The sequence below is a fragment of the Mytilus californianus genome, unplaced genomic scaffold (assembly GCF_021869535.1).
Source record: "Mytilus californianus isolate M0D057914Y unplaced genomic scaffold, xbMytCali1.0.p SCAF_7, whole genome shotgun sequence".
NCBI classification, from domain to species: domain Eukaryota; kingdom Metazoa; phylum Mollusca; class Bivalvia; order Mytilida; family Mytilidae; genus Mytilus; species Mytilus californianus.
Window position 1 is genome coordinate 105,918,091 of NW_026262723.1, and position 116,512 is coordinate 106,034,602.

Consider the following 116,512-nt stretch of genomic DNA (forward strand, 5'->3'; position numbering starts at 1 on the left):
GTTCTATTTGCTAGTTTTATATTAAACTAACGACCTTTTTCTATTTCAAGTTTGTGAGCTCCAATTCTAAAACTTGTTAAAACACATCTTTGAAAATATGGTAATTTCAAAAAGTATGGCTCAAAATTAAAGTTTGGTTTGAATAATCGATGAGTTCGAAGTTTATTTCCAGAGGTCTTATTTTTCTTTTATCATTGAATAATTCTTTCTTCCATAAGTTACAATATTTTTAATATAATTTCTTTTTCACCATATTCTTAATGTTTGTTTCAGACGAGAGTACTTGATACTCTTTATTTAAAATTTTTTGTTGATCTTTTTGGTGTTCAAACTACAGTGCATACATACATTGTTACAAGACATAAGTGAATGACATTTATGAAATTGTTATAATTGTTATTATGCGAATAAGAAATAGTAAAAATTTACAAGTCTACGATGTGAATACACAGTATATGATACATCTTAAGAATAATTTGGAGTTCATTAAATATATAATCATATTCAAAATAAATTAAATAAATTCCATAAATCCCCCCATCTGTCGACAATGATTCGTGTTTGTTTTTAGAAAGATATAAATATTCTAAAATTTCCAGACGTCTTTTCAAAAATTTAAGGAAAGCTTGCAACGATATTAACAGTCTGTCTAATTGTGTGATCTTTACATAATTAATGTAATACTTTGCCTGTAGAATACAATAATTTAAAACTAAGTTATCAGAATTCAAAACACCACAAATGACACTGTCTTTATTCAAAAATATTCTTACTCCAAAAACAAAATACCACCAATTAGAAAATTCTCTCCAAAATTGTTTTATTTCTGTACATTCAAAAAATGTATGCTCTGTAGTTTCTATCTCTTTACAACTGGCACATTCATTAGTTTCAGAAAGTTTATATTTTTCAAGAAGATAATTGTGAGTAAAATTTTATATTGGATGCTTGTAGTTTGCTTTCTATAGTACATTTAAAAGCCAGTGAATAAATATTTTTCCATTTTTCATCACTAATTTCTGTATTAAAACTTTCTTCCCACCTTTGTCGTGAAATAGGAGAAACATTTCCCTGATCGATAAAAAGTGAATAAACATCTTTAGCAAATAATTTACTGATAGGCATTTTTTTTATTCTCATGCTCAAAAACGAATCCAAACGAGTTGCTGTTAGGTGACATGTGTTGCTGTAATTACAAATCTGTCCAGTCACGTGGTATAGCAAGTTTAATGGATAGAATGTCTACAAAAGTAACATTCAGGTTATATTTTTGGTTAATAGCGTCAGGAGACAAAAAATCGCCATTGTCATCTACAATAGCATTGATGAACCTTATGCCTTTCATGTACCAAGATCTATAAAAAATACTCGTTCTGTCAACTTTGAACCAAATAAATTCTTTTCTCACATGAAATGCATCTAACGGATTGAAAATCCCCTTGAAACGTTTCCAAGCAGATAACACTTCTTTATAAAAAAAGAGGTGCTTTTAAATTTAAAAACTCAAATTCACAACTGCTCATAAATAAATCCTGTAAATCAAAAAGAGGGAAGAATGCTTTGGAAACATGTTTCCATTTGGAGTCATGTTCTGACAGAAATCTTTTTACTCACATAATACGAAAGGATAACAGCTGTTATTCAAAGTTTGGGGCTTTTAGTCCCCCCCCCCTCGCTAGGAGACTTTTGAATAACTTCCGATTTAACTTTTGGAGTACCACCATTCCATAGAAAACTGTTAATATCACGTTGTATTTTAATTACATAAGATTTTGGTACATGAGTTGATGAAATGACATAAATAAGCTTCGATATTGCAAGTGATTTAAGAATTACAATTTTACCGATCAAGGAAAGGTTTCTGTTCTTCCACATTTTAATTATTGGATCCATTTTTTCTATGCATGTATCTAAATTAGAACTAACCGTTTCTTCAAAAGCATTAAATTTTAAACCTAAGGTTTTGAAACCATCTGTCCATTTAATGGGAAGGGAACCTTCTTTGTTAAATTTATTTCTTCCAATCCATGTTGCTTCGGTTTTAGAAAAATTAACTTTTAACCCTGAACACTTCTCAAAATCGTTACAGGAATTCAATAAAATTTGCGCAGAAAATACATCTTTCAGAAAACAAGTGGTATCATCAGCCAACTGTGAAATTTTTATTTCAGTGTCCCCAATTTTTATACCAGATATCTGATTGTTCTTATGAATACATATTTCCAGCAGTTCCACGGCCAAAATAAATAAAAATAGGAGACAAAGGACACCCTTGTCGAACACCTCTCTCAATTTTGAATGGAATAGAACTAAATCCATTATTAACGACAAGACTAGATATATTTGAGTATAAAGTTAAGACCCTTTTCCGGAACTTGTTACCAAAATTAAAACAAACCAATGCTTTTTGAATAAATTTCCATTCTAGCGTTTCAAACGCCTTTTCAAAATCAACTAGTAATATAAGAACCTGGATAATTCTTTAATGTAGTTAACAATATAATATCAGCAATGAGTCGTAGATTTTCACCAATGTATCTAACATCCACATATCTATAAGTTTTGGAAGAAATGATTTCATTCTTTCCGCAATAACTTTGGCTAATAACTTGTAATCAAAATTTAAAAGAGAACGAGGACGCCAGTTCGACAAGAGTGTTCTGTCTTTATCTTTCTTTGGGATAAGAGTCAGAAACCCCGTCTTTGGTTTATTGAGAGGGTTCCGATCTCGAAGGAATATTCATAGCTTTCTGAAACATATTTTTTTATGTCAATCCAGAAAAATTTGAAAAACTCAGCAGTTAGCCCGTCTGTACCAGGGCTTTTATTATTTTTAAATGTTTTCAAAACTTTAACGCACTTAGATTCTAAATTATATCTGCATCGCATATATCTTTTTCCACATCTGTAAGCTTAGGAATAAAATCCAAATTAAAAAAATTAGAATCACCCCAATATTTATCAGGGTCTTCTTTTGATTGATATAGTTTTTCATAGAAATTTCTCTCTTCGTTTAGAATTTTGTTCTTGTGACATAATTTCAGTGTCGTTTACAACTAATTTGTTGATACATTTATTTTTATAATTACGTTTTTCTAAAGACAAGAAATATTTCGAATTTCTTTCATTGCCTTCGCAGTGCTCGGCATGTGACCGTATAATAGACCCCCTTGTTTGATTGTTTACTATTTGCCCTAAATCCTCTTTATCAATATATATTCAATCAAAAGTGTATTTATATCTTTATTTAGATATGTACGAGAGAGAGTTTTCTGAATTTCGTCTTGTCGTTATTTTTAAATTGGACTCTCTTTCCCGTAATTTCATGTGTTTATACTTGGAATATTTGACGGTTGCGCCTCTTATTTCACTTTTTATGGTATCCCATTTCAATTTTTTATTTTCTAAATTGTTATATTTATTATCACATTCTGATAAAGTATTTTTAACTATTTCCACATAATCTTTATCTGTCAGTAAACCCGAGTTGAATTTCCAGAAACTGGGACCTCTCTCACTAAAGTTTTCGCTGGGCAGTGTCAATTTGATCAGTTTTTATAGATGGGACAATGGATGTTTTGTTTACACTGCTTGACAAGAAATTCGATATCAACCAAAAATCTAAGCGACATTGTATAAGAGGGTTTCTTTGACGCTAAGTGTATAATCTAGAATCAACATGTTTAGTCCTCCAAATATCACGTAACTCAAATTCTTCTATAAATCTTCTAATTTACTCGTATATTTGACAGGTGTATTATATTTTGAACCACCCATTTTGTCTGAAGATGGATTTAGTATCGTATTAAAATCTCCGCCCAAAACAAGATTTTGATCTAACTTTTCGTTTAACAAAATCTTGATTTTTTCAATATAATCAATTTGTTCATTTTCAAAATTTTTGGTGGGCGCATAATAATTTTCAAAAACAAAATCTGTGATATCAATTTCACCAGATAGAATAACATACCTTCCGTTTTCATCTGCTATTTTTTCCTTTAATTTATAGTCTGTTGAGCTGTTAAACAAAATAACAACACCTTTAGAATTAGTTTCCCCGTGCGAAAAATAAATATCTCCACCCCATTCCCTTTTCCATATAGAATCATAGGATTCAATACTGTGTGTTTCTTGTAAGAAAATTATGGATTTACGTTTAAAATCGTTCCCAAAGCCATTTACATTGAGAGAAGTTAAATTGATACAATAATTAGCCATTATCTAGTTTTGGCTTTACCGAGTCTTATTAATTCCATATGTAATACACTTAACGTAGTTGAATATTATATAACTTAGTAGAAAAAAAAAACACAGAAAAACATATCAAAAAATGAAAAAAATACAAAAAGAGAGGATTCTCTCTGCTCGGTCTGCCTGACCAAAACCATATGTATAGTGTTAATGTTTAATCTCAATTGTACATTCTCAATAAAACACATGGGTAACTTTCATTCATCAATAACAACAATACAATTTACAACCTTTACTATAGATGACCCAATTACGGTTTAAAAGAGGGACGAAAGATACCAGAGGGACAGTCAAACTCATAGATCGAAAACAAACTGACAACGCCATGGCCAAAAATAAAAAGACAAACAGACAAATAATAGTACAGTTGACACAACATAGAAAACTAAAGACTAAGCACACGTGTACAGGTACGCAGACATTCTTTTCGTAAATTTTGTTTACCTTTTCTTGTCGACGTACGAATATGGGACACGGTTATGTAATGGCAAATATGTATCGATTTTTAATAGAAGTGTGGATTACATTTGTTATCACTGCACTGGATTTATAAATAGATAGTTTTTTGCATATACGGTTGGATTTTTATAGATGTGCAGTGTGTGCAAAACGTACAAAATTGCACTGATTATTGTCAATGAATTGATATATACATTTTTGATCACCAACATTTGCTGGGAAAAAGTAGTTGCTCTTTCCAAAAAAGAAAATGAGGAGGATTCATTTTATACAAAACCAGATGTATGCATATTTATTCTCATGTGTTTATGTGCAATTTATGTAAATATAGTGTCAACAAATAAAACTGTGGGATTTTTTTTTCTCCCGGGATTATGAGACGGGTCTAGATCACTCATCTGCTGATACGGCACCTGCTGATTTTGCACCATTAACCTGCCAATTTTGCCCCTATGTAGAACAACTAAAGTTGCTTCCCTTTGTACATTAACCGACTTTAAATTGAAAATAAATGCAATCTTACTTTATTAATTAAATTAGGTAAAATAACAGCTAGAAATTATTTATGTAAGATCGCAGAAAAGTATAATTTAAATGGTTTGTAAAATTTTGAATACACTGTTGAAAGTTTTGTCTCTTCGATAGTTCACAATAAGATCGAATACATAAATTAATTTGGAAAACAATAATGTATTAATCTTGCAAAGTTAAACAAAAGTGAAATGAAATTATTTGAACTTATAGCAGGAAATTAACTTATATTCCTTAAAAAAATATGACTGTAAGGTTATTTTTTCTTTCTTAAAATGTTATTGTTTGGACACCACTACTAGAAGCTAATCATACAATTAATATTAATGATTTTATAATTATTGCAAAACGATAGATTTCAGCAATCATTACGAGGATAAAAAGGGAGAGGGTAGTCATTTTGAAATTTGACTACGTTTATGGTGATCATGATTATCATGATAAATGTAGAGTATTCTTATTTTTTCAATGTAATCATGGTGTAAATGTAATTTATAATTTGTATAAATACAAACAATTATTACTTATTTTAATTACATATATTTTGATAGAGGAACCTTTATATCACTAGTGTTAATTTGCTTTATCTTTTTTCTTGTGTACCAAGATTTACTTTATCAATTACTCATTGTTCTATTATTCAACATATACCCCCACAGCACTAGCAGAAGAAGTATATTTAATTTACACTTATATAAAGAGTAATAATACATTTATTGATTGTGGTTTGTTTTAAACTACGTCACAGAAGTCAGGAAGTTCGAATAAATATAATTAATAATTAATAATTTTCTTCTTTATTAGTGTTCATATCCAGATAAAACTTGGTGAATATGTTTTTTATGGTATTATGAACATAATAAGATGATAAGTAAAAAATCGCGAATTTTCCCTTGAAGAAAAAATCACACACCTGATTAAATGGGCATTTAAAAAGTCAGAATGCGAATATATATGTTTAACTCTTTTAGTTCATTTTTAAGTAACAACAAACAAAGAAACTATGTCAATTGGACCTGCTTTGATACGATAACTGCCCTTGAATTTTTACTAGATCCTTTTTTTTGTTCGCTATGGAGTTTCTGTATATCGTCAAGTTATCGGAATTCCAATGGGGACTAACTGTGCACCACTTATTGCAGACCAGTTTCTGTATTGTTATGAGTTACATTTTATGACTAAAATCAGCAAAGACCCATCAAAACAACATCTGATACAAAAAAATAATAACACTTTTATACACCACCTTAGTAGCAATATACCAAATTCACCGGCATATGGGATATACATTTCCCAACTTATTCGGTATTCAAGAGCTTGCAGCTGCTACTCAGATTTTGTAAAACGTCACCAGTGTCTGAGCAGAAAGTTGATGAACTAGGAGTATTTCAAAGAACGTCATATTCTTTTTCTAAAAAAATAATTGTAAGATACCCGGACCTTGTTGATAAATATTCCGTATCAACTTCACAAATAATGCAAGATGGTCTTGAAATATAGATTTTAGGTACTGACAATGCTTATTATCTTAAAAACGTGTTATAGTATTCTTTTATTTGTCTTTGTGAATATTACTTTTACTGTTTAGTCTATTCTTAGTAATATCCATTTCACATGGCTCGGTACTCCGTCATGGTGTTATTGTGCCATGATAAATTTTTGTATTCTTGTCTTTCTTTTTTGCTAATGTGCTTTGTCTATATGCCTTTTTGTGTTTCTTTGTTGACATTTTTGTTTGTTTATAGTGATTAAGATTATAACACAATGTTGACTGCTGTATCCCTATTTTTGACATTTGTACCTAATAAGTCTGTTTGTTTTGTTCACACATCGTTGTCTATGTTCCGGACCATATGAGTATTTGGATCATACGCGTATGATCATGACCAAATGCGTATACTCATAAGGTCCGACCATACTCGTATGGTCGGACCATATAAGTATTATACTCGTTTGGTTATTAACGGACCGGACCATATGAGTTTTTAGACCATATAGGTATTTTTCGAATAAAATTCTAGCCTTCGCAGTAACACAGAGGTCAATCTCCGAACCAAAAACGGCACAAGTTACTAATTGATTTTTTTTATCTTTCACATATATTGAATTTTGGTGTATTTGTTATTTTATCTTCGCTAGCGTCAATTTAAAGCGCCTTTCTCCTGGCTGTCGACTTTTTCGTCCGTAAGTGAAACCACAGAATACCGATGTACTGTTTTTTTCGGTTATCTAAAAACAATTTGAAATATTCAAGAAATTTAAATTTAATATACACAATTATTCTTACTTTTAAGTAAAATTCACTTTGTTTGATTAATCATGTAACAATGATTACCATATGATTGCATCCGTCAAAATTTCATTTTAAGGAACTTTTAATTATGCGGCACCTTTCTACCTTTCTACGTTAAACATCATCAGATAATTACCCGGACCATACGCTTATGGTCGGACCATATGAGTATATACACATGGTCATGATCATACGCGTATGGTCCAAATACTCATATGGTCCGGAACATCTATATAATGGAATTTTATGCGACTGTCATACAAGTGAGAGGTTTAGCTAGCCATAAAACCAGGTCTACATACGAAAATGCCCGTACTAAGTCAGGAATATGACAGTTGTTATCCATTTGTTTGATGTGTTTGAGCTTTTGATTTTTCCGATTGATTAGTGACTTTCCGTTTTGAATTTTTGTTATTTTACTCTTTAGATATTTGGATGATATAATGACGACTTCAGTATGTACACTACAGAGATTTATCCTGCTGAACTGACTTTAAATAAAGCTAATTCTAACAATACTAACAATGAACACTGCCATTTTCTGGATCTTGATATCTATATCTTTGACGGGAAGCTTAATACCACAATTTATGATAAAAGAGATGATTTTTCATTTCCTATAGGTAACTACCCATTTTTAGATGGTGGCGTTCAATTGTCATCATCTTATGGTGTTTATATATCTCAATTCGCTAGTGTATGTAACAACGTATTTGATTTTAAAGAAAGAAATCTCTGTTTTTCTGAAAAATTATTTCACCGGGGTTTTCGATATCACAAACTTATAAAAACATTGACTAAATTTTATCATCGGTACAAGGACATCATTCGTAAATATAAATCAACATGCAGACATCTTATACGTTCAGGTATTTCACATCCAATCTTTTATGGTAATATTCTGCACAAAGCACAAATATGTCGGCATTCACCTCAAAAGGTAACCATACCTTTAAACGGACTGATTCAGAAAGGATATAGGTCATTAAAGATGGCATATTTTATAGGGTCTTTGCATCGGAAATACACGCATTTATTCTAAAACCAGTTGTTGGCATGATACGGGTTATGTTCTTCTCATATATTTCATGATGGTATGATACTTAACCTCTAACGGGAGGGATTGTGCTTGATTTTTATATGATTAAGACATTATCTTTCAATCACTTTAATTGAGGTATGGAGCTGGCATGTCAGTAACTGCTAGTAATCCTTTGTTTTTTGTTGGATTTTTTTTAACGATAACAAATATTTGTTTTCAATCATTTCCTGATATATAAATACATAAGTAGCCAAGGTCGCATACTTAGAGACCCCTGTATTTTAACAGCCTCACTTGACAAGGGAAAAATCAAATGAGTTCAAACTTACAATAGTTTTACATACATATATTATTTAAAAATAACCAATACAATTGATTTTACCTGATAACCATCACTGTAATACATAATTATTATCGTATAATCCTTTGTTAATTTATGTATCATTGTCATTTTGCTTAGTTTCTTTCGTGACCTATTCTCACATCGGACTCGGACTTCTTTTAAACTGAGTTTTACTGTGCGTATTGTTGGGTGATTGTTTATTCTACATAAGTAAAAGATGTATAGGGAGAGCGTTGAGATATCAAAATACATGTTAAACCCCGCCGCATTTTTGCGTCTGTCCAAAGTCAGTAGCCTCTGGCCTTTGTTAGTCTTGTATGTTTTTTAATTTAGTTCATTTATATGTTTTGGAGTTAAATGTGACGTCAGTTTTCACTGAACTAGTACACACTTTTGTTTAGGGGCCAACTGAAGCCCGCCTCCGGGTGCGGGATTTTCTCGCTGTGCTGAAGACCCATTGGTGGCCTTCGACTGTTTTCTGTTCTTTGGTCGGGTTGTTGTCTATTTGACATATTCCCCATTTCCATTCTCAGTTTTAGTTAACGATTCTATTTTTTTGACAGATAAAATAGCAAAAATAGTAACATGATTTTAGCCTTTCACAACTTGTGCTTATTTCAATAACGCATGCTCTGAAAAGGAATTGCTTTAGTAACACAAATGTGATCATTTTTGCATTTAATTCTAGGATGAAGGACATTTTGAAGGGCAGTAGGAAAATCTTATTTATATATGTGGTGAACATTTTGTGAACATATGATTTCTGTTACTTAATTTTTGTTAATTGATTTTCCAATCCATTGGGGCCTTTTGCAAGAAGTAAATATGATAACTTTTTCGTATTTTTGTTATACCGGAAAAAGAAATTGTTGATTCAGTTGAACAAATTAGCTGTCTGCTTAGTAAGAGTATCCTTTATGATTGCTTGATAAACACTTTGATAGAATGTCTAAAGTATTTTATTTTCATGTAATAATATGATTTTATACAGTAGTAAATATTCCAGAGAAACCTCCTTGGTTATATGAACTGCTGTGTTTTCTTTTTACCTAAACCTGAAAAAAATGATTTTGTGTTAGTACAGTCTATACAAATAAGTATATTGAGCTGATCAGTTTTTTAAGGTACGATTTTTGGAAAACAGTAATAATTATTTTGTGAAATATTGTATCAGAATAATATTAAAAAAATTTCTACTACACAAAAACATTGTATAAAATTCTGTTTTCCCATCGAATCATTTATATCAAAATTTGATTTGCATGTTTTAATTTAGATGATTGGTTGTTGTTTTGTTTCGCGTTCAGTGGCAATATTTCAGATCTATTCAGAAAGATTATTCAATTAATAAATAGATTCTGTAAAAACGAACGAATCGGGATGAGAAGCGACGATTTCATAGTGTGCAGTAGGTTGTCATAGGAGAAAACCTTGAGAGATGTTACGATTATCAGATTCTATATTTGGCAACGACAGACAGATGAACGTCTTGGCCGTTCGATTATTGCAAAAAAAAATTATCAACTTTCTACATTCATTGGATGTAAATATAGGTATGAATCAAGATCATATAAAGTCATGATGTAAAAATATGTTACTACCGCCTATAATTTGTTCGCCATCCTACACCAAATGGATGATGATAAGATGTGATAAAGCACTTTCCTTTCAGTTTTCAAAAGGCAGTTACTCTGATAAAAAGAGGCGGAAGATACCAAAGAGATATTCAAAACTCATTAGTCAAATCAACGACATGGCAAACAAAAACCGAAATGAACGACGAAAAAATAAACGATAGTCTACAAAACACAACATAGAAACTAAAGATTGAGCAACAAAAAACGGAGTAGACAGATCCTGCTACACATGTGGCACATATCGTCTTGCTCATGTAATGTCAGGAACCCGTTGTTCAGTGTTGTCGTTTGTTGATGTGGTTCATAAGTGTTTCTCGTTTCTCGTTTTTTATATAGATTAGACCTTTGGTTTTCCTGTTTGAATTGTTTTACACTAGTAATTTTGGGGCCCTTCATAGCTTGCTGTTCGGTTTGAGCCAAGGCTCCGTGAAGACCGTACTTTCAGAAACCCTGTACTGCTACAAAAAAAAACAAACGCCAACATACATATAAACGGACTATTTGATAACAACTGCTATATTCCTGACTTGGTACTGAACATTTTAAGAAAAAGTGGTGGGTTGAACCTGGTTTTATTGCTAGCCAAACCTAACGCTTATATGGCAATGTTAAAAAGACCGCTAAAATGGCAACATTACGTTTTAAAACTAGTTTTGGATCAATGTAAAGTTTATCCAAGTGCTTATGACCATTCTGGGTGAAACACATATCCTTAAAAAAATGTGTTGATTTGTACAGGCATGTTGTCACTTTTTTACTCCGCCAAAATTTGTACTTTGACTTAATAGATGGTTTATCATTATCAAAGTGACACAATAATGACGTAACAGTACATTTACATCATGTATACGATACAATGAGCCAAAGTTTTACTTGTATTTTGTCGTTGCATTTACATAGGAAATCACTTATCATATAAAAAAGGGAATATATTGACTTTTTTGAACCTACAGTACTCCTTTTTCATCCAACTATATTAGAACTAACACATTGGTCATTTGAAAAAGGCAAACAACCATTGTTACAGAATTTTCCTATTTTTTCAGAATCAGCTGATTTTCCCTTTCCTGTTACGATCAGTGAACTCTCGGCAATAAAATAGAAGAAAGGGGGTTCAGTTTATGTTAATGTCCCTACAGAGCTCACTGGGTAATTACGTTTTTCAGTACTCTTTGGATAACTAATAATCAGATGAAATTTGTACTCTCATATGACAATTTTAGTTGTTGATAGAAACATCATATTACTTTCATCTCTTGACCCAGTTACAGTTGTTAATGGAAGCGTCCCATTCAGTTCCATGAGCACATGTATATCTATATGCTACTCCATTCCAACATGAATAGTAAACTTTGTCATCACAATTATCACCATAAAATTTACCACTCTCACAGTTCACAGGTGCTGAAAAAGAAAATAAAATGTGCTAAAATCTAAAACTAAACTAAAGCCTGAACCCATCGATTTTATTATACATGAAAATAAGAGTATGTGTTATGGTTGCCAGTGAGACAACTCTTTACCAGAAAGAAAGAAGTTAACAACTATAGGTAACCGTATGGACTTTAACAACGAGTAAAACCCATACCGCATATAGTAAGCTACATATAAAGACCCCGAAAAACAAATACGATATACAGCAACAAACGACAACCACTGAGTTTTTTTAAAGTCTATTATTCGCGCAGTATAGAAAACCAGTATGAAGTCATCAGCTCTTCTAATATTGTTTGTTTAAAGACTACTATCATAATATACGTTAAATATTTACATGAGGAATTTGACCTACTCAAAAAAAAGTTATGTAAAAAATTAAGTAAAATTTTACATAGAAGGAAATAACTAACTACGAGAACAAATCTGATTAAAATATAGATCCTCTGTCCACGATTTGCTTACAAAGATAAGTAAACATTTCGTTCTAGTTTTTTGATATGGGTACTATTACACCAACCAATGAAATTCCTGCATACATATTCTACAGGTTTGTATCATTACATAATTTACAAGGTCTTTCAAACAGAAAGTACAGCAGAGCCTTGTCAGATCCTTGTAAGCAAAGAGCTGCCAAAGGATCTGTATTTTAATCAGGTTGTGCGAGAACAGGAACAATGTATATAAAACGCCTGCACTATACGCTACGGAAAAGATATGTAATGCTAAATTACCACATCGTTGATCACCGACGTCGTCTTCCCAGTTACATTTATCGATACTGCTATCCCACAGAGTGCCGTCAGCACAAGTATGTTTGGATGGTTTTCCTCCAAAACATATGTAATAACTCTGATCATCACAGCTATCTCCATACATATTACCTTCAATACAATCTGTTGGAGCTACAATGTCAAGGCAGTGTCAAATGAGATTACTCAAAATTACAGAATTGCCTCTTACTTCAAGGATAATAACAACAACAGAGTTTATTTTTTTTCAGTATCAGTATGATTATGGTTAATTGTGCATATCTGTAGGTTATACACCAGCTTAAATTTATATTTTAACTGTACATGACTTGTCTACCTACCACTACGAATTGGACGATTTAAGTTTGTAAATAAAAAGCTTGACGTCAATACAGGCATAATCATACCTGACCACATCAACTGTTTATTAATGATATTAATGTAATTACGTTATTAATGTGATATTAAGCATGTACTAATTTATTTGATAATTGGAACATTTTTCTTTACAATATATCTAATTTAATAAAACGGTCTGCTTTGTGTTTCTAACCGATAACGAAGCTCACGTTTTGCGAAAAAAAATGTAAGCCTGTTTTTTTTATAATTTCGTTTTTTTTTAATAATACATTTAACGTGAGGGTAGCCAAATTGCACCTATTTTGACGGTTTTTTAATTTGCGTTTTTTTAAGATTCAGGCAAAATTTTCCTTTCTGTGTTTATTTTGTAGATGGATCCTTATTTTCTTTATAATAACACCAATTTAATTTTGAATCTATATTGAATCATAGATAAATGGTTTTGAACCGACCTCCAAAGGATCCAGGATTCTGTAATGAAGAGTACCCAAATTGCATCCATGCTTAAATTCACATCCTTGAAAATCGAATAACTGAGGTTTGGTTTATTTCTTCAAATGTTTAGAACAATTTGACATCAGTCCCTAATACTATCATTACTATTCATTTCTGAAGAAATGGATGCTTGTATCATATTTAATTTGCCTATTTTTGGCGATGTTTCAGTAGATTTACCCTTTCCAGTTAATGCTTCATCTGTTGAAATAAACTGTGAACGTTTTGTGTATATTTGAATATATTTACCAATGTTGGAAGACGTGTATAATGTTAAATCATGAAAATACAAATTGTTTAGTCTCAACGAAAACTTGGAAGATTTCCGCTGCCATTTTTGTTCAATAGGTGCAACTTGGGTACTCGTTGCGATTTGTTTTCTGTGACGTTATAAATAATAGAGTTCATGCGAGATAAATTGACGTCTATTTACTTGTTTCTGAGCGAGTACTAAACTATAGCTTGGTTTTACATTTTTTGCATGCATGGCCGATGAAAACTGACGAGCCTTGATTGTGAGGCATTTGTTATTTTAAAGCAACAATTAGTGGGTTAGCATCTTTAAATAGTAGATCCACATAAAACCAAGGAAAGGACTAATTTGACATTTTGATTTTGCTTCCAGATAAAGTGCCTTTTTTTATTTCTATGTTCTAGTTGGTTCTAGTGGTCATTCTGTTGGTAAATGCACTGTGTATTTTTTTATTGTGTGTTTCAATTTTACGGCATATGGTCTAGATAGACAAAAGGTAGGTTTGTGTGCATGTATGAAAGTGGTATAACCACACCATATTGTGTATCTGTACCAAGGCAGGTTATACGGACCGTGTGTTGTTTGTCTTTGTCTGTACGTCTGGTTTTTTTTTGGACGAGTCAATTGTTGGAGGTTAGTGTGGTCTGTTGTATTTTGCAGTATTTTTGTCTATTTCTTTTATCCTTTTGGTGAGTTATTATGTCGAACTCTAAAACTTTGTCAGTATATAATGAAATTTTTCACCTTTTATTTCATGCAACTGACAGCAGTAAGTATATCTTGCCAGTTCTCATAAGAAATTAGACCAAAATCAAGTGTTATTCTACTATATTGCATATATTGGTTGGTATGTCCAACCGAACACGTGAATTAATTCAAGTAAACTATCAGATATAAGTCAAGAACAATTGTTTTGTATACTAGTACCATAAGTTATTCTTTGATCATAGTTTTTAGGGTTCCAACAACACAAAAAAACTGTTTTGTCAGACATACAACGAAAGGTCTACATGCCTTGATTCCACCTTATCATATCTTTTGTAGACTCAAACACTGGCAAGAACCATATGCAATTAGGCACTTTTCATTTAAATATTTTAGTTACTTATTTGTTACATGAACACACTGACCTTAGCTTGAAATTACAGTTAACTAGTCATAAAAATTTCTAATTTACTTACCACACGAATCTTGGGTTGTTGGGTTTACAATATAGTCCCAGTTGCAAATGTTTTTGCTAGAGTCCCATACAGTACCGGCACCACATTTGTATTTGTAAGCAATCCCATGACCACATTGATAATATACTGTAGGATCGCATGCATCCACGTAATAATTTCCATCTTCACAGTTAACTGGAGCTACAAGTTAATATGCTCACATGAGAAAGTTTCCATTTTTTGCCGCACTGGGTAGCCACCGCTGCGGGTGGACTATCAGTCTTAAAGGACATCATCATCTCAGTACTCAGTACTTCGGTGATGACATGATTTATATCAAACCTCTCTGAAATTGTTCCTTTATACATTTCTAAATTTTTAAGCAACTAAGGTTCAACTCACTCAGGCATAGTCGAACTTAAATGAATTTGGCTATTATTTTATATTGGTTTAAAGCTCTTCATCCTTTTTATAAGCTTTGGATTTTCAAACATATTAGTCTCGAGTATCACTGAAGAGACATTGATTGTCGAAATGTGCATCTGGTGCAGAAAAATTGGTACAGTTAATGTTATTCGGACGCAAGAATTTTATAAAGAACTGTTTACATTTTTTTATCTTCCCGATATTGATTACCATAGACAATGGAATAACGTTATGAAACAATATATATAACTATTATTTTATTTTAATGAGAGTGGCAGTTCACACAATTAAATACTCAATCAATGCCTCAAATATTTGTTATTGTTATTATGATTATAGAAAGAAACGTATAATAACTATAAAGAAGATATTGAACAAATAAAACCAACAGTATCTGTTATGAGAATCAATACAAAACGAGGAATCAGAAACGGCAATCTTTTTATCCTAATTGTTTTAAATATTATTTACCTCCACAACCTCCTGGACTTTTAGTTGTTGGTGCTTGAGTTGGATGAGCAGTGGAAGGCGCCTGTGTTGGCTTGGCAGTTGTTGGTGCTTGAGTTGGCTGGGCAGTGGTAGGCGCCTGAGTTGGCTGGACAGTTGTTGGTGCTTGAGTTGGCTTGGCAGTGGTTGGTGCTTTGGTTGGCTGAACAGTGGTTGGTGCTCTAGTTGGCTGGGTAGTGGTTGATGCTTGAGTTGGCTTGTCAGTTGCTTGTACAGTAGTTGGTGTCAGTGTTGGTTTAGAGGAAGTTGGTTCTTTAGTCGGTTCAACAGTGGATGTGGCCTTAGTTGGTTGCACGGTACTATCTGGTAGCATTTCTTTAAGTTTAGACATTAATGGATTAATTCCAAGACCACATGAATTGGTAAAATCATCCAAATCAATAGCCCATATCATTGATCCACCAAGGCTATTTTGTCGAATATACTCTGCCTATATCAAAACAGAAAAGATAAACAAAAACACTATAAAAGCTCACATAATTACCCCTTCCTCTGCTTTTCAAATCAAAGTTTTACCATGAGGAACTTTAATATCTTTGAGATGAAAAATTTGAAAAACTGTCACACAATGCCACAGATTCACTTAAATCCAATCAATGCAGATGGGACTGGAATTACAATTGTAGGGTCAAATTCACAGTAAATTGTGTCCACGGACATAATGTTTTTATAAAATATCGTCCGGACGATATGTATTTATGAAATCGTGTCCACAGATGTGAAAAATTGTCCTTCAAAGAAAGGACAATATTTCATATGCAAAAGTGTACTTCTAAGAAAAGACAATATCTCACGTGAAAAAAATGCCCACTCTCAATACCTACAAAATGCATACATGGCATCAGTTCTATATCTAAACTGAAGTTTTTAAATTAGCATTTTTTTTCTCTATTAAAACATGGCATGTAAACTGGAGTATTGAATTCATACAAAATGTGATCATCACCATTTGTGATTAAACATAAATTAAACAATAAAACATGATCTAATACACACAAAAGCAGCAATACATCAAATAGAACTTAATATGAACTATTTGAATAATAATATATGTAATTCATTTCAATTTACAAAATCATGTAATATTCAAGAATAGTACTCATAAAGACTGTTCTTCCTACATTTGGCCTTTCTTGTTTTTAACAGGGGCAGGTGAATACTTTTTGTCGACATCTTTTATAGCTAAGGTAATTGAAAAAGATTTGAAATTCAACACCTTCCATTTTTGTTTATATCAAATCATAACTGGTTCTTAATTTGTGTGTTTTAGTAATAGAAAATTAAATATAGCTAAAACATTTCAGTGATTTTTTTTATTATCTCCCTTTAATGGACACTTTTTATAATGAAAAAGTATCCGCTTATTGAAAATCAACCTTAACAGGACAGAATTTAGTAGTATTTTATCATGAAATTGTGTCCGTTTGAATGGACATTTTTTCACATCATCGGCCGGACATATCTAAATATACCTCTTCTTAAAGTGTCTATTTTTCACAGGACACTTTTATGACTCACACAAGAAGCATACCCCCTGTTGTACCTACGGCATATGCATGTGCAATATGTTTCTTTGTAATGTTATATCTCTCAGATAAAAAAAATATATATTAAAATAGGTGCCGGTCGATGCTATTAAACCACAATTTTATTTATATCAATTTTGTGTTTTACCAGGAACTGCAGAGTTAATTTACCTGACCCTAGTTAAAGATAAGGCACAGTTCATTTCAATCATGTTATGAGCAACTTCGCTCAAGTAAGCACGACGTACCTTAATCAATATAAAATTGAAATGCAATACTTCTCAATCAAGCACGCGGCGTTTAGGAGTAAGAGCGAAGACTGGTCTGCTCGGAGCTACAATAATGTGTCCGGGTAAGGTGACATGCCTTCTTGTTGACTGTTACATTGTGAACTAGTATGTTTAAAGATCCAGCTCAGTGTTTTGATCTAGTACAAAGCAGGGTTAAAATTCATATCACTTTCACATCTTCTCATTAATGGTATGTATTTTGCTTGCCGCTGCACGTTAAACAGACATCCATCATTTTTATAGTGAGCATACCTGTTCAAGGATATTCAAGAAATTTGTTTCATGCGCCACGAAACCAGCATCTACATATATTTTATTCTTATTTTATCTATTTCCTCGCATTGAAGTCAAATCCGGTCAATTGGTCGAAAACAGGTTCCATAAAGTCTTAATGTGATCGCCTGTTTATACAAACTCATCAGGATACTATGCTAATAATTTTGTAATTGAGACGTGCGTTTTGTCACCATAGGACTCATCGATAGTTCTCGAATTTAATCATTTTGAGCGAGGTTCCACTTCGCTTGTTTCAATATTCATCATGTTAATGTGTACATATCAGTATTTACTGGTACATATCAGTACTATAGGTGGCCTTCGGCTGTTTTCTGCTCTTAGGTTGAGTTGTTGTCTCTTTGACACATTCCCCATTTCCATTCTCAATTTTATTAACAGTTAAGATTGATGAAGATTTGCCTACCCTAATGTATATCATTTATCAACCTTACGGAGGAATGATCTATCTTACATAATTAAAGCATATCATGGTGGTCATCTTTAACTAGTTTTTAATCTGGTCTTTATAATCCTTAAAGTTGTCATTTAGATTCAATTGCAATTGTATACAAGAAGATTATATTTACCTTTATCTGAATACTCTCAAGGTCGTCATAACCAACCCACTGGTCACCTTTATATGCATATGGTACTTTCTGTTCGTCGTTCCATACCCTGGTCCATCCATTTGCTAGATTCTCACAAACCTATGGATACAATGAATATTCTTTAGAATTCATCAATTGTTTTTGAATAAATATAGAATTCCAGTTGAATAGCTAAACTACACATAAGTGAAAAAGATAGTTCAATCAATTCAGAAATGTTGCTGCAATATAACAACATAATTTTATCAAATATAAATCATACGCTTATTAAAGGGGACGTTTTTAACGCTAAATTCATATCTTAACAAAAAAATACTATGCAAACTATAACATAATCTAGAAAAAAACATAATAAAGCGGTATTGTCAACAAAGCTCACATAATGATATTCCATGTTTAGGTCAGAGAAACCACAAAAAACAAGTCAAAATAGGAGGTGCAACAATGTTCTTATATAGTGAAGATTCATCAAATTGTGTTTGGGATTTATGAGAAGAAGCGGATATACATGTTTAATATGCAGATATAACTTAGTCCATGTCTATTTCATCACACATTTAACCCACAAAATCATTCAGTTTAAGATATGATATTAGAGGTTCAAATCAACAGCATGCGCGTAAGATTCTGTGAAGTTTCACAAAGTTCTCTCATGCGATTCGGCAGCAGTTACGGATGCAAGAGGCTCATGAGAGCCTGAAATCGCCCAACTGTAATTTTAGTTTCAGGCATTTGACTTATTTGCAGATTTTACTTTGCTGAACAATTTTGTCATTTACACTTTCTCTCTTTCTATAAAAATATTAAAGATAATACATAACCCAAAACTTTCCTAAAAATTAACTATTTCTGGACAGTAACCCAACAATAATTTGTCCTATTAGTCTGAAGATTACTTGACAGGTAGATCTAAACCTGTTTAGCACTTACACCTATGTCAGTTTTGCTCTTACTGCTTTAGTTTTTGAGATGAAAGCCAAAAACTTCATTTGACCCCTATGTTCTATTTTTAGAAACTGCCGCCATGTTTTTGAATGGATCAAATCCCCGAATACAATCTATTAAAGATAATAACCAAAAACAATAAAATTTCATAAAAATAAACTATTTCGGACAGTAACCCTACAATCGGTGGTCCAATTAGTCTGAAAATTTCATAGCAGATATATTTTGACTTATTCATTACTTTAACTCCATGTCACTTTTTCTCTAACTACTATGGTTTTTGAGATAAAAGCCAAAAACTGCTTTTGACCCCTATGTTCTATTTTTTTAGCCATGGCGGCCATGTTTGTTGATGGATCAAAACTTCGGATACAATTTATAAACAAGATACCTTAAAAGAAACATTCAGTTAAAGTTTAGAAGTATTAGGCTCAGTAGTTTCAGAGGAGAAGATTTTTAAATTTTTGCAAACATGATGAACAAATTTTGTAAAATTGTCTTTAAAGGGCAATTACTTCTTAAGGGGTCAATTGACAATTTTGGTCATATTCACTTTTTTGTAGATCTTACTTTGCTAAACATTATTGCTGTTTACAGTTTATCGTTATCTTCAATAAAATTCAAGATAATAACCCAAAAACTGCAAAATTTCCTTAAAATTACCAATTTAGTGGCAGCAACCCAACAATGGGTTGTTCCGTTCGTCCGAATATTTCAGGACTGATAGATATTGACCTATTGAAAATGTTTACCCATTGTCAGATTTGCTCTAAGTGGTTTAGTTTTTGAGATATTAGCCAAAAACTTCATTTGACCCCTATGTTCTATTTTTAGCCATGACGGCCATGTGTGTTGATGGATCAAAACTTCGGATACAATTTATAAACAAGATACCTTAAGAAACATTCAGTTAAAGTTTAGAAGTATTAGGCCTAGTAGTTTCAGAGGAGAAGATTTTTAAATGTTAGCAAGCATGATGAACAGATTGTGTAAAATTGTTTTAGAGGGCAATAACTCCTTAAGGGGTCAATTGACAATTTGGTCATTTTAACTTTTTTGTAGATATTATTTTGCTGAACATTATTGCTGTTTACAGTTTATCTCTATCTATAATAATATTCAAGATAATAACCAAAAACTGAAAAATTTCCTTAAAATTACCAATTTAGTGGCAGCAACCCAACAATGGGTTGTTCCGTTCGTCCGAATATTTCAGGGCTGATAGATATTGACCTATTGAAAATGTTTACCCATTGTCAGATTTGCTCTAAATGGTTTAGTTTTTGAGATATAAGCCAAAAACTTCATTTGACCCCTATTTTCTATTTTTATCCATGACGGCAATGTTTGTTGATGGGTCAAAACTTCGGATACAATTTATAAACAAGATACCTTAAGGAACATTCAGTTAAAGTTTAGAAGTATTAGGCCTAGTAGTTTCAGAGGAGAAGATTTTTAAATGTTAGCAAGCATGATGAACAGATTGTGTAAAATTGTTTTTAGAGGGCAAACACTCCTTAAGGGGTCAATTGACAATTTGGTCATTTTAACTTTTCTGTAGATATTATTTTGCTGAACATTATTGCTGTTTACAGTTTATCTCTATCTATAATAATATTCAAGATAATAACCAAAAACTGAAAAATTTCCTTAAAATTACCAATTTAGTGGCAGCAACCCAACAATGGGTTGTTCCGTTCGTCCGAATATTTCAGGGCTGATAGATATTGACCCATTGAAAATGTTTACCTATTGTCAGATTTGCTCTAAATGGTTTAGTTTTTGAGATATAAGCTAAAAACTTCATTTGTTTCCTATGTTCTATTTTTAGCCATGGCGGCCATGTTTGTTGATGGATCAAAACTTCGGATACAATTTATAAACAAGATACCTTAAAAGAAACATTCAGTTAAAGTTTAGAAGTATTAGGCTTAGAAGTTTCAGAGGAGAAGATTTTTAAATGTTAGCAAGCATGATGAACAAATTGTGTAAAATTGTCTTTAGAGGGCAAAAACTCCTTAAGGGGTCAATTGACAATTTTGGTCATAAAACTTTTTTGTAGATCTTATTTTGCTGAACATTATTGCTGTTTACAGTTTACCTCTATCTATAATAATATTCAAGATAATAACCAAAAACTGCAAAATTTCCTTCAAATTACAAATTTAGTGGCAGCAACCCAACAATGGGTTGTTCGGTTCGTCTGAGAATTGTAGGGCTGATAGATTTTGACATATTGAACATTTTATCCCCATGTAAGATTTCCTCTAAATGGTTTAGTTTTTGAGATATAAGCCAAAAACTGCATTTGACCCTTGTTCTATTTTTAGCCATGGCGGCCATGTTTGTTGATGGATCAAAACTTCAGATAAAATTTATAAACTAGATACCCTAAGGGACATTCAGTTAATGTTTGAAGGTATTTGGCCCAATAGTTTCAGAGGGCAGTTTAAGACGACAACGACGACGACGGATGACGACGACGACGACGACGGACGATGACGACGACGACGGACGACGACGACAACGGACGACGACGACGACGACGAGGACGACGACGACAGACGACGGACGCCAAGTGATGGCATAAGCTAACATAGGGCCCTTCCGGCCTCAGTGAGCTAAAATGGATGAGCAGAAATTATTTTAACTCTGGCGGTGCACGTAACCAAACACTGTTAGTCATTGACAAGCATAAAAAGAGATTAAGATTGCAAGAAAATCAAACAGTAGCATGACCTAGGTAGAGGAAAAACGAGAAAAGAGATCAGCACGAACATTACATGGTGAGCAGTATTACCAATTTTATAAAATTCTGATAAGGGGCTTAGGAGAAGAAGGGGGGGATACATTTGTTTTGCTGAAAGAAACCATGAAAAGGATTCTGATCAGAGAACGTGATAAGAGCTGCACAATAGTAGCATATGGAAAAAAGATAGAGAGCAAGTTTCGATAATTGTAATAAGTGGTGGAGAAGTTGTGGATACAAAGTGGTTCCATATTACAGTGAAGGCAAAGTTAATGTTTTCGTAATGGAAACTCCTCAAATAATCAACCTGATAAAAAATCAGTGTTGCATGATAGCCTTTTTTGGCTATATATAATTAACGGTACCATTCTTTTCTGCACCAGATGCACATTTCGACATTAAATGTCTCTTCAGTGATGCTCGAGGCAAAATATTTGATAATCCAAAGCTTTATAAAAAAAAACGAAGAGCTTATAAACCAAAAAGGACTAAAAAGTATAGCCAAAGTCGGGCATAGAAAGAATCAGAGCTTTGCATAAGGGAGATATATTCTTTAATCTAAAACAATTTCCAAAATGTTGTAACAGCAAAGTTTAAAAGCACAATATCCGTATTTTCATGTCAGTACCGAAGTACTTGCTACTGGGCTGGTGATACCCTCGGGGACTAACAGTCCACCAGCAGAGGTATCGATCCAGTGGTATAAATAACATTTACGATACCAATTTTTCTGCACCAGATGCACATTTCGACAACAAATGTCTCTTCAGTGATGCTCGAGGTCAAAGTATTTGTAAATTCAGTGTATTAAAAAATGAAGAGCTTATAAACCAAAAAGGACAAAAAACGCATAGCCAAAGATAATGGAAACATTTCAATTAATTGATATAAATGATAAGGTCTTTACGTGTAGTTTTGGATATAAAATAAATACCACCCAAATAACAGCAATGACAAGTTCCATGCTTTGGAAAGGAAAATCACAGAAATGCTTTGGACCATATAACAAAATAAGAGCTTCCAATTAAAATAGGGGAATAGTGTGTAGATTTGACGAAGTCAATGTCCATACGACCCCAAAAAATCATTCAGATATAGAAATAAAATAGGAAAAACATTTGTTAAACTTTCATAAAAATATTCCCGCAGTTCAGGAGCAGTTACGGATACAAAAATGGAACATCACGACGAACGGATGGACTCCCCATTACTATCTACCACTCGCCTTTGAAAGTGTGGTGTAGCATTATGAGCTAAAGAAGGATAAGCAGGTAGATACACATACATACAATGACCAAAACTACAACATAGTACAAGATATCAACATTAGTTTGATCCATCGTATAACGAAATTCTAGTTACTTTGTGCTTTAGTGCTCGAAACCAAATACTAGGCGTCATAAACCAAAAATAAGAAGATACAAAGATTTCAATAAAAAAAAAACAAAGGTCAAAAAAGGATTCAAAATCAAGGTCACATTCCATTTAAATGTTGTAAAATGACAGGTTCTTCGGAAGAGTTATTAGTGAAAAACGTTGATGAGAATAACATCCTCCAAACTAACCCGTGTTCATTGGAAGGGCAACCTTTGATAAAAACAAAATTTAAATAGTTTTGTCAAATGTGTTTTTTCTTCTTAATTTAATTATTATTATCTATTGGAAAAAAAAGATATGATAGTACAAAAACATAGGCTACCAGGCAAGTGATACCCTCGGGAATCTTACCAATAGTTAGAGCTACCTACTGGTAGTAATGCATAAGATACCAATATCATTTGTTGGTCATTCTGTTCTGTGCATCTATTAAAAATGTTGGTAAACTATTTTACATTTTATTTTTCATATTTCATAGTGCCCCTTTTAATCAGTATCCAAACAGTCTTTATCACTCACCTCATAAAAAGAAAGAAATCCCGCCTCCCCGGTATATCTTCCTGCTGCACCACCTCCAGCTGCTGAGCTTCCTAAAGCATATGAAGACGAACCCATCTTAAACGACCTACCATACAATCCCAAACCAAGAATTAATTTCTCCTTTGGAGTTCCACCATTAAGCCAAAGATTTACAGCATAATCCTAAAATGTATCAATTGTTCCCCGACATGCTCTTATACCTTTTTGCTTCAAGTGATGATTATAGAACATTAACATAGATCAAATATAACACAAACGTATTGTAAACAATCACTGAGTTCTCGAAGACAAACGGATTTTTAGAGTAATTGAGTCAGTGAACGTATACAGTATTGTATAAATGGTATTTATCTAAAATATTGACACATATTTTCTCCGTAGTTCTGACTTTAATTTTTTTTTTCTGATGCGTGGTTTCTTTATTCATTCAATTTTATTTTCGTATTAACAACCACTGGAAATACAATAGATAAAGATTACGGCTATGTTAAGCTGAAGCATCAAGATAAATTACAATAAGAAAGACAACATTTTCTAATCTCCAAGGACAAACCTCCATCTTATATGTGTGGCTATGAATCGGTTAATAAACTCACTTGATTTAACTTTTTCTGTTCAGTTGATTCGTCGGATCTGGCATATAATGGACTGTTATGCCCCAGGAATGTTTCCCAACTTCCATGCAAATCGTACGCCATAAGATTGATAAAGTCAAGTTCTCTAAATAATAGAATTTAAAAACAAAAATACTTTTCCCTTTTAAACATGTTTTGTGAATACGACACCTGTTCTTGTTCATCTGGATCTAATAAATAATATAGAATTTCAGCATATTGCACTTGCTACAGTGCTTTACCAATTGCAAAGTCCAAACAAACTGAACAATAATGCGTAACAAAAGTATTGTAATCATTGACAACACCGTCTTGTTAGAATACTAGTACATTGAAATTTGATTAACTGCTGAGCTTGCTGAAAGAATGAATTTCCTATCTAAAGACACTACGGGTAATTGAAAAAAAAAATGATGAACAGCATTCAAGTTCTTTTTCAATGATTAACTTACTTTGAAATAAGGCCAATTTCATAAGCAGATTCAATTGTTCCTTCACCAGCAGCAACTGCAGCCGTAAGAAGTAAACGAGGCCTACTAATCTTTTTTGCTTCATCTTCAAAGGCACTTCTCAAAATCTGAAAATTTCAATGTAATGTTTTCTCGTAAAAGATCTTATAGTACGCTACTAAAAGAAGTTTCAATTCAACAATTAAAAACCACAGCCTACAAAACACTTCAGAAAAAAAACCACAGCCTACAAAACACTTCAGAAAAAAAACCACAGCCTACAAAACACTTCATCAAAAACCACAGCCTACAAAACACTTCAGAAAAAAAACCACAGCCTACAAAACACTTCAGAAAAAAAACAACAGCCTACAAAACACTTCAGAAAAAAACACAGCCTACAAAACACTTCAGAAGAAAACAAAGGATTAAGCATTGCCAACTCAATTAAAAACATCGCGGTTGAACTAAAAACTAAAACATATTTTAGGATATTTCATTTCCGTATAAATTGTGACTTTTTTTTCCTTTCTCTACTTAAAATTATTGTGACCACTATTACTAATTAGGTAGTTAACAAGATATGATTATGAACCCTGTGTTGTACTAGACCAGAAGGTTGGGTTTGATTTAAAGTGCTGTATTACAAGGTAATAGCCTGTAAGAACTCATCACTTCTCACACGGGACTATTTATGGTCAATCAGTCTTAATGTTTACTCCGAAATAACACATGAGCACAGGTAAAGTTACGTATGGCCATTTTAAAGCCATCATTTTCACCCACCTAGGGATTAATCCAAGATATCTGCATTCGGGTCAAGCATGCAACCAGGATACTGCCAGTTCATACCAATTCTAGATAAATACAATTTTATTAAATGTAGGTAGCAATTTTACCTTGCAAAGCTGTGTAAATCTTTGTTTATCTTCAGGAGGACTTCCTCTGTTTGCTGGATACTCCCAGTCAAGGTCAAGACCATCAAAGTTAATTTCCCTCAGGTAATCAATGGCTTTAGCCGCAAATGTTTCCATGTCTTTAGTATTGTCTACTAGGGCTGTAAACGGTGCAGAGCCATGAGTCCATCCTCCAATGGCTAGTAATATCTTCAAGTCAGGATTCTTCATCTTCAGGTTGGCGGTCTCTTCATATTTACCTGATGATTATTTAATAGTTAATATTTTGGATTTTGATATCGACTTACTGAACAAATTAAAAGAGGTAGAGCCAATTTATTCTTGATGCATTAAATTTGCTCGCATTATCATTACATTTGCGCGCATTCATTTTACAGGTTAACTCGGGTAAATACCGGTAGATTATACTTTTTTTTTCTTTCTTTATTTAACTACAATTTATTTATTGAACTATTTACATGTACCCCTTTCGTTAGTTTTAGTTCCCTTTGAAACTAAATCCATCTTACTCTAATGATTTTCAAACGCAATTTGTTTCTGACAAATAAAACTCCACGTTTGTGCCTTGACACAACTTTACAAACTGATAATACTACAGCGAATACTATTCACTCTGAAATATTACAAATATGTTCAAAATCAATGATTATCGAAATATTTTGTTATGAATTTTCTTTATTTATACCTTTGTTTTCTGTATAATGAATGCACGCAACTGTAATCAAAAGCTGCGCGCAAACGTAAATTTTGTAATTCCCAAACGCGCGCAAATGTAATGCCCTAACTTTTTTCACACCCAATTTCTAAAAGTCTGTCAATCTGTATTCCAAATAATAGTATCACAGTATAATTCTAATAACAATCTTATGGCTTAATACTAAACATGTCATCAAATTGAGAGATTTTATCAAATTTTGAGTATTCATCCCAAAAATGTACCAGAAGGATATCTTTAATTCCAATACAAATAATTTCGTTTTGGTTAGCGATATCGTTCGATGAAAAGTTTTGTCAAAAGCAAGTATAATTTGCAATTTTGTATGCAAACGCCTTCAACAGCAACATGTAGCACTGAATAACTTTTTTTGAATGGAACTATATAACATTGTAAACAATATTTTAAGTATATAATAAAAACTCCTTATTATTAAATTTATAACATGTTATATATATAGCACGCCTTTTACGAATTAACGTATTTAATTCACGAAAAGCGTAGCTTTGATTGGATTAAATATGTTAATGAGTAAGGCGTGGCTATATATGATTTGTAACATCAATGGGCGATGACACACGCCAAAGGTTAAGTTTAACAGGGTTGCGTTCAATATCGTAGCGGCTACATAGGGCTACGTAGATTTATGACTATTGAACGTGTAGCTAGCCTAGCTGCTACATAGATATTGATAGCAGCTAGGCTAGCTACTCGTTCAATAGTCATAAATCTACGTAGCACTACGTAGCCGCTACGATATTGAACGCAACCCTGTACTTTTCATGAATACAATATCGTCAATCGAATAGTGGCGCTTTCTATGTCAAAACGTCTCTTATTTTCAGAAAATGAACTCATGGATCAGATTGTTAAGTAAAATTTGATTTTATGATACATGCACATGTAAGTGATTTGTTTAAAGAAAAGAGATTGATTTATGTGTTTCCTACGAAAAATCTTGAAGGGATAGATGCAAAATCTTGTTCGATGTATACCATGTTGCCTGCTTTTAAAACCAATAGGACGTGTAGTTTTGTAAGAGTTAAAAGTTGTGATAAGAAGGATACGTTTTTTAAACTTTTTGCGAAGGTAATCTTCCTTTCCCAACATTAGGAAAAAGATCGATTAATTGATGGATTGATGATTGCGTGATGTCAAGGGACAAATATTTTGAGCATGCTCAATTCACGGACATATACCTTTTAAAAATGAAATGGAAATGAAACGACTGAACATCAAATGACATCTTATTGGCCGAATATTTATTTTGACACGATAAAAACAAACTACCTTTAGTATGGCATGGTATTGGTTGCAAAAATTTGATATTTTTCATTTAAATGCAATATTTTTCATTTAATTGGTATATTTTTTCATTTATATGCAATATTTTTTCATTTATATGCAATATTTTTTCATTTATATGCAATATTTTTTCATTTGTATGGTATATTTTTTCATTTAAATGGTATATTTTTTCATTTATATGCAATATTTTTTATTTTAATGGTATAATTTTTCATTTATATGGTATATTTTTTCATTTAAATGCAATATTTTTTATTCAAATGGTATAATTTTTCATTCAAATGGTATAATTTTTCATTCATATGGTATAATTTTCATTCAAATGCAATAGTTTTTATTCAATTGGTATAAAATGTCATTTGAATGCAATATTTTTTATTCAATTGGTATAGTAGTTTTTTTATTTATATGCAATAATTGCATTATGGGAAATTCTTTGACGTCACAAGGTCAAATTTGCAACAACGTTTGTGATTGGTCGGAAATTGTTTGGATGTCTCCCCTTTCTTTCTAAACATGGGTGACCAAGAATTAAAAAACGCGTCAGAATATCGCCCCTCTAACTAAATCTAACGTTCGTGCGAGTCCTGCACTGGCTGTTAATGCCAATAATGGCCAGGACGAGCAAAAAATGCGAGTGACAAGTAATAATAATTAATTTGACACACAACTTGTTCATGGATAGCGCTGAAACAGATGCCTGCGTGCATGGCAAAAACACCTCCAATGAAAACCTTTTCTGAGACTCTCCTACAGTCTACACATTGAAATAAAAAAAAATACATAGCTAGCCCCCCTCCCCCTTCTAAGTCCAGATACATGTAATCATGACGTTCTTTAGTGCTATATCATTTTTTACTTTTCTTGATCCTCAGAGACGTTGCAGGAAGGCACATGAAAAAAGAATAAAAAGCATCCAGGACGTTACAATTATTTGGACTAAGCCCCCTCTTTTTTACTACATGTAGAAAAAAAATTACCTAATTACGACAGCAGAACTAGAAACCCACAAGTAGAGACATAAGCTGTTATACTCCGGAACTAATTCTTTAATAAAGACAATTCAGGATAAATTGGAACCAGTTACTAACCCATGTTACAACAATAGTCCTATGACATAGGACTTCACTATATGAGGCGTGAACTTCATATTTAATACTATCTATGATATGTGCTCTCATGTCATATGCTGCAAATCATTTTACATTTATGATTCGTTGCTGAGCTTTTTTTTACTGTTCTCGCCTCGTTTCTATAATTCTATATCTTTTAGTTTTTACCATTTCACTCTATTCTTTATCCTTTGATCTCTATTATATTTGTTCTAAACATGCGTGACATATTTGCCACTGGACATAAGGCAACCAAAAGTCAATCAACGTATTCTGTATATTTCATCATTTCTTTATTATGTTTTCTATAGGTTTGGTCCCGCCCCTTATCTATTTTTTTGCACATTAGGGACGACATCAAAAGTTAAATGTAGGATAAAAAAAAAAAATAATTCATATAGTTTTTTTCACTGACCCCCTACCCCCCCTCTTAATTTAATTTCTTAATTTGGGAAAAATTGATTGACCAATAAGGATATATATAAAATCGATGTTAATTAAACAAAACTTGCAGCAATTTTGACCCCCCCCCCCCCCCAACTATTTGAATTAAGTTTTTTATCCTTCATTGATTTTCTGATGTCGTCCCTTATCCTCTCTATGTAAACCAAATTCATGTCCTGATAAATGGTGACTCATGCATAGCATCATATGTGGTTATTAAAACAAGAAACATATTCATATTATAATAATTAATGTATGCTAGGACTTATAGATAGATGTCATTAGTCCCAGGTCATGTAATACAGTAGGTCTTATAAAAATACAATAGCATTTTAATTTTGATGATTATATAGATGTTTATATATTTAATAATGCCATTTTTTTGGAAAAAAGGCAGGGGCAAGGCGTTTTTAAAACATATCAATGGGACGCGTTTTTTTTTTTTGTTCTTCGGAAGTGAGCCAGAAGAAGTCCATTTCTGTTTTTTTTTTTATGCATTGGGAAGATCTTCTGGCTCTCTTCCACCTCTTCTTTTTTGATAGGTTGACGGCAGAGGCACATAACAAACATGGCGTCGTTTAGTCTAAATGAAATTAATAAATTTATGAATGCAGATATATTAGAATGTGAGCTGTTTTATAAACGTTTTATGGTATGACAGCCTTAGTAGGACATCCCTGTAGGACGATAAGCTGGATAAATATAAGAACTACACGGACAATAACAGTTAAGGGACGATTATTTGATATTCTAGGGAAGGGATTTTGATTGATTGGTGTTTTACGCTACTTTCAACACTATTGGGCTATTCCGTGGTGGTCAGTTTAAATTTATAGATGAAGGATGGGGAAGGGGAGAGGGGGCATTATTATTCATTTCAATCTGTCGCTAATCATGCCTATTTTTCAGCTCTTACCAGGCAATCATATTCATATATGAAATCCTTCTGTCCCCCGACCCAACAAATAAATAAATATCAAATGGGTTTCCTCTAATTTAACACAAGTTTAAATTGATTGATTGTTTGTTGCTAATTTTAACGCCCAGTGAAAATTATTTCATGCTTGTTCAGGAAAACACGAGTTTAGAAGTCACGTATATAATATAAAAATGAAGAGATGGAATATGATTGCTAATAAGGCAACTATCCACCGGAGTTCAAATATGAAGTGGATGTTAGCAATTATAGATAAGATAAGATAAGAAAAATTTATTTTAATTCGGGTTACATGAAATACTACAAACATGAGCTCTGTAGAGCTTTTTGCCGTCATGTAGACAAATGATTTTTGTAGACAATCGTAAGGCCTTCAACAATGACAAAAACCTGATACTGTAAAGTCGTCTATAAAAGGCCCTACATTAAAAGTGTGACTGACAATTCAAACGAAAAAACTAACAGCCTAATTATACATAACAAAACAATTTACAAAATATCAAATATGAGTCGAGACAGGAACCAACGACAACCATTAAACTACAGGCTCCATCCCTGGGACAGGCAAATAAAGAATATGGCAGGGTGGATATAAAAACGAAGATGTGGTATGATTGCAGATGAGACAACTCTCCACAAGAGATCAAATGACACAGAAATCAACAGCTATAAGTCACCGTACGGCCTTCGACAATTAGCAAAGCCTACACCGCATAGTCAGCTATAATAGGCCCCGAAATCAAAAATGTAAAACAATGCAATCGAGAAAACTAACGGCCGAATTAATGTACAAAAAAATGAACGAAACACAAATATGTATAACAAAGCAACAAACGGCAACCACTGAGTTACAGGCTCCTGACTTGGGACAAGCACATACATACAGAATGTGGCGGGGTTAATTAAACATGTTAGCGGGATCCCAATCCTCCCCCTAATCTGGGACAGCGGTGTAACAGTACAACAACATGTTTGTGAGCAACCCATCCCGAAGCTGGGACAGTGGTGTAACGGTACAATAAAATAACAACCTGCACAAATCAGCAAATTACTCAAAAGATCGGTAGGAGTTACACACAAAAACTAACATTAAGACAATAGACACAAAGCACCGACATAAGAGTATTTGCAATTACTGGAAGTTTGCTCAAACCTAATTACAACTGGTACTGAAATAAATCTTGTTCTCCCAGACCGAGTTATCAATCAGTACACAACGCGCGGCAAAGGATTTATTAAAAAAAGAAAACAGTCTGAGAAACGTCTGGTTTACGTTGAATATACATATAAGAAGATGTGGTATGAGTGCCGATGAGACAACTCTCCATCAAAGTCATAATTTGTAAATGTAAACCATTAAAGGTCAACGTACGGTCTTCAACACGGAGCCTTGGCTCAAACCGAACAGCAAGATATAAAGGGCCCCCAAAAATCAGTAGTGTAAAACCATTCAAACGGGAAAACCAACGGTGTCTAATCTATTTAAAAACCCGATATACTTGCATATAAATCCATATACAATGAAACGGTTTTTGAAAAGTGGACCGAACGTTTTGACCATCGAAATTTTGCAATAGAAATACTAGTTATGACCACAAGATTTTAACAGCCAGTGCAGGACTCGCACGAACGTTAGATTTAGTTAGAGGGGCGATATTCTGACGCGTTTTTTAATTCTTGGTCACCCATGTTTAGAAAGAAAGGGGAGACATCCAAACAATTTCCGACCAATCACAAACGTTGTTGCAAATTTGACCTTATGACGTCAAAGAATTTCCCATAATGCAATTATTGCATATAAATAAAAAACTACTATACCAATTGAATAAAAAATATTGCATTCAAATGACATTTTATACCAATTGAATAAAAACTATTGCATTAGAATGAAAATTATACCATTTGAATGAAAAATTATACCATTTGAATGAAAAATTATACCATTTAAATAAAAAATATTGCATTTAAATGAAAAAATATACCATATAAATGAAAAATTATACCATTAAAATAAAAAATATTGCATACAAATGAAAAAATATACCATTTAAATGAAAAAATATACCATACAAATGAAAAAATATTGCATTTAAATGAAAAAATATTGCATATAAATGAAAAAATATTGCATATAAATGAAAAAATATACCAATTAAATGAAAAATATACCAATTAAATGAAAAATATCAAATTTTTGCAACCAATACCATGCCATACTTTAGTATCCACCAATTTATCAATATCGCCCCTTCGTTTATAGACCACGTTATCCCTTTTAGTAGTTCTCATCAGGCATTCATTTGAAGTAAGTTTATGAAACAATTTTTTATTCAGGGCTAGGTTTACAAGTTTGACAAGTGTAAGGGTTTAACCCCAAACTCCCTTTCCCGAATTCAAGTTTTGTTGTGTATGCATTTTATTGAAATTTATTTGGAAATTTTATGGTCATTGACGTCATTGTTTACTAGGCCAAGAAGGCGGCGCCAGATTGTACAATAACAACTTCTGAGATGGAAGTTAAAGCACTGGTTTAAGCTCCTCCCATTCTTTGCTTTTCCTATGAGAAGCGATCAACGGCGGTGTATTGAAAAGTGAAATAACTAAAAAAAATCACCCAGTTAATGCACTCCTCTTAAAATAGCAGAAGTTAACTCACTCAAAGATCTTGAAGGACAAATTACCATTCATGTTACAATCTCTAGCATAGTTCTTGTGATTATATTGGTGTCTCAGGTTGATACGGATGTGATATTGAAAAAGCCATATGATATTCTCTATTTATTTCACCCGTGGTTAGTTGATCTAGAAAGAACATTTTGTTCTCATTGTTTAAGGCCATACGGTGACATATTGTTGATAGCATCAACGTCATATGGTTTGTGGTTGATAGTTGTCTCATTGACAATATTACCACTGACATCTCCGTACTTTCATATGGAAATGTGATAGAGTGAAAGAGGTGCATTCTCAAGTTTTTTATTAAGGTCATTTACCATGAAGTTACGGACCCGTTAATATGGAACAAAGTTCAAATGTTCATTGTTATGTGAACAAATGGCTGATATTTTTGCTCGATCATATTGTTTTTTTTTAATTGTTTAACATTTCATACCGATATAACATGTTACTTTTATTATTCTTCCCTTAGTTTGTTTATTTTGTATTTACATTGTATCATAGGTCAAATTTATTTGTTCAGTGTATGTTCAATGGTGTTAATATGTCATTTGATTGAGTTAAGCTATTTCAGTTGATATTTTATAGTGTGTCTTTCTATGTTGTGATGTTACACTATTGTTTCAGAAAAAGGGTGAAGGTTTGGTACCATTAAAACGTTTAACCCCGCTGCATTTGTTTGCACCTGTCCTAAGTCAGGAATCTGATGTTCAGTGGTTGTCGTTTGTTGATGTGGTTCATAAGTGTTTCTCGTTTCTTGTTTTTTATATTGATTAGACCGTTGGTTTTCCCGTTTGAATAGTTTTAAACTAGTAATTTTGGGGCCCTTTATAGCTTACTGTTCGGTGTGAGCCAAGGCTCCGTGTTGAAGACCGTACTGTGACCTATAATGGTTTACTTTTATAGATTGTGACTTGGATGGAAAGTTGTCTCATTGGCACTCATACCACATCTTCTTATATCTATTAAAATTATATGCCAACGTTTTGATCCCCCAATTTCACAGTTCACTAAACATAGAAATATAGTTCGAGATTCTTGTTCTTCATGCAACATTTCCCAATCAACAACTGCCTACATTTTGGGTTAGACTTACCAACCGACCAGTCTGTAGATTCATCATTCCATTCATAAGGTTGTATGGTATTTCCCACGACTTTTCCGAAAGAATAGATAATATGTGTGCATAGGGAAGGGTCTATATCGTCTGGGAAGAACTTGTATGGTGCTGTTCTATACTGGGCCCAGTTTGTATGGTAACATACTCTTTTATATCCTTGTGCAACAGAAGCTGTCAAAAACATAATTCAGATATGAATCTTATGAAACAATTCCCTTAAAAATAAGCTAGCAATTGTAATAACTAATAGAGATCGTCTATAAATGTATCATCCTATGTATGTGTGCAAATACCGTAATTAATCACGAACATTTTTTCAACGAATCTTTTTGAAGCAATGTGATTGATATACAGATCATGTGTGCAAGCTTTGCTTACAAGGATATGACAACACTCCGTTTTACTCTCTGCTCTTGTAATTATTACATCAGCCAATGAAATATCAGCCTTCAAATGTTTGAAGGTGTGTATTAATCCGACAAAACCAGAGATCACAAAAGGTCTTTAAAACAGGCACTCCAACATCCTATTTTATTTCCGTATAAAATACAACAGCTATGACTGCATGTGGTATCCGTGACAATGTTAAAACAATGCATACAATAAACAAACGAAAAGCTTGATATAACTCTTAATGTCATGGTTGCAGCACAAAAATATAATTATAAGATTTTAATGCTTCTTTTTATAATTTTATAGGATTGTAAAACGTTGATCCTGAGCACATTTTCAGTAGAAAGCGGAGAATACTAAATGTACTTCGGTCAACGCTTTTACACCACAATAAAATCATAAAAAAAAGTATTCAGTTCTTAATTGAAATAGTCGCTCCTCATTTCAAACGGCCGTGATAAAAAAAATACACCGAAAACAAAAATTCTTAGGACAAATAACTGTATGGTTCGAATATGATTTTTTTAACATTTCGTAGGTTTAAGCATAATTCCATAATGGAATATGTTAACACGTAGTCATCACATAAATATGGCATCATGGAAGTTCTCTGCAACATTTTTGATAGGATTTCGCAACCAGTTTTTTTTTTAAAGTATAAGAAATGTATTTGAAATCTTTGTATCATAGACTTATTAATGAAAGGGGAAAGCAAACTGTCGTTTTAAAATCATTATGTCTTTTTTTATTTGTGATATATATTTACAGTATAAAAGACAGCTTGGATGTTTCATGTAATTTCTTTGCTCTGTTGATTGATTGATTGTTCTTTGCTTCACGCCCAGTGACAAATATTTCATGCATGTTCAGGACGACTTTGCTGTGTAGATTTGATTGATTGATTGTGGTTGTTTGTTTTACGACCAGTGGCAAATAGTTTATGCATGTTCAGGACGATTTTGCTGTTTTTCTGTTTTATCGAGTTTCCTAGACGTTGTTATATATATATAGGTATATATTTATAAGATATGCTTGGCATGGGCGGATCCAGCCATTTTTAAAAGGGGGTTCCAACCATATGTCCCCATTCAAAAGCATTGATCGTCAAAAAAGGGGGGTTCTAACCCCCGGAACCCCCTCTGGATCTGCCACTGCTAGGTAGCGAACCATGATTTTAGCAACTACGAACATTCTTGGATGCGGTAATAAATTTCCACCGGTGTTTAGTTGTCTCATTTACAAATACTATAAAGTATTACCATTTTCTTAATTTTAGGGTTGTCTTTTATTATTTTTATCATCATAGAAATTATTATTATCTATTGATCAATTTATTTAAATTCTTTTCTGTACCATTTTGATATTCAACTTATCGAGCTTCAAAGTGGTCATAGAGAAGAGATACGTACTAAGAACATTACGTGTATATTTGCTTTAATATGAGTATGTAGAATATGCGTCAATGAAACAGCAAGCCATCCGCACAAAAAGCCGAAGTACATTTAGAGACATACGGTCTTCAACAACAATAGACAGAATGATGTGTATGTACAATGTGAGTCAAGATCTTAATCGTCCCACCAATAGACAGAATGATGTGTATGTACAATGTGAGTCAAGATCTTAATCGTCCCACCAATAGACAGAATGATGTGTATGTACAATGTGAGTCAAGATCTTAATCGTCCCACCAATAGACAGAATGATGTGTATGTACAATGTGAGTCAAGATCTTAATCGTCCCAACAATAGACAGAATGATGTGTATGTACAATGTGAGTCAAGATCTTAATCGTCCCAACAATAGACAGAATGATGTGTATGTACAATGTGAGTCAAGATCTTAATCGTCCCACCAATAGACAGAATGATGTGTATGTACAATGTGAGTCAAGATCTTAATCGTCCCACCAATAGACAGAATGATGTGTATGTACAATGTGAGTCAAGATCTTAATCGTCCCACCAATAGACAGAATGATGTGTATGTACAATGTGAGTCAAGATCTTAATCGTCCCACCAATAGACAGAATGATGTGTATGTACAATGTGAGTCAAGATCTTAATCGTCCCAACAATAGACAGAATGATGTGTATGTACAATGTGAGTCAAGATCTTAATCGTCCCAACAATAGACAGAATGATGTGTATGTACAATGTGAGTCAAGATCTTAATCGTCCCAACAATAGACAGAATGATGTGTATGTACAATGTGAGTCAAGATCTTAATCGTCCCACCAATAGACAGAATGATGTGTATGTACAATGTGAGTCAAGATCTTAATCGTCCCACCAATAGACAGAATGATGTGTATGTACAATGTGAGTCAAGATCTTAATCGTCCCAACAATAGACAGAATGATGTGTATGTACAATGTGAGTCAAGATCTTAATCGTCCCAACAATAGACAGAATGATGTGTATGTACAATGTGAGTCAAGATCTTAATCGTCCCAACAATAGACAGAATGATGTGTATGTACAATGTGAGTCAAGATCTTAATCGTCCCAACAATAGACAGAATGATGTGTATGTACAATGTGAGTCAAGATCTTAATCGTCCCACCAATAGACAGAATGATGTGTATGTACAATAAGTCAAGATCTCGATCGTCCCAAATCAAGAAAAGTTGTAAATAGATTTCAGCGACCTGCATTCAACATCGAATTCCTTAAAGGCCAAAATATTTAAAAAAAATAACCTTAAATTCTTATGACTTTTGTTTCAGTGACATATCTTGTGTAGTTTATTCCTTAATTTCTATTTTCATTATGACTTGGCTAATAGCGCTTATAGATCTTAACAATGGTAGGCCAAAATACAGTTTTTTTTATTGTTGGAAACAGCTGAGAATAATATTTTACAATAACTTGCAGAAACCAGGCTGACAATTTATCCTTAAATCCAAAACAGATGTTACGTCATATAACAAATTATAATATACAATAAATATACAATACATGTGCATCGTGTTCATTATAAGAACACACTATCATTTATTAATAATAATTCGAATAAAAGTTCACTCTTTTTTAAATAGATCATATAAAACTGAACATTTATGAGAAGGATGGTTTTATTAAAACAGGACAATGGACATTTTTATTGTAATTGAACAAATTAATAGTCAGTTTTACAACACATTTGCTGTATATATAGTGTGATTAGTTTAATGCGAAAGTATACTCAAAAAGATATAAAAAAAACCAATTACTTCAATATAACATAAACATTTCACTTACCAAATAACAACACTGCCAAAATAAAAAAATGAGGATTCCATTTTGTGACCATCTGAAGAAGAAATAAACGTCTTATTTATTTAAAAGCTTTTTTTTGTCCGATATTGAATGAAGTAAGTATAAGTAATTCATGTTTACACAAGTTAATTATATATTAATTGATTGTTAATTATACATATACAACAAAGAAACGAATAAACGAACATTGATATGACAGATATATTATATCTGTTATCATGTTTAACATGTATAGTGATTAGATCTACAACCGGTAATTCTGGTCTCAGAAGAAAGTATAGAGAGACCGAGAAATGTATGAGGTATTGATAATGTGTTCGAATTCGGGTTTGTTCTACATCCGTTTGTCATCATGATTTAGGATTTAGCTGTATATACATGTGTACATTTTGCCTTTAAGGAACTTGTTCAAATTCGTTTGTTAACTATAGTTTTTTTTTATATATTCAACAAAATTCAAATCTTTTGTAAATGATTGTGGATTTTCATCAAAATAAACAACCATTCAACTTCCAATCTACACAACATTTATAGCTTTTTTATAAAGAGCAATCTATGTGTCGTTTCTTTTTTTAAAGCTACGGAATCCAAATTCTACCTTCATTTTAACCCACACAAAAAACTCTAAACTCGGACTCTTTTCTCGAACTTCAACTCAAATTCTTTCTCAAATCAGATTTTGGAATGTTGTTTATAATCATTTTTAATTATGTCAAAATTTCAAAATATTAAACCTGTTTTCACTTTTTGAAATTTTCACTTTTTGTCTAAAATCTCAAAATTCAAAAAGACTTATAACCACTTTAAAATAAATTGGAGACGTGTTTACTTTGATCTGTTTTTACCATTTTGTCAGATGAGAAACTTTACAAATATTTTGTATCGTGAATATATTTTCAATCAGAATTGCATTTTTTTTTAATATTCAATTATAAATCGTTACACCAGCCCAGAATCTATATCACAGTTCCATAAAGATTACATTTAATTTTTGTTCTACATTTATTTCAAGTAGATCTTAGTTCAGTGGATAATAAACAGTGACTGTCGTGTACGTTAGTCAGTTCGTCAATTTGTATTTTGTATTCACAAATCCATTTAATATTAGATGGCAGTGAAAATTAAAAAGAATCTTTAACCATTAATGGGATTGTGCCCTATTTATATATTTTGTTTCAAATGACTCTTCTGTTTGTATATACCGAACACGAACTTTACCTTATCTACAAAAAGGCGTACCAATATTGTATGTGTAACCACTGCTAAACCATTGGTCGAATCTCAATAAGGACTTTTAAGAATATTTTTATGCAACAGTTTTCAATTCTTTTTGAAACCGATCCTTCACTTTTCCCATTTTTTCAGATACTTTTATTTCAATTACATGTGCAAAAAAAATGGAAAAAAGGCAATTTGTCATGTCGGAGCCTTTCATTGCTGCCATACGGTATTGGGGTTTCCCTTTGTTGAAGGCCCTACAGTGACATATATTAAGTTGCTTGTACATTTAGACTCTGGTATATAGTTGTCTCAAACTCTTCGAGATGTCCGTAGTTGGTCTGTTGCAATGCAAAATGTCTCCCTATCCAACACAACCTAATTTTTCAGTACCAATTATGCGTGAAATGTTTGCCACTGGACATTAATCAAGCAACAACCAATCAATCATAAAACATTACCTGTTTTAGATTTTAAAAGAGGCTGTAGATAAAACATCTTTTTTATGGCGAAATACATTGATGGTTATGTTGTTTAGATAACTTCCCTTTTCATTCATATCCTTTTTAAAGTTTTATCAACAAAATCATGCTACCGTCTTATGACTATTGAGATATATACATTCAATAAACATTTTTGATGATCTCTTGATTATTTTTTTTTTTTTTACTTCATGCTATTTTGAGCTAGAAATATTGTACAAACACTTGTCTATCATTGAATACCGTACGTTGAACTGTAGATATCTTCTGATTATTTTTGTCGTTGCTATCTTATTGGCGCTAACCAACAGGGTTTTTAAGCAAATTTTGTGGGTGAGCGGCCCAGTTTACACACCATTATATACCTATATTATATATTTTTTCATATTCATCTTTCTTGATTCCAGGATTCCATTCATGTGTATTGCGCATAAATATAGGACGGTGAACTCGACACTATACATGAATAGGTTACTAAAATAGTTTCAGCAGCATGTTCTATCTAAATATAAACCATGGAAACCAGTTCTAATGGACAAATCACATTCAATTATTTGCAGATATGCAAATCATGTAAGAATTATTGCCAAGTAAATATCGTTACTTAAGTAAATTATTTTTATTCTAGAATCTTTCAATTCTTGAGAGAAAAAATCTCTTATAAGTTAATCAGCTTTCCTTGACATCTGAGCTTGACATATTTCATACTTTTTACAACCAAATTAAAGCACACTATGATTTTACAAAGTATATTTAGTTTAATTCTTTGAACAGAAAAAAAAACTACTTCTTACCTTTACATATAAGAAAGATTTACTGATTCAAAGATTTAAGTTTTGCCCTTTTAAGGGCAGATATCCAGTAACAAGTGCTTGAAGGCAAACTGACCATTAGCATTTTCATTTGTTAAGATTTTGTCGTGAGATATTAGATAAAAACATTTGTTAAAGAATAATGAATTTCTAATTAAATCATGTTCGTTACAGTAGGAGAAGAATAATATTTCTTCAAGTCAAGATTATATCTTAATGAATTTCTAATTAAATCATGTACGTTAGAGTGGAGAAGAATAATATTTCTTTAAGTCAAGATTATATCTTTTAGAAATAAATTAGATACATGAGAATGTTGACCACAATTTAACACCTCACACATCTCCAATAAATACCGTTTCTTATGCTCTTAAAGTATTCTACGTAAACTCGTATTGATTTTTATTAGTGTATTCTTTTTTATAAACAAATATCTAGTCAAATAAGAGTTACATCTTTGAATGAGATGACTTTCCATGACGTCAATCCACAAAATTAGTGTTATTGCATTTGTCAACTCAAAATTACAATGAATGCCAAAGACACAGATTTTATTATAACACATGTATACGCTGTCCATTTGAGAGAGTGGTTGACGTGTCAGATTGATTTTTATTCTAAATGAAAGGGTTATCTGGAATATATACCTTATCATCGACCGCTACGAAGGAATGGATATACTGTTTTACCTTTTTCTGTTCGTATTTACACCCGTCCCATCAGATTTCGTCGCATTTTCCTAAGGAACTACAAATCAGATATTACTGATGTTTATGGTTCCGCCGCAAAGAGGTGGGGATCATATAGTTTTACCCTTATCCGTCATTCCGCAACGAGCAGTTATTCAGACTTTTTTTCGTAACGCCTTCTCATATTTAGCTAATTTTTAGTATGTGAGTCTACTATGATGAGTTACAGATCGAGTTTATGTTTGGTTCGCCTCCGCTGATTTTTGCCGAAATAACGGGCATTGGACTTTGAAAATTTTGTGAAAATGACGATAGTACGGATTTTGTTTCTAAACGCCTTCACATATTGAGCTGATTTTTAGTATGTGAGTCTACTATGATGAGTTACAGATCGAGTTTACTATGATTCTGCTCCGCTGATTTGTGCCGAAATAACAGGCTTTAGGAAATGCCTCTACCAAGTCAGGAATATGACAGTTGTTTTCCATTCATTGATGTGTTTGAGCTTTTGATTTTGCCATTTGATAAAGGACTTTCCGTTTTGAATTTCCCTTGGAGTTCAGTGTTTTACTTTTTACGTTGGTTCCGCTCCGCTGATTTTTGCTGAAAGTGTTGGCTTTGGACTGAAAATATCGTGAAAATAACAGATATACAGACTTTTTTCTAAACGACTTCACATATTGAACTGATTTTAGTATGTGAGTCCACTATGATGAGTTACAGATTAAGTTTACTATGGTTCTGCTCCGCTAATTTGTGCCGACATTACAGGCTTTGGAATTTCGTGAAAATAACAGTTATAAATACGAACTACAAATAAGAGCCTCCTTAAATTTGTTATCACACTTAATGTGGTTATGCTTTACAGTGTGAAGCGTTTTCTGATTCATCGCTCGTCAACTTCCTGGTTACCAAATACTTAGTTATTCTAACACACATAAAATTTTAATGGGAAATACAAATAAGAGCTACTATGTGGAGTCTTAATACAGGAAATTCAAAGGTCAAATCTAATTTAGGCAGTTGCTAGCTTAGTTTTGTACAATTTGTACATGCTAAAAAAAGGAGATGTGGTATGATTGCCAATTAGATAACTCTCTAACAGAGTAACCGGGCGATCTTCAACAATGAGCAAAATCCAATACCTTATAGTCAGTTGTAAAAGGTCCCGGCATGACAAAATTTGGAACAATTCAAACGAAAAAAACAACGACCTGATTTATGACAAAAGCATTAACGAAAATCAAATATATTAGACAGCAACCAACTGAATTACAAGCTTTTAACTTGGGACAGGCACTTTTAAATGGTTAAGATCGTTCATAAACTGAAACTCTTCAATAAAAATTGACCATTGAAATGATGACAGTACCGAAGCATTGGTTATATATTTATGTAAATTAAGGTCTATTTTATTAATTGTAACATTGATTCTGATAAGAATTATTTTTCACGGCTGTCATTCGTGATATCGAGATAAATGATAGTGAAATAATAAGTAACGGTGGTCAAGTATTGCGATTGGGTCGTGAAAGATCTGGTACAGGATCGTGAATGAAATCTTATCGAGAAGACACATGCAACGTCTGTAAATATTCTAATTTAATGAATTACAATGACAAATATTGGAAAGATAAAAATATCTGTCAAAATGGTTCAACGTTATGATCAGGACCTGAAAAAATTCATGTTTCAAAACTACACCGTTTTTACAAAACTCCAAAAGGCAAATTGCTCATCGAAATTTGAAATAAATAAAAATGTAAACAAACATGATTTGTTTTTATATTTTGAATGCATAAACTACTTTTTTCTTAAAAATATTGTTCTGTATTACTGTTACTATAAAGATGGTTTTTAAAGTCATTTGGTTTTAGATTAATCAAAAACTTTGCACAAATGGGAATATTTGAAAAAAAATGATATTTCGGATCGTAAAAGGTCGGGTACCACTTTTTGATGATCGTGAAAGATCGGGTATCGCTTTTTAATGATCGTGAAAGATCGGGTATCGCTTTTTGATTATCGTGAAAGATATGTTGCCTCTTATTCGTTATTGCAAAAATCCACGAACACGATTAAATCATTCTTTAAAGGGGTGACATGATAATTTATATTTGTAATTGGTATAGCAAAAGATTGGATTTGCATGACTAATTATGCTTCACCTTTGTTTGTGAATGGGGCTATGTCTTATATTCATGATTTTTTTTATTAGTTGTTATTGGCTTTCAACTAGCTGTTAGTAACTGCGAGTACTCTCAGATATGTACTTTGTGTCTTTTTTTGTTGTGAGGGATGTATAAATACCCTGCCACGTCCGGTCTATGTTTTTTAGATGTTTTTTGTGCTCTGTATCGATCTGATGAGTAAAGCTCTTTTCAACTGACTTTGATACTTTGTTCTCATTGGTGAGCAACCCAGACAGACATAATTGGTTAACATGGCCATAACTGGGATCCAGCAGCTAAATCTGTGTATCATACAACACACACCTACAACACAATAAATTTAAACGTTCAGACACACTTACAATTAAATCAAACAAAGAAGCCAACGAAAAAAAACAGCTTTTTGTTGTTCGATAATGCATTAGGAACATCAAAAGCCAAAAATAAAAAGCTGAAAGCTGGAGTGGATGCACATTTACCGAACCACGTCAAGATTCATAAAACCTAATGAAACATACAAAGAAATATAAAGGTAAATCTTTAAGTAGATAAAATTCTACACAGAGTCAGCACCTAGAATCTATAACTTAAGACCATCCTGTATTATTTCTGAAGTAGACACTGAATATTTATCTATTAGGTCTTGGTACTTTCCAAACAAATTTTGAGAAAAAGGACGAGACGTTATTTCACAAAACCCAGGCTCATTGGTTTTTCTTTTGCTCTGACACTGATGACGCTTTTACAAATTCTGGACACAGTGCAGGTGGTGTTGTCTCGATATCCCAATTGCATCAGTTCGAATCCCGGCGAGGTAAGAACAAAAATTTGCTTCTGCAAATTAATATATATATATGTTACCGTGAATTTGTATAGTCAGGGATTATGAAGTGATTTTCAGGGATTTTGCATAATCACTAAAATCATTAGTGATTATATATAATCCCTGAAAATAACCAGTGATTTTACATAAATACTGAAGAATTATTTTACAAATTCCCTGAAATGATTTTAGGGATTATCAATAATATAAAGATTCTCTGTTTGGTAAAAATATATCAAATACAGACAATTAAATCATATGTATAACCTCTTTATGGTTTAAGTGGACAGTTTTCATTTCCTGTCCATTTATCAATTCTTATTAAAATGAACAGTTTTCTGGTGATATTCTATTTAACTGTGTTAAACATCATTAACTCATAGACAAAAAAAAAGTATTAATAATACCAACATAAATGCACAGATCATATAGTTTGCTGTAAAACAAAGGGGATGAAAGTTAACAAACTAAGCAAAGAAATGCCACAAAACGTCTAGAAACACAAACAGAACACATGCTTGACAGATTGAACATAATTTTGGAGGAGGCTGTGATACCGATTCCGCATGTTGATCGTGGAAAGGGAGACCCCAAAACTATAATGGCCATCGTTCATGAAAGGGCTGAAAAGGATAATGACTGACTTTGAAACATGAAATTATGCTCAGATAATACATAAGTAATCAATTTGATTTATCTGATTGACCTTTTTAGCACCTTCAGATGCTTCTAATGAACACTTTATTTCTCTTCAAAATGCGGTAAAATCAGATTCAATATGTGAAGGCTAAGGTTTTTTTTTGTTTTTTTTATTGAAAAAAAAAACCCGAAAAGCAAAGCAAATGTTCAATAGTAGAGGGTATGGACGGGGTTTACAGAATAGAGAATAATGGACAACCAGTGCAAAATAAAGGGCTAAAAAGATAAAGAATAGACAAAAATAGACCCAAAAAAATAAGAATAAAGAATAATAGGGTGCTGCTAAAATATACAGAATAGAGAATAATGGGCAAATAAATATAGAATAGAGAACAATGATTTTAAAAAAATTAAAGAATAAAGAACTGAGGGACCCTCAATCCAAACCTTCATAGCAGATATCATCCAAATTTACAATGTAGTTTGTAAAAATAAATTATTTGTATTAGAAAATTGTGCTTAAAGGGGCACTAGCTACGAGATACATACAAAAATTAGATTCTGATTTTTTTGGTTCAATCATTAATGAAAGTGAAATAATGAAATAATAATTCGCTTTTAGCAGCCAGTATGGTTCAATTTTGTCAAAATAAGCTAAGAAACATCGATGATGAATTGTTCACTTGCAAGTGAATAATTCGACCTCATTGAATCCGTATTCATGTGAACTTCAATTAAACCCCTTACCTAGAGATGAATTATGCATGATTGATGCGTGTTAGGTTATTAAAAGAAAAGAATGTCAACATTGAAAGTGAAACAAAGGTAAATCATTTGATTGACTGATTCGATCCACAAAATATCGTTCTTATACAGGTAAAATCGAAAATTAACTTATTTTTTAAACCTTAAACTTGAAATCAAACAGACATAGAAAAATCCATTTGTACGAGGTTCATATATCTATTTATATTTATGTTTATGTTTATATCGTGTTATGTGACCGTTGGTTGTTTTTGGGGTCATCTCGATAGTTAATTAGATGGCGTCTAGACTAAACTACACACGAAACGAAGCTACATATTATCGAGCCCATGCCCTGTAAATTGTTTATTTTAGACTTTTTATAATTTGGATAAATGTTTTACATTGTTATAAATCTAATATAAGAATTTGAGTCAAATTGATGAACATGAATTTGACAGCTAGTGCCCCTTTAAGACTTTAATATTTATGTTTCTTAAGATGTTTAGATATGATTTTATAGAATTAATTGTTTTACTTTTATTCATTGTCTCTCCATTCCAGTTATTATGTATAATCCCTGAAATTTTTTTTAGTGATTATGCATAATTCCTGAAAATTTAAGTAATTATATATAATCACATAATCAGTAAAGTTACCAGTGATTATACATAATCCCTGAAAAATTCAACCTACAGGGAGTATCTATAAAAATATCCTAACAAAATTTATCTAACAAAAAGGAGGATATTAACTACAAAATTGGGCAAGTTTGAATACCGATAAAATGGATTGAAACGGGATCTGAATGGTGTTTGTTATTTTATTTTCATTTCGAAATTTAACAAAATCGTCCAAATTTCAACCAAATTAAGGCATAGGAAACATAGAGCGCAGGCGTCGACAAACTAAATATTCAAGTCAGATATGTAAAATGTAATAACAAACTTTGTTAAAAAAAAGCTTTTTTTTGTCGACGCATGCGCTCTATGTTTCCTGTTCAAAAAATCATTGGAAATAGACCCGTTCTCATTGAATTTTTGTTAATTCATTGTGATATTGGTCAATAAATCCTAATTTAAAATTGTAGCTAGAAATAGGGGCCGTTTTAGGGTGTTATCGAACCTACTCCTTTCCTAATAATTCAACATAACATAAAACTGAGTTAATTTTATTTCTTCCTAGCTGGGTGCTCTTTTAGCTTTTAATTATAAAAACTGAATCTTCAACTTAACCCTACCAAACTAGACAATGGTAATGATACCGATGTTATCCATGCATGAATTAAATTAAGTGCTTCAAAAATTTGATTTGGTACACTGATGTTGAAGTACAATTTGAATTGATTGATTGATGGTTTCTTAACTTCCAGTGGCAAATATTTCATAAATTTTCAGGGCGATACAATACAATTTGAAATAGCTATATAGATGTGTCTTTTAAGACACATCTAATGCAGCCGTCAAAAAAGGTTAAATATTCTGTTAGTTGTGAAATTATAAAGTCAACATCCTGATAAAATACACATTATAAATATAGTATACTCTGTATGATGTAAACGTTTGGGTTGTGTACGTTGTTAGTCGGACAAACCTTACAAACTATATGCAAAATTTTACTTAAATAGACAAAGTTCAACATTTTGTCATTCGTGAAAAATTATTAAAAAAAAATGATCATGAGAATATAATATGCACCCTGAATATAGGTAAAACAAAACTAGGCGAAATATATGTAGCTGTCCTGTTTAGACTGTTCTTATAAGATTACAAGGCCAGTAGTTTATTTTAAACAAGCTTCCGAAACCATATCTGATTTCTTCTGTACAGTCCAATAAATTTCAAAGACTGTTTACACTTGAAACATAGGGAAAGTTGTTTGGCCAAATAGCCAAGTTCAACTACTCTTCTTTTTTCATTTCATGCCAACAAACCATTTTCTGTCTGAGTTTATATGTCTGCTTGTACGGTGTATTCTTTCGCTAGTTTCTATCGGTATTCTTTTCCAAATACGTTTCCTTTTTCTATTTTGCTAGCGTTTTTCGGTGACCATTTAAAAACGAATGGGCTTCATAGGGGAATTGCAAAATTTCAACGGGAAAAGGCGTGCATCATTAGTAAGAATGTATTGCAAAAAAAAAACCCAACCCAGAATAAAAAGCTCAGTCTGTTATGCATAAGAACACATATAGATGAATCGTACAAATGCTTACTTATAGAAACAGAACATTTCAAAAGTATATATATTTAAATGTAAAGAATGAGAAGTATTAACGTATTGCATCAAATCACTCGATTCTCTGCATCTATGCAAAGTTACTATTAAAAATGTTTAGTAGGTTATTCTATTATATAAATTTTACATAAGTGTGATTTTTTTATTATCTCTCATTTTTGTTCTTTCGTGTGAATCGCATCTGTTAAGAAAACTTTTTTGTTTTGTGATATATCTAGAGGTTGGTCAATTTAAAACGTTTTCAAAGTATACGATACGTTGACCTATACGCATCTGGGAGAATATGCTCAAATGATTACCACGATCGCGAGTATTACCCGATATATTATTTTCAAAGAATAACGGGAATCTATTTGTGTGGCCATAACTGATTAATTTGCATCTGTTTATTTTTGAATGCCTCATTTAATTTTCGAACCATAGAGGTCGGTCAATTTTAAACGTCACCGTATCTGGAGATATACTTTCCAAAAACCAACATATTATACCGAGTTTTAAGGTTCATCGTAACCTTTTTGTAAATATGGCCGTATTTACAACACAAATTTCACTCTGGGTACAGACAAATCTGTGCATCTGGAAAAGTTGAAGAGCATAGCTGGATCTAGATATAAAAAATTTAAATGCATTTAAAATTTCAGAATATGAAAAACTTAACTGGATTTTGCTATTCATTTTTTGTTTTCGTTCCTGCAGAAGGTGCCAAATAAACTAAGTTAGGAAAGAGGTTTGAGAAGCTCCCCTCATATAATTAATGTTTTTTTTTGGTGAGTTGTATTGATTTAAATGGACATTAGATGGACAATAGACATTAGCAAACAATAGGTTTATTTAAACTGCGTAACTGAGTCGACCGCATCAAATGAAACTCAAGTGTTTGTCTATTTTGCTATCTTCTGCAAACTGAAAAAAAAAATGTTCATCAAAATCCAGGTAAGTTTTTAATTTTCTGGAACATAAACTACATATAACCTTTATATATCTAGATCCAGCCATGCCTTTAGGTTCATCATAACCTTTTGGCTAATATGGCCGTATTTACATCACAAATTTTACTATTTATACAGACAAACCTGTGCACCTGGAAAAGTTTAAAGGCATGGCAGGAACTAGATAATTAAATTTTAAATGCATTTTATGCTTCAGAAAATATCTCCTAAATAACAACAACTTTCGTCGAGGGCTGAAATTATCCGCATTCGGCTGAGAATACTTCAATAGGTGAGATTTTTGTCTCCCCTTGACGGAGTCAAAAAGCGAGACATAGGTATGCTGGTTTCGGCGGCGGCGGCGTCAACAATGTATTAGTTTATGATTAGGTCTAGTTCATGGTGAACCACTAGTAGCAGGTCAATGATATTTGGTATGCAGTTGTATTAGCATTGGCACATCTCATTACCATGGAGATTATTTGGCCCCGCCTCCTCAGTCGAGGTCTATTGACTTTGAAACTTTGCTTAGTTTACATGTATTAGTTTGTGATTAGGTCAGTTTATGGGGAACCACAAGTGGTAGGTCAATGATATTTGGTATGCAGTTGTATAAGCATTGACAAATCTCATTTTCCATGGAGATTATTTGGCCCCGCCCCCTCATTCATGGTCTATTGACTTTGAAACTTTTGCTTAGTTTTCATGTATTAGTTTGTGATTAGGTCAGTTAAAGGGGAACTGTTAGTGGTAGATCAATGATAATTGGTATGCAGTTGTATAAGCATTAGCACATCTCATTTCCATGGAGAATATTTGGTCCTTACCCCTCAGTCATGGTCTATTGACTTTGAAACTTTTGCTTAGTTTACATGTATTAGTTTGTGATTAGATCAGTTTCAGATGAACCACTAATGTTAAGTCAATGATATTCGGTATGCAAATGTATTGGCATTTGCAAGTTTCATTTCCATGGAGATTATATAACCCCACCCCCTAATTATGGTTCATTGACATTGAAACTTTTATATAATTTACAAGTTAATGTTTGTGTTTAGGTTGTTTAAAGGGAACGACTTATGAAAAATCAATGATATTTGGTTTGAGTTGTATTAGCATTGGCACATCTCATTTCCATGGAGATTGTTTAGCCCTGTACCTTCAGTCATGGTTCATTGACTTTGAATATTTGCATAACTTACATGTTAAAGTATTGCTATTTTAATTTCAACATTTGCATTATCAAAATAACAAATAGGCGAGACATATCTCTGTGTTAACAGTTTATTTTTTTTTAGATTATGCCATCATACTTCATATTGGACTTTTTATCTTTTTATCAAGGTGGATTTTTTTTATCGATTTAGATCAACATCTAACATGGTGAAAACATATGCACTTGGCATACACGACAAACAGCTATTTTGCAATTGTCCCTCCGGTTTAGTCACCTGATTAAAGCGACGAATAGTTTTGATAATTAAATAATTTTATTTTCAAGTAAAAAATACCTAGAATATGTAAAAGTTCGGTACAAATGTCACAAATAGAAACTGGGTGTATCTTGTGACTGGGTAATGTGTTGGCCTGGAACCACACACACACAATAAACAGTACGACAAGTCTGCAAGGACTCTGACTCTGGGACTAGCTCTTGCAACAAAAGACGACTCTGGTTAGCGCGATGTATAATTTAATAAGTTCAGCATGGAATACAATTGTACAGAGTTGGAACTGCTCAGTGTAACACTAAATCCAATCTGCCATATCAAAATAACAACATAGTTTATATAACAAACCAAAAATTACTTGAATAGACTTGACAAATATTTCTCTAAATGAGTGAGAAAGTTCAATTAAGGGATTACAGAAAAATTAGCACACAGATAATAATTAACAATAGAACATACAGACTTATTTATGGAATTAAAGTCTAGGCTTGTCATATACGAATAATAGACCAATTGAAGTAAAATGTTGCTAATTGAAAATCAAATTAAAACATGAAATTAGATTATCTTAATCTTCTAAACTTGTCTTTAAACCTTTCACAATAAAATTAACAAAATCCCTTTTTGAAATATTGCCAATACAACAAAAACAGTGATTCTACAAAATCTTTTACAAAATGTCCGAAAAGTCTCAAAATCAACTTTTGTCCATTTTTCCACTGTGACACAAATACCGGACCGGTTGCAGACGACTTTGAGAAAAAGACAACCGCCGAAAACAACTTGTTTTGTTTAATATTAATGCGAGATTTTTACAATTGAGTAAACATGTAAAGTAAACAAATTTTGCAAGTCAGTTTGTCCCAGTCCCAGATTTCTTTTGTAAACAAATAGAAAAAGTGGAGAAAAGTTACAAATCTATGAAATGCAGTTAGATGTAAATACATCTTTTTAATACCTTTCAGTAAGACTGTCGGAATCAGGACAACTCGGACCAACGACAAATCGGACCAAGACATCTCGGACAAATTTAAAGACAACTCGGACCACTTTCAAAGACAACTCGTTCCAGTTTGAAACACTGTTCAGACCAGTGTTTTGTCTAGATTTTACTGAAGTTGTTTTATACGTACGCATGTATAACATTGAAATTAAATTGAACATTTCAAAGTATAGACCCCCTAGAATTTTGTTTAAATATTCTTAAAACTGTTATGTAATCTTTTAAAGAACACAGATGTCTGTGAACCCAATTTTAGATTAAATGCAAATCAAAACCATTAAGAGATGATTATTTTCATTTTCTTTAGAAATAAAGTAGTTATATCAGAGACTTACTATATTTTATAAAAACAAAATTATATTACATCATTCTTGACTTGAATCCTCTTTCAATGTAAAGATATTGGATCCGAATCTTAATCAAACACATGACACATCATGTATAACGAGGTATTTTTTTTTATTATATTTCATTAGGAATAAATTATTAACTGATATTAAAAAAAATCGCCAACTCGTTATTTACTGCATGTATATCAAACATATGTGTTGATCAGCATTTAATGTGAGAATTTAAAAAAAACACGGTCTTGATATTTTCCGTTGTACTTTGTAAATAAGACAGATGAAATTAACAAACAATTTATTAAATATGTCTATTTTGCAATTACAGGGACAACTGTTTGATTAGAGCAATAAGAATAGTTGCTCTAATCAAACATTTTCCCTCCTCCTTTGTCGACTTTACTCTTTACAGCAAAGTTAAATTATTTACTTTCATGTGATAAAATCGCTTCATTAGTCCGGAATGTTATATGAATTACAAGTGAAAAGTCCCATCAACAAGAGGTTGGTTAATCTATAATATTTTTATATTTAAACAAGTGTGGACACAGATGAATGTGGATAGTATGTTTGGATGTTTGACAGTGTTTTGTATGACAAAAGGAGTTCTATGTCTTTCCTATATGTTGTTATTAACTGTTTTGCACGATGACAACCAACCTGAGCATGAGGAGTGTTGTTTGTTTAATATTTAGATTTTATGTTCAAGACGGGCATGGAAGAGACACTAATTGCATTAATTACCAAATGATTATGATAGAATATTTTCCACATCTTTGATTTTGGATACATTTTGTAGCTAGGAGAGCAACACATAATAGGTTCATTTTTTCATGTGATTTTTTTTTAAATGGGAGATGATATCTGAGAACATGATATCAGGAGGCTGTAATTCAGTGGTTGTCGTTTGTCTATGTGTTACATAATATTTGTTTTTCATTTATTTTGTGTACATAAATAACATAAATGACTATGTGTTATGGGCTTTGCTCATTGTTGAAGGCTGTAGGGTGACCCGTAGTTGTTAATTTCTGTGTCATTTAGGTCTGTTGTGGAGAATTGTCTCATTGGCAATCATACCACATCTTTTTTATATGTATTTGCTCACTATTTGTATGGTTCTATTTATATTACTTTGTGGTGGATTGTAAGTATCATTAGTAAAATATTTTGTTAAAATGTCGAAATTGTTTCTCAAATTAGAAGACATTTATTGGTTTTTAGTAATGACAATGCCTGACATGATGCTTGGGGCTAGAAAAAGCTAGAAAGTAAACTTCTGTGTTGTTTTTTATCAATTCTTTGATCACATCTCCTCCAAAGCTGGCCGAAGCAAAAAAAAGTTTTGACCAATATAAAAATGATATCAACAAAAAAACCTTTGTGAGCATGCTTCAAAGACTCATAACTGCTCCAAAAGTAATCTGATAGAATTTCAAGCATGTCAAGTGGGTATTATGAAAATCTACTTAATATGTCTAAATATCAAAAAAGTTATAGTATTCAATATGAAAAAGGTATTGCAAAATTATTCTCTTTTCAATTTTTTTTGTTATATGGATACAAATATAAATGATACCAATACAGTATTTGTTGTGGTATGAAAGTGTAGTAATTAACATTTACTGTAACAATGTTAATTCACACAAATTAAGAAATAAACAAATGAATGAAAAATGTTGAACATGTACATGTATGTACAATGAAATATAGTTTTAGAAATCAGTTAGGCCAGATAGTCCTTATAAATTTTGCCCTTTTTTTTAACATACTGAATGACCATTTACACTCAGAACCGAGTCATCAGTAGGCAGTACAGATGTATTAAAACAACCTAGCATCATATTGCTAGTAGTGAGTGTAGCATTGTTGGGTAAATTTGTTCTTTTTTTAAAATTTGGTTAATGGACAAAAAATGTTTGGTTCAAATCATAATAAAATGCTTTTATCTCCTTATTACTTACATTATACATAGAATGGATACTACCCTGACAAATCCTTGTACATGAGAGTTGTCTGTCAAATCTTTATTTCACAAAGAATGAATTGCATAACAATGAACTGAGCTCAAAGCAAAGCACTTTAATAATACACTTAGACAAAGAGCTCAATCCAGTGATATACTTTGTACTACAGGTCCTTCATGAACATCCTATCCACCAAAACCATATCTCACAAACATGCCATACTACATGGTTGGATCAGAGGTCCTGAAAAAGACATGAATTTAATTATCGTATTTTAATTATATATACACAGGTTAAAAGTTATATACTCCAATGGCAGTCTTTCCTGCTGAAATGTCATGTGTAGAATGTGATATACCATTTTTGGGTCTATATGGGTACTGTCCTTTATATTTATTAGGTCATTTTGACACAGCAAAATATATAGAAAATGTTAACTTTGATCTGGAAATTGAGTTCTTTTTCGCAAAATAAACCCACTAAAACTAAACTTTGAATGCAAAAGACCAAAAAAACAGATATTGCTATAAAGAATAGTCCATGATGATTCTTGTTATTAAAGAGTTCATGAAATGTACACTGATTCTGTCAGTTGAATGGACTAGAATGAGATAAGTTATATAAACATAAAGGTTTTTTCAACAGTTGTGGTGTAAATTAAATCAGTTTTATTTTATGGTTGACATATTTAAGTATATATTATGTAGATCATTGGCTTTTCAACACATTGATATTTTACAATATCGATTATCTATTTATTGTTATGTTGTTGGTATTTTTCACCTTCCTAAAACAGTTTTAACGCAACATGAACACAAGCTTGATAGAGTGTCCTCACATATTTTGACGTTGCTGAAAAATTTTGGTTGACATATGTATCCTCTTCTGATCATTTTTCGTGCTATTAAGAATGCATACTGTCGTCACAATTTCCATTGAAAGGCATGCATAGTACAAATTCATATGACGTACGAAAACATATGATCTGACCATATACATGTACATGTATGTATAGGTTATCAGCTTTTCTACACATATTAGCCAGTAAGCCGCAATGAACCTATTATGGCGAGTGAGCGCAGCTAATGAGCTAAAATGAATCAAATTGTGTCCTCAGTGGGGGATATTTTAAGGGATCTATATGAAGAAAACCTGATCATCTGTTTATCGTTCTATTACTGGCTTTTTCACCTCCCTAACTTGGCCTAAGACAATTTTTACAGACAAAAGGAAGCTCGATAACTACTCCTCACACACATGTATAGATTACCGGCTTTTCTACACGAGTCATGAATATCAAAAATGTTAGCCAGTGAGTAGGCCCGCAATGAACCTTTTTAGCGAGCGAGCCCAGCTAATGAGCTAAAATGAATCAAATTGTGTACTCAGTCACAGTTGGTGATATTTTAAGGTATCTACACAAAGAAAAACCTGCTTATATAAATCTCAGTGGCGGATCCACAACTTTTCATAAAAGGGGGTGGCCGCTGACTGACCTAAGGGTTGCCCACTCCCGTCATGCTTCCCCAGTGGCGGATCCGGGGGAGGGTTCCGAGGGTTGGAACCCCCCTTTTTTTGGACGATCAATGCATTTGAATGGGGACACAGTTGGAACACACCCCCCACCCACCCTTTGTCCTCAGTTGGGAACCCCCCTTTTATAAAATGACTGGATCCGCCCCTGCTTCCCTATAAAATCAACCAAATTTTCCCCACCCCCTGGATCCGTCTATGTAATTGTTTATCGTTCTGCGTAATACTGGCTTTTTCACCTCCCTTACTTGGCCCTAGACAGTTGCTTATCTCAATATCTGTTTATCGTTCTGTCACTGGCTTTTTTTAGACTAGAGACTTCATGTGTACAAACCTGACGTCAAACTCGTGTACTATAAAAGAAGAGACAAATGATTTCACATTAAATCCTGTAACATTACATCTTATGGAAAGCCTCAGCTGTCATATATTAGAGATTTACAAAACGTTATGCTGAAGCTTAAAATGTAAAGTTAAGACAGCGTGATGTTGAATCGAGTCATCAAAATGCTAACTCTAAATTACAATATGCTAAGTTGAATCTGCGCAATGTTGACTTGCAATGACAAGTGCTTTAGTCGTGATAGTATAATGATAAGTCACGATGTTGTGATGATATGCCAAACACACGTAACGTTGGGTTTAAAGTACATGATGTGAAGTTGACGTTGCATGATGTTAGCTTGCAGATGGATACTGCTCAGTCATCTACATCGACAGCTATGATAACAAATAAAATGAATAGCTAAAATGTATGGTGCTGACTTGTTATTAATTAATGTTGAGCTGAGATAGTACGATGTTATATCATTGAGATATTACGATTGGTCTATCATGCAATCTGTTGATTTAAAACACCATGATGCACAGTTGAAAGTACATGATGTAGAGTTAAGATAACACGATGCTACACCACTATATTGAAACGAAAGGCTTACCATACAAATTGTTGACTTAAAACAACACGATGCAACGTGTTAAGCTAAGATGCTCACTTGAAACTACAGGACGTACAGTTGAAATTTTGTAATGTTAAGCTACGATAGCACGATGTTATATCATTATAATGTCACAGTAGGCTTATTATACAATTTGCTCGTTTAAAACTACACACCGTACAGTTGAAAGTACGTGATATTAAGCTAAGATGGCACGTTGTTATATCATTAGAATGTCACGATAGGCTTACCACACGATATGCTCGTTTAAAACTACACGACGTACAGTTGAAAGTATGTGATGTTGAGCTATGATAGCAATATCTTATATCATTATAATATCACGATAGGCTTGCCATACAATATGCTCATTTAAAACTACACGACGTACAGTTGAAAGTACGTGTTGTTCAGCTAAGACAGCACGATGTTATATCATTATAATGTCACGATAGGCTTATTACACAATTTTCTCATTTAAAACTACACCACGTACAGCTGAAAGTACGTGATGTTAAGCTAAGATAGCACGTTGTTATATCATTAGAATGTTACGATAGGCTTACCACACGATATGCTCATTTAAAACTACATAATTTTCAGTTGAAACTAGATGATGTTAAGCTAAGATAGCATGTTGTTATATCATTTGAATGTCACGATAGGCTTACCATATAATATGCTCATTTAAAACTACACAACGTACAGTTGAAAGTATGTGATGTTGAGCTATGATAGCACGATGTTATATCATAATAATATCACGATAGGCTTGCCATACAATATGCTCAGTCAAAACTACACAACGTACAGTTGAAAGTACGTGTTGTTGAGCTCAGATAGCACGATGTTATATCACTATGACGTCACGAGAGTCTTATCATACAATGTGTTGACTTGAAACTACACGATGTAAATTTGAAGAAGTTTGGTCTTGACTTGAAACAGTAAAATGTTAAGTTAAAAAAACAGAACGTAAAGTCAAAATAAAACAATGATAGGATGACGTGTACTTGTGCAAAATTGAAGATTTTTGGTGTTGACTTCGAATATAGTACAAATATTAAATCGTTTTATGTTAAATTGAAAGACAATAACGATGCGTAAAACATTACAGAATTATGTGAATTGAAACTGCAATTCTATGGAAAAGAATGAGGGACAAATCCCCAGGATTTTTTCTTCTTCATTTGCAAGTTCGGAGGCAAAATGATATACAAAGAAAGTTTTCCATAAATTCATAAAGAAAAAGAATTATCCGTCGCTATATATTTGTACTTGAATACAGATTTGCCTATATTTTACATGTTTTGTTTGGATTTTTTTTTATGATTAAAAACTAGACCGGCTTTTTTTTATGAACAATATTTAAGAAAATATTTATCTATGTTGTGTGTTAATATATACAACATAATATTGCGCTTATAAGACTTCGGTTATGACTGCGAGGGTCAAATTTTACTCATATAAAATCACATCTATGTAAGAGTTAGCGGAGAATTTGTATTTACCACTCCCGTTTTCCACGAAATAAAACATAAGCATCTGGAGTCTTAATCTTAAAAAACAAAGATCAACTGATATGACAAATAATACGGTAAAGCGTTGGACTGAGAGGGTCAGAGCTATATGAGAATGTGACCCCACCCCCGGCCTTGTCAGAGGTATCTGAAAATTTGAATTTTCTTTTCCACGAAATAAAACAAAAAGAATTGATAGGTGGAAGAATCCTACTGCTAGGGGGGGCCAACCCAAATATAAAGTATGGTAGATTCTGTTGTAAACTTTTCGCTTATACATGAAGTCTATATGAAACCTAATGAAATTTGACCTAGAGCCTCCAGTCTAAATCGTCAAATTTCAAAAAAAGAAATACATCATTTACAGCAGTGCCAAGCATTTTTTCCAGCACCAAGTAAGATAGTGCCCAGGTTTATGTATATATCCACTCGGAGAATATTTTATTTTTTAAATTGGTAAAGTCATTGATGGACAATGACCCCTATAACTTATAATAAGAAGCCAATTAATGAATTCCGTCACTTATTTTCTTGTCCATTGTGATTTTCTTGGTTCTTTGCAGCTTCTCTCTATTTATATGTGTTTTCAAAGAAAAAGAAAAAAATCAAAAATCTTTAAAAATTGATAAAAGTCCATGAATTATTTAGGTATTGCTTTGGTTAATTTGTAGATATGTTTTTTTGATGTCAACAGTTCTCTCTCTCTCTCTCTCTCTCTCTCTCTCTCTCTCTCTCTCTCTCTCTCTCTCTTATAGTTTTCATGAGTGTGGTCTAAATTAAAATCGATAGATTTTTTTTTAATTATTTGCAAAAATGTAGTTTATTCTTTTTTGAAAAACATAATAAAAAGTTTGGGCCACAGAGCATTTTGCAAGCTACAGGTTATGCAGTATTGTCAGATTTTGTATAAACTATACATGGAAAACTCAATGTTAGAAAATAAAAATAAAAATTGGGATCACGAGACTCGTTTTCTGTCTACAAAACGAAATAGATAAAGTCCCTACACATTCCATCATTAGAGACGAAATATGCCAAAAGGATTTCAAACTCATAAGTCGAAAACAGACTGGGCTAGGACGAAAAATTGTGTACTGCCTTTTTTTTAGTTGTAATCTCTGTCCTGCCTTTTTATTTTTCACTCTATTGGTCCTGCATTTTTTTTTTATTAGTTTATTCTGACTTTTTTTTTTACATAAATTGTCATCCTGCCTTCTTTTTTTTTGCCAAGTTGCTCATCCTGCCTTTTTTTTTAACTCAAAACTCCTGTCCTACCTTTTTCTCAAATTTCATTCTAGCCCCCAATAAAAATCAAATGGTAGCTCCCTAAGATGGCGGAAGACATCCGATCTACCCTAAGGACAATATATCTAATGAGGAAAAAAATTACAATTTCGGTCAAGTCGAGTTACTTGTAGATCTCCTTTTGTTGAAAAGGGTCATTTATCTATCTATTATACTGTTCAGGGGGAGGGGAGAATCGGAAAAAAAAATACACAAAAATGGATAAAAGAAGGCGAAAGATACAAAAGGGATAGTAAAAATCTTAACCAAACTGACAATGGCATGACAAAAACTCATCAGCCGAAATAAACGAGAGAAAAAAGATCAAAAGCCAAACAAAACTGAGCAGCACGAAACTCTCAAAAAAAGGGGTGATCTCAGGTGCTCCAGAAGGGTAAGCAGATCCTGTTTCATATGTGGCACCCGTCACTTGGCGATTTTGCAAATAAAGAAGGAATGTGTTATAATTTTCGAGGAAATTTCCCCCCAAAAAAAAACATGAACTACAGGGTGTCAAATCGATGAACATGCTTAAAATAGGCTCCTTTTCATAAAAAAGAATTGATGAAAATGTATTTGTATTTAGTGTACAGTGGCAAATATTACATGCATTTAGGACGAGAATATGTAAGTGTGATATGAATATGAATAAATCTTTGCTCTGTACAAGACATATTTTGCTTGCTTAGCCGAATTTCTAACAAACTAGTTGACAAACCGTCTCTGACAATCAATGGAAATCCAAATAGCATCGGTTTTGATTAAGTCCAGATTTTTTGGTTTTATTTCGGGGAAAAGGGGTGCGTTTTACGTACAGTGGCAAATATTACATGCATATCAGGACGAGAACATGAAAGTGTGATATGAATATGAACAAACCCTGCTTTGTTACAAGACATACTTTACTTGCCTAGCCGAATTATCAACGAACTAGTCGACAAACTGTCTCTGACATTCTATGGAAATCGTAATCGCATCGCTTTTGATTAAGTCCAGATTCTTTTGTTTTATTTCGTGGAAAAGAAAATTCAAATTTTCAGATACCTCTAACAAAACCGGGGGGAGGGGGTCACATTCTGATATATCTCTCACCATCTCAGTCCAACGCTAATGGTATTATTTGTCATATCAGTTGATCTTTGTTTTTTAAGATTAAGACTCCAGATTCTTATGTTTTATTTCGTGGAAAACGGGAGTGGTAAATACAAATTCTCCGCTAACTCTTACATAGATGTGATTTTATATGAGTAAAATTTGACCCTCACAGTCATAACCGAAGTCTTATAAGCGCAATATTATGTTGTATATATTAAAACACCACATAGATAAATATTTTAATATTATTGTTCATAAAAAAAAGTCTGGTTTTTAATCATAAAAAAAACCCCAAACAAAACATGTAAAATATAGGCAAAACTGTATTCAAGTGTAATATATAGCGAAGGGTAATTCTTTTGCTTTATGAATTTATGGAAAACTTTCTTTGTATATCATTTTGACTCCGGAGTTAAAGTTCATTAATATTCATCAACTTGCAAATAAAGAGGACAAAATCCTGGGGATTTGTCCCTCATTCTTTTCCATAGAATTGCAGTACTTCTACGCATCGTTATTGTCTTTCAATTTAACATAAAACGATTTAATATTTGTACTATATTCGAAGTCAACACCAAAAATCTTCAATTCTGCACACGTACATGTCATCCTATCATTGTTTTATTTTGACTTTACGTTCTGTTTTTTTAACTTAACATTTTACTGTTTCAAGTCAAGACCAAACTTCTTCAAATTTACATCGTGTAGTTTCAAGTCAACACATTGTATGATAAGCCTCTCGTGACGTCATAATGATATAACATCGTGCTATCTGAGCTCAACAACACGTACTTTCAACTGTACGTCGTGTAGTTTTGACTGAGCATATTGTATGGCAAGCCTATCGTGACATTCTAATGATATAACAACGTGCTATCTTAGCTTAACATCACGTACTTTCAGCTGTACGTGGTGTAATTTTAAATGAGAAAATTGTGTAATAAGCCTATCGTGACATTATAATGATATAACATCGTGCTGTCTTAGCTGAACAACACGTACTTTCAACTGTACGTCGTATAGTTTTAAATGAGCATATTGTATGGCAAGCCTATCGTGATATCATTATGATATAAGATATTGCTATTATAGCTCAACATCACGTACTTTCAACTGTACGTCGTGTAGTTTTAAACGAGCATATCGTTTGGTAAGCCTATCGTGACATTCTAATGATATAACAACGTGCCATCTTAACTTAACATCACGTACTTTCAACTGTACGTTGTGTAGTTTTAAATGAGCAAATTGTATAATAAGCCTATTGTGACATTATACTGATCTAACATCGTGCTATCGTAGCTTAACATTACAAAATTTCAACTGTACGTCATGTAGTTTCAAGTGAGCATCTTAGCTTAACACGTTGCATCGTGTTGGTTTAAGTCAACAAATTGTATGGTAAGCCTTTCGTTTCAATATAGTGGTGTAGCATCGTGTTATCTTAACTTAACATCATGTACTTTCAACTGTGCATCATGGTGTTTTAAATCAACAGATTGCATGATAGACCAATCGTAATATCACAATGATATAACATCGTACTATCTCAGCTCAACATTAATTAATATCAAGTCAGCACCATACATTTTAGCTATTCATTTTATTTGTTATCATAGCTGTCGATGTGGATGACTGAGCAGTATCCATCTGCAAGCTAACATCATGCAACGTCAACTTCACATCAAGTACTTTAAACCCAACGTTACGCGTGTTTGGCATATCATCACAACATCGTGACTTATCATTATACTATCACGACTAAAGCACTTGTCATTGCAAGTCAACATTGCGCAGATTCAACTTAGCATATTGTAATTTAGAGTTAGCATTTTGATGACTCAATTCAACATCACGCTGTCTTAACTTTACATTTTAAGCTTCAGCATAACGTTTTGTAAATCTCTAATATATGACAGCTGAGGCTTTCCATAACATCTAAAGATAATTATAATCCAAAGTAAGTTATATTACGATGTCAATGGACTAAATTCCCGCGCAAATGTCATCACTGGGATAGACCAAAACGAATTTTAGGTTTATGTATCATTCACATTCCGATCAATTTACTCAGTTAAATAAAATATATGTGTTAACTATTTTTATATTGGTTTTGAATTTAGTTAATCTATCAGAAAAAAAGATTTATTTCTCGCAGATAGCCCTCAATACTATACACCAACTCGACACTGAAGCTAAAAAAACCTAAAACATAATAGTATATGGAATCGTCCAAACGGATTACCTAATATTGAGATAGGTGAAAGATGTAGATTCAGAATTGTGTACACAGAAATAAGATCAGAAATAAAGCCCTATGTAAGGTGAAAACAATAACACAACTGTATAAAATCATTGTTTATTAAATTTGCTTGCATAAGAACCATGAAGTTAAAATTTATAACGATTACGTTTATCCTGTCAACCCCTTTTCTTCATTGCATCAAGGCTTCCGTTGCTTTACATCGAGCAGCAATTCAACCAATCGGGGAATGTTAAGTTGGGACATACCTCTATTTTTGGAAGCGTGATCTTTACATCGAGGCTTGCGTTGCTTTACACCGAGGCCACAGTAGTTTGACCAATCGGGGAATGTTTATTTGGGGCATGTGACCTATTGAACTGCAGGTTTTATAATATTTTAATCGAAATTGTAGAAAAATGAAATGTTGTTAGTACATACAAAACAGAAAATGATGAATACTTTTAGTAAAAGATAATTTGGATCCGGGTTCTGTGTATTCACATCATTTGTACAACTCTCCTTACTGATGCCATTTTTTGGAATTTCTGTGACCTAAATGGTTCGCGAAAATTAATATTTTATTATATAGTATATTAATGAAATGACATCGCTGGTTAACACATATATCTCTGCTCTTTCTATTTTAGAGGAGAAGAGGAGAAGATGTAACTTTGCTCTCTATAATTACCTTATTTAGGGCTAACGGGCGAATTGTTACTATCTTTCAGTGTATCTTTTCCAAATGGTTACATCGAAATTATTTCACAAAGTTATTCTTTATCGTCACGCTCCAATATGTATCGTTAAAGTCAAAACAGATTTTTTTTTTTACCGTTAACGTTATTCAGTAGCAAGATTTGTGACGTTATTCGTCATGAACAAACCTCCATTACAACCCTCTTTCAAACATTTCTGTGTTGCCTTCAGAAGTGGTCCGAGTCATTTTTCAAACTGGTCCGAGTTGTCTTTAAAAGGGGTTCGAGTTGTCTTCAACAATAGTCTGAGTTGTCTTAAGATTGGTCCGAGTTGTCTTGGTCCGACCTGTCTTTGGTCCGAGTTGTCATGTATTCGGGAAAGGTAGTGTAGGTGTAACGCGCCCGCATTTGCGAGGATCGTAATGGGGGTGCCTTCATGACGAATAACGGTAAAAAAAAATTGCCAAATGACGTTAACGATATTTTTGGTGCATGACGATAAAATGTACATTTTCTTTATGACGATAAAAAAATCGGCTGATTTTGACGAATCACGTAAAATTCTTTCCAAAAATAACGGTAACGGTAATTATTTGAGACTTCTGATGAATCACGATAAGGAAATTTTGACGAATCACGATAAAATTTTAACCGATTTGACGCTAACGGTAGCCGAAAATTACCGTTTGACGCCTCACGGAAAAGATTTGCATCAGGCGTTTTACGTTGGAATCTCACATAGTTAAGTCTTTTTTCCAATATTTGGTTTATCCACTTTTCCGTGGAAAGACCTTTTGCTTTTGTTCTGATTATTATTTTTTTTTCCCGCCTATTTTTTTTTTTTTCTTGCGCTGTATTGATGTTTCAAAAATGATGTTGCTTAAATATTTTGTCTATGATATTGTACAGTTTATAAGCTTTTGAAGCTGACCCTGCCTAATCGAAGACTTTTCTTTTTAAGAGTTATCTCCCCAAACACCGTTTTTCTTCTTATGAGATCTCCCTCGCAACCATAAAAGAAAGCAACAAATTTATTTTTCCATATTGCTCGTTATATCCTCAGATTGTTATGTTTTATTTTGACCGAAGTCTTACGAAGACTCCATATGAGAGTTATTCCCCCTTATGTATTTGAAATGAGTGATATGTATTTGTAACTTGTAAACCATAAGTGATAGAGACCTAGGGTGTTTTGATTTGAGGTCCTTGGTCCACCAAAAGAAAAAATAGGTCAAGGTCAAGGTCATTGTCTAAATTTTGAATTTTGCTTGTTATTACTTATTATCAGAAGCCGTATAAGACATCGACAAAATATTTTTACTAAAGTGTTATATGCGACATGTCGTTACACATAAATATTGGTTGAACGGGTACGTTGACATAAAATGGGAGTTTTCTCCCCTCTCATATTTAAAACTAGATGTATGGTGATATAACTCATTAACCATATATAGTACAGAGTACCATAGACCTAGGGTCTTTTGATTTGAGGTCCTTAATTTATGACCTTGAAATTTAGCTCAAGGTCATAGGTAAATTTGAAGTTCTAGATTTTGACCTTTGTTTTAACTTTATATTTGTAAATGATAGAGCTATGGGACTTCTTGTATTAGGTTGCAAGCCATATGACCTTGAAAAAGCCAACCAGAAGTGACCTTGTGTGAACCGGAAGTATATTTTGGGAATCAGTGTCAGGTAAACTATCATATTATACCGGAAGTGACATTTTTCAAACCGGAAGTAACAAATGATCTCCCTTATTTCAAACAGAAGTGTATTGAAACCATATATTTTTGAAATTAGCGCACAGTTAGCTATCATCTGACACGGAAAATGACATTTTAAATTCGATTTTTATATTTTCTTATCAAAATACATTTTTTTTTTGTGGAAAGACCTTCAATTATTCTCTGAACAATTGGTTTTTAATTTTTTCTTCTGGTATTATTTTAACATATTTCAACGAGAAAGAATGGCAGAAGTATTTTCGAGATAATAATAGCCAGCAATTTAGTCGAATACCTATACGCACATACTGTTTAGCCTTTTCAATGGGATGTTAAAGGATATTCTACAAAGGTAATAGAGTAGTAGCCATTTGAAGAAAAAATATTTAAGGAAGTACCTTTTCGATATTGATTGTATATATACAGTTTCAGACGCACGCGAATTTTTAAAAGGTTTAACTTGTGTCTGATGGGTCCTTTCAAAATGATTTCTGGTCCCTTTTTTTCATTTACGGCCGTGTAATGGTATGACATTGTCGCCGTGAGCGTCGTCGTCCGAAGACATTTGGTTTCCAGACAATAACTTGAGTATAAGTGCATAAATCTCTATGAAAATGTACCACAAGGTTCGATACCACAAAAGGAAGGTTGGGATTGATTTTGGGATTATTGTCCTAACTGTTAAAGAATTAGAGGCAAAAACATTTATATATTCCTTTCCTGTTAATTAATTGCTATCTTTAACCTGTTTAAGGATAAGAATATGTTTGCACACGTTTGTAGTCACATGGCAGAGGGTCGATCCATGAGAGTTACAGTCGTAGCTTAGGTTCCATCGTGGTGCATTGTACATATCAACTTTTGATCTTTTTGCTCTCACTGAACATACTCTACATAAAACGGTACAGAATAAAATTGAGAATGGAAATGGGGAATGTGTCAAAGAGACAACAACCCGACCAAAGAGCAGAAAACAGCCGAAGGTCACCAATGGGTCTTCAACACAACGAGAAAATCCCGCACCCGGAGGCGGGCTTCAGCTGGCCCCTAAACAAAAATGTGTACTACTTCAGAAAATATGGACGTCATACTAAACTCCAAAACATATAAATGAACTAAAATTAAAAAAACATACAAGACTAACAAAGGCCAGTGGCTCCTGACTTGGAACAGGCGCAAAAATGCGGCGGGGTTAAACATGTTTAGTGAGATCTGAACCCTCCCCCTATACCTCTAGCCAGTGTAGAAAAAAAAAAAACACACAGCAATACGCACAGTAAAACTCAGTTTAAAAGAAGTCTGAGTCCGATGTCAGAATAGGTAACAAAAGAAACTAAGCAAAATGACAATGATACATAAATATAAAAGGACTACTAGCAGTTACTAACATACCAGCTCCAGACCTCAATTAAACTGATTGAAAGAGTATGTCTTCATCATATGAAAATCAAGCACAATCCCTCCCGTTAGGGGTTTAGTATCATACCATCATAAAATATATGAGAACATAACCCGTATCATGTCAACAACTGGTTTTAGAATAAATGTGTTTATTTCCGATGCAAAGACCCTATGAGTGAATCAATATTAATACCAAAATATGCCATCTCTAATGACCTGACAACAGTATCGTAACTATATCCCTTCTGAATAAGTCTGTTTAAAGGTTTGGTTAGCTTTTGAGGTGACTGACGACATTTTTGTGCTTTGTATAGAATATTACCATAAAAGATTGGATGTGAAATACCTGAACGTATAAGATGTCTGCATGTTGATTTATATTTACGAATCACTAGCGGATTTAGGGGGGTTGGGTTCGCAACAATAGGTGTTTTTATAAGTATTTAACTGTTAAATAATTAGTGAACTTGATAAAATTGCAACATTTTATCACTTTTTGATAAGAAAAAATAGTAGACATTAGGATAAAATTATTATGAATTTTAAAGAAGTAAAGAAGATGAAAACATTTTTATTACTTTTTATTAAAAAAAAAAGATATTTTGAGAATGGAAATGCTTATTAACATAAGACATTAAAAAAAGGATATTAGAGATTTATTTAATTCCATATCAATTTAAATATTATATTATATAGACTATGGTTAATATGAACTAAATGAAGATTTCAATTGAATAAGTAATTAAACTTTAACAAGAGGGCACACGCTGAAATGTCTCGCCTTCTTTACTAATCATTGATATTATGTTGATAGTTCTAAATATAAAGCTTTACTACAACTATCACATAAATTTAACATGATCCAAGAAAATGAGGTCAAGGTCATATAAACCAAACAAGAAATACATGTACACCTTACAATCATTCAATACACTAAATATAGTTGACCTATTGCTTATAGTTTCTAAGATACAGACTTAACCAAGAAAACTAAATATTGACTAATGAACCATGAAAATGAGGTCAAGGTCAGATGAATGTAATGTTAATTTCTCTCTTATAATGAGTAATAGGATAACTATATTTGGTATGTGCGTACATTGTACCTTGCAAGCAAGGTCCTCATGCCCATCAGACAGTTTTCACTTGACCTCGACCTCATTTCAGGGATCAGTGAACAAGGTTAAGTTTTGGTTGGTCAAGTCCATATCTCAGATACTATAAGCAATAGGTTAAGTATAATCGGTGTATGAAAGGACTGTAAGGTGTACATGTCCAACTGGCAGGTGTCATCTGACCTTGACCTCATTTTCATGGTTCAGTGGTTATAGTTAAGTTTTTGTGTTTTGGTCTGTTTTTCTTATACTGTATGCAATAGGTCTACTATATTTGGTGTATGGAATGATTGTAATGTGTACATGTCTAGCTGGCAGGTGTCATTTGACCTTGACCTCATTTTCATGGTTCAGTGGTCAAAGTTAAGATTTTGAGTTTTGGTCTTTTTTTCTAATACTATATGCAAAAGGTCAACTATATTTGGTGTATGGAAATATTTTATGATCTATATGTCAGTCGCGCAGGTTTTATTTGACCTTGACCTCATTTCCACAGTTCATTGCTCAGTGTTAAGTTTTTGTGTTTTGGTCTGTTTTTCTTAAACTATAAGCAATAGGTTAACTATATTTGTTGTATGGAAGAATTGTTAGCTGTACATGCCTGCCTGGCATGGTTCATCTGACCTTGACCTCATTTTCATGGTTCATTGGTCAATGTTTAGTATTCTTGGTTAATGTTAAGTTCATGTGACAGTTGTAATAAAGCTTTATATTTAGGACTATCAACATAATATCAATGATTAGTAAAGAAGGCGAGACATTTCAGCGTGTGCACTCTTGTTAATTCAGGTATAATACATGATTCATGGCTACTTGGTGTAATAAAAACCTTGTTTAAAAATAAGGGAGATATTAATAATTTTGATAATTATCGGGCAATTTGTCTCACTTTAAACTTAGGAAAAGTTTTTAAAGCAATTCCGTTTCTAGGGTGGGTCTCTGGCAAACACTCCTTAAGAGAAATATTGGTGGGAAAATGTTCAACCTTATTTTGAACATGTATTAAGTCTTGTGTAAAGAATGGTGAGATGAAAACATTTTTTTTCCATTGTGAGGAAGGTGTAAGGCAAGGAGAAAAGCTGTCTCATTTCCTCTTTGCCTTGTACATAAACGACTTGGAGGAATATTTGTCTGCCAACTCTGTTGATTGTTTAAATTTTTTATATGATATATGTATAGATAATTTGAGTATACATGTATATTAAAATGTTTATTTTATTATATGCCGATGACACTGTTATAATTGCCGAATCGGCTCAATATTACAAAAGGCACTTTCTGTTTTTGAAAAATACTGTGAAGATTGGAAACTTAGTGTTTATGTGTCAAAAACAAAAATTGTAATTTTTTCTCAGAGATAATGTAAACAAAATATTTCAATTACACTATGTAATCAGGAAGTGGAAATCAAGGACAGTTATATTAACCTTGGTTTTTTGTTTAACTATAAAGGTTTTTTTTCCAGGCTCGGAAAAAAAACCTAGTTGACCAAGCTCAAAAGAAACTATATGCTCTCTAGTTAAAATTATTTGATCGTTAGTTGTTCTCATTTTGACGTGCTCTGAAATTTGGGGGTTTGAAAATAAAGCAAATACTGAGAAGATTCATTTAGTTTTGTAAGCTTATTTTGTCTGTCCGAACATCCACTCCTAATTTCATGATATATGGTGAGTTAGGTAGATTTCTTTTAGAATTGCAAATGAAGATGAAAATGATATACTTCTGTAACAAGCTTGTTACCAATGAAAATAAAGTGTCTGGAAAACTATACAAACTGCTGAAGCATTTACAAGTTAATAAAAATTATCAGTTTAAATGGATAAACTATATTAAATCTATATTTGATGATTGTGGTTTTAGTAAAGTATGGAATGTTCAACTTTAGAAGTTTTATAATATACTGTCAAACAACGACTTCTTGACCAGTTCATTCAAATATGGTTTGCAGATATACACAATTCGTCCACCGAGGGAGGACTTTTACACGCAATTTAAAACAGAATTTATACTGGAACCGGAACCATACATATTGAGACTGAAGCGTTCTCATAGCATATATATGTGCAAGACTTGTAACATTAAATTTCCCATAGAATCCGGTAGATGACGAAATATACTGAGACAAGAAAAAAATTTTCATCTTGGGGACGAATTTCATTATATATGTTTATGTATGATAAAGTAAAGGATTCAAGGAAAAAAATCATTCCAGATAATTATTGAATCCACAAGTTAGTAAAATTATTGATATGCTAAAATACTGCAATTTAGCTGTACTTACGAATTTGGCCATTTTTTTTCACAAAAAGTAGAAAGATTGTTGATCTACAAATCTTACATATTTCATATGCACATAAATCCATGTAATTTAGAATAATTTTTTTCTGATACTCTATGTGTTAATTATAAATATTCGTTACAGTCATTGTCGACCTCGTGGAATTGTTTACAAAGGTCTGCATGGGTTCACTCTGTTTGCTGTCAAAGTATTATGTGAAATAGAATCTATTCATGTGCAAATGTTTTATACTTATATGTTAATCATGTTTTACTCGAATCGTTTGCTATATATAAACATGTATGTATTTTCGCTCCTGTTACGCAGTTACTGCGGCTGAGCTGTATTTTGAAATAAACATCTTCAACTTTTCCGTTGTATTTCAATGTATGCTTGATACTGTTATGGTTATTCACTGTTCTCCAACATTTGAAAAAACCCAACTCACGTTTATCCAACAAGTGTCAATTAATAGATGGACTTGGTGTTTATATAGCAATTTACATTGGTTTTTTTTACTAAGGTATAATGAGACATGTATATGATGTATAAAATAATTTTCATATATAAATTTTTTAATAATAAATGTCAAATAATAAACAAATTCAAAAAAATACATAAGAACATTATCCTCTTATAATAATCTTAAATTAACATATATATTGTAGGGTGCCCAGTCAACAAATTTGATCGATTTGGGTTAACGGAATAACACACGGCTATATTTTATATCATTGGAAAGAGGAGAACAAGCCTCGTCGAAATATTGATGTCGTCGTTGTCTACAGTGGTCACGATTTTCTTAAATTTGGGTCAAAGGTCAAATCTAAAATTTCAAGGAAAACGTAGAGTCACGTTAAGACAGGTGGCCACCCCTACATATTTGCGTTTATAGCAAAATAAATTCAAATATTTCAAAGGATTATAACTAAAGTTTCTATATTTAGGACTAATTTGATAATTTTATTGCCAAATATGGTTCGAGATTGACATTTGTACTTATAGGGTGCACATTAACAATTTTCATTCAGCTGTTAAATAACAGTGACCTTGACCTTTTAAAAGTTCCAAAATCGGAATTTTTACATAAAATTCGATACAAGTGATCTTTAGAGATGTTTTTTAGATATTAACATTTATAAGTTGCCCTCCCAAAATGTTATTTTTTTCGTCTTTTGATAGAAGGTGTTCGTCATGATTTTCTGGGTAAATATCCAATTTTCTTTTGGTGAACGTGGAAGCACATCAAATAGTACTTAGTTTCAAAACTGATGAATATTAACGCAGAATTGATTGAATTAGCAGGTCTGAGTATATATTTGCTTTACAGAAATAAAAAAACAAACTGCAAACGGTGAAAAAGGGGGAGGGTAATTGTTACAAGTTATGAAAACAAAATGAGAATTAGAAACAGCAGGCTAATCACTCCATCTTACACACTTATATCAAGTGTAATGTACATGACTTATCGAACATAAATTGTCCTACAATTGACATGAAGTTAAAGATTATCTACAAAAAGAAAGTTTTGTACAGCATCGATATATTTTACAAACACTTGTAAACAACATCAATCTAATTAAAATATAGATCTCTGATTTCGTTATCCTCATTTGAGCTTATATATAAGAGCACGCGAGTTAATAAAGATCAGAATTTTAATAAGAGCGAAACAACATCGAAAAAATACCGAAGCTAGTAGTAGCTATTACGTTCCATTGTCTACTGTAAAGTTGAAAGCCCATCGACTAGGTTTAGGTAAGAGAGATAATTTCAGTTGTTCGTTTTTAAATCGCATTCGACGCAAGTAGCAGAATGCGAGGCATACAGAATACAATCTGATGGTTGTGGCGGCAACACCGTAAACTATTTGTATAGCTTAATATTTCAGAGAGCAGAGGAACTGGATGATTCATACTTTGTATATAGATCCATCGCAGTTTCCGTCATATAATATTATCCTTTACCTCATATTCATGGTTAAGTGACTGCTAAAAAACTGTATAGCTTTTTTTCGTCATGTGAATGTCTCAATTATCACGAGTTCTAGGATAACTATATTTGGTTACTAATATATGGTATCCTTGCAAGGTCTACATGACCGATAGACATAATTCACCTGACCTCAACCTACATGTAATTTTACGGATCAGTGAATAAGGTTAAGTTTCAGTGGTCAAGTCCGTACAGTCTCAGATAGTAGAGGGTTAAATATATTTGGTGTATGGAATTGTAACAAGTTGTACGTGATTTTGTGGCAGAGGTCATCTGACCTTACCTCATTTACATGGAACATTGATATTGTTAATTTTATGTAATACTTGTTGTATAATATATAAAAATTAGGAGACGTGGAAGCAAGCAATTATAGGCAACCGTACAGCATTCAACAATGTGAAAAACTCATACCGTATGGTCGGCTATAAAAAGGCCAGTTATGAAAAAAATGAAAGAATTCATTTGAAAAAAAAAACTAACGGCCTGATTTATAACAAAAGCTATTTTTTACGGTAATGATGTTTATGATCATACTTTTCTCAGACTATTGATGACGTCCTTTCATTAGTTTTCAGTAAAGGAACACCCATTTGATTTCGAAAACAGGGAGGGAATGAGGATTTTGAAAATGAATTCCTTGGCCTGGTATGAACTGAAATAATTGACTTTGCACAAGAATTCAGGGGCGGGTCCAGGTGAGGGCGTAATGGGCGTACGCCCCCCCCCCCCCCCCTTTTTCAAAAAAAAAAAAAGAAAAACTATCGTAATCTGCTAATATTGTATTGAATATGGCAATTTATGTATTTCACAATTATTTTATGTTTTTTAGCAAAAAAAAGGTCCAAAATTTTTTTGACAGATTTGATTCTACGCCCCCTCTTTCAATATCCTAGAAACGCCCCTGAAGATAGGATGAGAATGAACACTCTTCAACATGAAATGCAGGATAGTTGAGGATATCAATGTGTACAAAAGTGAAAATAAATTTTTCGCGCCGCCAGCCCCATCCCTTTCTTCAGAATATAAAATGTTCTACCCTAACGGCGAGTACTATTATATCGGTACTTTGTGTTTTTGTCTTCATGTTAGTTGTTTTTGTGCTTCATGTCGATTTGATAAGTCAAGCCATTTCAAACCTTTTTTTCAGCAGATTTTTCTTATGCTGTGTTGTTATACCATTGTCCAGGTCAGGGGATGGTTGAAGGATCACAAACATGTTTAACCCCTCTAAATTCTGTATATGTCTGTCCAAAATCAGGAGCCTGCAATTAAGTGGTTGTCGTTGGTTGCTGTCTGTTGTATCCGGTTTTTTTGTTGTTGCACGAACGGTGGTATATTTTTGTTGTCGTTCCCACCGAGAGGGATTTAGGTCGAAAACATCATACAAGACTTTTGATGTGCCATATTCCGGGTGTGAAACATAACCGACCGATTTGATTCTTATACTACAATTATAACAAAATATTTATTCAATAAAAAGTTTAAAGTTTTGAAAAACAGACACAAAACAGATTTCTCCGAACAAAGTGACAATCTATAAAGTTAGCTGGCTATTCACAACAAATAAATCAACCACACAACAAGCAAAAAAGACAAATGTTTTGAGTGACCTCTGTCCTTGTTAATGACCCAATAGTGTAAGCAACAAAATGATTTAGAATATAGCAAAGTGCTCTCGACCAATGAAATTGTAGGATTGGGTACCTCTTAATTGTGAAGAATGAATGTAAATCATGTTCTTAGTAAGGGATTATCCTATTATTTGAATCTATTTACAGTTCAAAACAAAGAGTTTCTATAAATGAGTTACAACTGCCCCGAAGCACATTTATCAGATTGAAAGGATTTATGACACAGTGATTGGAACTGACTAAAAGTTGAATGGTGAAACAAACAAAACTCCAAAATAAGTTGAAGTTTACTGGTGCAGTAAAATTGGTACCGTGAATGTTATTATGCAAATATTGATAACTTTAAATTACTAAAAAATTAAACAATACCAAAGCAATGCAAAAAAAGAAAAAATAATCTTTCAGATAAAAAAAAACCTAAATCTTTATCTTTCCAACTTTGATTACTTGATTAGCGGTTGGGAAGAATAGTTATTTCCAATATTCCGATAAAAAAATAAAAACAAACAGGAATTTAATTTTGAACATATTAAAAACCTTTAAAGGCATTATTTTTGAACACTTCCCTGACATAATGAAATAGTATTTGATGTAAAAAGCCGGACCAAAATATTGGCTGTGAAATAAAATTTAGTTTTAACTCAAATGCATAAATTGATTTAAACTGTAAATAAAAAAAAGGATAATTCCTCACTAAAATATTACATGATTTACATTCATACTCACAATCAGGAACCATATACAATTCCTACCTTTCTTTCTACTGTCGTGTCACCTAATAGCTATAACGGATTTAAAAAAAAAATATATCCCAAATAATAAGAAAGTCCTTACATCACTAAAACTAATCCATAAATGACATGCCGAAAAAGGAAGTCATGCATCAATTATAAACATTGCACTGACAATGAAACTAATTCTTGAATAGATCATTTGAGCCTTGAGCACTTTACAATATTCTAAGTTTGTAAGAGAATGATAATCCCTTACTTCATGATAAGTACTCGCTAACGCTCGTACTTAATCATGAAGAAAGGGATTATCATTCTCTTACATATACTAATGGCACGAGATAATCCGTGTTTAATCAATACCAAAATGTTGACTTAATTTGTGTTTTAAATTGCTAATTTCTTCAAAACGATATTATTTCACGCATGCAATTTGGCACACACATGCACTGTGTCTTATTGCTTAAAGCAGAGTAAAAAATATTATAATGATACACGTAATAATTTTGCTTTCGATGAAAATAGGGTAAATTTCGGGTAAAATTTTACTCTTACTAAAATGCTGAAATACTTATATCAAAATCACTTAAATACTTTCCGATTTCGTTATATGATATATGTAATATATAAACTATATTATAGGTACTGTTTTATCTACCAACAAAGAACGCAATAATTTTATTTTTCATGTTAAAGATTCCCAGTACAATACGATATCTGGTGGTACCCTGTAAAAACACGAAATTTAGAAAATCGTGACCACGGGAACTTACGACGACAATCATGATTGTAAAATATAATGATTTTCCTATAATGTGCAAAAAAACCAGCCGTGTGTTATCCGTTAACTTAAACTCGTTAACTAGAGGACTTTTTGGACATTGGGCACCCTACTAATTGGCTCGATAGACTGAGAGGGAGAGTTGTCTCATTGGCACTCATGCCACATCTTCTTATTTATATTGATAGACATTCATATTTTTATAAGTAAACCACTATTTTTTTTAACAATTTGTTGAAGAAATAATTGATTTTAAAAAAAAATAATTATGAATTGTGATTAATATATTATAGTTAAACGTGACAGCTATACTCAAAGCATCTGGAGAAAAACACTGAAACTGGGACTCGCCACCGCTTACAAAGACAATTACGACCTCCGACTACTAATAAAACTTGTTGCAGTCTTACTCCTTGTCCCACCAGAGCCAGATGAATATGTATGGTTTACTACGCTTGAAGACGCCGACGAGATTACCATCGACATAACAGCTTTCGCCGACTATGTCATAGAGTACTGAGTAGAAGAAAACCAACTACAAACAATGAAAACCCTTTAGCAACGAAGGACCATGCACCAACAATCACTTAGAGGGATAGAACAACAAAATAAAACAACACGTCAACTATGCGCACCCATTCATCTACATCGTGATATAAATACAAGTAGTAGCTGGAGGAACTGAACGACCAATGTCCAAATAGTACAGACGCATCGACAACAAACTGTCAACACTGAAAGAACGCTTTCTTAAAGGTGAACTTACTGTCCATGACTACGCTGACCAAGAACTGAACGACCAACGTCCAAGAAGTACAGACGCATCGACAACAAACTGTCAACACTAAAAGAACGCTTTCTTTAAGGCGAACTTACTGTCCATGACTACGCTGACCAAGAACTGAACGACCAACGTCCAAGAAGTACAGACGCATCGACAACAAACTGTCAACACTGAAAGAACGCTTTCTTAAAGGCGAACTTACTGTCCATGACTACGCTGACCAAGAACTGAACGACCAACGTCCAAGAAGTACAGACGCATCGACAACAAACTGTCAACACTGAAAGAACGCTTTCTTAAAGGCGAACTTACTGTCCATGACTACGCTGACCAAGCAACCTTCCTCCTCGACATGAACATTCGACAGTTGTATGAAGTGTATAATAATAATAATAATAATAATAATAATAATAATAATAATAATAATAATAATAATAATAATAATAATAATAATAATAATAATAATAATAATAATAATAATAATAATAATAATAATAATAAATTCTTTATTTAAAGAGGGTAAACTCAGTTAGTTACAATAAACTAATCTTCCATGAGGCCCTCATGTATTGCATTGACAATTTGCCAAAAGACTTAATATATTTGTTCAGTACATAACTTGTCATTTTATGAATTATTCAACGTGTTTCATTTCAAGAATTCATAGTGCAGAATTTGTTGTGTAATTTTCTAAAGTTTTTCCTATATTAATGCATATTCCTGGGCAAATTTATTTGTTCATTACATAACTTGTATTTATTAATTATACTGTTTGTGCTTAATTTAAAGTTTATATTGCAGAATTTATTTAAAGAATGACTGTAATATTTTTTCTGTCTATGAAGAAATAACATCAAAAATGTGGTGGGTCTCATTGGGGTCTAAGCGTGACGCGGGATTGGCCGATTTTTGTAAGCGTGACACGTGAAAGTCAAATTATTGTCCGTGAAAACGGGAAATAAAGTCGGACGGGACACGTGAAATTACAAAAAAATGAGCCGGGAATCCGGGAAAATCATCATTTTATTAAGCGTGAATCAAAATTTGTTGTCAAAAAATGAAAAAAGGGATGTGGATTGACTGCCAATGAGACAGATGTCCACCAAAATTCAAATGAAGTGGATGTAAAGCCCCCATCACACTAGACCAAGACCATGAATAAGGAGTTGACCTCATACTTGAGTGATTTACTAACTAAAAAAGATAAGATTGCAGTGAGATCGTGGTATGGTTGGCTTGAATATTCATTTATTTCATACTTTTCACGTTGATACTGCGATCTTGCTATGATCCTGATAAGATCCTGCTACGATTTCGCTACAATAACATGTTCTATAGTTACTATCTTGTCACGCTCTTGCTGCGTCTAATAAGACCTTACCACGACTTACACGATCTCTGAACGCTTCTTCCAAAACCTTCCCGATCGCATTACGATTTCAATTCGTGTCTACTACGATCGAAAAACGACTCCACTTCGTTGTCACTACGCTCTTCGTCCCTATAAATATCTTGACTTTCCCATTGTACACATCAGTTTCCTGGAGATAGCTTTCCACTAAAGGTATTAAAACACTTAGAGATTGGGGTGCTAAATAAAAAGCAGAGGTCTCAAAAAAGGTATGCAATTTTGAAATTTCCAATTTGCAAATTAGGAAATATAACACAATTCTCGTGGCTAGGACGTAGTAGAATCGTAGTGATGTGGAAGAGGACGACAAGGGCAAAGTAGCAGCGCATTATTGTCCGGCTTCCTCATCGTAGAATAATCGAATCAATATTGCAGAAGCGTAATTAAGACATATAGTGAAATCGGGATAGTCGCAGTGAAATCTTACAGGCCTACCTAAGGTTGCAGCGAAATATTTTCCATTGGCTACCCCGTTTGCACCACGTTTCCAATACGATGCTTCTACGCCCATCCCGATCTAACTACGTCCTTACTACGACTGAGTTCATACGGTTCTACTTCAACTAGTTTTGGCCATGACTACACTACGAATGTTTTGAGCATATTCAAAGCTCCACGATCATGAAGGCTTGGCATGTCCTTATTACGACCTTACCACGATCTTACTATGACTTTCAAAATTTTATAATTTCTGAGATCGTAGTGGGATCGTGGTCCTAGTGTGATAGGGATATAAGTAATTTTTGTTGTTATCATATCAAATGTAATCCGTTTTTTCTCAATATAATCTTATGCCAGTCAGGGGCATAGCTGCCGTTAGGCACTCTAGGCACGTACCTATACAAATATTTTTTTCACAAATATTTTTTTTATATACAAAATATAAAAACAACATTATCTGTAGATGCATGTGAACTCGGTAAAACTCTTTAATTATCAATTAAATGACAGTTGTACACTAGTCTATCATCCTTAGTGAATTGAGTATTGGATAGAATGTCATTATATTCCACCTTATATAAACTAAAAACTAGATCTTTGGTTCAGATCATTTCATTTCTATCAACAAATACTTGAATTAGCCTCATCATGCTCAAAACCCTGCCTTTTTTTTATATACATGATTTATTTTTTATTAATTGGTGTTGCCTTTCATCTAGCTTTCCACTTGGTCCTTATCCGACCTACAATAAAATCATTGTCGAAGTTAGGCGTTCCTTTGCATGGTTGTGCGTAATGTATAATTACGCAGTCACGTCTGGTCAGAATGGGGACGTTAAATCCGATGCCGCTTAGTGTAGAGAGAATGCCACGCTCTCCACACGTTAAGCAACTTGCAACAACTCTTTGATGGGTTCGTAGGTGGTCTACTGAAAGGCAAAATCTATGTTCCTATCCAAGAAAACCACATTTTCTATGCATTGCATTTCTAAAATTCCAGACCTTCATCCTCGACGATGAAGACCTAGCTACCTGTTGTATTTATTGTAAATTTGTTTTTGTCCTGAACAATCATGAACTATTTGCCATTTGTAGCAATTAATCAATCAATCAATCAACTAGCTTTCAGCAACTTCGAGTACTCTCAAATCTACCCTAGACCTGCTGGGTGCATTCAGCGGCCCCAGATCCCCCTGCCGCAATTTTTACCCACTGTTTATTGGACATGTAGTTACGCTTCTCACAGTCTTGGCGCCCAGATCTAGAGTACCACCCACCTTTGGCGAGTCACTGACAAACTTTGTGTATCATTCCTAAATTTTTGACACCAGTAAGCCATTTATCGGTTCCCTGATAACTTGCCAATGGTAATACAAGTGTGATATACCGATAGGAGGGCTCTTGCAAGGGGACTTCTTATAGAAAAAAAATATAAGCGGGAAACGGGAAACTAAAAAAATGATAAGCGGGATACGGGAATCTGAAAAAACAATAAGCGGGACCCCCCCTCCCCCCCCCCCCCCCCCCAATGAGACCCCAAATGTGGTGCACACTGAATAACCCGCGTATCTAAAAGTGTGCATCACATTTTTTACGTTATTTCGAATACACAGAAAAAATATTACAAACATATCTTATAATTAAATTCTAAATTCCATTTTTAAGGAGTTAATTTTGAAATAAACGTTGGTGACGTCACGGTCTCATGACAAAATTATGTCTATTAGCTGTCTGATAGACAAAACACTTTCAGCCAATAAGAAGACGTGTTACATCCAAAATTGAATTACGCATGAAATGATTTAACGTGTTGTTTTCATTTTTTACATCCAAAATTAAATTATTATGTAATACTCATAAAACATTTTCTTGTGCATATTTTCAAGATTTGATCGTGTATTTGTCCATTAGTGTTAATATTGATGAAATGAATACATTTTGTTTTTCTAATATTGTATTTTTCGAAAGTTAGTTTTAGCTGGATTCACTGTAACTCCAATTGCAGCTACATTTCGTTAATCTCTATTGCCAAAAAATCGGGTTTCTCCAACAAGAAATTATTTACCTGTATACAAAAATATCAAATGTTGGAGAAACGTGATTTTTTGAATGGTCTGCTTTATATTACACAAAACATCATCTACTCGCTAGAAGGCAAACTAAACATTATTGAATTCTAACTTACACAGTTTGTAGATTTCTGATAAACCAAATTTCTATTTATAATAGATTTCTGATAACTTTCGTGTTCGCTACGACACGTAAGAATAATATTTTTAAAGTATAGTTGGTATCTGTAATAATAATAAAGAAGAAATGACAATTGTTACCAAAATTTGACTTCTATTTACCTTAAAGCACGTATTATTAGAGACCCTTGGAGAAGTACCTTTGATGATACAGAAAACTGTATACACAAATAAACACAAATAAGGCCTACACTATTACCGGGTATCGGTACTGCAGATGTAAAATGTAACATTAATCAAAACTACTGTATACAATTGCAGTTAATCTAAACGAAGACAAAAATCTCCCACGATAACCAAAACGTGTGTTTTAAAAAGCAATCGGGAACACATATATAATTGTGTCTGTCGTAACGATGGCCGGTAATAGTGTGTGAAAATAGACATTACGGATATCTTCCTTTTTGCTAAATTTCATTCGTATAAGATAGTCGACTTCGTGTAAGAATTGTAAATAACGTTTTAAGACGTGTTAGGAAAGGGATTTGAATACTGCGCTGATGTTAAATACCAATACCGATACAAGATTTAAGTGTGGACTTTCTCAAAATGCAATAACATTGAAAAGTATCCCGGCGTAGTATAGTTTAGCTTTGTGGTGTGTTTGATACAACACGAAGCGAACGGTTAACGTCGACTCCAAATTTTACGACGTGCATTGGCCTCGGCTTGCGTAGATCTTCATAAATTCATGTGTATTTGTTTGATTTAGGAGTGCAAATCAAAACTTAACAAAATATATGTAAGAGCCAAGAATAGGAATGACGAATTTTACAGCCACAAGTCCAAATACATACATTAAGAGATATGATTAGAATATGTTTGTAATCTCCACAATAGATATGTCCTATTTTCGTTGCAAAATATAGTTAGATGCATTTTGTGTCCGGGATACAGGGACACGTATGTGTGGCTTAAACAAATCAGTACTAATCTGAACACATCGTTATATCTATATATAAAAAAATTAATAAAAAGTGGACACAAGTGGATACAGTGCTATTTCCTATATAAAACTTTAAAAAAAACAGGGACTACAAGCGGACACACCTGGACACAGTCCTGTTTCTATGTACAAAATATAAAAATTAGTGGATACAGGCGGACACAGCAGGACACAGTATTATTTCCTATATAAAATTTAAAGAAACAGGGGCTAAAGGCGGACACACGTGGACACGGTGCAATTTCTATATAAAAATTACAGAAACAGGGCGCTACAGGCGGACACAGCTGGACACAACGTTCATTCTATATAAAATTATAGAAACTAGTGGCTACAGACTGACACATGTTGACACAGTGCTTTTTCTATATAAAACTTTAAGAAGCATTGGGCTGCAGAAAAAGGTTGTCTTGCTGTGCATCGTTTTAATGTTCAAGAAAACCACTTTTCACGAGCTACATGTGATTCGTGTTGTCTACTACTATCTGTGTATGAATGCAATGCATGGACAAATGGACGAAAGAACGGACGGATGGACCCATTCACCCATCACTATATTCCGTCCAATTAATAAAGCAGAGTGCATAGTGAATATTAGGCAAAACAAAATAAAGGAAATCGAAAAAAAAATGCCCGACATATAATTTAGCAGACTTTGTTTTGCAAGAGGTGAAAATGAATATTCCATTTTCAAAATATCCTCCTGACCCAAAGATAATGAAATTAACTTCTCCATATGAAAGTTTAACGTCACTTTCAACAATTTCTCAATTTAATCGTGGTCTTCTGTTTTGTTGGTGGGGGAAGCCGTTATAACAACAAAAAAAACCCTTCCAACCCTTCACCGAACGTAAATTTAATATGCTTAATAATGTTCAAACGTTATAATCTTTTAAAATTTATTTCGATACCTTCTCTTTTCCGATAAAACTAACTGATTAAAGTTGATAGAAAGAAAAAGTCAGGGAAAATGTGAATAAGAATAATAAATTCACACATTTCAACGCTTTTTTAGGTATTTTACGCTACTGTGTTACACATTTCTCTATTCTAGAAAATAATATAATATAAGGAGATGTGGTATGATTGCCAAAATAGAAAACTACAGTGTATCTACCAGAGACCAAATGACGTAAATGTTTGCAACTATAGGTCACCGTATGACCCCCAAAATGGAGCAAAATCCATCCCGCATAAAAGCTAAGAAAGGCCCCGACATGACAAGTATATTTTAAATAAATTTCAAATAAACGAAATTGCTGTTGAGTAAAACATCGAATGTGAATGTGTTTTTATTCCTGTGGTTTTTTTTTATTCATTTATTTTGATCAATTTGTAGATTTTCCTTGTAGTCGTTCAACAAAATAGTAAGAAATGGGGGGAAAACGATCTTAAACCTAATCGATCACTACCATGAAACAATGCCATTTTAAGAATAATGATCGTGTTCTTTTGCTGGATCCTCGTCCGTGTATTGCGGAATAAATTGTTACTATTTCATTGTTTAAAAATCATCTCAGCATTATCAAACAAACCCATACAAGTAACAATAATAAATGATTATCTGTGCTTTTTGAGATGGTCCCCTCTATAGCCTGTAGTGGTATTGGTATTTAACATCAGCGTCAAAATCGTATTGACTTTCCTAACACGTCTATTATTCCTACTCTAGATGATCTTCCACATTCGCTTATCACGATCCGTATTTCGCGGACATTTTATTGTTTTCTCGTTGTTACCGGAAAATGTTATATTTGTGAGCTTTATATTTAATTTCACAGTTATGATTTATAAAACGGTATAAAACTTTAATAATGTCGCTAATCCACGTATCATAATTGTTTTGTTGTCACAGTGTTATTGTCACCATGTACCGTATCAGACAGTAAATCATAATCACCTCACAAAATGAAATCAAACCGTCATATAATTTGTAATCCCGGACACCTCTATGACAGAACCTACCTATTGTATTTATTGTTAATTTGTTCTCGTCCTGAATATGCATGAAATATTTGCCACTGGACGTTAAGCAACCAACAATCAATCAATCAATCATATAATTTGCACTGCAACTAAATGTATAGTAAACATTCTTAGTTTATTTGTGTAATCAAGAATCTTACACATTCACAAATAGATATAGGAAGATGTGGTATGAGTGCCAATGAGACAACTCTCCATCCAAGTTACAATTTATAAAAGTAAACCATTATAGGTCAAGGTACGGCCTTCAACACGGAGCATTGGCTCACACCGAACAGCAAGCTATAAAGGGCCCCAAAGCCTGTTTCATTTTACTAAAAATAAGTAAACAATCAAATAGGTATATACTGGTCGGCAGTGAAAAGAGAGAGTTATCAAATTAATTGATAGATCTAAGTAATAGAGGTATAAGAAATACTTTTGCGTTTTAAGCTTACCACAGATATTTTCGGATTCTATTTAACTGGTGGACTTTTTCTACTCTATTAAACCATTTTCGTTCAAATATGATAGTTGCATTTTTAAGTTAATTTCTATGCTCAAATTTGAATTTTACCATTTGTAAATTTGACTTTATATGGCAAGTTTTGCAAATCGAATGATATTTCTAGACATTACAAGAGACAATACGCTTTCAATCATATTGTTTTTTTATCACAGGTATATAGTGTTTAATTGTCTGTGAAGGCTCTGCAACCAGAAAATTAAAAAGTCTTTATTCTTGAAGCATGACTTCTTAACTTAATTTTGTGTGAAATCTAATTTGTAAACGAAACGAACTTACTAAAATGAAAAGTATCTATAATGGAAAATCACGACATTCATTTAAAAAAGCATGTTGATAATAGATACAGATCGATGCCAGAACATTGTATATATATTCCATACGAAATTTTGAAGAATGACAAAATAACCGTTTAATGCATGTTTTCTGTATGGCACCGTGCCAGATTTTTGGTGTAAAAGCATCATGCATCCCTTGCTATAAAGGTAAAGATTTTCGAGACCCGTTTGGATACAGTTGCACAAGTCTTATTTCATCCATAGCAAAAAGGAGAAAAACACAAAAAAAAAAGAACTCCAAGGAAAATTCAATACGGAAAATCCGTTATCAAATGGCAAAATCAATAACACAATAACACATATATATATAACATCTATTAACAATATCCACCAATTTGTAATATCACCTTATGAATGTTCAATTAACCACGATAACACAATGACACAATGATACTTGCACAAATCCTTCAATGCACAAGGAATTTGTATGAACACAACTCAACTCACACACTAATTATCACTATGAATCCGAACGAAATGAATATTCTCCAAACTGGTAAGATTAAACACAGTGCACTTTCACTTATACACTTCTAGGGATAATTCACCCTTCCACAATATAACAACTTGCAAAACCAGCAAGCATACACCTTGTACTTTCACTGTACAATAACTTATTATATAAGTTTCACTTTATATCACAATCACTATTGCAAATATTCACATATAAATCCAAACACTATTTATATCCTTTGGAATCACTAAATTCACTCTACTTACCAGTTTGAATATAATCCGTGAAGTTTATCCTTCAATGGCCCACATAAAACTGACAGCGTTTCACTGTCTTGAGCTGGTTTATATACTACATATAAAAAAGAAGATGTGGTATGATCACCAATGAGACAACTCTCCACAAAAGACCACATGACACAAAAATTAACAGCTATAAGTCACCGTACGGCCTTCAACAATGAGCAAAGCCCATACCACATAGTCAGCTATAAAAGGCCCCGGAATCACAAATGTAAAACAATTCAATTGAGAAAACTTACGGCCTAACTAATGTACAAAAAAATTAACGAAAAACAAATATGTAACACAGCAACAAACGACAACCACTGAATTACAGGCTCCTGACTTGCGACAGGCACATACATACAGAATGTGGCGGGGTTAAACATGTTATCGGGATCCCAACCCTCCCCTAACCTGGGACAGTGGTGCAACAGTACAACATAAGAACGAACTATAAAAATCAGTTGAAAAAGGCTTAACTCATCAGATGGATACAAATAGAAATACATATAACAATAACACGTGGACGTGACCGGGTACTTGTACATCCCAACAACAATAAGACACTTAGTACAGATCTGAGAGTACTCGCAGTTACTGACAGCTAGTTCAAAGCCAATAACAACAAATATAAAAAATCATGCATCTAAGACTAAATTATCAATCAGTACACATCCAACATCCAATGGATTAAGTGTAAAGACGTCATAAACAGTCAGAGAAAAATATGACCTTGTGCAATGCCAAGACACAGGAGTCGACTGATTGTAGATCCATGAAAGTGCATATGTATATAACAATAATATTTAGTTTGCTTTTAATTTACTGATAACAAAATCAATATTAATACCAATAAAAACATTATTCAAAGATCTAATGACAGTGTTGAATTGGTAACCTTTTAGAATAAGTTTATTTAAAAGATCGATAAGTTTACCAGGATCGTTTCTAAATTTCCGGGCAAGGTAAACAACATCTCCGTAAAAATAAGGATGTGCTATCCCGTTTGAAATAAGTTTTCTACAGGTGCAACCGAACTTCAAAACCAAATCTTCATATCTATGGAAGAATTTAGTAAAAGTTTTAAGTAATTTGTGGTAACGAAATCCCTGACTTAATAATTTACCAGTAATACATAGATTACGTTCGTTAAAATCTAAAACGTCACAACAGACACGGGCATAGCGAACGAGTTGTGAAATATAAACACCGTAAGATGGTGCAAAAGGAACATCATCATCCAAAAAAAGAAACTTAACAGTCTGGATCAGTCCATTATACTTAGATGGGGTGGTAAGCAAAATCTAGCACTTACCACCTGTAGGGGTGTTTTCAAGTAACAAATGGTGTTCCGACCATGGAGAAACTTATATGCATATGGAAACAATTTCCATTACACTACCCACGTCTCAAAAATCATGCGTCCCGCATGATGTAAATTCTTCACTATAGATTGATACAACCAGTACTACATACATGGTTAACAGGTTCTCGTTCCTGCACGTTCTCACTTTCTATCGCCTCGTCTCTAAGCCTTTGCATATTCTTCTTGCGGATCCTATTAACATGAATAACCTGCTCTTTTCCTCTATAAGCACAGTTGACTCTGTATGTAACTTCTGTACACCGATCTATTATCTTAAATGGACTTCTCCAAAATGAAGTAAACTTTGGTGATCGTACACTTTTTCTCACAGGAAAATAAACATACACTTCGTCATCCTTTTCAAATGTTTGCCACGACAGCTTTAAGTCGTGATATCTCTTTTGTCGACGCATTGCTGTCTCGGTATTCTTTCGTACTATTGAATATGCACTTTCCATCCTTTCTTTCATTTTCCAAGCTCACTTATTGGTTGGTACTTCTTTTTGTGCCTGCGGCATCTCGTACATAATATCAAGTGGGGTTGATACTTCTCTACCAAACATCAAGTAGTTCGGCGTATAACCTGTTGTCTCATGTTCGGCACTTCGGTATGCCATCATGACATAAGGTAGATATTCGTCCCAGTCATCATGATTGTCATTCACATATGCACTCATCATTTTCGCAAGTGTTCCATTGAATTTATCTGCCATCCCGTCGGATTGGGGGTGTTATGGCGTTGTCCTTGTTTTCTTTATGTTTAAAACTCTGCACATTTCATAGAACAAGTTGCTTTCGTACTGTCGTCCCTGATCGGAATGAATGTATGCTGGCATTCCAAACCTTGTTATTACTTCTTCTACTATCAGTTTTACGACCGTTTCATCCTCCATATTTGGCATCGGAAAACTCTCTGTCCATTTTGAGAAATAGTCTGACACAACGAGGATATATTTGTTTCCATTCCTTGTTTCGGGTAATTCTCCAAGTATGTCTGTTGCTATTCTCTCCATTGGAAAACTGCTTTGTACTAGTCCCATCGGTGCTCTTTTTGTTGGAATGGGCCGTTTCTTTCTAGAGCAAAAATCACATCCCCTGATGTACAATCTTACATCTGTTTGCAATCCCGGCCAGTAAAAGCTATGTCGTATTTTTTCTAATGTTTTCCTTGTGCCTAAATGTCCTGATGTTTTATCATCATGACATCGCTGAAGAACATTTCTACGTTCTGTTAACGGTAGAACCACTTGTTGTCGATTTTTTTCGTGTTCACTCTCATAATTTTTGTATAGAATCTCGTCTTTTATTTGCAGATTCTCCCACCGAGACCACAAGCTTCGAACAACAAAACCCTTACCTGATACTTCACTAAACATGGGACGTTTTTGATTTCGTAAACAATTCTTTATGTAAAGGAGATCTTTTTCATTGTTTTGTAATCCTTTGAGATGTGATTAATCATCCTTATATTCGTCTGAGGTGTCAGTTAAAACGCACACACTGACTTCCTTTTCCTCCTGTTTTTCGTCCAAGTTGGGAAATAACCACACTGTTTGCAAGGTACTCGACTTAGTGCATCGGCATTTCGATGTTGCACACCTGGACGTTGTACTATTTGTATGTCAAAATCACTAAGGACTTCTAACCAGCGAGCTAATTGACCCTCTGGATTTTTAAACTGCATAAGCCAGCGCAATGAGCCATGGTCTGTCCTAACTACGAATCGCCTACCGTAAAGATTGTGTTCAGCCTTGCTTAATACTCGGCTAGCATAGCCTATCACAACTTCAGACCCTTGCTCATTAAGTTGTGATAGAACGGCATTAATGGATTCATTACTTGCGTCTGTATCTAAAATGAAATCCTTTGTGAAATCCGGGTGTGCCAGAATCGGGGCTTTTACCAGATGGTTTTTCAAAATTTCAAACGATTCCTGGCACTCAACACTCCATATATAGGCTTTTCCCTTTTCTGTAAGAACATGTAAGTACCTGTCTATACTTGCAAAGTTTTTGATATACCGCCTGTAATAACTGCATAGTCCCAAAAACGAACGTATTTCAGTCACATTGCTAGGGGTTGGCCAGTTTTTCACGACTTCAATTTTTGAGGGATCCGTGGCAATCTCCTTTTCTGAGATGACATGTCCCAAAAAAAATACCTCTTTTGCACACAAAGAACCTTTCTTTGCTTTAAGCTTAAGACCAGCCGAATCTAGCCTTTCAAATAAAGGATCAAGATTAATGAGCATGTCACTTAATGTTTTTCCAGGTACGATAACATCGTCAAAGTAAACTAAACATATGTCCCATTGCAACCCAGCAAGAACCGTTTCCATCAATCTTTCAAATGTACTGGGTGCACAGCATATACCAAACGGCATAACTCTGAATTGAAACAAGCCTTATCCTGTAGCGAAAGGTGTTTTGTAACTATCATCAGGATGCATTTCCACTTGCACTACAAAAGTCAAAAAGTCTGAAAAGACCAGTTTTTGTCTGAATTTGCATGAATTTTTACACGACATTCTTAATTTGTCTAAATAATTTTTAAAAACTCTTGACATAGTATGAATTTGTCTAAGAAGGTTCTTGATTTTTCTTGACAAGTGTCTTGACAGTATGAACATTGTCTTAAAATTTCTCGACACTTCCTGTGTCATCTGATAAGAGTCTGGATTAGTCTCGACCAATTCTTGACTGTCTTAAATTTGTCTCGATCTGTCTTGACATATTCTTGACATTCTTAATAATGTCTGAATATGTCTCGACATATTCTTGACATTCTAAATATTGTCTGAATATGTCTCGACACATTCTTGACAGTCTTAAATATGTCTTGACACTATCTCAACAGTATAAATTTGGCCTGAAATGTGAACAGACTTATTCTGCACTGTTTATGACATTCTATTGCTGTTATTTACTCCTTTTTATTATGGCTAAACTAAACTTTGAAGAATCAAGGATCAATTTGGTATAGTAAGATACCCTTTTGGTGCAACTAAGTTGGAATACCCTAAATAATTCCCCATGTAGTTTAATTTTGATTTATTTTCATTAAACATTTAATTAATTGTTTTCACTTGGAATATAAGTCAAAGTTACTAACAAACAGCATTTAGATTTTTGCCGTTCGCAAAACTGCCAGTCAAATTTGCGTTACTAAAATAGGTGTCTTATAGGCAGTTTTAAAATGTGACCATGTGTCTCTTTTGGACCCCACAATTCATCTTTTGGGTTTATGTGGATAAAAAAAGAGAGAGGGGGGGGGGGGGGGGCTTTCGTTTAGGTCAAAGAATTTGTTCCCATCTTGATTCAAAACCTTATTCATTTTTTAGAACAACCCAAAAACATTTTTTATTCAAATTTTAGTGTTGAATTTTATAACTTTTTATCAAAAATAAATTTTTGTGATAACTCCTTCCTGAAAAGAAAATGAATGTTTAGAACTATATTGTGCATGTCTGTTTGAGATCCATTTCATAAGACCAATGATTTCTATAGAAATCATTGATGGAACCCATTATAAATACATTTCTTTTTATTATTCCTGGAGTAGATAATAATTTTCTTTTAATTTTTGGGAATTATTCAATTTGTTTTTATGTTAAAATAATTAACTTCATAATTTTGATGAAAAAAATCCATTTTAATTCAATTTTTTTTCATCAAAATAATGATTTGCATTTTCATCTATCAACAAACTTTTTAAATTGTAGTGGCATGTTCGGTCAACTGATAAGTTGTATGGCTGATTACAGGTAAAGCAGTAATTTCTATTTGACAGTTGCATGTACTCTTGGGTGTGGAATACCTTAATTTTATGGGGAACATCCTGTCCATGTGTAATACTTAATATATATATTCCAACAGATGACATTACACAAATTTTTCTTTTGTTAAATGAATGATTTGTATATCATCATAATTTGCTATTTATATAAACCACATTTTGGTATAATAATTATTTACCATATCAACATTGAATATTATGAATGTAGAATGAAATATGTTTACAGTATGATTGGTTTTAATCGTTTAATTTATAAGATTTAGGAATCAAAATTTGTAATTATTTAAAAACCCACATTCAAATTGTTTTATATCAACACACCCACATTTGAATTATTTTATACTTTAGATTTCATAGCCATATTGGCATTTGTAAAAATATTTAAATACCCAAATTTTCAATTATTTTACATGCCCAACTTTTATTTTTGTTGTAAGAAGTGTAACTTGGAACAACAGTATATCATATAAAGAGAAATAAAGATTAAAGTTATATCATGAATATTGGTCATGATTTGAAAAACTCAGAACCGTCAAGTAAATTTAAGACACAATTCAAAATGTTCAGAATATGTCAAGCCATACTTAGAAAAAATAAGAATGTCGAGAATATGTCGAGAAATATCAAGACAGTATTCAAATGTCAAGAATTTGTCATGAAATTTTAAGACCATATTCAGAATGTCGAGAATATGTCGAGTAAATTTCATACAAATTTAATATAAATGAGAATTTGTCAAGAAAAATTAAGACACGAGTCATACTTTTGGAGAATGTCGAGAAAAAGTTCATGCAAATCAAGACAAAAACTGGTCTTTTCAGACTTTTAGACTTTTGAAGTGTTGCCATTAACCTGAACTTAAGTCCAAGGTTGAGAACCAGGCACTGCCAGCAAGTTGTTCCAGGGAGAGGATAGCCATCGTTTACCGTCACTATATTTAAGCGATAAGATCCGTCCTTTTTCTTCACTAAAACAACACCTGATGTCCAAGGACTACTAGATGGTTCGATGACTTCTTTTTCTAGCATATCGTCAATGTTATTGTCCACTTCTTGTCTTAAATGCACCGGAGTCGCACCTAGGAGGTTCTTTGACTGGTTACGCATTCCCAGTATTGATTCTATGTTGCACAATACTAGTGTGGCCTAAGTCCTTATCTGATTCAGCAAATAAACCTTCATATTTGCTTATAAGGACTTTTAACTGATCACTTTGTGGTTCATCTAAATTTTCACAAGCCTTCTCATATAAAGCTTTCAGATCCGGGCGATGTTCCAATGATTGCTTGCTATTCAAATCTGTATGTGTGTCCTCACAAACAGAGTCAATCTTATGTACTTGTCCAATTGTTGAACCCTGGTAAACAACATGCAAATATTGTTTCATATTCAGCAACATAACAGGAACACATTCATTAACTTTTACTAAAGTTCTTGCTATCAAGGGTTCATCATTTTTGCATTGTTTTCCGTTGGTTCAATGACACCTTCAAAGCTATTCAGTGGATATCCACCAGGAAAACATACCTTTCCGTTTACAACAACTTCTGAGGATGGAGGAATACTAACCGTTTCTGATGACACAACCCGATAGCATAATAAGGGTCCCTCAAATATTAATTGTATCTCAAATTCTCCGATAAAAAGCTTTTCGGACACAACATCTAATACGCATTTGTTTGCCTTAAGAAAATCTAGTCCAAGTATTCCTTCGGCTTTAACATTCGCTACAAGTGCTTCCAATTTGAATGTCTCATTTCCAATTTGAATGCTAAAATATCCTTTACCGTACAATGACAAAGGACCACCATTGGATGATGTTATGTTTTGGGTTGTTTCGTAGAGTTCAACCTTACTTTGTTTAAAAGATACACTAGATAAAGTTGCTCCTGTATCAACAAGAAACTTACAAGATAGTTTGTTAAGAATTGTATCAACATACATACCGTCGTCTTCAATGATTGAGACCCTTGATTTGGCATTATGATTTTGATTTCTGTTTGTAAGTAATCTTCTAGTTGTATCGCTTCTTGCATTTTGTCTCGCATTGATATTCCTTCGTGGCGGATTTCTACGCTCGAAAGTGTCCTAATTTACCACAATTAAAACACTCTTTATTTCTCTTATTGTTCGTTGCCCATCTCCTATTGTCAAAACTATTCCCTGTACTTTTCATTTTTTCTAATTCACTTTGCAAGTCTTTTATCATTCCTTTCATCGATTTCATTGACATCTCTATCTTCTCCATAGCACACGGGTCTGAACGAGAATTAATATCAGTAGTGTCATTGTTTTCACTTTGATTTGTAGACCGCAAATGCCCACAATTCACCCTATTGCTACTTTCAGCCCGATTAAAAGCTTCTAATTCTACTGGTTAGCGAATAGCTTCATCTAAATTTATGGGCCTTGATTGCTTTATTCTTAATCGCATTTCTGAATCAAATAATCTATCAATAAATTGATCTTTTGCTAATGTTTCGCGCACTTCACGCGGAGCTGTTGGATATGCAAGGTTAGAAAGTCTCCTTACTGCTTGTCCCATTTAAAGCAAAGTTTCAGATGCCTTTTGTTTCCGTTCACGGAATTGAACTCAGTACAGCTCTATTTGACTGGTCGGAGCAAAACGCTCCTCAAGTGCATTAACAAGTGTCACAAAATTGCTTCGCACATCTGTTGGTAGATCGCCTAACACTGTTTGTGCTTGTCCCCGAAGTGAAACTGCTAGATAAAGACTCTTCTGGTTTTCGGTCCAATTGTTAACTAATGCAACCATATCAAAATGAGACTTGTAGTCTATCCATGAATTTATCCCATCGTATGTTGCCGGTTTGCACTTAACACCTTGATGATAGAGTTCACTTTTTCGACATTGTTTGTCCATATCTGTTATCTCACCTTCAACATGTGCATTACGTTCACCCTTTTTGCAACAACTATTGTCACTTTTTACAATTTTTCTACTTGCACTCAGAGGCAAAGTATCCTTTCCGGAAAAACTATCACTTTTGCCCGGCAAACTGTCAACAAAACGTACTTTCGGGTTTTCAGTCCTAAACACTACCGTATCTCTTGTTAAAACATTCTCCTCACTACTCATATCAACACCACTTGCCATTCCTGAATCTTTTTCACTTTGCAAAGTAGTAGACTTAATTTTATCACTCTTAGGCGTTGAATGCATACAGCTGTGTTTTAAACTGCTTACTAATCTTTCAGTTACATTGTTTAACTGTCCAATATCTGAATCAAACTGATTTTGTGCCATTTTATATCATAGTATTTACCTTATGCAATTTTCCTTCAACTTTATCTTTACTTTAACTTGTGCAATATTTTTTTTAAATCTATCTCTATCTTAACTACAAAAAGAAAAATAACAATTATCTATAAAATATTCACAACTGAATCAATCATATATGTATTTACAGTAACGAAATAAACACATGAAATCCCACCGCTGCCACCAAATTTATAACGTGTAACGGGCGATCAATGGATCCGTACTTGAATAAATCGGGATTTCAAGTGCTTAACTAAAAATTGTACCACAACCAGTTGTCCTTTTTAAATCAATTAACACACCCTTAAATGAATTCACAATGCAAAATATATACACTACACAATGCACATAAATCAAAATGCAAGGTTAAGTACCTCGTTCACAATGCATAAACACAATGTTTCATAACAGAATATATATACACAATGTCACTATGCAATCACTATGCAACATGTACCAGGCCTAATTATTCACTATGTCACTAATAGATCACTATGCAACATGCATCAGACCCTTTATTAAACAATGTCAACAACAGATTACTATGCAACATGCATCAGGTAAGTATCACACAAAACGTATGAACACAATAACACATATATACAACATCTATTAACAATATCCACCAATTTGTTATATCACCTTATGAATGTTCAATTAACCACAATAACACAATGACACAATGACACTTGCACAAATCCTTCAATGCACAAGGAATTTATATGAACACAATTCAACTCACACACTAATCATCACTATGAATCCGAACGAAATGAATATTCTCCAAACTGGTAAGATTAAACACAGTGCACTTTCACTTATACACTTCTAGGAAGAATTCACCCTTCCACAATATAACAACTTGCAACACCAGCAAACATACACCTTGTACTTATAGTTTACCATAACTTATAATATAAGTTTCATTTTATATCACAATCACTATTGCAAATATTCACATATAAATCCAAACACTATTTATATCCTTTGGAATCACTAAATTCACTCTACTTACCAGTTTGAATATAATCCGTGAAGTTTATCCTTCAATGGCCCACATAAAACTGACAGCGTTTCACTGTCTTGAGCTGGTTTATATACTTCAGTCTGGATCAGTCCATTATACTTAAATGTGATGGTAAGCAAAATCAAGCACATATCACCTGTAGGGGTGTTTTCAAGTAACAAATGGTGTTCCAACCATGGAGAAACTTGTATACATATAGAACACAAACAATAGAAAGGACAACTGGTATTTTACAGCAAAATAAGTGAACTAAGACCAATTTCCGTTACAATCTGAAGAGCAGAATTGATGCTCAATTACCGTCTACATACTTACACAGAGGACAATAACCTATCTGAAGAGCAGAGTGGATTTCGAAAATTGCGCTCATGTCTTGATCACATATAAACTATAGCCTGTGCGCTATTCTGAGAAACCGGAAACTAATGAATGAAGATACATATTTGTGCTGTATCGACCTCATTTAAGCCTTTGATTCAGATGAGCACACAATGTTTTATACGACCGCAGGTAGTATTATGTTATGGTGTTGTCTGCGTCTGAAGACGTTTTGGTTCGCAGACAATAACTTGAGTATAAGTTCATGGATCTCTATGAAATTTTAGCACAAGGTTCCATACCAGTAAAGGATGGTTGGGATTGTTTTTTGGGGCTATTGTTTTTGTGGGTTTTGTCGAGCCTGCGACTTTTGTCGCAGAAAGCTCGACATAGGGATAGTGATCCGGCGGCGGCGGCGGCGTTAACTTACTTCTTAAAAGATTTATATTATAGAAGCTGGAAGACCTGGATGCTTCATACGAGGCTTCATACTTTGTATATAGATGCCTTATGTTATGAAGTTTCCGTCTGTCATATGTCTATGGTCCTTGACCTCATTTTCATGGTTCAGTGACTACTTGTAAAAGTTCAGAATTTTTGTTATGTTTATTTCTCTCTTATTATGAGTAATATGATAACTATATTTAGTATATGCGTACCTTGCAATGTCCTCATGCCTGTCAGACAGTTTTCATCTGACCTCGACCTCATTTCATGGATCAGTGAACAAGGTTTAAGTTTTCGTGGTCAAGTCCATATATTAGATACTATAATCAATAGGTCTACTATATTTGGTGTATGGAATGATTGTAAGGTGTCCAACTGGCAGGTGTCATCTGTCCTTGACCTCATTTTCATGGTTCAGTGGTTAAAGTTAAGCTTTTGTGTTTTGGTCTTTTTTTCTAATACTATATGCAATAGGTCAACTATATTTGGTGTATGGAAATATTTTACGATGTACATGTCAGTCTGGCAGATTTTATTTTACCTTGACCTCATTTTCACAGTTGATTGCTCAGTGTTAAGTTTTTTGTGTTTTGATCTGTTTTTTCTTAAACTATAAGCAGTAGGTCAACTATATTTGGTGTATGGAATGATTGTAAGGTGTATATGTCTGTCTGGCAGGTATCATCTGACCTTGACCTCATTTTCATGATTCATTGGTCAATGTTAAGTTTTCCAGGTTAAGTTTGTTTCTTAGATACTGTGGATTCATTATTATTCGTTGGATACCAATTTTCGTTGATTTCGTGGTTACCAGTAAACCACGAATTTAAACGTTCAACGAATAACACATTTTCTATAAGGTTGTAAGCAGACACTTCGGCAAATCCACGAAAATGCAAGTTTTTCTCAATCCACGAAAATTGGTACCCATAAAAATAAATGAATCCACAGTACTATAAACAATAGGTCAACTATATTTAATGCATTAATTGATTGTAAGGTGTACATGTCTGTCTGGCATGGTTTATCTGATCTTGACCTCATTTTTATGGTTCATTGGTCAATGTTAAGTTTTCCAGGTTAAGTTTGTTTCTTAGATACTATAAGCAATAGGTCAACTAAATTTGGTGTATGTAATGATTGTAAGGTGTACATGTATTTCCGGTTTCGTTTATCTGACCTTGACCTCATTTTCTTGGATGATGTTAAGTTTATGTGATACTTGTAGTAAAGCTTGTGCACTCTTGTGTAATTAGGGGCCAAAAAAGGTCAGTTTTACTGGTTCATGGAAAATAAATTGGTTCGCAGACAATAACTTTCGTGTAAGCGTATGGATGTGTAAGAAATTTTAGTACAAGGTTCCATACCACAATAGGAGGGTTGGGATTGATTTTAGGGGTTATTGTCATAGCTGTTTTGTAATTAGGGGCCAGAAAGAGGCCAAAAACAATTATTTTTCTAGTGTTTAGACAATAACTTGAGTATAAGAGATATTTCTTTGGTCAAAATTTTAACACAAGGTTCCACACCACAATAGGAAGGTTGGGATTAATTTTGGGGGTTATTGTCATAGCTGATTAGAAATTAGCTGCCAAAAAGGGTCTAACAAAAACATTTTTTGTCAGGTTCAAAGACAATAACTTGAGTATAAGTGTATGGATCTCTATTAAATTTTAGCACAAGGTTCCATACCACAATAGGAAGGTTTGGATTTATTTTGTGGTTATTGTTGTAACTGTTTAGTAATTAAGGACCAAAAAGGGATCAAAAACAAGCATTTTTCATGTTTCAGGACACTAAATTGTTTATTAAAGTATTGATTTCTATGAAATTTTACTACAAGGTTCCATGCTTCAAAAGGAAAGTTAAGAATGACTTTTGGAGGGTACCATACCGTTTAATAATAAGGGGTCAAAAAGGGGATGAAAACAACTATTTTTTCTGGCTTGCAGGCAATAACTTGAGTATAAGTGTATGGATTTCTTTTCAATTTTACACACGGTTCCATACCACAATAGGAGGGTTGGGATATTAGATAGTTAATCAAACTCTACATTTATAGATTTATTATAGACATTTTGAATTGAGTCGTAGTTTAAAATAGATTTGCTGATTCAGATATAGTGTAGGTAAGTTAAGTTTTTAAATTCAATTGTGCCATACATTATGTTATGTCACATCTTAATAAAAAAAATGTTATTTTTAGATAATAATTTATTTGTATTAAAGGATATATTTCATTACAATACATTGTGTAGATAAGTTGTTGACATTGATAGACAAGTTGCAGATATTAGTTTGTGACAAATGAAAGAAAAATCATTTGGAACTGTTAATTATATTAATTATATATTAAGGTTTGATTACATTAAGTGTTTTGATAGGATCTTAAATTTATTTGCCTTCTTTTCTGCTATGTTGAATTACAGGTTAAATAATTATGCAGATCACGTAGACCTGATTTCAAAATCACAAGCAGGTTTTCGTAGAGGATTCTCTACTGTTGATAATATATTTGTATTGTATTCTTTAATTACTATATATTTTTCATTTGGTAAGAAGCTATTTTGCACTTTTATAGACTTTAAAAGCGCTTTTGACACTATATGGAGATCGGGATTGTGGCAAAAAATGCAAAAATCAAACATTAAAGGTAAACTATTTAATGTGATCTATAATATGTATCAAAATATAAAAACATGTGTCAAGAAAGGAAATGAATTTTCCGAATTTTTCATATCTCACACAGGAGTAAAACAAGGTGAAAATTTATCACATTTTTTATTTTCATTGTTCCTAAATGATTTAGAAAGTTATTTTGTGGAAAATAATATAGAAAGTCTAGATAATATTTCAAATCTGTGCTTGGAATCATTACAAATGTATGTTAAATTGTTTATTATACTGTACGCAGATGATACTGCGCTATTGTCTGAAAGTGCAGAAGGATTACAAAAAACCCTTGTATGTTTTGAAGAATATTGTAAAAAATGGAAACTAAAGATTAACACAAGCAAAACTAAAGCAGTGATTTTTAGTTAAAAGAAAGTAAAAAGAAATCAGAATTTTTGGATATATGGAGAAAACATTGAAATAGTTTATTCATACTGCTACCTTGGTATACTTTTTAATTACAATGGTAGCGTTTGTACTGCACGAAAAAAACTTCTTGATCAGGCACAGAAGTCTTTGTATGCTCTATACCGAAAAATAAAAAATATATGTATTCCCGTCGATTTGCAGCTTAAACTTTTTGACTCATTGGTTAGTCCTGTTTTATTATATGCTTCAGAGGTATGGGGATTTGAAAGTAAAGATAGCATTGAGAAAATACACCTTCAATTTTGCAAAAATATTTTGAAATTAAGAAGCAGTACACCAAATTATATGGTGTATGGGGAACTCGGAAGATTCCCTTTGGAAATTATTGTTAAACGTAAAATGGTGATGTTTTGGAATAGTTTATTATTGGAGAATAACAAGTTATCTTCCATTATGTATAAATTAATGCTCAAATTACATTTTCAATACCCCACAAAATTTAAATGGATTACGTACGTTAAATCCATATTTGACGAAAATGGAATTAGTTTTATTTGGCAAAATCAACTTCCATTAGATAAACTGGGTTTAAAGAACATTATTTCACAAAAACTGAATGACCAATTTATCCAACATTGGTTTTCCCAAATGAATAACTCTTCAAGAGGTGCATTTTATTCACATTACAAACAGGAATTTCGTTTGGAAACCTATTTAATAAAGTTGAAGCTTTGTGACAGGATTTATATAGCAAAATTCAGATGCTCAAACTTAAAATTTCCTGTAGAAACGGGAAGATGGTCTAGAATACCAAAAAATGAGCGAATTTATCATCTCTGTGGAAACGGGATAGGAGATGAATTTCATTATCTATTCAAATGTCAAAAACAGGAAATAAAACTGCTTAGAAATAAATATATACCAGAATTTTATACTGCAAATCCAACGGAGTACAAATTAAAACAGCTTCTAACATTTTGTCATGTAGAACTTTACAAAAACTTAGCAATATTTTTAAAAATACTTACACGATACTTATGATTTATATTTGTCTTTTTTGAGTTGAATGTTATGGTAATTTGTAAATTGACATTTTGCTGTATTTTACCATGCATGCATGCATTATTATGTGTAGTGTAAATGTATTGAGTATAAAAATGTGTATACGTGTATATACGATGTCCTCTTGTACACCTAGGTGTCTGAGGTTTAATAATAAAGTATTGTCTATTGGCCTATTTAATTTTTGCTGTTGTTTGTTTTCCAGTATGATAACTGTGAAATACCATGCACAGACGGAAAAAAAATCTACATTAATGATAAGAAATGATCGTAAAATCAATTACACACAATTATAACTGGAGTGACAGATTTATTTGGAAATTTTGTGTTTCCTTAGTGTTGTTGATGATAAGCTCTGTAGGACAATTTAATATAGTTTGAAATTTACTGTTCTTTATTATATATTTTGAAGATAATTACAAATAAGTTTAATAGATTTTTTTAAAGACATTGTATAAATGATAAATGATTTTTGAAAATTATTTCTTTCTTTTCTTTGGTAAATTGTTTGAAGAATTTTGTGGTAGGTTTGTTTGTTATTCTGTATAAACTAATTTTCTGAATGCTATATATATATTTTTATGCCCCCGCCGTAGCGGAGGGGACATTAAGTTTTACCCTTGTTCGTCCGTACGTCCGTACGTCCCGAAATTGGTTTCCGTTCTCAAGTTTGAATTTGGGTGGCGTCACTTTTACCGTTCTATAGTTATGCCACTTTACAACTGGAAAAATTGCTGATTTTTTTGTTTCCGTTCTCTTATTTAGCTTGCCTCAACCAAATGTTATGAATCTTATACACAATTCTTATTACCACAAAACACAGATCCAGTTTGAATTTTGGTGGCGTCACTTTTACCGTTCTAGAGTTATGCCCCTTTACAAATGAAAAAAATCAGCTTTTCCGTTCTCTTACTTTAGTTTGCCTCCACCAAATATTATGAAACTTTTACACAATGCTTATTTCCACAAAACACACATCAAGAATATTGGTGGCGTCATTTTTATCGCTCTAGAGTAATGCCCCTTTACAAATGGAAAAATTGCTGAATTTTTCGTTTCCGTTCTCTAACTTAAGTTTGCCTCAACCAAATGTTATGAAACTTATACACAATGCTTATTACCACAAAACTCATATCAAGTACAAATTTGGGTAGCGTCACTTTTACTGTTCCTGAGTAATGTCCCTTTATAACGTTATATGCAAGCGGGGGCATCATCTGTGTCCTATGGACACATTCCCCATTTATTTATTTTTGAATGAAGCGAACTCCTTTAAAAACTAAGCTTATATTGTCTGTTAATAAACATGTATTAAGATTTTTGATTTTGGGCCCAGTTTTCAAGTTGATACAAATATGGGTCCAAAATTAAACTGTTTGATTTCAACTTAAATTGAATATATATGGGGTTCTTTGAAATGCTGAATCTAAACCGGTATTTAAATTTTGGATTTTTGGGCCCAGTTTTCAAGTTGATCCAAATCAGGGTCCAAATTAAACTTAAATGAATTTATGGGGTTCTTTGAAATGCTGAATCTAGCCATGAATTTAGATTTTGGATTTTGTAATCCATTATCAAATTGGTCCACATTGAGGTCCAAAGGGTCCTAAATTAAACTTTTGTTTGATTTCCTCAAAAATTGAATTCTTGGGGTTCATTGATATGCTGATTTTAACCATGTACTTAGATTTTGGATATTGGACCATAATAAGTAAATGTCCAATTTCAAATTTTTCAGTTCTTTGACCACATTCATTTTGTGTCACAAACCTATGCTGTGTCAAATATTCAATCACAATCCAATTTCAGAGCTATTTTAAGCTTAAATGTTGTGTCCATACTTGCCCCAACTGTTCAGGGTTCGACCTCTGCGGTCGTATCAAGCTGCGTCCAGCGGAGCATTTTATTTCATAAGTTATTGTCAATTGGAATACGTGGTAATATGTTCAGGGCAGTTAAGGCAACACACTCAAAATTGCAAGCAGCCGTACGACTAAATGTGCAATTTTGATGAAAAGGTCCCTGAAATTTTTCCAAAATACAGATACCTCAGCTTAGTGATAACACAGCACCCAGACTTCAAAGAATCAGTTGATGAACTCCCCTTAATCCCTCATGTGTTGGACACTGTGAAAAACTCTTTAAAAGAACGTCATAATTTGTCGTGGATTGACAGTGTTCAAAATATGCCAAAACTCAGAACATACAAACACATAAAATCACAATTCATAACGGAATACTATCTGAAGAAATGTCTCACCGGAAATCAAATTCTGCTTTGTCGAGAATGCGAAGTGGAACGTCCCCTGTAGAACTTGAAAGGGGCGTATCAGAAATATTCCCGCTGAACAAAGACTATGCAAAATGTGTGACAGTGGCAGAGTAGAAGATAAGCTCTACTTCGTGATTAATTATACACTATATAACATTCGCAACGAACTCCTTCCAAAGCTTCAAACTTTACATTTCTATGACTTCCCTAACTTTTCATTAATGGATAAATGAAAGAACTCCTGAATAGTACTAAGAGTAAAACTGTGGCAAAATTTATTATTAACTGTTCAATTTTGAAAAAAAAATCAATCGACATAGAGTGCATTTCTTTCTAACACAAACGATGCAAACGGCTAAGCGCGCACATGTTTTGATTATTTGTTTCTAATATACGTTTGCAAAGTTTACATAAACTTTGACAAACTATGCACTCGCAAAAAATGCGTCTACAGTTTGTTGTTCATCGTTTGTTTGTGCAAACGCTACATTTGTTTCTAACTTGAGATTTATTAGGTATGTTGGTTGAAGGAACCGCATTTAATTATGACCAAAATAAGTCTGTTTAGTATTTACCAACAACATTTGCATGCATTATTGAAAGTTCAAACAGGGTCAGTAAACACTTATTAAACGATGTATTTGTTTCTACTTTTTTAGCGTTCAGCAATCGATAACAAATGCCACACAACGTTTACAAAATTTTGGCATCACACAGTTTCAGTAACATGAGGCCATTCAGTCAGGCTCTTGTTACACAACCCTACAAGTCACCCAGTTTCCCCGGTGACAGATTGGTGGACGACGACGGCGTGCTGACTTCTATGCTCAGCACACGATCCAGAGACCTCAAGCAGTCAAGCGAGTTCCCCAAACATGTATCATAGACAATATTCAGCGATGGAGTACAGCTTTCGACCACAATGGAGACCATGGAATGTCCAGTCAGGTTACAGTCCAGCATGTGGAAGATGCGGTAAATTTCACAAATTATATTTATGTAATTCAATCAATCAAAGATGCTATTTGTGTGGAAAGTTCGGACATTATTCTAGTAAGTGTTTTTCAAAAGTAACAAAGGACAGAAAAAGTACATCAGTTCATGTGAAATCTAGAAAACAAAAAGAACGTGATATAGCTAGAATACACAGCTATATTGAGCGCAAAAATATCATCTGAGCTTTGCCGTTCTCTGGTATGAGAAATTCAGCGTACGTGCAATATTTGGACATTGCAAATGTGCTGAAAACAGAACTAAAAAGTGTAAAACAGAAAATTTTCAAGGAAAAGAATACAAATCTAGAACAATAAAAGTGCATCGAGGACTTAAAACTTCAACCAAAGAACTAACAGATTATAGAATCCGAGAGAGATCAGTTCAAGCAAGAACTTGAAAACCTTCGTCAACAGAAAGAAGAAAGTGTTTCGCGTATTAACGTACAGGAATATGTGAATCAAATTCAGGAACTAAAGGAGCAAGTAATTGAAAAAGACAAGACTGTTAAAATGGTACATGATCTATACTATTTACGTTCAACCGAATTTTCTGACGAGATACAAACATTGAAAAAAGAAAAGACAGACCTATGTTCCAAGGTACAAATTCAAGCTGATTCGATTTCTCAGCTGACTTATAAACTTCAGGACCTTAACCACGAATACCATCTTGTATGTTCCCGCCAAAACCAACAGCGACCCAATCATAACAACAGACACTATAACAACCGCAGAGGGGGCCGATTTAGATAGTGCTAAGTCCGAGGACGGACTTAATTGGGAGGAGAGGCATATGTGACAGGGGAAAAAGCAGCTTCGTTTATCATTTTGGACTTTAATATAAAATTCTCAATTTTGATATTTTGGACTTGAATTCTCTGTGTTTCACAATTCTTTTTAATTTATGTTTTCGTTTCTATTTACATTTCATATCCAGGACTTAAATCAACATGCTTTGATGTGCAATTTAATTCTCAGTTTGGACATTGATTGACATGTTTTACTATGTTAACTAATTAGTGACAGTTTACCTTTTTCATAATTATATGTTTTTAAATATCATAATCAGATTAGTAAATCAACTTTATTCTTCAAGTTCTAAAAATAGTTTAATCTTTGTCAGTGAACAATATTACTCAAATTAATTGTTATTTGATATATAAATATTGTTTATAATTTTGATAAGCAAGATTTGGACTCAGGACTTTACACTGAACACAGTCCATCTGTAATCTGTAATAAAAGTGTCCATGCTGAATTATTCATTTATTCATCGCTAGTTCCAGAGTCTCAAGAGTTAGTTTTCACTAGAGTTTCAGTCTCAGAAGTGTCATTGCTATTCAGAGCAATCGTTCATTGTGTGATCAGGTGCATCACACAGTTTCAGTAACAAGAGGCCATTCAGTCAGGCTCTTGCTTCACAACCCTACAAGTCACCCAGTTTCCCCGGTGACATTAGAAAGAAATGCACCCATAGTGTGTATATACTACCAAACCTATCTTATTTCGGGCTATGATCGGAATTCTATGCTTGCTAGATCTTAAATCACCACGAACTCATACATATTCACCTACCTTATGTGTTGTTTTTTGAAGGCTTCTTTCTTTGGCGGAGCGAACAGTGGTTTACATCTTTCGGGGTATTAAATGCCTTCATCTGCGGGAGGGAATTTTCCCAATGTGTCTTTTAGGTAATTTTGTCATAATTTAGAAATCAAAAAGAAATTACTCAATGCACTTGTCACTAAATTTTACGGATTCCTTCACGAGTTGTTGGCCGTTTTGGAATATCTGTTTCACAGATGATGACTACGAATATGTTCAAATTGTCGTAACCACGATCCCATCCTCTTTTCCTTGAAAGTGACTTACGGAATTAGACATATCACCGGATCAATCACCACGACGGGTGCCACATTAGGGCAGGATCTGCTTATCCTTCTGGAGCACCTGATATCACCCCCGGATTTTTGGTAGGGTTCGTGTTACTCAGTCTTTAGTTTTTTGTGTTGTGTTTTGTGGACTATGGTTTGAATTTTGGTCGTTTTTTGCAACGGCATTGTCAGTTCGTTTTTGGCTTTTTTTACTATCCCTTTTTGGTAACTTCCGCCTCTATTTTTCATGTTCTGTATTAAAAAAATTTGTCGTTTTCGATTAACCAAATTCTGTATGTCAATTCGGTTCTCGTTCTATTTGTGTGTCACTCTAACACTAATCCCTCTTATTATCGAAATATGATGAACAAATTACCAGTTTAATGACATAGTTTTTTTTATTAATAATTTGAAGAATGTACTAGTTCTTAGACAAAAGAAGCAAACTGCGTATAGTTATCATCTTTCATTTCAACAGAAAATCTTACAAAAAATACTTGACGTTCCAAATTCTATCTGTTTTTTTTTTTTTCGTTTTTTTTTCAAACTCATATATAAGCTAGAAGATTTAATTGTATCGTTACACTAGATAAGTACGAACTATTGTCATCAATTGTTCCATAATTACAAAGACAACAAACCCATTTCTAATCAGAGAACACTAAAAAGAGAAAATATTAGCTAAAAGGAATTTTAGATGCCCGACTTTAAAAAAAAATGTATTAAATAAACGAATAACTAATCAATTTTGTCTGTGTGAAAACGAATTGCATTTCGTCTTCCTACTTGAAATGATTGTCATCAGATTTCAACGGACGTTTTATGTTATTGCAAGTCTTCGGTTTTTAGGCATGATCAGGTTGGCGCGTTTTCTTATTGTTCGCTAGCTTGATGCATCTTATTGTTCGCTTGGCTTATTGTTCGCTAGTTTGATGCATCTTATTGTTCGCTGGCTTATTGTTCGCTAGCTTGATGCATCTTATTGTTCGCTTGCTTATTGTTCGCTAGCTTGATCACGGTGGGTAAGGTTGTCCTGCGAGAGAACGTTCTGTGCTGGTGATTTGGTCCTGACTGGTGCTGGTGGGTCCTGATTCTGTGCTGGTGGGTTTGTTTACATTATATCAGAACGGCAATAAAACAACCGTTCTGTTGCTTAATTTTTCTCTGATACGTCCTAAGTACCATGCGAGGAATATTACAACAATTTTTTATTGCAAAAGTCGTGCAAATTCGCCAAACGAAATTGTCCTGACGATGTGCTGGTGATTAGGTAAAACGGTCCTGGTTCTGTGCGCCTATGTCCTGGTTCTGTGCCTTTATATTTTAGTTAAAGTGGCAAATATTCAAGATCATTAAAGCAGAAAATTTGTGTAATTGATAGAAAATATACCTAGCATATATTTGGTGGATATCATATGAGCAATGTTGAGTCTATTTTGTTTAAATTTGATTTTTGAGAGCGGTGCAGGATTTTTTTTGTTTAGGTGTTCTGGGCATTTTTAAACTTTTGCTAACTGTTATTTTGAAGATATATGTGCTGTTAACTGTTAATGACTAATTAGCCGTTTTCTGTTTTCTTAAATTGACATTGTTGTGAACTGTTATTAGGAAGATATTTTTTTATCCCTGTTTACTGTTTTTTTTTTTTTATTTTTTAATTCACTGTTTTCTGTATTCTCACTTAAGATAATTTTAAAATGCTGTTATCTGTTATCAATATTTTGAATTTACTCTAATCTGATTTGAGCAAAATAAAAAAAGATCGACCTTTTAATGGAACCCCTCTAGCCTCCTTTTGAGATAAGACAATATGCATATGATTTGCGGGATTACGATCCTTTTGCATTGCCATCAAAATACGGTGTAAAGTATCCAATACCTATATAAAATAGATTATGTGGCATGTTTGCCAATGGACAAATTTCTATCAAAAACCAAATGAAGTGGGTGTTAACAACTAAATGTCATCGTACGACCTTCAACAATGACACGAAAAATCAAAATGTAAAAGGTTTGGTATAAAAATGGAGAGCATAAATATAGAGTAAAGGACTTTTTTCTAATAAAATTGAGAATGGAAATGGGGATTGTGTCAAAGAGACAACAACTCGACCAAAGAGCAGAAAACAGCCGACGGCCACCAATGGGTCTTCAACACAGCGAGAAAATCCCGCACCCGGAGGTGGGCTTCAGCCGGCCCCTATATACTAGTTCAATGGACGTCACACTAAACTCCATAACATATTAACTCTAAAATAAACAAGAATAACAAAGTTCAGATGAAAATGAGTGAAAAATGAGTATACAAAAAAAACAATACCAGTAAGAAATACTCTTAAGTTAAGTTACCCACACCCAAGATGGCGGTCTCTAAACTCGTTGATATATAATTGATACAAAATCTACTTTTTGCGACGTTTTTCATGCACTATGTTAATAATTTAATTTTGGATGTAACGCGTCTTCTGATTGGCTGACGTTGTTTTGTTTATCAGCTCATAGACATAATATTGTCATGTGACCGTGACGTCATCAACGTTTTTTCATGGTTTACTACGGTTTAAAATAGAATTTAGAATTAAATTATAAGAAATAACTGTAATATTTTTTCTGTCTATTCGAAATAACATAAAAAATGTGGTGCACACTTAAGAAATGACTGTAATATTTTTTCTGTCTATGAAGAAATAACATCAAAAATGTGATGCACACTGAATAACCTGCGTAGCGGGTTATTTTAAAGTGTGCATCACATTTTTATGTTATTTCGAATAGACAGATAAAATATTACAGTTATTTCTTATAATTTAATTCTAAATTCCATTTTAAACCGGAGTAAACAATGAAAAAACGTTGATGAAGTCACGGTCACATGACTAAATTATGTCTATGAGCTGATAAACAAAACAACGTCAGCCAATCAGCAGACGCGTTACATCCAAAATTACATTATTTTAAAATAACCCGCTACGCGGGTTATTAAGTGTGCACCACATTTTTGATGTTATGATTCCTTCATAGACAGAAAAAATATTACAGTCATTCCTGAAATATTTATAGGATTCTTGAATAAAGAAATCACTTACCATTACCATAAATTTGTTAATTTTGAGTTCATTTTAGCGCAAGGCCAACTTTTAAAAATGCATAAGATGTCCGTAACTTTATGGTAAAAACTAATCAGTCTGTCCGTAACTTTCTTTTCGAATGTGGGTAACTTTTGTTTTCAAAATTGTAAGATTGATAATTTCAACAATTAAAGGACAATAAACACTATCAAATCCCGTATTTATTACCTAGTTTTATACTATTACGATATGCGTCAAAATAACCAAGAGAAAAGAGAACATAGTTGTAAAAAATCAGACCCGAGTTTTACGGATTTACCGTTGTTTTTTTTTCAATTTATTTCCGATTTTCGGATAATATGTTGATAGATTAATCCAGTAAACCTGGTTAGCAGCATCCAAAGTATACTTTGGTTTACATAAAACAATATCTGATGGTACGGCGAAATTTATCTTCTGGCTTTATAGATTGTTCACTGTTGAGTCCTTGGCCCTTTAGCCGCGGGCAAAATTGATACCTTTTCCTTTAAATAATTTCCGAATTGTTAGATAAAAAAGTATGGTCTCCACTATACCTAGTGTTATGAAAAAATGACAACATCTTAAAGTAAATGGAAGGCTATGTTGTTGAACAGGTGTCCGTTTATAACAGCAATTAAGGTAGATTTAACATCTTCTAAACGTTTCATTGACCGCAGGGATTCAATAACACTTGCCATCAAAGCGTAAGTATCTTCTTCAGGGGTCTGGACAGCTCCGTCTATGTATTTCCGCTCAGAATTGACATCTGAACTTGTTCTCTTAGAGGTGATTTTCGTATGTTCACTTTTAATGGATAATGGTTTAAAGCCTTGAGTAATTTGATCTGAAATTTGTGATATCTGCATTGGGAAGTGGTGAGATTTATAAGCTGCATGTCCTAATTTTTCGTCCAGTACTCGTTTCCTTATGCTAAATTTTGAAGTTCCTTTGTGTTGGCTGATTGAGTGATAAACATGGTATCTATGTCACTAGATAAACTAACACATGTAATTAAAAAAAAAAATTCTAGTTAATTATTAGCTGGGTACAATACCAGAAATCATGGAATTCACAAAAGAATTATATCATACTAGAAATCTACTTTATTTCTGATTATATATTCGATGCAATTTCTATAATATGTTTAATTATTACATCCATGAATATCGATTCTTTGATTGATTGATTGTTGGTTGCTTTACGCCGCATTAGCACAACAAGGCTATATCGCGGCGAGTCGATTCTTTGAAAGATACAGCTGGGACTATTATAATTTAATATATTATGTCCCAGGTTACGGACATCATGTTAAAGTTACGGTCATCCCGTTAAAGTTACGGACATCCCTATTGGTATAATGAAAAAAGTTACGGACAAGTTGTTCTCAAGTTACGGACATCCTAAGTGTTTTCGAAAATCGTAATGTGATCGTTTATTTTGCAGTATTTAATCATCTTTTATGTTTAGGTGTTTCCCTAAAAGATTGATACAACTTTTTAATTACTGAACATTTGTGTTGTTTTCATTGTATTGTTATTATGTAGGAGAGAAGTTTCTTGCCGAAGCCAGGCGGCTCCATCTTGGGCTGTGGGTAACTTAAGTTACTCACAGCCGTTTAAGAATCTAATGCCAGATATATCAAACGTTTTTTTGTTATTTTAAACGTTTTCAGGACAACACAATCAACTCAAACACGCCTTGAACGTAAAATGTGTACTCGACTGTTTTTACGATAAGATAATTGCCATTTTTTAGCTCCCCCCTACCCCCCTAAAAAATCATCTGAAATAAATACTATGCATAGAAATCGAAGGATAATAATTTTATTTAAAAAAAATTACTCTCTTGTATTCGAAGTATTTGAGTTTTATTTTGTCTAAACAAATTGACACACAAAATGGATACAGTATATGGATTTTTTTAACATAAAATGTTCGATATATTGTTAACAATAAAATAAAAACTACTTAGTATCTTCCACATGTCCTTCATAATGTCTGATGTATACATATTTATGACAATAACTGTTGTGAGCACAAGATTCACTGCACAGTTTTAAAGTTCTGCTAAACCAAAAACTAAAATGTGAACTTAAGTTTTGCGAAATTTGTTTGATGAGTACCGATTGAGATTTTAATCTAATAGAACATGGTTTTTCTCTTAGTTGAAAATGCGACTTTGAACTAGCTTTCAGTAGCTGCGAGTACTTCTGTTTCAATAATGTGTGTCTTTGTATTATTATTTTGTTTGCTAAGTTGTCTGCTCTTTGGCATATTCCTCATTTCCATTCTCAGTTTTAAGTGTTGCGATGTTACACAAATGTACCAATCAAGGAGAAAAGGGGGAGGGGTTTAATAGGTTGAGGTTGGGAGGAATAAGGAGCGCAAACAAACATGGTAAGCCCTGTCACGAGTGCCCAAAACCAGTGGTTGTCGATGGTTGCAATCTGTCATATTTTTTTATTTTTTTTCAAAGTTGTATTTTAAATCAGTCTTCATTTTCTAATCGTTTACATTTCTATAGCTACCATTCGCTATGGTTTTTGCTCGTTGTTGAAGGTCATACTTTGACTTGTAATTGTTCACATCTTTGTTCCATTCTAGTCAGTTTTTATCAGTCATGTATGATAAACAAGTCTGGGTCGTTTTTTTTATCTAGTCGAAATGTATTGGAGACAGCGTATATATCATTAATAAGGAAGAAATTAGAGGCACCAGTAGTTAGATCATCTAACCTCGTATATGTAATTGAAATAAACCAGTCAAACGTTTTTTGTCGTAATAAATGTCGCTTTACCTCAAGCACCTTTTAACTGTTAGTTAGCATATTATGTAGAGAATCATCAATTTGAGGGCATTTAATATATTAAGTAGAACTATTCTAATTAGATATATTTTCATCTGATATTGGACGGAAGATGTTGCCCTTTTATGTAATATACCGGTAAGTTACTATTTTTTGAAAACGCTTATTAAACAGCCATATGGATGCACAAAAGTAAAGATAGGAGTCACAAATCCGATTGAATACAATTATCTGACCAATTTTATTGATTCTGTTACGTTTGTGTTAAATAGAACCAACTTTTTACCAAAAATCACCAGCACCGTATCAGGACCCACCAGCACAATGACAGGACCCACCAGCACAATGACAGGACCCACCAGCACAGAATCAGGATAAACTGAAAAAATGCACAATTTTAATAATTTGCGCAGGTTTTTCACAAAATAATTTTGTTGTGTGGATTTGTGTATAGAAAGCGGACTCCAGGGGCATATTTGTTTTATTTTTTCACTTCTAGATTTTCTATAAATGAGCACTTTTGTGTAACGCTTACTGAAACAGTTTAGATGGTCGAATTTTACATTGTTTGCCAGTGAACCCATAAGAAACAACATTAAAACATCTCAACTGTTTCCTTCCATTTTTATGGGAGAAAACGTCAAAAATCATAATTTTCGTCTCTGTTTACATATTTTCAATGATCACCAGCACCAGTCAGGACCAAATCACCAGCACAGAACGTTTTCTCGCAGGACAACCTTACCCACGGTGTTGATGCATCTTATTGTTCGCTGGCTTATTGTTCGCTAGCTTGATGCATCTTATTTTTCGCTAGCTTGAGTCTGGTATATTACAAATGGTAGAGTGAATACAATATTGATTTTCTAAATTTATTTTGTTATCACTATGTGTAACATCTTGTAAAAAAAAAATTTGCGTTGTAGATTTTATGAGCATATTAAAAAGTCGTTTAAGAATATACACTAAGAATGTTTCTTTAGATTCGTCCAAGTAATCATTTGTTCTTTAAGAATATCGAATAATTTCGCGCGTATGAATATGAAAATGCCTGATGTTAAAGACTTTTCGTATATGTGTTTGTGACATATGACTGATTACCATATTGATATAACAGAAGTAATCCACAATAGTTAAGATATCTCAAGGGAATTTAGTGTCTGATCTGATGTTTCTGACTTGATATATAACAGCATTAGTATCGTTTCCTTGTTTATTTCGATTTTGAATTACTTTTATAAAATTATTGACTTTTATGTTGAATTGAGATTCACATTTTTGATACAATTCCGTAAAGAATTAATGGGGATAATTATTTTGATGCAGCATTACAATTGCATACATATAACGATGCATTAAATCATTCGAACTGCCATTGATTCCTATGGTAATAATATAGAAGCCATCGCATTTATAATTTAAATTATTTTTAAACAAATCTATTGACATAAGTTTATAAATGAGTAGGAAATATTCTGCATATGAACATGTCAGGGGACAGCAGCAGCTTAGAACTACTGATCAGTACACTGCGTGACCAATGTCTTTTGAAAGGACACAATGGTATCCGAAGCTTAGGGCTAGTGTTTCGGAGGATGGATATCGATTTCTCTAAAGGGATTGTCTACCCTGAATTACGGATAGCCATAGAACGTTACGGATTGAAAATGTCTGAAGGATATTTACAGACATTATTCCATGCTTTAGATAAGGACCATAACGGATGGATAGATTTTGCTGAGTTTATGGCAGTTTTACGAGAACCAATGAATGCTAGAAGAACTAATGTAGTAATGGAGGCTTTTGATCATTTTGATGTTAACAGAGATGGAAAATTAAGTATAGAAGACCTGAAAGGTAATGGTTTTATTCACTAGACTATTTCATTTTCTAATTGAGAATATAAAGTTTACACGCTAGATTAATTTCATTAATGACTATAATAAATATAAAAGTCTTATTAGAATAAAAAGATTTTGTCAATTTCGCCCAGATCAGTTTAATGGGCAAATTTGCTGTTTTGTCATAATCATATAATGGAATAGTGCTTCCAATTGCAGGAATTTAATTAAAAAGATTTTCACATCAAGACTTTGTAGCAATATCATAAACAAAGCGAAACGTTTGATAATTATTTTTCTAAAGAATGAACATATCGACATAATTTACGTGACAACAATTTGATTTTCTGTGAGACCAGTAGGAAATTAAATCGGACAGAACGTTCATTTTCTGTGGGACCAGTAGGAAATTAAATTGGACAGAACGTTCATTTTCTATGGGACCAGTAGGAAATTTATTTGGACAGAACGTTCATTTTCTGTGGGACCAGTAGGAAATTAAATTGGACAGAATGTTCATTTTCACATGTTGCTAGATCGGCTTATTTATCCTCAATTAGAATTCTTTTAACGAATTTGAACACTACTATTTTCTGCATTTTGTTGTGTATAATATACTTTTCATTCTGTCCTTAGCAAGATTATTAGGTCTTTCCACTTTTCCGTGGAAAGATAATGGTTTTGTTCTGATTATTATTTTTTTTCTTCCGTCACTTTTATTTCTTGCGAGAAGATTTTATTTCGGGAGAAAATTATATTTCCGAATTTCTCGTTATATCCTCAGGTTGTCGAAAATTTGTTTGACCTAAGCGATCCTGAAACTCCATATGGGAGTTATGTCTCCTTATGTATTTGATATAATTGAAATGTATTTGAAACTGGCAAACCATAAGTATTAGACACTTAGGGTCTTTTGATTTGAGGTCCAGGGTCCACCTAAAAGAAAATGAAGTCAGGGTCAAAGGCCAAAGTCATGTTTTGGATCTTGATTTTGGCTTATTAAAACTTCTCATTAGAAACTGTATAAGATATCGACATAATAGTTTGACTTAATTGTTAGTTACGACATGTCGCAACATTAATACTTTGGTTGAAAGGATACGTTGACATTAGATAGGAGTTTTCTCCCCTCTTATATTTAAAATTATCTATATGGTGATCTAACTCATTAACAATATAAAGGAGAGATCTAGGGTCTTTTGATATGAAGTCCTTGCTTTATGACCTTAAAATTTAGGTCAAGGTCAAAGGTGAACTTGACGTTCTAGATTTTGACCTTCGTTATAAATTCATATTAATACATGATAAAGCTATGGGGTCTTTTGCATTAGGTTGGTAGATATATGAGCTTGAAAAGGTAAGCCGGATGTGACCTTTTGTTAACCGGAAGTAGCCATTTCCTACACTGATTTCATTTAAAAGTACCTAGAGCCATATATTTTGGAATCAGTGTGAAGTTACCTATCAGATGGTACCGGAAGCGATTTTTTTTAAACCGATGGTTGCAATTGATCTCCCTTATTTCAAGCAAAAGTATATAGAAACCATATATTTTTGGAATCGGTGTGAGAAAAACAATCATATGAGACTGGAAGTATCATTTTTTAAACCAGAAGTGTTAAATGATCTCCCTTATTTCAGACAAAAGATTATAGAAACTATAATACATATTTTTAATCAGTATGAAGAAACCTATGATTGGACACCAATAGTAACTTTGAGTAAACCGCAAGTAGCTTTTTATCAATTATATAAAAATTTCATTTGGAAAGACCTTCAATTGCTCTCTGAACAATTGATTTTTCTTTTTTTTTTATTTCGCAAGATGTCGATTAGATATTTGGCATATGATATCGAACAGTTTATACGCTTTTAAAACTGACACCGTTTAACCGAACACTTTTCCTTGTAAGAGTTATCTCCCCAAACACCGTTTTCCTTGTGATTGCTACTTATTTGCAACCGTAAAAGAAACTGACGAAATTATTTAACCAATTTGCTCGTTACATCCTCAGGATGTTGAAAAAAATTTTAACCGGAGCGATCCGGAGACTCCATATGAGAGTTATTTCCTCTCCAGTATTTGATATAAGTGAAATGTCATAGTAACTCATATACCATAAGAGCAAGGGACATAGGGTCTTTTGATTTGAGGTACAGGGTCCACCAAAATGAAAATGAGGTCAAGGTCATGTTCTTAATTTTGAGTTTGGCTTTTCCTCAGAAACCGTATAAGATATCGACAAAATATTTTACAAAATTGTTAGTTGCGACATGTTGCTACACATTAATTTTGGTTGAAAGTGTACGTTGCAATTAAAGTTGGCAATTGGAAAGTTGAAATCATCAGTTTTTCAAAGATTATAGTTTGAAGTCGTTCATCTGTGTCAATATCGAGGAAAAGATCTCTTGTAGCTTCTCTAGTATCCTTAATCTAAAGTTAACTGGGATATATAGGAGATGCAAGCACTCATTGAAATGAGGGTATTTGAGTGACAGGACATCATCAATATATCTGAACGTGAAATTAAAGAACTTTGTCTTTGAGAGAGTTTTGTTTGAATTCTACGTATATGAGTACAAAAACAAGTCGGCAAGTAGGGGTGCACATTAAGTACCCATCGGAATACTGACTGTCTGTTGTAATGTTAATCCAAAAAACTCAACAAATATGTCTTCGATCAAAAAGACCAGAAAAGAGTTATGCCTTTTTCAACGGAGTTTTACAGTTTTTTTTAATGTTGCACTGGTACATCATTGCCTCATTTTAGAGGAGGAGTGTTAAATCCTGTTCAATTATTTATGTGCATGTTCCAAACCATGAGCTTATAGACCATTGCTTGTCGTTAGTTGCCATTTACAATAACTATTTTGACATCAGGGTTTTATATTAAATCAGGCCGTTTGTTTCTCTATTGAATTTTTCACATTTGGTCATCTTGGGAATTTGTACATCTTACTAAATGATATTGTTTTTTCTCATTGTTGAAAACCATACGACCATCTGCAACAGAAATGATAACGGCAAATCCTTTAATTACGTGTTAACTTGAGTCAAATAATTTACATCTGGCTTAAGAGGCGTCCAAGTGTCTATTTACTGTAAAGGGGATATATGTATACATTGTATATTTGCTCTAATTTCTTTTTTCATGAATAATACAAATTACCATTTGTCAAATCAATTCCTTTTATTAAAATTGTCATGCAAGTTATTTGCGATAAAATTGTAATTGTGGATTAATATTTCACAATCTAATATCTCCTGTGTCAATTGAGTCAACAATTGTAAAATGCTGTTTCATGGTTTGAAAATGCAATAAATAAAGAAGTTAATGTTGAGCCGACTTCATATTTCAAACAAACTAATTAAGTGCTTCATTGTCAATAATGTTATAACGTCTAAAGCAAGCACATGCTTGTACAACATTGAAGAAATATTTACGAAAATAATTAACAGATATAAAGATGTCGGATGAAAACCGTACCGTACAATTACTTATTGGTGCACTGCGAGATCAATGTCTTTTGAAAGGACACAATGGCATCCGAGGGTTAGGGCTAGCGTTCCGGAAGATGGATATTGACTTCTCTAAAGGAATAGTTTATCCCGAATTTCGGATAGCCACAGAGCGTTACGGACTTAAAATGTCCGAAGGCTATTTAAAAACATTGTTTAATGCTTTAGATAAGGACAAAAGCGGAGCTATAGATTTTGCTGAACTGATGAATGCATTGCGATCACCAATGAACGCTAGAAGAAGTAGTGTAGTTACAGAAGCTTTTGATAATTTTGACGTTAACACCGATGGAAAATTAAGTTTAGATGATCTGAAAGGTAAGCAAGTTGAGGATGGGACTATGAAATTAAAAGACCTCATAAAGAAAATGACATTTTGTCCATCATGTAAAGGTAGTTATCTCAAATTATTTCATCTGAATATAAATTTTCAAAATCTCATTTAATATCGTTTTACATTTTTATTGTTTAGAATATACCATTTATACACATACCATTTATACACAGAAATTAAATCAGCTTCTATATAATGTATCATCAAAAATATTCTAAATATAAAAAAAAAGTGACTCTTTGACAAAATATATATGAAATGGAAATGCGCTCATTTATCGTGTTTTTTACAAAATAGAAAATGAATTACATTTCAAAACACGGTACTATGTAAGAAATTGAATGCTTAACTTAAAAATCAACTAAATATTTCTTAATTCTGGTACAGAGTTAATCCATCAGTTAATAAAAAAATTGCGGACTTTGTCAAAAGATAATATCGGAAATAATTACCAAATCGAGAAAGTTAATTTACCAAGGTCCATTAAAATAACCAAAGTCATCGTTAAAATCCGTATAATGCAGACGCCTGTAACAACTTATTTATACCAAACAGACTTGGAAGTTTAGAACATGTATGCTTACACTGTTAACAAATAATTCAACTACCAATACTACATATTATTTTATATATGTGGTTTACAAGTGTCGAGTTGTATACAATCATAACTTAGTTTTAACTTAATTTTGTTAAATCCTAGTTAGCATACCAACTTACTTTCTTGTGTCAGATTGGCATACTTTCCTTTGAATTTAGACATTTAAATGCCTTTAAAAGATAATCTTATGATGTGTTATGCCAGACGCACGTGTCGTCTCCATAGGACTGATCTGTTGCAGTCAAAACTGTCGGAAAGCCAACGAGAAAATAGGCTAATGCCGATATGTTTTGGAGAAATAAATTCCATTGCTCTTTAAATTATCTTGTCGTTAGATTTAGTTTTCATCAAATCGTCAGAAACTTTACAAAAAAAAATCATGATTACAATTTTCTCATTGTGAACTTTCTATATTCAGGACAGTAGTATCAGCATTTGGAGTATATGTATAGTACATATCTGATGATTTTGTTTACGATTTTCCTGCTTTGATTCTATGATTACTGTGAAATACCTAAGAGATGGTCAATGCTTACAAGGAAGTTTTTGAACCAATATTTCTTAATGTTAAAGTTTAATTCGTCTCTTCGAAAGTTTACGGACGCCCTCATGATTTGAATCATCATTATTACCAAATTTTACTCGACATGAACACAACAATGGGTGACACAAGTGGATTTTCTTTTGGCTTTCTTTCGTTCTTTTTTTTTTTTTGTTGATGCTATCGTTAATCCATTTTTGTTATTCTTTCCATCAAAATAAG

General features: G+C 33.0%; 2 protein-coding genes across 2 annotated transcripts in view; one reads left to right on the forward strand and one right to left on the reverse strand.

Annotated features, from left to right (window-relative positions):
- Positions 1-9,855: 9,855 nt before the first annotated feature.
- Positions 9,856-69,983, reverse strand: LOC127709350 (acidic mammalian chitinase-like). The gene is made up of 13 exons (XM_052214830.1): positions 69,547-69,983; positions 38,188-38,239; positions 34,523-34,717; positions 26,217-26,473; positions 25,321-25,445; positions 24,851-24,974; positions 24,234-24,416; positions 18,623-18,742; positions 15,908-16,373; positions 15,032-15,211; positions 12,725-12,895; positions 11,804-11,960; positions 9,856-9,974 (listed from the first exon to the last, which is right to left on the reverse strand). Exons 1-12 carry the CDS (start codon positions 69,556-69,558, stop codon positions 11,806-11,808), a joined length of 2,040 nt encoding a protein of 679 aa, XP_052070790.1. The 5' UTR covers positions 69,559-69,983; the 3' UTR covers positions 9,856-9,974; positions 11,804-11,805.
- A 40,920-nt stretch (positions 69,984-110,903) lies between these two features.
- The window catches only part of LOC127709366 (calcyphosin-like protein), a 22,675-nt gene continuing 17,066 nt past the window's right edge, over positions 110,904-116,512 (forward strand). Inside the window, exon 1 of the mRNA XM_052214860.1 lies at positions 110,904-111,313. Within this exon, the coding sequence (XP_052070820.1) occupies positions 110,938-111,313 (376 nt within the window). The 5' untranslated portion in view covers positions 110,904-110,937. The remainder of the gene's footprint in view (positions 111,314-116,512) is intronic.

Bases quoted from the DNA above. Each gene is read 5' to 3' on its own strand.
- LOC127709350 (XM_052214830.1), bottom strand. The intron at 25,446-26,216 runs GTAAAATTGCTA...TGAAATTTTCAG, and splicing joins GATTTACACAGCTTTGCAAG to ATTTTGAGAAGTGCCTTTGA. The intron at 24,975-25,320 runs GTAAGTTAATCA...TCTATTATTTAG, and splicing joins GAAATTGGCCTTATTTCAAA to AGAACTTGACTTTATCAATC.